Source organism: Trematomus bernacchii, unplaced genomic scaffold (genome assembly GCF_902827165.1).
Source record: "Trematomus bernacchii unplaced genomic scaffold, fTreBer1.1, whole genome shotgun sequence".
NCBI lineage: Eukaryota > Metazoa > Chordata > Actinopteri > Perciformes > Nototheniidae > Trematomus > Trematomus bernacchii.
Window position 1 is genome coordinate 14,052,928 of NW_022987727.1, and position 114,643 is coordinate 14,167,570.

The 114,643-nt window shown below is 41.0% G+C and overlaps 6 protein-coding genes and 1 long non-coding RNA gene across 9 annotated transcripts; 3 read left to right on the forward strand and 4 right to left on the reverse strand.

Moving 5' to 3' along the window:
- Nucleotides 1–497: 497 nt before the first annotated feature.
- On the reverse strand, nucleotides 498–7,554 carry otud3 (OTU deubiquitinase 3). The gene is made up of 8 exons (XM_034145461.1): nucleotides 7,400–7,554; nucleotides 6,101–6,397; nucleotides 5,241–5,389; nucleotides 4,426–4,538; nucleotides 4,211–4,333; nucleotides 3,051–3,183; nucleotides 1,952–2,124; nucleotides 498–1,115 (listed from the first exon to the last, which is right to left on the reverse strand). Exons 2-8 carry the CDS (start codon nucleotides 6,304–6,306, stop codon nucleotides 951–953), a joined length of 1,062 nt encoding a protein of 353 aa, XP_034001352.1. The 5' UTR covers nucleotides 6,307–6,397; nucleotides 7,400–7,554; the 3' UTR covers nucleotides 498–950.
- Nucleotides 7,555–10,500: 2,946 nt separating this feature from the next.
- tmem240a (transmembrane protein 240a) lies at nucleotides 10,501–26,361 on the forward strand. The gene is made up of 4 exons (XM_034145462.1): nucleotides 10,501–11,311; nucleotides 11,705–11,811; nucleotides 16,854–17,062; nucleotides 25,087–26,361. Exons 1-4 carry the CDS (start codon nucleotides 11,255–11,257, stop codon nucleotides 25,239–25,241), a joined length of 528 nt encoding a protein of 175 aa, XP_034001353.1. The 5' UTR covers nucleotides 10,501–11,254; the 3' UTR covers nucleotides 25,242–26,361.
- A 1,076-nt stretch (nucleotides 26,362–27,437) lies between these two features.
- LOC117494496 (ATPase family AAA domain-containing protein 3-like) lies at nucleotides 27,438–35,529 on the reverse strand. The gene is made up of 16 exons (XM_034145431.1): nucleotides 35,251–35,529; nucleotides 34,262–34,338; nucleotides 34,037–34,138; nucleotides 33,868–33,927; nucleotides 33,720–33,789; nucleotides 32,423–32,588; nucleotides 32,198–32,267; nucleotides 31,923–32,078; nucleotides 31,358–31,414; nucleotides 31,117–31,242; nucleotides 30,758–30,882; nucleotides 30,497–30,548; nucleotides 30,340–30,410; nucleotides 30,065–30,232; nucleotides 29,609–29,717; nucleotides 27,438–29,518 (listed from the first exon to the last, which is right to left on the reverse strand). Exons 1-16 carry the CDS (start codon nucleotides 35,444–35,446, stop codon nucleotides 27,785–27,787), a joined length of 3,339 nt encoding a protein of 1,112 aa, XP_034001322.1. The 5' UTR covers nucleotides 35,447–35,529; the 3' UTR covers nucleotides 27,438–27,784.
- A 1,517-nt stretch (nucleotides 35,530–37,046) lies between these two features.
- LOC117493970 (succinate dehydrogenase [ubiquinone] iron-sulfur subunit, mitochondrial-like) lies at nucleotides 37,047–41,545 on the forward strand. Its single transcript, XM_034144564.1, has 8 exons — nucleotides 37,047–37,199; nucleotides 38,318–38,451; nucleotides 38,533–38,618; nucleotides 39,611–39,747; nucleotides 39,896–40,012; nucleotides 40,141–40,242; nucleotides 40,875–40,997; nucleotides 41,089–41,545. Exons 1-8 carry the CDS (start codon nucleotides 37,134–37,136, stop codon nucleotides 41,167–41,169), a joined length of 846 nt encoding a protein of 281 aa, XP_034000455.1. The 5' UTR covers nucleotides 37,047–37,133; the 3' UTR covers nucleotides 41,170–41,545.
- A 937-nt stretch (nucleotides 41,546–42,482) lies between these two features.
- Nucleotides 42,483–75,864, forward strand: atp13a2 (ATPase cation transporting 13A2). 2 transcript variants are annotated; one of them, XM_034144662.1, is made up of 29 exons: nucleotides 42,483–42,626; nucleotides 56,844–56,920; nucleotides 59,526–59,693; nucleotides 60,262–60,320; nucleotides 60,405–60,471; nucleotides 60,555–60,634; nucleotides 60,810–60,887; nucleotides 62,264–62,333; nucleotides 62,462–62,596; nucleotides 62,687–62,753; nucleotides 63,942–64,073; nucleotides 64,537–64,698; nucleotides 64,907–65,017; nucleotides 65,195–65,241; nucleotides 65,328–65,516; nucleotides 65,616–65,822; nucleotides 66,414–66,521; nucleotides 67,223–67,376; nucleotides 67,628–67,739; nucleotides 67,841–67,965; nucleotides 68,614–68,783; nucleotides 68,888–68,980; nucleotides 69,851–69,930; nucleotides 73,154–73,306; nucleotides 73,420–73,516; nucleotides 74,095–74,318; nucleotides 74,467–74,618; nucleotides 74,738–74,910; nucleotides 75,521–75,864. In XM_034144662.1, the coding sequence occupies exons 1-29, from the start codon at nucleotides 42,614–42,616 to the stop codon at nucleotides 75,686–75,688; spliced, it is 3,471 nt and encodes a 1,156-aa protein (XP_034000553.1). In that variant the 5' UTR covers nucleotides 42,483–42,613; the 3' UTR covers nucleotides 75,689–75,864. The 2 variants fall into 2 exon arrangements, with proteins under 2 accessions (XP_034000553.1, XP_034000554.1); XM_034144663.1 differs by lacking the exon at nucleotides 42,483–42,626 and adding an exon at nucleotides 55,988–56,167 and having other exon boundaries at nucleotides 75,521–75,795.
- Nucleotides 75,865–79,463: 3,599 nt separating this feature from the next.
- szrd1 (SUZ RNA binding domain containing 1) lies at nucleotides 79,464–83,421 on the reverse strand. Its single transcript, XM_034144664.1, has 4 exons — nucleotides 83,207–83,421; nucleotides 81,893–81,942; nucleotides 81,302–81,571; nucleotides 79,464–81,012 (listed from the first exon to the last, which is right to left on the reverse strand). The coding sequence occupies exons 1-4, from the start codon at nucleotides 83,249–83,251 to the stop codon at nucleotides 80,901–80,903; spliced, it is 477 nt and encodes a 158-aa protein (XP_034000555.1). The 5' UTR covers nucleotides 83,252–83,421; the 3' UTR covers nucleotides 79,464–80,900.
- An 18,111-nt stretch (nucleotides 83,422–101,532) lies between these two features.
- Nucleotides 101,533–104,179, reverse strand: LOC117494030. 2 transcript variants are annotated; one of them, XR_004557043.1, is made up of 3 exons: nucleotides 104,098–104,179; nucleotides 102,978–103,161; nucleotides 101,533–102,283 (listed from the first exon to the last, which is right to left on the reverse strand). It is a non-coding gene; the product is annotated as an uncharacterized LOC117494030 (long non-coding RNA). The 2 variants fall into 2 exon arrangements; XR_004557044.1 differs by having other exon boundaries at nucleotides 102,978–103,178; nucleotides 104,098–104,128.
- Nucleotides 104,180–114,643: the final 10,464 nt, after the last annotated feature.

Sequence of the window (114,643 nt, forward strand, 5' to 3'; positions counted from 1 at the left end):
TTTAACTGTATTTTAGTACGGTGTAGAAGATTTTGTGTTTTATATTTTATGTATGCACCATGACATCAAGTCAAATTCCTAGTATGTGCGAACCTACCTGACAATAAACCTGTTTCTGATTCTGATTCTGATTAATTGAAGCATTATAGCACAGGCCTTTGTCAGATGGTATATTACGCTGTTTTTTTTCTGCTTCGAATAGTTCTCTTTTTTCACCATACGTGTGTTTGCATCCCTGTGATAAGATTACGCAACCGTTAAATATTTACCCTGGAACACGTTGCCGATTTTCAAATGAGGGAAGCCAAACCCCAAGAAAAATGTTGTGTCTTTAAAGCCAAACTGTTGGTTTCTGTCCAGTTGGTTGGATTTTGGTGATTTTTTCCAACAGCAAATTATATTCATTAAAAAAAAGGGAAAGAAACCTATAACTTGAAAAACACAAAAAACGTCACCAGATAATATTTAATATACTATCTGGTGCGATAAAACAGTAATTTATCATGTATAGTTATTTATTGCCACATTCCTCACAGTGTGCATAACAATAATTATTCTGCCGCTCTTCCTGTACATCCCCCTCTGGTGAGATTGAACAAATGTAGCGATCCAAACATCAATAATAAACTCTATCTGTGGCAAAAAAACAAGCCCAGCTGCACGGAGATCATGTGCATGGTTGTCATGGAAAGCCAGATGGTCCAGCATAGAAAGGGACCAGGATGGCGTGGCAGGTAGACCCAAAAACACTAAAGGTCATGCTCTTTCACTCTCTCTTTTACAACGTTCACACATCTCACACACTTTTTGCAGGCACCGTTAGCAAAGAGACTAAAGGCTTCTCTTTAAAAAAAAGTAATTCACTGCGACTGAATCGAATTTGACTATGTGCAAAAACACAGCCACCAGCAGCGATAGTAGCAGTAGGTGATTTTGGCAATGCTCCAGTCTTATATGCTGAGAGTGTTGAGGGCTGGTACCAAAGTAACAGTCTCTGGCAGGTTCTGGTTCTGGTCCTGACTCCCTTTACTCTGGATGAACTTCTGCCGGTGCCTGTCCTCCTGACGCTTCTTCTTCTCCTGCCGCTGCTGCTCTTTCCTCTGCTTGTTAGATACCTGAGAGTGAAGGAAAAAAAGAGACAGTTTTACGAATTTCAATTGAAAAGGGCCCTATTCTACTTTTTGGGGTTTTCTCTTTCCTGTAGTGCAGGGGTATCAAACTCAAGGCCCATTTTATGTGGCCCGCAAGAGCTTGCAAATAATATAATACGTTTTGTTATATGGTTACATGCCACATTACAGAAGCACGTTGTCCATAAACTACATGTCCCACGCATCTCATTTTGTGACATGCGCACTGAAGAGACTTGCAATTATTTGCCCTAGACTTCTGCTTTCAGACGTAGTTAATTAGGAAGTTATTACCCTATCCGATAATAATCCAATGCAGAGGCAATAATGTATAATACATTATTTTATATATATATATTATATGTATATATGTATATATTATTTATATAGTCTTAAAGTTACAACCAGCCCTTTGAGTGCAACCATAATGCTAATGTGGCCCGCGATGAAATTGAGTTTGACACCCCTGCTGTAGTGTATTATATACGTGTTTGTGCATGTAAATGGTCTGAAAAGGCTAAAATCCCAAAGTTCCCTCCACCAAATGTAAGGCAGAAAGTGTATTTGGGCCCAATGATATCACGGACTGGCACACAAGTTGTAGTACCACCGTTGAGCTACGACGAACATTTGCTTCAATGTCCAACCTCACGAATACAGGTGTGTAATTGCCACTGGGATGAGCTAACTGCTTTTTTACCGTGTTGCCATACACACGCTGTTTTTTGGTCCAAATAAATGGTATTGCAAGTACCTGTGCGATTAATTTGTCTAAAAAACATGTCATGTCTAGACAGGCTGTGTAATCAGTGTGTATCTACCTTTGACCTTTGTACGTTGCTGCACTCTGCTGGCTGTCTGTGCTCGCTGCAGTCTGAGGCTTGAGCCCTGCAGGCGGAGCAGGATCCAGAGGAGCACTGACCCTGCACGCAGCCAACAAGCCATTCAGAGTTGATGGTGGCCGCACTCAGCTGCAGCAGGTTCTCCTCGTCTCCTGAGGCAGGGAAAACACAGTCAAGAAAACCAGTCAGTGCAAGCAAACGGTCTATTCTCAGTCGCTTTGGTACCTTTCTCAGATCAGATCCTGATCAAACACTTGCTCAACCTTGAAATGATCTAGTTACACATCATACATTCTCATTTGTTTGAACAAATAGCAAATGCAAAACTAATTCTTAAATTATCTGCTACATCTGGTCATCTGGTGTGGTCGAGACCTAAAATTGCAATTTTTTGGTGAAGGGTAAGAAAGTATTACCTCTAAATCCATATATTTTGTTCTGGGATTAGTTTCTAGTAATGAATGCAGACACAGACACATTCTTAGGATGCTTTGTAAGCTGCACTCTTCACAATATAGGTACATAATTAAACAAAATGTTTTTTTTGTGTCTGTGTCTCTTTTTGTTCTGTGGTTTTAGGTATGTTTTGTCTTGGGTGTCTTTGTTTTACTTCATCTTATGACTCCTTTCCTGTTTCCTAATGACAACAGTAAAGGTGCAAATGTGAGACCTAATCCATATCTTGCAATCTATCTCTCATGTACAGTTAGTTGTAGAAAATATGTTATATTGACAATAAGCATTTTTACAATCTTTTATGTATAGAATGACACAAGGAGTCATCGATTTGACTCATTTATTTAAACATTAACTTAAAGGTACTTTGAGCAAGTTTGCAGGTATTCTGTGGTGCTTTTTGTTCGGAATCATTTCAGGAAATACACTTACTGTTACGGAATTGTTAGGGTTGATTCGAGTGATGAACCAAAGCAACTGTTTATGGGGTAAACGGGAAACTTAGCTGAACAGACGTTCTTGAACGCCTGATGGTTATGAAGTCTGTAATAAGGTTTCCTGGCCCTTTTGCCCTGACAGTCTAATTCTTCTGGCAGCTAATGAATCAAGCGTAGCCTCTGACCCGGGATTCCTCGGTTCTTGATGGAGCTCAGGATCACGTTGTCCTCCTCTAAGGCTGAGGGAGAAGAGTTTTTCCTCCTGGCCCGCTGTCCCTCCCCGAACTCACGCTGATGGCCGTGTGTATTCTGCAGATTCTGCAAACAGCAATAGGAAGAGATGTTGTTAAACATAAGGAAAGAATGCCTTCACAGATGTAAATGTGGTTTGAGGCACTTCTCTAAAGAGGTGGACCTGTTATTAATGATTTTGCTTGACAGTATTGACCAAAATGTGACCTGGATCTGTTGAAGTCCGACTAATTTCAATCTTCCAGGCAATGTCAAGTGAGAATAATTCTCCCAATGGTTTGTTAAAAAATATGTTTTATTCAGTTTTTTATGAGAATATGTCGTCCTAGAGCTGAGGGGAATGTTTGCTTCAAGAGTAACACCTTGCATAATATCAATATGATTTATTGTTGCGTTATTTGCGAGAGTCTATTGACAGGACTTGATTCAGCCTTCTTTTTTCATGCCTCTGTGATGTCCCTCTTAAAATATCCTTTCTGTTCATTGTTTTTAGGCCAAGAAAAATATATATTATAAATAATATAAAATAAATGTAATATAAAATAATAAAATTTCAACATAATTTCCCCCATTTGTCCGTGACATCCAAAACTTCACAGGGACATCGAGTGACACCACATTTTGATACGTTTTTAAGAGGGAATATAATGCGGATTTTCATTTTCATATTTGTATTGTGTGCCTCTACTGTGACATGTCTCCATGCTTTAATGTTCCAAAAGCTCTTTATTTGTCTCATACTGCCTGTGCTGCAGCACCTCTTTTCACCCTCTGTCTGAAACCAGAGCCCAGTCTGCTCTGATTGGTTAGCTGACCGGCTCTGTGGATTTGTCAACCACTACAAAAATGTCCCGCCCCGTAGCCAATCACGTGCAACGTGTTGGAGCGCTAGCCAATAGAAGCGCTAGTTCTACATAACTATGTCATTATGTTACAAAAATAAACAAAGGAGTCCAATGGAGGCGTTTCAGGCAGATGGGGAGTGTATGGGACAGAAAGGTAAAACCTCAAAAAGCCTAATAGGGCCTCTTTAATTAAAATTGGGGATATTTCCCTGAATGCTGCTCCATTGAACACCCATTGTAAGTCATACCTCTATGCGCAGCTGGGCAGGACTCTCAGAGTTGTCTCCGGTCCGCCTCACACTGTCATAATGATCTCCGTAGCGGTAGGCGATGTGCAGCTCTCTGCACGCCTGCTTCTCTGCACCATTTATCTGCAAAGAGAACAGAACACATAAACTATGTGGTGTCCCTGAAGGGATTTCATCATTAGATTACCTTACATCATTTGAAAGGCTTTGCCTACCTCCCACAGCGGTGCGTTGAGCTGATGGATGACCACTTTCACCTGTTGACTGCGAGCAAAAGCCACGATAGCGTCATTGCCAGCAAACGTACCGGCCTGAGAGAGGTTAGACACTGGGTGGAGAGAGACAAAAACCATTACTCACAATATAAGCTTACACTGCAATCACACAACCATTTTATTTTACTTTCTATAATGCTGTTGCAGCAGATACACTGACACTAGGAACCAAAGTGTGTGGGGCATCTTTGTGTAGTCATTTGTATCTTATTGTATCTTTTAAACATGTCTAACTCGTGTAATGCTTGACACTGCTGCTGGAACAAAATCAATTCCCAATTTGGGATAAATAAAGTAAATATCTATCCATCTATGTTTTGCCTCAGTTTAATTTCATATTTTTTGGGGCCTGAAAAAGTCAAATGAGCCACTAACTCACAGGTAAACAAGCGGGAATTTGCAAAAGCTGAGCCGTAGTATGTGAACGGATACATCTACAGGTTCATGTTTTCACACAAACAGACAAATCTGCCTTCTAGGACTACTGACAAAGGGAGCATTAGAGCTGCTGTTTGAAGTTAAAAAACAAACATTAAAAGGAAAGTCTTTCATCCAAACCCTTTTACTACACATTGCAGAATCAACTGAGGACCACCAGGGGTCACTGCATTGTTTTCTTGTTAAAATGTTTTTTTCTGTACAGTAATTTGTGTAGGCCTCATCAAGTAGTAAATGAGGCCTAAATTAAAGTCTCCTATATGAAAATAGCGTTTCATTTTATTTACTCAGTGTCCCACATTAGGTCATTTTCTTACAGTGCTGGGAAAAGGGAACTTCATCCTCAACAAAGGGTTCAAAGTCTTGCCGATGGGACATCATATACTGGACCGTCTCCTGCCGAAGCTGCAGGTGACCCCGGGAGTGACCCTCCAACTGGTCGCCTAGAGCTCTGAATAGGCAGTTCCTGCAAGAAACAGAGACAGTGACTTATATGTCCAGACATGACAGCCTACAGTTAAACAACTCAGTGTTGAGGTTCTTGGCCGTTATGAAGGTTGTGTTATGTTAACATATTTACATTTACAAAAGCTTGGGTTTATGAACATTTGCATTAGCTAGCAAGTTTCAGGGCTTGGGCCAATGACAATGAATAAAGTTCTTTATATCCTTTATTATTCTTTTTTAGATAACAGACTCATGAGAGATAGAAGCAAGACTATAGGGTACATGATTTAATTCCCATCATGATTTTTCATTTAGCTAGAGAAACATACACATATTTTCCTTGTTGTTTTCCTATCATAAATGGCACATACCTGTTATAGAAAGTAAGTGAACACAAATCATGTTTCAACAGAGATGAAGATTGTCATGTTATGGCTTTAGTACATTTAGTCAAGTACATTGGTCTCTAATATGCAGCCACCATGCAGCTACAAATAGGTTGCACTTCCATTTACAGTACATTGTTATTGACTTTGGGCTTGGGAGGTGTAGGCATAGAGGTTGGAGACATTTTGTTCCTCTACCAAGGCATCCTGGTAACTCATGATGAGACAGCTTGAAGCTTTCTGTATATAATAGGATTTAAGAGACACATGTTGCCATTTCAGTGATGGTTAAAGACAGCACAGCACAGCAGGGCAGGAACCCACAATCTTTTTCTGGCTCTTACCCATCTCCGGGGACTTCTCTCAGCTTGAGCCCCAGGGCCTGGAGCTGGTTGGAGAAACTGACAAACTCTGCTCCATCATCCCCGTCTTGAGGCCGGTTCTTGCGGTCCTTCACGATGGCCCTGCGTGCCGCCCGCTCGTCCCTCTTGCGTTCCATTTCATTCTTCTTGTTTCTCCCGACAGGTTTCGTCGTCTGCTTCCTGGACATGTTGGCTACTGTTGTTTCTGCGGGCCTACAACACCAAAATATGCTTTCTTATAGGAACAAGATGGGACCTGCTTCAACCCATGCCAAACATCTGAAAAAGATGAAAACGAAACAGAGGTGAGGGGGGTGAAGATTTAATATAAAGAGGTGGTTATTTCAGCCAGATAGTCTTCTTTTTAGCTGTAAGACAATATACCTTCAGTGACTTATACACGTCCATGCTGAGTTACTTTTTCTATTCATATGGACAGTAGCTATACGCTACAGCATGAACTATTATTCATGTTGGCATACTCAAAATATAAATAAACAGTTTGTTCCAGTGTCATCTCGGCATGGTTCACAGTGACCAAACCATATTGTCTGATTGACAAGAAAACGTTAGCTTAGAAAAAATGTAAAGAAGTTACATTACATGTCATTTGTTAGACGCTTTTATCCAAAGCGACTTACATACATTCAGTACTGTGGACAATCCCCACAGGAGCAATTTGGGGTGAAGTGTCTTGCCCAGGGACACAACGACATGCTGACTGCAGTGGGACTTGAACTTGCTATCCCCTGATTCAAAGTTCAGCACACTAACTACTGAGCCACAGCCTCCCTTGTTGGTGTTTATGTTTATTAAATGAACACTGCATCCAAAAATAAAAATAAACACTCATTATATAGGATTTTAACTTAGGGATGAGGTTTTATGCAATAAAAACTGATATAACCAGTGACTTAACATTATTAGCAACAACTTTAACTGTATTTAGTTGACTTTGTAAGGTTAATTTTAGAATTACGTACGTTGAATAACTTGACAATAAGGCCAGTTTGGTTATATAGCTGACTATAAGTTAACTATATTATATTATTAATTGTAATTGTAACGGAGTACTGACAGTACTAGTACATTAGTATTACTTGTTAGCTAACACAAACTGAGTCAAGTTAGCTGTTAGCTGACATGAAGTTCGGCAGCTAGCAGCTAGCTTGTTAGCATTAAACGGCTGGGCATTACATAATAAATCATATGTTTCCGCTTGTAGCATTCCCTACATAGACAACAACTGGAGCGGTTAACAGTAAATAGAAGGATGCTTACCGTTAACAAGCTGGGTTTTTACAAAATATGACAATGTCTCTTTTTGTTTCATTTGTCTGACTCGTAATGGTTTGTATCAGTTTTGTTTACAACAAATGTTCCGCTTCCGTGTGTCCGTTTACGTCGAAACGTACGGAAGGGGGAATGGGCCAAACTAGGCAAAACATTTTTTACATTGAGCAGATACTTTTATAACCAAAACTATAACTTTCAATATGTTTATCGTTTTAAAGATGGCTTAGTGGCAATTTTGTATTGATAATTTGTACCAATCTGCACCCTTTTGTGATTTTCAGATAAATCTAATCTATATGTCTGTCTGTCTGTCTGTCTGTCTGTCTGTCTGTCTGTCATCCATCTATCCATCCATCCATATACCTACCTATCTATCTATCTACCTATATATCTATCTATCTATCTATCTATCTATCTATCTATCTATATATCTATATATCTATATATATCTATCTAATAGTAGTCACAACTAAAACATCTCCGAGTCATCTTATATTGCAGACTGTGACTCAGGACAAAGTAGGAGTAGCAATTTTATAAGAAATGTTGCTTTTAAAAATCACTCCACCCTCTCTGCTCTCCTCCTCTCTTAGAAAAATCTACTCACCACCACCAACTCCTTCTGATGACTCCACGCAGTTGCTGAAAGTAATGTGGAGGAGGAGTGGGCTGAGAAGAAATAAACAGGATGTTTGCTGAGTAAAAAAGACCAGCAGACACACTGAGACAAAATAATGTGCAAGACATAAAACTACACTAGAAAATACAGAAGAAAGCCATTTTCTGTTACCTAAAACTACAAAAACTACTAATTTACACAAAAACAGTAACAGAAACTGGACATGCACGCGCAAATGTCAGCGTGTACTGTGTAGTTTAATATAGACCCCAGTGAGTGATGGCATTGTGTGTTACAGTAACATATGCAATGGCCTCAAGGCTAGCCATGAATTGTTTCATGTGCAGCAATCAGCATCAGTCACGTAACTGAAACAGAAGGGCGGTCAGCCAAGCGTGGACAACACAGGATTTTATATACATGTACAGTATGTTTGTGTGTGTGTTTGTGTGAGGGAGAGAGGGTGTGTGAGTCAAACAGGACACATGCTTTTTTTAACTTCAGTCTATAATATTATGTTATTATCTTATGCCAACTGATTTCACTATGTTACATTTATTTTATGCCAACAATTGTATTCCTACTGTCTTTTTTCATGACATTACACAAGTTCTTTGATATGGATACCTGCAGAGTGTAATCATGAAATATAGGCCACCTCTTCACCTGTGCTAATATCCTACATGAGTAAATATCTTGGTACAGGTTTAAGAGGTTCCTCCAATAGAATAACCTAAAGCAGTTTATCATTCCACACATAGACATATTGTAAAGTGTAATTTATAAAGCCGTGACAAAAACATGTTTTCTCCCAGTTTACCTTTTTCCAGTAAAGCAAAATAAAAATACTGCTATTTTTGGAAAAAGTTGGTATATTTGCGATCCACAGGATATGGTCTTTGTAATCCAATGGAAATAGACTTTAAAGAATCAGTTCACTCCAATTTCATGACTCATTGCAAATGGTAAAGCCATGAAGATATTCAACAGCAATTTATCTTTCTAGAAACAAGGTCACTCGAATTCCGAGCTCCTTGACATGTGAATAATTCTTTAATGTATTCATGTTAGGTCACATTTTTCTTGATCCTCAGCTGTGTCTAATTTGGCTTCAGTGATTGGCTGACCACCTTTTCTTGAGGTCAGCGTTTTATTGAATTTGTCCCATGAAAATCATTGCACGTATCACTATTCAACAGAAATCTCCATTGCCTTGCAAAAAAAAGACAACAGATCAAAATAAAAGAATACCATCTGTGTCTTTCTTTCAAAGCAACATATTATATTGGTGCAAGTTACAATTTATTTCCACTTTAGTTGAATGTTATGGTTTCAGGTCATTTTACTATCAAGTGTTAGCATTAACCCCTTTCTGTAGATTTCAATTACAGTCTTCTACACTGTGACCCAGCTTGGCGGTGTTTCTTGAATGGGGGTTGGAAGTGAAATAACACTGGCTGTGTGCCTTTGGGTGATGACAGCAGATGGATTCATGTATGCAGGGAAATTTGATAAAGAATAACACAAGATAAGTGACTATTTCGTAACAATGTCTTAAAATATACATTTACATTTATTTTCAACATTTCAGAAAATGTATTCTATGGCAGTGATGCAAGCGTGTCCATGCGAACATGATGTTCATTTTGATTGCATAGAAAACATTTATTTGTCTTCCCGCTGTTTTTATTTCCATGCCATTGTTTACTTAGTCTGTTTGGTTAGGCTGCATGATACATTTGGAGTCATTTCACATTTTATTGGATGATTTGTAGTTTGGTCTGAATAAGTATTTACAAAAATATTTTGGTAGTGAAGAAGTTTAACCTGACACACATCCACTTTTGATATTGTACTTAGCTTTAGTTTTCACAATACATAGGCCTATAGGCCTAATATTACATCTGATATTAAATATTGCAGTGATTTCAATTTGTCCAGAGAATATAAGACATTCTTCAAATGTTTTGAAGGAAAACTATTTTACTCCTGCTGGCTGACTAGCTAAAGGAAAAACCTTACAGTCTATATTCCAGAAAGGTATAATATTTTTGACAATAAACATGCGGAATAATACAAATAACCCAGCATGAATGGTGCAGAATCAGCAACTGGACAGCTGTAATGTCTAGAAGAGAAATAGCAAGCAAGGGCGTTTGTGTGTCTGCTTGTGTTTAGTGGCAGTATTGGGGGGGTAAAAGGGGTTAAGCCTCTGGAGAAGACGGAGGTTAAATCATCATGAAGATTGAAGCCCTACAGTGCATCTGCAGGTATCCACCACTATAAATAATGAGCCTATAGGCCGATGCCACAAAGGCAGTTTGCAGATCTTCCCTCTCTTACCGCCCACTGTACACTCTCTCTCTCCAACACACGTACACGCACGCACGCGCGCACACACACACACACACACACACACACACACACACACACACACACACACACACACACACACACACACACACACACACACACAAGAGGTGGGAGTGGATGCTCGTGTAGCTGCTGGAAGCCGGTATGGGATAATCATGCGTGTCTGGCTCCGGGCGTTGATGCAGCTGCCGTTGCTGGATCCGGACTGGACTCGGGGCGCAGGGTGGGTCTAGTTCCCGACTGGAGCGATCTGGACCTCATGTCGATGTTATCAAGCATTCCGAGAAAGACGAGGGCGATGGCCGCGAGAGGAGTCGGTGCAGCTCTTTGAAACGTCCAGCCGAGAGAGAGAAATCGACCGTTTCCGCCGATGGAGGACAGAATTGGCCGGTATTAAAGCGCAGCGCCGGTGTGGAATAACTTGGAAAAAGGAGGGGGGGAGAGAGGATAGCCCTTGTAGGATATCGAGGGATCTTCACTTGTTTTTGCTTTATGTTATTTTTTAACTGGGATAGAGATAGACACGCACCTGGAAGAACGGCTCACTTTTGCATTGGTAATTAGGAGCCTCCTTGGAGCTAGAGGCAGCCGCATCCGAGAGACCAACCGGGGGGGGGGGGGAGACTTGGATGGAGAGGGCGCAGTGAGGGACTGAGAGAGCGGCGTGCGGTGTGTAGGAGGAGACGGAGGGAGAACCGGGCAGTTTAAAGGCACGGGGAGCCAGGAGAGGCGCGGCGGCTCCATGAGCGGCTCCTGCCGGGACAGAGCGCCCAGAGCCAAGCCGGAGCGTCTCCACCGCCGCGGGTAGAAGCCCGGGCCAAAGGACGGCGGCCAGTTTGGAAGTTTTGATGCATATGATCACAACCACCATGATTTTTATGATTCTTGGTGCTTCAGTTGTAATGGTAAGACATCTTCACCTCCATCAGCCACGATACGTTTTTCTTTTCTAATTTACGCACCGAGGCTAATATTCAGATCATTACAATTGTTGCGTGAAAGCACCTTACAGCAGGCCTATGAATGACATGTGGAAGTAGGTTAGCCTACCTATAATTACCTGCTGTCATAAATAAATAATCTAAGTCCGTTTGGAGGCAAGAGCCCCCCCCCTCTCCCTCCCCTTTTAGAATCGGGAGGATCTGCCAAGGCTATTTTCTCTCCTTTTTTTCCCTTCATGATCCTTATTATTGTTGTTATTTATCCTGATAATGATGACGAGAATAATTCGCTGTCTGCAGGAATAGCCTAGCCTATTTGCTTGACATGTCCCAGCTGACTTGCATGGTTCTTTGCAGGCGATAGCCTGTTTAATGGACATGAACGCACTACTGGATCGCTTTCACAACTACATCTTACCGCATCTACGAGGGGAGGACCGCGTCTGTCACTGCAACTGTGGAAGGTAAATGCCATCATCCTCGCTCAATATTTTGGGATAAACTGTGCTGTGTGTGTTTTATTTTTTTCACCCGTCAATTGTTAATTGCTGAAGAGGCCTCGAAGATTTGTGGCGGTGAAGCCCCGCAAAGATTGTATCTGTGCGCGTACATAGCGAGATGTTTCATTATTTGCTCTAGATATGACATGTTTGCTCGTGATGTTTCTTTTTATACACCGACTGCGAAGATTTCGCCTTTTGCTGCATATACGAAGGTGTGTGTCGGAGCCATAAATAGGTAATGAACTATGAGCAATATGCGGCCGTTCAAAAACAATCTGAGCATCAAGTGCGCTACGCAGGCCTACACGGCGACAATATCAACCTGCTGGCTTTATAGGGATCGTATGAGCGCTAAAGTGAAGTGATTATGGCTTAAGAAGTGCTACGATGCTGCTCATCAGCCTACCTGCTGTTTGCAGGTTGGAAACGGGGAGGAAAACAGCAGCAAGACACTCAATAATAAATAAATCCGAATTAAATCAGCAGTATTGTGCATTTTTCCACCAACAGTAGGCATGTAATGCAGGCTGTATAGGCTGTGTGAATGACATGAGGGGCCTCTGTTTTTTTCTAGTCTTGAATCTACAGTGCCCTAAGGGAACGGCAACAGTGTTTGGAGTCTTTTTATCCAATAGACCCACACCTATACATGTCCTCATATTAGATCCTGATGAAACCATGTCCTGCAGGCAGCCATTGTGTAAGGAAAAAGGGAAATGTCACCATTCATGTTGGTGCAAGGCTGAGCAGATGCACATTAAAACAAAACAGCAGTGTATGCTGTGCATGCTGCAGTGAGGGGGTAGATACTAGCAGTTCATTGGCAGCATTATGAGGCCAGTTCTACAGTGTTTATTTTATTTTTGAGCCTGTAAATCCAGAAATGGGTCTTCATCAGGTGCTAGATTGTCAGAGAGGGGATAATCTGAGGCAAAGTTTGGAGGGGCTTCTCACACACACTGAAGGATGTGATGTGATAAGGACTGATGGAGACAAAAAAAAAGTGTTTGGAGACAGGACTTGTGATGAGATGATGTATCATCGTATTTGTAATATTGTGACAATCGTGTCATCCTTGCAAAAGGACTGTTTGTGAATGCAAGCAGGGATTGTAGAAAATTAAGTATTACAAGCATGGATTTAAAATGTTTCTTTCTCCAATACAAGTGTTAACCAATCAGGCGATTATAAATAAGTAAACCTCTTGTTAGTTTTCAGGTTGCTGTACCCACACAGTGTATTTCACTGACCTGGAAACACTCCTGAATGGGAGTCAGTCATCAGTTTTCACATTAAACAGCAGAAAGAGCAGGATATGTGTAGGAATGCAGCACCTGAGCTTGGGTTTTCACTCACCTGCCCTACCATCCATTAGACGTGGAGGTGTCGTGGCGCCCACAGCGCTCACCTTATCAGGCTTGAGGACACGGCCAGTGTCATTTTATTTGGCAGCCTCTGTGCTGTGATTTGGATGTAGTTGTAGCCTCTGTGACGGGGCCCCTAAGCCTGGCTGCCTCTGTGGCAGCAGGGGAGAGACGTAGGAGTGGAGTTTGTGTATTGCTGGGTGCACACTGCTGATTGGTGTCATGCTGTTGTTGGAGTCTGCAGGATAGTTGTCCTACAAGGTGATCTAAATCCTTTCATTGGGGCATTTTCATTCTACATGTTGACAGAAAAACGTACGGTTGGTTTCAGTTTTATACAAGACACCAAACACATAGATTTGCTGGTGCAGGTGAACCGGACTTAAAGGGACAGTTCACTCAAATTCCAATACACATATGTTCCCTCTTACCTGTAGTTATTATCAATCTATATTTTTAGTGTGAGTTTCTGAGTACTAACACATTTTATTTAATAACTCAATAACAATACCCTTTTTTTCTTTCTACCCAACTACCGCCTACCATATGACAGACAAGGTGTTGAAGCTCACTCTCACTTGGCAAGTGTGATTTGGTAGAAAGAAACCAGTTCCCACATGGATTTGCTTACAACAAGGTCTTTGGATTATCTTGAGTAACAGGGTTATGATTTCTGGAAAGAGACTTGCTCTTGAGTTTGTTCAAGTGTTTTTTGGGCACCAAAGCCAAGTGCCATCTAGTTCCATTATATTGGAGAGAAGGCAGACATCTTTGTAGCCGATTTCGCTACTTTGCAAATCACAAAAACAATCTAGATGGAAAAATATAGGAAAAGGAAATATATGTATTTTTGGCTTAGGGGGTTAAATACATACAGGCAGCATAAACTAATCCTTTACTTTATTTAAAGGCATTTGGGCAAAAGCCTTCTTTAGGGAATAGAAAGAAACCTGGAGGAAGATTTTGGCTTATTTGTACGCGTAGCTTAGCTTTAATGGACCTTGGTGACTGTATGGTTTTAGTCTGTGAGGTCCAACAGGTGGTTCTATCCCCCATGTGGCCCTGCTACTTCTTCACTGAGATACTTAAGATGTGTGTTTCCCTCCATATTCAGTACTAAGTGCTGCGGTGTTTCTGCAGTGCACTCCACAGGGAATTTCTGTCACTCAAACATCACAGGTGGATTTTCTGTTCATGAAGTTGCATTCCTGTAGGTGGAGATGTTTTACTGCTTCCTCAATTTACACCAGAAACATCAGTCCAGTTTACTTCCAGTGCGTAGGATTCTGCCAGTAAAAACCCACAAGACAGTGGCTGTTAAACATATTAGTAATACGTAGAAAACCTGTTTTTAAGAGGGGACATTCACCAGAGATCATCTAGAGAAAACACTATTGTGTTGTACTACAGTAAATGCAGTTAGGGTGTTTTTTTTAGCTTGACAGAAAATGAGGGCATCTAATGCTGCTTCAATTCTGACATTGGGAAGCAAATCCCAGATTTTAGATCCCAGAACAATGCTTAAAGGATTTTGGTTTTAGCAATCCACTGTGAATCCTTTTGTTAAAAAGCAACCTCCTAAATAATCGGTCTCTTGCAAAATTGCCAAAATTCAATTTATTTGTAAAATGTCCCAATGTGGTATTCACTTCCAGCATTTAAATCTCGTCCACTGCGGTCCCTTATGTTTGTCAGACAACTGCCTGTGTTGTTAGATTGGAAAACGTTTTCATCCCCTCTCAGGAGAACGGGTCATACCAATTGTAAGATTTACAAAGTTAGATGTATCTCTTTTGTCAATGATGTACACAGCATGGCAAAATGGGATGGACTGCGTTGTTGTTGAAAGGTCCTACTTTAGTAAATGCAGCAATATACAGCATGCATTTGGTCCTCTAGCAGTAATGCGAGAGTCATACATTTACTGATCTATTACAAACGTCTTTAAATGTGCAGTGAAACATTTCCATATTTGTCACCCCTTTCTTCCTGTGAGGTGCTAACACCTGGTTAGTAGCATTCAAACACCCTGTGGATTAGTGAAAAAGACCATTAAAACTGGTCTTTTATGTCTTTACTACATGAGATACCCAGTATAACAAACCATTGTAATCAATCACAAACTATCAATACTTGCACAGTCGGTTTATTTTAGATGATGTGTTTATCTTGGTCTTATTCATGTCTCATTCCATAAAAATACCGTAACAACCTGTCAGCAAATCGTAATTCACATTCTGACATTATTGGCAATGCATTTCTGAGATGAAAAGAAAGCCATTAGCAACATTTTCCCTCCATTTTTCCAATAGTTTAGCAAACTGTAGCAAAAGGAATTTTAGCCCAATGACAGAAAGAAAAAACCAGCATAACCTGTAGTATAAGTAAAAGCTTTTCTGAAAGGCACTTTAACAGTCACTGAAGGATGTAGCTGAGTGTTGCTTATTCTTATTTCAGGCTGTGAGCACAAGCCGCTCTTCTTAAACTTTTCCACCCACAGCTGCTTTAAGTGCAGTCTCAGAATACCTAAGGGTCCTTGAGAGGGCTTCAGGCGGTTTTCAGCAAAAGTGTGGATTAGTGCAATTTCAGATTGAATTCTCTAGATATCATCCAAGTTAGAATCAGTACATATAATAACCCTCAAATGGCTTCAAAATACTAGAATTTAGCAAACAGTGTCTATGGTCTCCAGGGTTACGGACATTTGGAGATGGATTTTTCAAGATTATACAGACGAGAAACAAATTAAAGTGAATATGAAGGAATTCAGGGAATCCAACATATGAGAACAAGTAACAAGAGAGAACATATTTAAAAGCCTTTAGTCTAGTGGATACAGCTTTATTAGAATTTATTTTATTTTATTTATTTAAAGGGGACCTATCATGCAAAATGCACTTTTGTACGTCTTTTATACATGAATATGTGTCCCCAGTGTTCCAGGGAACTCACCAAGTGTCAGAAAACACAACCCTCTCTATTTTCTTCCATACCCAAATCTCTAAAAAAGGGGCTGCAACGGATCTGATAAAAACTGATCCAGATTTGAACACTGTCCTGACGTCAGGACGGTGGCGCTACGGCTATTGGGCCAACTCCACCAATCAGGAGGAGACAGCCACGGCCATTGCCGTTTGAAAGCGCTGGAGACGCTGTAGTACATATGCCAGGCCTGTAGATGGTGCGGTTCTCACAGAATCTGCCCTTGCAAAAACAGAGCTAAAAAATGTCAAATTGAGCAAAATGAGGCATGGCTAAAATGCATGATCTGTTTGGTATTTTGAAAAAAAAAAAGTATAAATGTGCCTTATATAGGTATGGTCCTATACTATATTATTCAAATATAGCATGATTGGTCCACTTTAAGCAAAGCCAACATGTGTCCCCCACTCTATTTCTAACCCTAACCCTAACCATTTTAAGCCCTCTGTCATACTTGTGCTTTTATTTTGGAGTGTCTGTTTTTGCCTTCCTGTTTATACATTTGTATCAACCTGATACCTTTTTCATTTGATTTGTGATATATCTGTATGTCCTTGAGTTAGCTAAGAAACGTTCATTTGTATCTTTAACTCATAAACTGATACTTTGTTCTATATCAAACACTTCCATCACTTACCCCTGTCTGTCTTCCCCCAGGCATCATGTCCACTATGTAATCCCGTACGATGGGGACCATTCCTTGGTGGACTCTTCAGAGAACTACTTTGTGAGTGACAGTGTGACCAAGCAGGAGATGGACTTGATGCTGGGGCTGCTGCTGGGCTTCTGCATCAGCTGGCTGCTGCTGTGGCTGGACGGAGTCCTACACTGTGCCGTCAGGGCCTGGAGGGCGAGCCGCTACTACGGTAAGATGGACTCAGTTTTCTGGTCTGCTGCAGATACACATGAACACAAGCCAAACAAAAAGGGCTGTGGGGAAATGCCAACCTTAACCAAAGCCATGAAAATCTTGAAATATTAGCAAGAGTGTAAGTGTAGCCCCATGATTTGGATCCACTCTAAATTGTAACTGGTTCTTTCTTGGCCCATGATACACACTTCCAACAAGTTACAGGATATGAAATTATCTTTGTAGATGCATCCATCCACCGTGTATCTGCATGTGCAAGCGATTGCCAGGTTATACAGCAGTTGGTGGAGCTCTCGTAAATGACCTTCCCCCCATTGCTTGGCCCATATTTGGCTCTACTCAATGTTTTTTCTTCTCAGTTTACTGCGTCCTCTTGAAAATCATATCCAAACCTTCCAACTGTGTGATCAGATGGAATCAAGGATGATACATTTTTTTCTTCTTTTTGGCAAGCTGAATTACTCTTGATTTGTTTTCAGGAAACAGCGATTGTCAAAGGCTAATATACATGTACAAAAGAGTACCATCATTATGTTCTGACTATGGTAAACTCATTATTCACAAGATCATTATTTTATAAGACAAAATGAAAGGTTTAAGTAAAAGGTTTAGCCTGTTAGACATGTTTTGTTTGCATTGATTGGTTAGAATAACAACAGGTTAGTGTTTTTTAAATCAGGTTTGACTGAACATCCTCTGCTTACCAAAGCCTTTGTGCAACATTGTAGGAACTGTAAGGTAAACCTTAAATTATCTAATTGGGGACACTGCAGAAGCAAAATTGTTGCAGTAAAACATTTGTTTTGATATTAATTAGTTTAAATGATAAAGATGATGCAAACGCCAACTTGCTTGAATTGAACCCCAGGTAAGACTTAATCTAGATGTATCATGACATGCCTCGTGTTAAGGTAAAGATAACATTACAGATGATGGAAATGTATTAAAATATGTCAAGTAAGTCAAATTATAAAATTAAAATAAAGACACTAACTTTGGACTCCTGGACTTCCACAGCTGAGGCGGCACAGCAAACGTAGGTCTTCTAAGGTGATGAGGATAGATTTGCGAGTCACTAGAAGGGCCCTTAAAGAGGATCTCAAGCAGCAATCAGAATCACTTTGGGGTTAACAAATCAAGCAAATAAGCTGACTTAAAACCATGAAATCAATTATACAATTGACAGCCAGTCAGTCAGAGACAAGGATTAATGTACTGTGGTCATTTCTCTCAGAGAGCCTGATTAGCCTGTTGAATAAACTATGTTGATATTTCTCCTGCAAAGAGCCCAAGTGCGTCACAACAATCAAGCCTGAAGGAGACACAAGCATGAATGACCTTCTCCAGGGCTGCAAATGAAAGACAAAAACCATCTTAGTTATGGGCCCTATAGTTAAATAAAACACAATCACACCACATGAGCAAACAAAGACATACTTCAGTGTTAGTGAAGACAGGCTGAGCAGATTACACATAAGATCATTAACAGCGCTAGTATAGGGACCAGGAGGGGTTGTTAGCGTGACATAATGCAGGATACATCTATAATTCAAGGCTTAATTGGACTTTAAAACAGCAGGTCAGCTGTGATATACCCCAAGGAGAGGCTATTAATAGAAAATTATGAGGGACCCAAGATAAACCCCTGGGGGACACCACAAATGAAAACACGTTTTATCTGGTATGAAGTTAACCAGTATAACACTACATTGGTATCAGAGAATCAATTCATATATAGTGGTCCACTTTGTGAAAGGCTGAGCTAGGATGAAAGAAAATCAAAGTGTTTCGTTTCAGGCAGAGTGAGTTCCCAGAGTCACTGGGGGACACCACAAATGAAAACACGTTTTATCTGGTATGAAGTTAACCAGTATAACACTAGTCACTGCGGTATCAACAAGACACCACTGTTCCTGTTCCTGGCCAGGAAATTCTTTCAGCATATAACTGTAAAACCAAATACTCTCATTTGCATATTTTGGTATACGAACAGACTGATTAATTAAATAAGATACAGTGTACAAAGAAAACAAATCTTTAAAAGGTGCTTGTTTGGGTATTTAAGCATTTAGCAGAGACATGCCAGCTGTTTCCCCAAAGCCACCAACTTGTTGCCTCTAGCTCCATGCAAAGACATCAGCGGTATTTTTTCTTATCATGTAACTTTTGGGTAAGGTTTAGGTTTCCAAAAAATGGCAAACTATTCCTTTAATAAATCCACAGCACTCCTATCCTTTTTATAAAAATCAGTTTTTATCTTTTTATACACTAAGGCAGAAAAATGCAAGTCTTACATTACAAAATGGGAGCAGTTGGTTGAGTCAGGATGACATTTATCCATTGATGGTGAAGGAAAACATGGATTCAGAAAGATGTTTATATAATGTTTAGGCCTTTTTTCCAGGAAACATTTTTGACTTATGACAGTAGGAAACACAAAGGTGTTACTATTAATATTAACTCTGTCTCAATGCTATTCCAGTGTGAGGTTCAAAAGCCGTTCACACACACACATTTTTAACTATTCTGATTTACCTCTGATAAGGTTGAAGGTGGACGAGCTATGCTATCATTTATGTGATTGATTACAGTCCTACTTGGCAAGGGCCGAGTGGCTAAAGCGTCCTAAGACCACATAGAGACACAAAATGACCACAATGAGACACTCCAAAACAACTGCAAAGAGACAGAAAACAATACAAAAAACATGTAAAATAACTATACTTGTCTGTCGCCAGGTGCCCATTGTCTCCAAATCCGCCAATGCTATGGGTTTGCATGGCCTTTTACTCAGTAATGATATTACTTTGGCTTCAACGGTAGCTGCATGTCCCAGAAATGTCATGTCAAGCTTGGTCATTGAGAACATTTTGACTAAGTGGTTAGCACTGTTACAGAGCAGCAAGGCAGACCTGGTTTGAACTCTGTAGTTGCAGTTCAAAGAATAAAAAGATAGCAATCATTTACACGTACTATACGTTTTTACATTCACAGGAGTGCAGAAAGCCGCAAAAACATAGATTAAATGTATTGGTGTGTAAATGTGTCAATTCACATTACACTGAAGATAAGATGAATTAATGTGCAGAATTGGACTAGAATACTTCCCTTGGGGAAATTAGGTTGTCTCAATCTCTAAAATCTGACCATCCAGATATTTGTTTGAAAAAAGCGTTAAATACGCTTTTGTAATACATTATACAATACTTATATGTGATTTAACATACATCAGCTACTAAGACTGGTTCAAACCAGGCTGGAGAAACAGAGAGAAAATACTTCCCTCCCACCATCTGCTGTGTCGTAGTGAAAGCTACTTTCCCACATGTACTTAAATCCAACCGAGTGTGATAGTTGCTCCTCAATTTCCTGTCCCCCGTCAGCGCTGTCTCTGAGATATCCGTTTCATTTCTCTTACCGTATCTTTATGACAGATGAACGAGGCATGTTACTTTAGTAAAGGAGAAGCAATGCAGCAGATTTAACGAGACATAATATGTGGTTTATAGTTCACCAACATTAAAAGGCTTTCAGTGAGGCTAAAGCTAAGCAGTGTGAAATCATGACATGGCAGCATGAAATCCCTCATAGTCTGGCGCTCTGTAGAAGAGACAACGCAGTGGATTCATCTCTGTTGCACTAGCAAGATGTTCGCTGATGAGTATTAGCATCCTGGATTAAAGTGTTTTAGTTTCTCACGGTCATGCCAGTTTCACAAGCTTTTCTACCCAGTCAGGATCAAACCCAAGGGGAAACACTTTCGTTTAGCACAAATAAGCAAAAGTTACTGAATATTGCAACAAGGTTTTTAAAAATAGGATTTTGAGTGTCTGCGCTCTGTCTGTATCAGGCCTGTATTGTGGAGGTGGCCTGGATCCTCAGTTTTAAGGATAAAGTAGGTGATAAATGTAGCCTGGATACTTGGACTGCAATGGAAAAGCTCCTCGGGCAGGATAAAAAAGTATGAAGCAATGTTGGAACTTAAAGTTATGATGTGTGCTATTACCAATAGATGTATTAGGATAGAAAACGTTATGTAGTATTTGGATTTTAGGTGTTTTTATGAGCTGCTACATTGTACAAGGGGTGTGAATTGTACAAGCTTTGATATATGCAGCTTTTGCTCAGAGGTGTGGAAGGTTTTGCAGCAGCGAGTCAGACAATGCTGTTTTTTCTCCAGTGCATTAGTACAATAGTGTAAAATACATCATCATAAAAAACACCCCCAGAGAGGAAGGAGCATCCATATTTATTAGCAGCACTAGGAGTGGGGGATATGGGATTCTTCTTTTTGTACCGGGAGGGAATGCCCCTTTCTGTGTGTGTGTGTGTGTGTGTGTGTGTGTGTGTGTGTGTGTGTGTGTGTGTGTGTGTGTGTGTGTGTGTCAATGGTGACGTGGATCCTAGGTCCGACTAGTTTAGCCTCCCCAGATGAGGAGTGAAGGTGAGGCTGACAGAGAAGGGAAGTGTGTGTGTGTGTGTGTGTGTGTGTGTGTGTGTGCGTGTGTGTGTGTGTGGGGGTTGGGGGTGCAGGATGGAGATGCTGTCACATCCCCACCCCCACATACACACACTCTCTCCTCCAGAGCTATAAATAGAATGAGAGAGAGCAGCTGGAATGGCAAGTGAGAAACACAGACACATCACACACACACACACACACACACACACACACACACACACACACACACACACACACACACACACACACACACACACACACACACACACACACACACACACACACACACACACACACACACACACACACACACACACACACACACACAGTACATTGAGATGCACATCGATTCCTGTTGTCCCCCACCCTTCCCACTCCTAATTCCATCTCTTGCTCCTCCCCCTCCACTTATTGAATCTACTCCTAGCCATTTCCTTTACAACGCTTCCTGATGCAACTACTTCCCCCCCCCCCCCCCCCCCCCCCCCCCCCTTCTTATCCTTGCTAATATCTGATTCCACCGTCTCTTTTGCAAAGACACCGGAGAAAGAGAAAACACCAAAATGGGAAAAACGATGACTTGGCGTTTGTACCAACCCCCCTTCCTATAAAGGAGCATAACAATTGTGCCTCCGCCTCCCATTTTTTTCTGCCCAGCATTACCATTTCTTCCGGCTCCATCCCCATCCTTTTATTCAAATGAGAGAAATCTGTCTTCGTTGCCCCTTTTCCTTTGGATACCCTTCAGAGCAGTCCTTGTGGACAGCATACCCATTCACAGCTATAAATAACTCACTCTCTCCCCCCTCCTCACCTTCTCTCCACCCAACACCTCCACCACCACCACCCCTCCCTTTGCTCATCCTGTAGCAGGGCCATTTGCTTCTGGGTTTGCTGTCTGGGGCTCTCCCCTCTCTCCTCTCTTCTGTCTCCGTGGACCCGGCTCTGGTTTATAACCCGACAAGCTCCAACATCTGCTCCGCCATTCCCCTCTTCACGTCATACACCCCGCATTCATGACACCCCCACTCCAGTCAGATCGCTGATTTCTCGGCAGGCCTGTGTGATCTGTATGTACAGCACGTTGGCTGCAGAAGGCAGATACCATTTGACACTTCAGCCTGTAAAATCCTTGCGACTGTAGATAAATAAATGATGCCGGGATGCAGGTCACATGTGCAACAGCTCCGTACACAAATGTGAAAAATCAAGGGCAACATCACGGTGCACTTGAAGAGATTGATGCTTTTTACTGTCTCATCCAATATTTCAATTTTCCAATCTTTCATCTCGTCTCTGTCCGTCTGACCTTACTGTGAAAATCAAATCCTTACTTCCCAGAATTACATTGTTAGAGGTATGATGTCAAACATTAGCTTTTCTAGTGTGAGGTCTGTGTTGAGCTTTAGCCCACTTTTAAACATCAAAATCTGATTCTGGGTCATATTCTGGACTAAGGTTTCATGAAGATATTTTATGTATGGTTTACAATTAAATTAAAGCTCAGTAGGCATTCATTTACATCATTTGGTAAAAGTTCAATAATAACCTTTCAGAATATTGTTATTCAAGTGGCCTAAGAGAAAACGAGACTTCTGCACCTCCTCTTGGCTCTGTTTTAAGGCTTTGGAAAATGTGGCCAACATTGGGGGACTTTGACCAATTAAAGGTCATTTCAGACAGAGAGATCCTATTGGCTGTTCTACAAATGCAGAGGCGCGCGTATTTCCCTTCAGTGTAAGCCTAATACAAAAGTCAAATATCCTTCAGGAAAAAGTTGCTATGCATGCCAGCATTGGCAATAAGTGCCCACTACGCAAAGTAATTTGCAAAGGAAGAAGGATGTATCTAAAAGAGAGTCTGACAATATTAGCAGTGTTTTAGAACTGGAGACAATGTGGCTAACTGTTCAACTGTTGCCAAAGCGTACAGCTACAGCTAGCTAACAGCTACATTAGCAGAAGGCTAAACTATTTAGCAACATTTGCTATCAATCTCTAAAGCGCTTTGCAGATATTTTAAAGCCTAAAATCACAGAAAACATGCCTAAATCTCATAGAATTCAGTTCATGATAATGTTGATGATAGGAATTAATAATAGAGGTTATATGAGTCCTTTGCATATGGCCGTTTTCGTCTGTTTGGAGGGTATTGGAGGACTTTTACCGAATTAATGCTGTAATTTAAAATTCTGGCATGCCCAGCTTTAAATACATATTCAACATTTATCTCAGAATGGTGATAAGAAGAATAATTGAAGAAAAAGTATTTAAGAGACTGACAAAATAACGAGCCCCCATCATTTAAAAAAAAGAGAGAGCCAATATCAGCCTTTAATCATACATTCTTAAAACAGCATTACGGTAGAAAATTATTGTTGAAAAAGCATGTATACTCATTCACTTGAACATGGAAAAGGACAATTTATTTCACAGCACAGAGATCAGTTCTCTGTTAGTGGTTGTTGATGTCTTGTCTGCCTGACAAGAGCCTGAAAACCAGGCTAAGAAGGATTTGACACTATTGTGTGTTTTGATCTCATGAGTGCCTTGTCAGGCTGAGTCTCCAAAAGCCTGCATTCAGTTTTATCTGCTCTTGTATGCACAACGAGAAAAGCAAGACATTTCTTTTTTCAAATACATAGCAGTTACACTTTGTCAACTTGTGACTGGACATGTGACATTTATTGTGACATATTAATGATACTTTCTTTTGCACCACTTATGCAGAGGGGGTTTCCTTCTTATTTGAACTCTAAAGTACTTTCTTGCCAATTTTCCTCCTGTTTGTCATTCAAGAATTGGCATGCGTTCATGTTTTTGTGTTTACAATGCTCAGACTCTTGAGTATGAGTCATTTCCCCAGTTAAATGTTTGGCAGCATCTTCGTTGCATGTCATCCTTATACACTTATCTCACTCAATTCTCAAATAAAAGCCCAAAAATAAGCTTAAAAATAACTCATACTTACTTTGGTTCACGTTGTTTAAGGCTGTATGTATCTGTATGGTATCATTCATTTATTTTGAGTGTGATATGGTGAAAAATATTGGCTATAAATAACCCTAAGAAAATAAACATCATATAATAAACACTGCCATCAACTTTGTTTACAGGTACCCACTTTCTAGGCTTTTAAGCTTCAATTGGGTTTTTCTTTTTCTTTAAAAGCTAAATGCAGGACTCATGTATTTTTAAAACCCTCACTATGGAGCCAACTCAGTGAAGCATTCTATATTGCAATACACTCCAGGTTTTATTTCTGCTGTTGTAATAAAGACACTTTTACAGTTTTAGGCTCATAGATGTTGTATTTCTTGCCATATGTGTCTTTGAAATTGTGAGTCACCCAGTGATTCTTTGCTCTATTTTGAGGAATTCACATTATAGAAACTTTAGAAAGGGTAATGATTTTCAAAAGACGACCAATTCATTGGCATATCCATCAGAGGTGGATAAAGTTTGGCAAATATCTAGTGTTAAAAGACAACTTCAGCTATTGATCACACACTAATGCTTACCTCCTCTGACCGTCCTGTCCTTTTCTCCTTCCTCCAGATACTCCGTCCTGGTCATGGCTGCCCCAGTTCTGCAACCTTCGAGACCTCCGTCGCCGAGCCCAGCTCAGACAGCTGGAGGACTCCAGTGGCAACATGGTCCACATCAAGCAGAAGCTCTACCACAACGGCCACCCTAGTCCCCGCCATCTCTGACTCTAAAAAAACAAAAAAACAAAAAAATATTCCTCCACCCCATTCCCTATTCTCCCCTCCTTTCCAAAGCCCCTCACCCCCTTTCCCAAACTCCCCCTTGGCCAACTGTTGCGTCAGAGACCCTGGAAAACTGCCCTCCCACTGTTCACAACATGGCCCCCTTAAACCCCTGTGACACAACTTTCTTATGACTAAACTTGGCCCCTGTCAGCACTAAAAAAAATCCAAAAATGGAACAAGATGATTATTTGTTGCCACTGAAATCTTGTCTAATGTCCATGTCCACCATCGTGGGAGGAGGAAGAAAAAAAAAACATTTTTAAGGGTGTTTTTTCTGTATAGAGACATTTTCTGTGTTCATTGTTAAACTTGGCATGCTCTTTTAGAACAGGGTAAGATGTGGGCAGCGTATTGGAACGGGGCGGCAAAGACGGGTTCAGGAATTTTTTTTCTCTCTATTGGGTGGGATTGGGACTTTGTTGGTGTTGGGAAGGACGAATCAGATTGGTGGGTGGGTGGGTTTTTGTGATGGCTAGATTGCTGCTTCTGTACATAGTTATAAATACAGGCAAGGGGGATTTAACAGTCTTTAAGAAGAGGGTGCGTGGGGGGATTTTTGTCTGAGTCGTTCAATAGAAAACCTAAATGATGGACTGTGTGGTTAAAGATTATAGGAATGGAACTGGAAAACGAGTCTGTTTGAAAACTGGATGTGAAACCATGTGATTTCTGCTAAAACACAGATTAATTAGCTTTGTTACTTAGTGAATTAACTGAATGTATTAATTTTTCCTGTAAATATGTGAGGGGGAGGGGAGCGTGTTCGGTTGTGGTAGGGGTTCTCTTTGCAATATTATCATTATTTTAGTCGACACGGGAGGAGAAATAAATGCCAGCCAAGACGAGTTCAATACACACATACCCCGCCATCTTCCCTACACTGTGCTCAACAGCGCAGTTCAATTTTCTTTATCCAATTCCCTCTCACTTATCAGGAGCAACCAGCCTATCAGCAGAGGGAACCCTCACCCAGCCCCCCCTCATCCTCTCTGTCCAGACATTGCTGTTGTGAGGATGAAATGTCTGTTTTATTAAAAGTGCCATTGAAGCACAACAGTGACCTCTGATGTTTGATTGTGTCACTCCAATCCTGTGAGCGAAGATGGGAACACATTCTCATAGCGAGAGGTTATTTCAGAGCAGCAACAACAGGCAGATTATACAGAGAGGTCCTGCTGACTTCAGTTTGGTTTGTTATTATTCCGACATAAATGTCCTAAGCACTGAAATGACTAACAATGCCAATGGCATGCTGACGCTACTGAGAAAAGCCCTCCACTATTATCAACAGCAGGATATGACACATTGCAGTGGCAGTGAGGGTCTTTTTTTCATCTTGGTTGATACTCTTTAGCATATATACCTCTTATCTGCATGCAGTCCCAATATTAACTTGGTTTTCCATCATTCTTTGAAAAGATGAACTACGTCAGAAACTAATAACTATTTTTACAATTGATTCATCTCGTAAGTTCAACCCTTATATTGTAATACAATAATGTAAGAGAATTGTTGGTAGTGTCCAACCAGCAGTCTCAAAGCGACAGATTAAAAATATTTAAAACAGAAAAGTCAAAAGAAATCCTCACATCTGAAAAGCAAAATACACTAAAACATGTATTACCTAATCATTTGGAAGTTTTCTCTTGATGTGGTCAGGAATTTGATTGCATCAATGGAGCAGTTTTTTTCTTTCTTGTTCAGCACATCTTCGAGGAAAAGTCACCTGGGTCTAAAGCGTAAGTGTAAAACACTCTTATTTCAGCAGTAGTAGACACAAAAATGTGAGTAACTTGAGCATTGTTGGATCTACAGACTAGCTCGACTACATTTAAATAATCGGTTGGCAGAACCCACAGTCATTTTATGAAAGGTAAAATAATTACTTGTCAAGGGCAGGTCTCAACTGCACCAGCACTCTTACTAAGAAGTGCCAGGAAAGAAATGTTCTGAACCAATATTTTTACAGAGGTGCTTTTGAACTCTTGCCAGTACCGGTCAGCAAACACATGAGAACTACCCTTTCAGAGGGCACATTCTCAAAATGTCACACAGCCAGATTTTTAAAACGGCAATGACAACCAAAAGAGAGAAAGAAAGAAGGAAAGCAAGCAAAAATGCAATACATAACAATTGTAGTGGTCCACAAATGCTTTTACTCAGATTCTTGCAAACTTACAGGCCAGAATACAAATATTACCTTGAAGGCGTTCACAGTAATTGTGTTAAACATTTTGATAGAATAGCAGACAGACTACAAAGTAAGTGTTTTTATTACATTTTACTTGTTAGGCGCTTTTATCCAAAGCGACTTACATACTCAATACTGTGGACAATCCCCACAGGAGCAATTTGGGGTGAAGTGTCTTGCTCAGGGACACCACGACATGCTGACTGCAGTGGGGTTTGAACCTGAACCCTGATCCCAACACCAACGCACTATTCACACCTAGTGTTTACAGCATTTCATCAACATCAAGTGATCATTTTTTTGGACTAGGCTTGGCTTGGGGTTTGTCCTTGTCGTCCCCACTCTGTTCATTTGAAAGAGGCTTCTCAGTTTCTACTTCTTCAGTGCTGGTCTGAGAGGCAGCCGACTTCTCAGTGGCTGGACTTGTTTGGGCACCAACCTCAGCAGTCTCGGGCAGTTTCACATCTTCTGTAGAGACAGTGTCTGCGTCCTTGGTTGTCAGGACTTCGGCTTCCTTTGAAACCTCTTCTGTTGTGACTTCAGCTTCCTTGGTAACCTCTGCCGGAGTGACTTCGGCTTCCTTGGTAACCTCTTCTGTTGTGACTTCAGCTTCCTTGGTAACCTCTGCCGGAGTGACTTCGGCTTCCTTGGTAACCTCTTCTGGTGTGACTTCTGCAGATGTTACTTCAGCTTCCTTCGAAACTTCGGCAGATGTTACTTCAGCTTCTTTGGAAACTTCTGCGGCTGTCACTTCCGCCTCTTGGGAAACTTCTGCAGATGTGACCTCGGCCTCCTTGGCAGCAATCTCTGTAGCCAAAGTCTGAACCTCTGTGGTAGACCCAATGGCAGAAGTCTGAGGCTCCTTGGCTTCAGTTTCTGTTGAGATGAATTCAGCTTCCTTGGCAGCTGTCTCAGCAATCAAAGGTTCGACCTCCTTAACAAGCTCTGTAGCAATACTCTCGGACTCCTTGACCACATCCGTTACAACCTCTTGGGCCTCTTTAGTAATCTCTAAAGTTTCAGACACAGTTTCCCCCAAAACCTCATTTGAGTCCTTGACAACCAAACTTTCTACAGCTTCGACCTCCTTGGCGACTGCTGCTTCGACCTCCTTGGTGACTGCTGCCTCAATCTCCTCACTGACGGTTGCTACGGCATCAGCAACCCTGGCCACATCAGTTGCTATTACTTCAGCCTCTTGAGCCACATTGCTTGCAATTTCTTCTGCAACGTTTGCTGTATCAGTTGCTACTACCTCTGCAACTTTGATGGCTTCAGATTCTACAGCAGCAATGATCGTGGCAGTGGACTCAGTTTCTTGGACTTCAACGACTGTAGCCTCTGGTTCCTGGACAACATTAGAGATGACGGCATCTAATTTCTCCTCCTGAGCAACAGCAGTGACTGTTGTTTCCGAGTGTGCTAGAACATCTGTTTCCTCCTTGACTGCTTCAATGGCCTCGGTCTCTCTACTAACAGCAACGGGCTCTTTGGCGCTGGAAGCTGGTATGCTCTCGGCCTCTATAACTTCAGCGACTACTTCTTTCACCTGAGGCACAACAGTGTCTGTAGCTACAGCTGTGCCAATAACCTCAGTTAGGTCCTTAATGGCTTCAACCTCTTGCACCAACGGAGCAGCAGGGGCTGTTTCAACAATGGTTTCAACTGCAATAGCTTCACTTTCTTTAACCAAAGTGAATGCTTCTTTAAGGATAGCTTCTGCCTCTAATTCTGTAGGCAGAGCGGCTGCTTCCGCCTGGGCAGCGCTGCCCACAACATTAATGAGGGGAAGGACTTGTTGTATAGTTGGGGTTGTGTCTTCGGTTTGTGCAAGTGAAGCAGCTTCCTGGGCTGTGACTTCTGCAGCCATTTCCTTAGGGACAATTACACCGAACTTGCCAACACCCGCACCTGCTTCCATAAGCAGCCAGTCCATTTTCTGTGCATGCTGCTTGACGGCTTCCTCAACTCTTGAGTCAATCATTGCTTCGGTCAAAACTCCATCTTCAGAGGAGTATGCGGCAGCCTTCAAGGAAAACAAAATCAGTACAAAGGTTTGCTTTAGATTTTTTACGAAGCAGATTCATATTTTGTGTCAACAGGCTGTTCGACTCACCTGCCAGGCCACACCAAGTTTGGAGATTTCACGACCAGACATGCCTTCTGCTCGCACTGCAATTTCTGAACACTTCTGGCCATAGTCGAACTGAGTCAACTTTAATCTCCTGTTGAATTAAAGCACAAGACGTTTGTAAAGCAGGTAAGGCTTGAGCTTAGCTTGTTTCTGATCATTGATCCTCTGCACATTTACTGGTTTTAACTGTCCAATACACTTTATAACAGCTTCGGTGCTAAACTTCCTGAGGACTTAAACAACATTTAATAAAGCAATAAGTAAGGATTCAGACACCACTTTGGTTTCAGGACGGAACACATTACATACAACATTATGCAACCGGAGCTAGTAATGCAACCTCTAGGGACCAATTCTTTCATTAGCAGTAGAACATATCCTCTGCAACAGAACTGCAGCAGTAGCTGTTTGAAATTAATATACAATAAGTGTACTCACTGTCTTCCTGTAGTGGCAGGACCCAGCACAAATTTGTCGAAATACAGGCGCACCAATCTTTCCCTCTCTTCTTGACCAGGTAACGCAAAGTTTACGATCTCATCAATGCGGTCATTAATGGCCCAGTCGAACTGCTCTGGCTGGTTACTAGCAAGCACCAGCATGAACCTGAAGAGACAGAATGAGACTGTTTAGACCCAGCCAGTGACCTTTTCATTCATGGCAATGACCTTTTCAGGCCCTGCCATGCACAGCGAATCACGTAAGATACCGACTTGTTGCTCTGCTCCCCAGTGCGGTAGAGGAATGCATTCAGGGTGGCTCTGAGTTCCTCACTGATTTTCTCCTGCAATGCAAAAATCATGACTCATGAATATATGATGAAAACACAGGGCATCATCACCATGCATATGGTACTGCAGCTGAACTCACTGTGGATCGCTTACGCAGGAACGCATCGGCTTCATCCACGAAGAGCAAGACGCTGCAGAGAATATCAAAGGGAATGTGCTTAAACTGCAATTTTTTATGTAAATCCCCTTACTTTAATCAGAGCAGCAAGATAACGGCAGCTTTGTATGCAACATGAAATACAGTCTACACTAATGAACTCTCAGAGTCAATATTCAGAAGATGATACACTTCATAGCACTAATTTATTGAGTGTAAATGAAGCATATTAAAGTGTTGTACCCTCGCCTGCTGGTGCTGGCCCAGTCAAACACCTTGTGCATGGCAGTGACTCCATCGCGCCCCAAGGGTGCCACGTCCCCACCTGTCATGATGGCATAGTCCATCCCTGAATGGAGAGCCAGTTTCTGAAAGGCAACAGAATGTGCTTTCTTTAAAAAGGAACAGAGGCAATAAAGGAAAAATAGAAATGCACAACCGTCTTAAAAATATCATGTAACAATTAAGCTAAATATACTGCTTTACAAAGGGGCGACATCTTTAATTAATGAAAGAAATATACTCAAAATGTATCAAAAATATTGATTAAATGTTTTTAACAAAAAAAGGAAAAGAAAAGAAAATCCAAAAGCCAGTCATACCTTGGCAAAGAGTGTTTTTCCAGTTCCAGGGGGGCCATACATCAGGATGTTTCTGTACAAGCCTTTGTTCTGCCTGGTGTTACGAGTGGCGATGGCAATGTCCCTTACTCGTTCCTCCAAATTGGCCTGTGTAATCAACAATTCAACGACAGCATTTTTCACAAAGTCTTAAAAAAAGCATTTGAATGTTGAATTTAAAATATATCAATAAAAAAAAAATCATGAAGGGTAAATGACTCACGCTGAGCACCACGCCCTCCAAGGCATCCTGAGGTCTGCTTCTCAGACGCTTGGTTGTCTACAAATTAGAAGAGAGTTGGATGGTGACAAATCATTTAATGGCTAAAACAGTCAGTTATTGTGTTTAATAAATATTTTAATATCATTTCTTATTATCTAGCCATAATATACAGTATATCTACATTAATCCTTTAACACTTTTTTATTCTGCTTTGCTATAGATATATAAAGCTATGTTTAGTCTAAAAACAGATTTGATACCCCTCACATATAGTCAATTTAGAAGGAATACGTGAATATATTGCAGATGTCCCATGGATAACACATCGATTTTAACAATGTCTGGTAAAAAAAATACATTTGATGAACTACCATGTTTTACAGGCTGATGTAATAAAATCTCAATTAAAACAAGACTCGAGAAAATGTTCAAATAAAACTAAATAATCTCTATGTGGATATATGCTGCCTGCATCTACTTTGTTAGCAAAAGATGGTTAATTTGATCAGCAGGTTCAACCAAAAACATGATTAGTGAAAACATGGAAATAAGTATGTATATTGACCGTGATTGGGTGTTTGATGCCTTCTACAACAGTTATCCTGGAGGTCTCTCGGACCAGTGATGGTTTCCCCAGACGAGACTCTATGAAGCGGCCGGCCACCGCTGTGGCATTCCTGGCCGAATACACTCCTGCTGCCAACAGAGTCAACCCAGCAACCTGTGGATAGGCCAACACACACATCTTCAAATATACTGTACAGCATGAAGACCACAGCTACACATAATCCTCTGCAGTCCTCTTGTGGTGAAAGTGTGACAGATCTGACATGGATTTACCGTGGCTGTGACTTTGTCCCCGTCGGAGATGAAGGCCCTGAATCCCTCCCCAAACACAACTCCTGCCGTCCTGCCGGGAACAAAACACAATTATCACACTGACTGCCTCCAATGTGGAAACCTCGCTTGCTGACACCCTCTGGAATTTCACTTCCAGCTGAGGGAGATGTTAGGAGATAGCATGCCAGTTACTCTGAGGATTAAGGAAATTCATTTTGCCCTCACTTTATAGATTCAAGGACAGTTTGTCTGTGTTCAGCAGCTTTCAGGCGAATCTGTTCCCTGATGAGGTCTGCGTTCTCCCTCTCCACCTGGGCTTGGGCTTTGGACTGCGCTTCAATGCGGAGCAGGTCGTTCTTGTGTCTCAGCTCCATTTCATGTTGAATGGTAGCTAGGAGAAAGAGGCAGATTTTATTAACTACATTCTTTTGACCACTTCTGACAGAGGTGTATATTTGATTTACTTTAACTAGTGTGGAATAACCTAACACCATGGCAAAACTAGATTGAACTGATTACAAAAAGGTAAAGTTCATTTGTGCTTATTGACTGTTCTAATGTGAAAATGTGGACGTTAAGTAATGTAATATTTTTATTGTCATTAGAGTGGTCTTTTACTGAAATAATAGTAGTCATATTTTCAAGACAATGGCATTTATAACTTGGGACATAAAATGTTTGTTAAAAAATGCAGACAGATCTACTAAATTATTTATAGTTTTTGGTCTATTACGTAAGCATTTTAATTGTTTATTGTCTCTTGTTATATTCTATTCATGTCTCCGTCTGTTCCTTTTGTTTTATTTTTAAGTGTAACATTTAACAGTGTGTTCGTCTAAAAGAGCTTATAGGGTCAGTCAACCTATAAATAAATATTAAAGCCACATTAATTCAGTTTGGAGCTTGGCCCCTCAAGAAATAACAAACATAAAATAATAAAAAAAGGATATAAATATTTATTTCTATCCTTTTATTTCACATTATGAGTAATGTTAATGCAAAGAATATATATTTAGAAGTAACATGTAAAAAGAAAAGTAAGAAAATTGGTATAATGAATACTTTATATTCCAGCATTCTTGTATCTTTAATTTCTTTCTTAAATATTTGCAAAAAATACATTTACTTATTTATTACTCCTCATTTTGACATTTATTTCCTACGACTCAAAAATGAACGCACAAGTTTCTGAAGGTCTATTCGTGTCCTGATTCGTTGTTTTATTAAAGAAACAAAGAAAGGGATTAACCTAGCAAATAAGAGCAGAGAACGGATACAAATGTCTAATGAAGTGCTGATTCACCATTTTATTAAATAATGTTAATATTTTGTTTTGTCTTGAAACTCCAATGGGTTGCTGATCAAGAGCCCTATCGATGCCTGCACATTCATCATGGCCGGTCTTTGCTTGAGAGACACAAATCCTACTAATTGCATCTTTAAGGGGAGTAATAAAGACGTTTTGACATGAAATTATGAGTGGATGAATAATGTGTAAATGTATTTGTTTTTTTTCTCCTACATTTTCTCATGGACTCCTGCTTCAAGACCGACTCCTCTTGTTTGCGAAGGCTCTCCTCGTTGAGAAATTGCTGTGAATAAATAAATAAATCAGTGAATGCTCCCTTCAGGAATTCTGTTTGTTCAAGAGTTCATTTAATAAGGTTTACCTGTTGCCTGAGCTGTTCATCGTACCTCTGTCTGGCAAGCTTGTCTTGAAATTGTGCCCTCTGGGGGTGAGATGGAAAATAATACATCACATTTACATGTAAAATATATACATGTGTTACAGATGAAACTTATCTTTGTGGGCTTTTGGTTATTTTTTTAATTCCTTACCGCCTGGTTCTGCTTTGTCTCCTCTACCAGTGTTTTGCGTCTCTCCTCGGCCTGGAGATGTATCTGCTCGCCCTTCAACTGCTCCACAGCCGCCTCATATTCCTGTTGAGGAGTTTGGTTGTGTTATATTTCCTGACATCAGGGTTTAATATCAGTTAACAACACAATATTGTTGTTCATACAGTCACATAGATTCCCTTTTACAATCCCTACTCCAATACTTACTTTAACTTTACTCTCATGCTCCAGCTGTACAGTCTGCTCCTGCATACGAGCCAAACTAAGCGCTTCTTTGGCATGTCCTTGAAATGAAAAATATATAAAACAGTAAGTGGTGGTGCTTTATTCATTAAACTATTTACTTTTTTTTTTAACACCAAGACAATTATAGTTTTACTTTTCAGAATAACATGCTTTTAACTGCCACTACAATATGTGGACCTGTTTGTCAGTGTGTTTATAGAGAGCATAACAGACAGTTAAGAAGGTGAATGAAACAAAAGGGTACTGTATGTTCTTCACGCCCATACAGTTAACAGCAGTAGGCATGGTCATATACTGACATGAAGGCCTTGACGTATGGGACAGGTGAGGCGCTACGCTCGAGGACACTTTGTTCCATCTGCTCTCCCTGTCACGCCCCCCAAAGCTCTCTAACTTTGTTGCAGATTGTGCGGAGGTCATACAGGCTAGCACACTTGTAGTAGCAAACGTGTGCAACACGTTAAATAATTATTCAGTAGACTGCTTTGTTCCGTTCCCCCTCAAACAAAGAAGCCATAATGACCCCCAAAGTGCACATACTACACAACTTATTTAAAACGAAATATCTGTTACAGAACACATTGTTTTAAAACTGCAGCCAGACCTTGGACTCTAGTGTTTGGTGGAGTTAAACCAGCTTAAAAAGTTGAATGAAATGCTATCTATTTTGTGATGCTAACTTCGAGATGTGTATGCCGAATTAAATAATTAAACCCAAAAGTTAAGCAGTGACCATGAAACATAATATTTAAAGACTGCACATTTGCCAAGTATACATTTAACATTTAGCTTCACATTTTTAAATGGAATTCGGCGCGATGGATCATCAGAAAAGAACAGAGCGTACTAACATGCGAAAGTCTGTCTAAACTAGAAACAAATGAAAATATCAAAGAAACAATGAAAGGAATTAAGTAAATGTGTAACATGCTAGAAAAATGAGCACGCACGTGATTTGTCGAGTTCCCTTGCAGCTTTTGCAGCTCTCTCCAGCCCAGTCGGGTCGAAGTTGCTCCACTTGTCCCCGGCTCTGCCTCCCCCTGAACCTCCTGGTGCTCCCCCGGCTCCTTCAGCTGCAGCAGCCGTTACCTGCTCCTCCAACGACGGCGAACCGGAGCCCCTCCACCAGCCGAAGAGCCACGACATGGTGCTTCAATTGTGTCCGAGCAACAGGCTGCACTTTCGGGATTCAGAGCCTCTACTGTGGCGGTGGTAGTCTACTCATGCTTCTGAGACTAGTCAAGTATAACAACAGGTGAAAGGAACTTCCGGTCAAACCTTTCAAACTAAAACGAGTACAGAATAATTCACTTCTGTTTTAAGGTAATTGTGTATATCAATAACAGATAAAGGGAAATGAAAATGCACTTGAATAAATAATATCTTGAAAATACAGTCAGATTATTTTTACACAGAGATGTCAGTTTGGTTCAACTCATGTTTGTTGACTGAAGTGCTAAATAATTACTCCACTTATTGCTTTTTTGTATGCTTTTATTTTGAAAACAAACAATCAAAATCACTGCAAGCTTTAGGTTGCGACCTTGGGACTGATTGTACAATACATCTATTATTTTCTCATCACTATTATGTATACATATTATTTCTGTATATTAATCCGAATTTCTCTAAAACAATATTAAATGTTAGCGTAATTTAGCCCAATGTGTTTTTCTAACCTCTTTCTGCATTATGTACAATTTATTATCTTTGTTATGTCTGAGTATTTTGAAAATCCAAGTAAAATTGAACATGCTTACCATTATTTTCAATTTATATTTATATTCGTATAAGTGTTTTCGATAGTTTTACAATCCAGACTGGAATGAATAACATCAACAACATTTTTGAGAGTCTTTGCCAGGGGAAGAGTATGGGCAGCACGATAGGTTGTGTACACTAATATAATGAGAGGTGCAGGTTATTTCTTATATGGAAAGTCAGTCATGACTGTTACATTGTATTGACCATGTGTAAAAAGATCATTAATAAAATTACAATCTACATAAGTAATTTAAGTCTTTCCCCCGACCTTCACATTTATTACCACCTGAATAGTTTATTGTGTACATCTCTTTACCGGCAATGTCATGCATATTGAATGAGAGTGGCTCCTATTCCTAACAAACGATAGGGGCTTTAGAAAGGACTGTAAATATTATTTTAGACTAAACATAAGTGGTAAATCAGTAACAGCTTACTGTTATGTAACATGTATACAAAGTGGATGGATGAAGGACGTATTAAGTAACAATGCTTGCATGATTTAAATTGAAACTTTATTGAGATGGCCTAAAAATGAAATATCAATACAAATAGGAAATTAATTACAAAAATGTACAATATTAAAATATATTAATAATGCAACAAATTCAGCAAAGGGTAGAAACAACTTTTTAAATCAACATATTTAATAATATATATAACTGACCCTGGTTTATAGCAATGTGAGGCTCATACACAATGGTGCATTCAAGTGCTGTCGGATGTATAGTCTATTCACGAATTAAGTCTACATTTACGAAACAAATAAGTGAAGCATGTGCATTTATCATTGTTTTTATAATTAAACGTGACTTGTCGTAATCAAGTTTGAGGCTCATTTGTATTATACAGCTGCAACGTTAATATCTGCGTACAAGTGTGTGGTCCGACAGCAGGATGAAAGAGCTCGGTGGGAGTCCGTGAAGGCAACAATCATTGTGAACGTCACGTAACATGGACTCACTTAGAGGGCGGGGCTTATGCTTACGTAGAGTCTAGTTGAGACAAAACTGAGCTGTCCTGTCTGCTCTGTAGAGTTTTACAGTAAACAACAAAGATATACTTAAAGATGTCGGTGGTTAGTTTGGTCTTGAGTCGAAATGTTTTGGCCATTAGGAACTCTGGCATGGTGGTGGTGAGTACAGAATATCGTTATTAAATTCATCAAGGACATAGTATTAAAGCAGAAATGCCTCATGGGCTACTTTTAGAAGTGTGTATGTTAGCAAATAGGTGTTGGTGTGGATTTATTGACAGCTAGGTGTATGCTAAGCAACAGCGAATCACCCCAAACTGTGTAATGCTAGTTTTGTAATACAACGACATGTACAGTAACAACCCACCCTGCTCTTCCTGGCTAGGTGTGTAAATGTTAGTAATACAATTGGATTTTCTGTAAAGTGTCTATTATTCGTGTAGTATTTACATTAAGCAGTCCACGTTTCATTATCATTATATTAAATGATTAGTTAACCTGTTCATCGTTAGTGAGCTGAGCCTTTGTACAACCCCTCCCTCACATTTCCATCTTTCAGGAGGATTATATATCAAATCTAGGAAACACAAAGATTTCTTTACTACTCATCTTTTTTAAAGAAATATTTAAGTTATTGGGCTGAAGTCCATCTTTCATTGTCCTTAAAAAGTCAGTTAGGTAACCAAAGACTGCGAAGTGATGTAACACTGTCATAGAAGTTCAGCCATACTACCACTAGGGGGAGACTCTTCCCTTTGTAATGCACATTGTGTAAACAGAATAACTAGCTAAAACAGGAAATACTCTATTTTGGTTTATTTGAAAGGGTGTCTTAAAGATTGTAATTGTAGTTTTAACATTTTACAAGATCTATAATAAATGTATAATTCATGATGTGGTTTTAAAGGCTTTCATTAGAACTATTTTTTATATTTTTGTGGTGGTTTTTGTTATATGTTACTTTTGCTTTATTATGTTAGTTTCCTACTTAAAAGCACTCATTGGTAATGTTTAGGATTGTATAATGCAAATAAAGTGTACGTTTTGTAGTTGTTTGTATGAGTTTCGGTAACATGTATTACAGGATAGAATTACCAGGTCTTATTTTAGCCTTTAGTTCATGTAAACAGCAGCTAGGTCACATTATGACGTGGGCCTTTGTACATAACACTTGCTTGCATAGCTATTTATTTTATTTTAAGTACTAGAAATCATGTAGTATTTTCCATTTGAAATATCTCTTTGATTCATACAGCCTCTCTTTGCTTATTTTACAGATGGTACGGCACGCTCAGACGGCCGCGGCCCCGGCCCCCGAACCCAGGATCAAGAAGTTCCAGATTTACCGCTGGGACCCAGACTCCGCTGGAAACAAACCACGAATGCAGACATATGACATAGATCTCAACAGGTGAGTTGTAATTCCATGATAATTGTCAAGTCGTTTAATCTTTATGTGATCAATTCCATTGACCTGCTTCTTCTGTTCTAGCTGTGGTCCAATGGTTCTGGATGCCCTCATTAAGATCAAGAATGAGATGGACCCCACACTCACATTCAGACGCTCCTGCCGTGAAGGTAAGTCACAAATTGAAAAAGAGCTTGCACATAATAATGTAAACAATTTCCAAAGATTAAAACAAAAAACAAATTAGATATACCTTTATAATTATACTGTTAATATTTATGTGTACACAAATAAGACTGAATTAGATCGGTCAAGAAGCCACAAGCTTTAAAACAAAAACTCCACTCAATTAAAGGACAAAAACAACAAACAGCAAAAAAAGAAAACTAAGCTAACATAATTTATTAAAATACAACCAAATATATCAGATTTAATTTAACTTTGTGCCTTGTCGGTTTCAAGAGTTTTTTCAAAATGTTATTACAGGCAAAAATAATACACATAACAAACACATATGATGATATGACTGTAGGTGCCATAATGCTACTTAGCCCAAGTTCATTATTTGTATTATTATTATTTGTTTATGTCACTTTTATTTGTTTGTTGAGCACTTCCGGTAATTGTCACATGGGTGTGGTTTGTCTATTTAAGTCACCTGTTTCATGTTGAGTGCGGATGACAGAGGGTGAGCTTGTGCTGTCATTTTTTTTGTTGACCGTTTTGTCCATAGTTACTATGCTATGATTGTGTTTATTAAATATCCTTAAAACTATATGGCTTCAATATGGACTTTCTCTTCGAAAACGCGTCAAAGTTTATAGCCAAGTTTAGCCTCTCTGCGACTCAAACGCAACTGGGGATTGAGCCGCCACAATGACAATATAACCCCCAAAAAGAGAAGAAAAAGGAGCATTTCTACAATGACACGGTAACATTTAAAAGGTTGACAACTGAAAAAAAGCTGAAACGTATGTGTATTAATTTGTTTTATATAATCCCTTTTCCAGTCCAGAGCATATATTTCTTCAGTTTATGTTGAGGTTGTGCTACTTTGTAAGCGTCCTATCAATTCATTAATCAAAAAAGCTCACAGTGTATTCTTTTAGGGGACTTGGATTTAGTTCAGTGATTGAGTCTTGGTGATTGTGTATCCCTTCAGGTATCTGCGGTTCATGTGCCATGAACATAAATGGAGGCAACACTCTGGCATGCCTTAACAAAATTGACACCAACACCAGCAAACCGACCAAAATCTACCCGCTGCCACACATGTATGTGGTCAAAGATCTGGTGCCTGTAAGTACTGCAAGATAAGAACATTATAACCATGGCTATATTTGAAAGTGCTGTGAAAGTAGCAAGAATTGAAATAAAGGAATAATAAAATCATATATATAATTCATTGGCTGTTTGAGTAAGTTCTCCCTCTTGTGATTTCCACCAGGATATGAGCAACTTCTACGCACAGTACAAATCCATCGAGCCCTACCTGAAGAAGAAAGATGAAGCACAAGAAGGGAAGGAGCAGTATTTCCAGTCAGTGGAGGACAGGCAAAAACTGGTAAATAAACCATTCTTACTGTAAGATTCACCTGTCCAATGTTCGATACATTACTCGTGAAAATAGCATTATCACACTTTTAGTGATTGTAGTTTGCCTGCGTGATAACTTTCTTCATACCCCAACAGGACGGCCTGTATGAGTGCATCCTCTGCGCCTGCTGCAGCACCAGCTGTCCCAGCTACTGGTGGAACGGAGACAAATACCTGGGACCTGCTGTCCTAATGCAGGTGGGTCATCATATTTGCTTATGAGATGCTTGTTGTTATTTCAAATAATAAATATAACAGGAATTTAAGTCCACACTAGGGACCTTGTGAGCCTGTTATGCTCATTACTAACCAGAGAGTGAAAATGTTGCTAGATCATTTCCACTAGGGAGGCAGAAAATGTGAAGCTAAACCTGAGGGGGGTGCCAGAGCAAAAGCACGTGGCAAGTGGTCATGAGTTTAAAAGGAATCCTATCATGCGACTCCTTGTCCAACACCCTTGTCAAGATTTTTGTGATAGATATGTAGTATGGACAGTTTATTTTTTATTTTAACATTGACAGGTTTTAGAGGTTTGACAGATAAAAAAGCGAATGACTATACATCCACAAAGAATTTTTATTTTAATCACCTAGGGAACTTTGGGATTTGAGCCTTTAGACACTATTAACATGCACAAAGACTATTACACACTACAGGAAAGGGGAAATCCCCCAAAAAGCAAAAAAGAAGAATAGGGGTTCTTTAACATTGAGCATTGCCTTCTGAAATCATGCACTTATTATGTAGTCTATGTTTTATATTTAAAAAATCAGTGCAAAAATGTTTCATGATGGAGCAAACAGATGAAAATGTGTGTTATTATCCAACAGGCATACCGGTGGATGATTGACTCCCGTGATGAATTCACTGAGGAGCGTCTGTCTAAACTTCAGGACCCTTTCTCTCTCTACCGCTGCCATACTATCATGAACTGCACTAAGACGTGTCCAAAGGTACTAAAAAAAAAACGCTCTTACACACACACTCTCTCGCAAGGTTAATAGACTTTTAGTCTCTCACTGTCTGTTTTACTCACTGTTGCAGGGTCTCAACCCAGGAAAGGCCATTGCAGAGATTAAGAAAATGATGGCGACCTACAAAGAGAAGAAAGCAGTAGCTTTATGAACAAATCAACATCCAGCGGGCCTGAGAATCACTGACAAAACATTAAACTAAGCTAAGACGATGATAAGGACCCACCCCGTTATATTTTGCCTACATTAGCACATTTGTATCACTTTCATGAGTGTGTAAAACATGAGTTTGTGGATATGTGTAAATGTAAGGTGATAAGGCAGACCAAGACAGGAATTTGTGTGAAAAGGGTTCTGCAAAGGACAGTTCAGCCAAATATTTTGGAAGGTTGCAACATGTTGGACCACATTTCTGCTATTTGTCTGCAAAGTGGAAATACTAAGCTCTGTTGTATTTATTCTAAGCATGAAAAATGTACTGTAAATAATTAATTATGTGTTTATTAAAGATCATTAGCTGTAATTTCTCCTGGCTCAAGTGCTGGCTCTGGGGTTGTTGTGTGAACCACCACTTGAGAATTGTCATCTTTTTTAAGAACAAATGTTCAACTTCTTATGTCCATCTTCAAAAACTCTGAGTCTGAGACTGACAGTTTATTTTAAACATTGTCACAGCTCACAGGATAGGTACCTGTCAGCCAATAAGACAGATGTTTATTTCCATTCAACTCTCTGGTTGGTCTGGTGCCTTGCCTCTGTTGCATTCACTGAACACGGGAAATTACAATCCTGCCGTCCTCTCTAGTGTCATGATGAGGTTCAGGTAAAGCACGGTTAATGTATTATATGATTGACTCAATAATATAATACATGACTTTGAGAGTAGGCAATCTAGGCATATTAACAAAATTAATTAAACATACTTATCACGGCGACGGTGTACTGAGATAAAAAAAAAAAAATTCATTCATTCATTTTTTTTTTTTTTTTTTCAATTTTTGCTAGGGGCTGCGCTGCGGGGCCCTAACCGGCCGCTTATGTCGCTTAATGGGTCGGGCCGGCTCTGCTTGATACAATGCAATATTGAAGCAGAATAAATGTTAGCTTGTCAAAGCAGGTAAAAGACAAATGGATGAAAAGGGAAAAATAAACACCAGCCGAAAGCCTTTATAAAGGCTGCCTTAGAAAAAGCAATAATTGGTTTTCCGTTAATATTCACAGTTCTAATGGAAATGTGTAGGCTATAATTGGCAACACCACTCATCATCTCACGGATTTTTACATTTTATAACGGGGTATATTTAGTTATAAAGACATATATGGGGATTTAGAAATCACTACGGTTCGAAAGTAGGATAATACATCTGATACAATATATGTACCGCAAAACAAGTAGGGGCTCCATTGACCGCAGACAGACACGATTGTGACTATTTTGGACTACGCGACTTCCCGTAGAAGGCATCAGTCTGTAGCTGAGATAGCGAAAATGTTTTGAAAGAAGCAGCTTTTCTGCTCGGTCATAAGACAGTCCGTCGTTCCGCCGGGGGTAGTGAGAGAGGAGGTCATGTGGAAGCTGCCATCGTGACCAGAGGATGGATAGGCGTGGTAAGTGTTTGAATGCTGTCCCTCTATCCCGAGGGCAGACTGCAGCTAAACAGCTGTGTTTGCTAAGCTAAAAGGTAACATTGAGCCAATAAAGGCTATGAGCTGATAAATGTTGACCGACGGGTTATAAGGTAACAACCATTTACAGAATAATCCGGTTCAAGGGCTTATTCATTTATCGTAGGCTACTTTTGCTCAGTGAAACAAACTCCAATAGCAATGTAGCTTCTAACACTAACAGCTACTACTTGAACTTCACAGTAGGAAAAGCACAAGTGTATTTAATCACATTAATAATGACGTCTGGCGTCTGGGTGCATGCTGGATCAATGTTAAAAAGCTAGGACTGTAACGGTGCTTTTCCCACTATGGCAAGCCAACATAACCCCCTTCTAGCAGAGGTGGGAGAAGTACTCAGATCGTGTACTTGAGTAAAAATAGAAGTACCAGAGTGTAGGGATACTCTGTTACAAGTAAAAGTCATGTAATCAAAATGTTACTCAAGTAAAAGCAGAAAAGTATTAGCATCACAATATACTTAAAGTACCAAAAGTAAGTAGTCATTCTGCAGATTGGCCCATTTCAGAACAATATATGATATGTTTTATAATTATTGATCATTAAAGTGTTATCAAAGCTGGTAAAGGTGCAGCTAGTTTGAATGACTTTGAATACTGGGTAGCATGTGAATTTACTCCAGTTGTAACTAAAGTCTTATTTAAGTGTTGATTATATTTCACATCATTAATCCAAATCTGTAAAGTAACTAAAGGTACTAAATAATTGTAGTGGGTTACATGTACAAAGGAGCAAAACATTGAAACACTCAAGTAAAGTACAAGCCTATCACAATTAAGTACAGTACTTGAGTAAATGTACTTAGTTACATTACACCACTGCATTTTAATAAGACTATCCTATTATTGTGTAGTTCAAGTCAGAACAATCCTGTAACTGGAGGGATGTTTAAAGAGCCATTTTACGTGAAAAACAAATAAAACAAAGAATAAATAAACATGTTCTCACCTTCATGCCAAGCCAAAGGGTTGGCCAAGCAGTTGTTTTGCTCTCATTTGCACAGTGAGATGCAGTGTTTCCCACAGATCTGAAATATACTTGGGTTGGGGGGGTGCTGTAAGGTGAGGTGAGGTGACGTGCAACAACAACATTAACATTAACCTTTCTGTTGGTCGCTTGTGAGCAGACCCTTCACGCGATGGCAGAGCGAACAGGTACAGCCAGGGCCGGACCGGACGAGAAAATAAGTCAGGCCGGTGTTGTGCCAAATTATGCACCCCCGGCATGAAATGCACCCCTTGTCACGGGAACGCGCATTTGAAAATGAAAGGTTTACACCTTAAAACGATGCTTAAAACGAAAAGTAAACGTCCAGGGTTTTTTTAATGGTAATTTTCAGACTGTGAGTCGTTTAGTGGTAGCTCATATAGTGTAGCTCTCCCTCCTCTCCCCCCTTGCTCTTCTCCCCCTGCTCCTCTTTGAGGCAGCAGCAAAGACTAGTTTTAGCTCTCAACAAGTTTTAAAAGTGTATCTTACCTTTTTTCACCTAGTTAACATTTCTTTTTTTTATTCATGCATATTTTACTAATCACTACCCCCTCAAATGGAAATATGTGTTTGAGACCCACTGAGAACTTAGACTAAGTTAACTATCTAAACACTCAGAGAGTCCTTAACCTCACCTGAGCTGTAGTTATCCCGAGCTTGAATGACACACAGAGACCAATCGAGGGCTTTGATTTATGATCTGTATGACAGTGGCCATGTCGGCAGGCCACATCATGGAAGGCTTCTCAATTCTCTAATTTCCCCTCCTCGACTCCCCTCCTCGACTCCTATCCTCGTGTTTTAGTCCCGCCCACAGGAGATGCGAGCGGAGGAGTCGAGGAGGGGAACCGAGGAGAGGGGAGTGGAAGCAGCAGGCGTTTAGAGAAATGAGAAATCCTCTCTGAGCGGTCATTTTAAAGAGACGTCCATTAATGATGACAGGAGGCACAGCAGCCCTCTGTCTGATGGACAGATGTGTTCATGACCACTTATATATTTACTTTTAATTCATTCACAGTGCGGTATAATGAGACAATAACAGGCTACATATGCGGACATATACACACACATATATTTATATAAATATATACAATTTTAGAATCAAACAAATATGAGAGCACTCGCATAACGTAACACAATCAGAGACTGGATATATCCCCTACTAAACTAAAGCATACAAATAAAGAGAGTAATGTAGGCCTGTTATACTGAGTGATATATACACACTGCTCTGCTTTCTGCACGGACCTCACAGCTGTTCGCACTGGAAACATTGCGTCGCGATGAAAGCAGTTAATAAAATAATATCCAGGGGATGCATGCAGAGCTGTCAATAGCCGCGTTCACACCGGAGTACTTTTCCCCGTACTTTTCGCGTTTAGTTCCGTTAGTACCCCTTATGTCACGTTCACACCAAAAAGAGTACTTCAAGCCGGGAACTTTTACCCCCATTTTTAGTGCCTGCTGAGAGATGGTACTTTCCTGGGGGAAAAAAGTGCCCCAGTTCTGATTGGCTGGGCGAATTGCAAACCACGCCCCGTAAAACTCTGAAATGTTTTGTTGAGCCGCCATTTTATTATCCTCGCATTAGCATTATTAGCATTAGCATTCGCCCAGCGCACAAACACAGAGAGACTAACTTATGGCAACACAAAATAAAACATGGGAGCGGTGGAGATGAGGAGGTGTCGGCGTTCTGGCGATTTACTCGGAAGGCTTCAGTAGAAGCTGCTGGGACTCCCAGCAGCTTCTACTGAAGCCAGTCCCCAACTCCGGGGACTTCCGGCCGGGGACTTCGGGTGGCAGTATACGCCGTGAAGTGGTTTGCGGCCTGCCAGTAAACCCAAAGCAGAAGAAGACGAAGTGACGTCAGCGGCTCATTTGCGTAATCTTCCCTCAGGGAACTTATTCCGGTGTGAATGCGATCTGTACTAAGTGCCCTGGGGTAATAAGTGCCGGGGCACTAAGTGCCGGCACTAAGTACTGCAAAGTACTTGGTGTGAACGCGGCTATTGGCTGAGATTAAGAAGGCAAATCTGAGATTTCATTTAACTCCAGCTCTCGACACAGGTTCGGGAAAGCCCCATGAGCTTCTCGCTGTAGAGTGAAAATGGAACGCACACGCTATTTGTTGTTTGTTTATATCACGCAGTCTGTTCTTCTTCTCTCGGTTATCACGCAGTCTGTCTTCCGGTTGTTGCCTCTTTTGAATGACGAATACACACTACCGCCGCCTGCCGGTAAGGAGAGTTATTGCCACTCACGCATGCGCAGTTCGTACGTGCAACTTGGCCGTCGGCTGAAGTCTTTGCGGTGTGTTCATGGATGTATAATAAGAACTTTATACAGCGTGGGAGGCGGGGTCTCGTTCTTTCCTATGAGAGCTGCTCATTGGCGCATGAAGTCAAAATGGCCCAACTTTTGAGAGAGCGAAACGTCACAGATTACCCGTCATGCCTGGCTGCCAGAGCAGAAGAACCCGTATGTGCGCTCACAGAGCATGCGCCCCTTAAGCCCTGCCCCCCGAGCTCCCACTCTCGGCCAGCTCACTAGAATGAATGGAGAGAGAAAATAAATCTAGATTCGGCTTTTAGTGCATTTTACAACTTTAAGGACCGAATGATTCTAATAAGGGCTATAAAATAGTTAATACTGGGTAGTTTATTTAGTTAAAAAAAAAAAAAACACCGATTTAAAGACGTCTCTTTCCCCATGTTAGTCAATGGGAAAAAGTTGTTTTGGGCCGGGTGACGTCACGGACTGATATGGAAGTTGCAGTACCGCCGTTTTTGGACACAACGAATGTTGGGCACAGAGTCCGGCGCACTTCCTGGGGGCTTGGGTGTGTTCCAGTGCGAAACATGGCCAAGACGCTGGAGACGTGAGGCGGCGTGAGGCGGCGTGAGGCGACGTGAGGCGACGTGAGGCGACGTGAGGCGACGTGAGGCGACGTGAGGCGACGTTCCGTCGGGACGTGTTCTTTGGTGTCAGTTTGGTGTGTAAGCTGCTAAAATGCAACAGCAAAATCTCTCCTCAGAAACTAGGACTCTTCTCAACTAAAGACATTTTTAGCCGGTTAACTCTAATCTGACTCATCTGAAAAACTTGAGTTCATCTGCAAAAGAAATTTGCAAAATCTTCACTTTAAATCTTGCTCATATGTCTCTTGTAAATAAGTCATTCAGCATAATAACATACAAAAATTAGTAATGGACAAAATACTTTAATAAACTAAAACCAATAGTTGACTAATCATGAAGAGAAAGCACAGCCCCCTAGCAACATTGTCCCTGTCTGTATAATGCACAGACCCCACTACTGCCCCATTTAACAAGGTACCAATACCACCACTACTACCGCAAACAACTACTGGTATTACCGCTGCTCCCAATTATACTAACGCACAGCGGCCCTGTGTGTTGTCAGTTGTGTTTTTTGTAAAGTGCTCAACCACAAGTGTCACAAGGAGAGCCCTACTGACAAATCTGTGTTTATTGGCTCAGGATTGACGTATATGTAGGCCGATAAGTGACATAAAAGTGTTGGCTAATTTTCATAGAGTCGGGTACCAAACAATTGAGTGCACAAAATGTCAGCATAGCCTGTTGTAGACGAAGCTGGTGTGGTTCTGTTTGAAGTTAGGCATTGTTTGCCTTCTCAGCTCAGATGACAGTCTTGTGTTTGTCTTCTCATTTGTGGGCTGGATACTGTTTTTTTACATCAAAGCAGGTTTGTCCTGTTTAATGGTTGAAGATTAAAGGGGACCTATCATGCAAAATGCACTTTTGTACGTCTTTTATACATGAAAATAGGGGCGTTCACACCAAGTACTTTTCCCACAGTAGTTCATGAGAACTTTAGTTCATGAGAGCTCTTTAGTTCTGATGAACTAAAGCAGATCGCGTTCACACCAAAATGAGTTCCTGGGGGTGGATTAGGCAAATGAGCCGCTGACGTCACTTCTTCTTCTTCTGCTTTGGGTTTACTGGCAGGCCGCAAACAACTTCACGGCGAGTACTGTAGGTGGCGGTATGCATCTTAAAGTTGCAATTCGCCAAAAAACCGAGAGAAGAAGAAGAAAAAAAACTTCCGCTTCCGCTGTATGCTTCTGTTTACCTTCCGACCTCAGACACGGTATGGAGTTGACGTTTTGGTGGTCGTGTTATACAGCTTCGTAACGGAGTTATTTAAGCCAATAACCACAAATACAAATACAGATCGACCATTCAAATGCAATAGAAATGCTGAGTCGGAGGCGAAGGTGGTTAAGAAGCCTTAATAAAAGGATTGGACCACGAAAAGCACACGCTATGGACATGTTTCGCCGTAGGACAGCTGAGCATGATGACCGTTATCACGCCCAAAGAACAGCAATGGTACGTTCATTAAATTACATTAATACTATCTAATGTTGGATTTATGGAGTTATGTAGGGCTAATTTGTGTCTTTGTATGCGTTTCCAGATATGCGAATACTACGGAACGCGTCGCTCTCTCTGGGTGAACAATAGAACATCGGCTTGGTGGGAGAAGGTGGTGCCAACGTACACCAATGTGCAGTGGATCAAAGATTTCCGAATGTCCAAGGGCTCTTTTCAACTCCTCTGTATTCGCCTGGAAGCAACGTTGGGGAGAGGCATCTGAACAGCATGGAAATTGTAAATTGACAATAAAGCTGATCTTTTGTACAGTGCGTTTGGTTCTCTCTTTTATTTACCAGTCAACAGACACAATTACAATAGTGCAGACACACCTTAGTGCAAAGATTAAATGTCAGTATCAAAACAGTACTCATACTGTATATTTGTATATTAATGAGTATATTATTATGTTAAATGTGTGTTAAAGACAATGGGATGAGGTTGAAAGCTCTTTAAAAACTGTTGTATACCATCTTTACTGTGATAAATACATACATGTTAAGCATACACACCTGAAGAACTACGTTACACACACACAGGTTAGTCTGTGTACCGCTGCACTGCTGCTGGTTTAAACAAAGACAGTCATGATGCTAGTGCTGTGCATGTAGGTTCTCTTTTATTTATCAGCAGCAGATCAATAAGTGTCAGTAGTATCAAAACAATATAATAACAGTGGCATAGATAGATATATATATATAGATAGATATATATATAGATATAGATATATAGATATATATATATATATATATAATAACAATAGGTAGGCTCAGCAGCAGACACACCTTAGTGCAAAGTTAGGTGTCAGTATTAATAACAGTGGCATATATATATATATATATATATAATCACAATAATACAAAATTAACTGTCCCAGGTGTAGGCAATTTGGGGTGAAGTGTCTTGCCCAGGGACACAACGACATCCTGACTGCAGTGGGGTTTGAACCTGTGCTCCCCTGATCCGAACACCAACGCACCAGACCACTGCACCACACGCCTCCCAACAAGTCATTGTACAGTTTATCAACGACGACAAGTTTTTCTTAATTTTTGTATTGAAGGCCTGTTGGATTTTATCAGCTCGCTTAGCACTGCCAGAAGCCCAGCCTGAAAGGTATTTTGTTGCTCCACCTCGATTCCTGGGCCTTGTGTGAATGCAGCAGCCGTTCGTCGTGCATCTCCTTGGCATGCAGGTCCTCATTCTCCTTGCTGACCATGGCACGGCAGTCCATCGCCTGTACAAAATGCAGGTGTAAAGTATAAGATAGGATCAAATAATATCAAATAAAAAATAAATATCAAAGTGCCCTTATTTATTGTTTTGTGCTTAATGTATGCTTGAACTTTGTTTTATAGGGATTAGTGGACATCAGTTAGATGTGTAACCTTCTTTCAAGGCCAGAGTAGTTACAGTGTAAGTGGATTGACATCTAACATAACATGGCTGAGTACAATTATAACAATCAATAAAAAAAAGGAAAAATAAATAGAATTTCAATTACATTTCTACTTAAATGTGCAAAAATATTAGAACATCAGTCTTTGTGGCATGCAGGTAATCAACTGTTTAAGCTTTTACCATTAACATGTAGAATGAATGTTGCAAATTACTTGAAATTATAGCAACTACAATGTATTGTTAGAGGTAAGAATACAGAGGTAGCATTATGTCCAGCTAGCATGCTAATTGCTAACGTTATATTATCGTTTTATCCCGGAGGGGAAAACTAGTTTCTAATCCTGAGAGAAACACCTCGCCTGAAACACACGATTAGTGCCATGAGTTAGTGAAGCAAATTACAGAACATTGCACACTTATTCACAAGTCAAAACGTGTTCATAGCGGGCATGGCTGAGAATAGCTAGCTAGCTAGATGTTGTTAGCCAGCTTGGACCTAACGTTAGCAAGTTCTAGCATGGCTAGCTCGATCTACTGAGCAAATAAAAGTACATCTAAGACCAGTATTGTGCAGATTAAAACAGTGCAGTGCATGTATTTTATTTTACCTTCGTAGTCGTCCCGACATGACTTTGCCAGGTCTGCTAACTTTGCTGATCCACGGAAACTGCATTCAGTAGAAGTTTCTGAATGCCGCGCTTCGCGTCCTCCGAGTAAATCGCCAGAAGCGCCGAGACATCCTCATCAATTCCACCGCTCCGATGATTTATTTAGTGTTGCTATAATAACTGCTTTCACAAAAGTAATCTCTTCGGGTAAGCGAGCAAATACAATGGCTGCTTCCAAAAAAAAATTCAGAGTCAAACGGGCGTGGTTTGCATTCCGCACAGCCAATCAGACGTACGAACTATTTTCTCCCACGACAGTCCCTGCTCTCTAGCAGGGACTGAAAAGCGGGTCGGACGAACTCATTTGAGCTACTTTAGTTCCTGGGGCTTTTTGGTGTGAACGCAAATATATCGTAGTTCTGATGAACTATTGTGGGAAAAGTACTCCGGTGTGAACGCACCTTATGTGTCCCCGGTGTTCCAGGGAACTCACCAAGTGTCAGAAAACACAACCCTCTCTATTTTCCTCCATACCCAAATCTCTAAAAAAGGGGCTGCAACGGATCTGATACAGACTGATCCAGATTTGAACACTTCTATGACGTCACAGAAGTGGCGCTACGGCTATTGGGCCAACTCTCCACCTATCAGGGGAATGGGGGGTTGGGCCACGGCCGGCCATTGCCGCTCGAAAGCGCTGGAGACGCTACATATGCCAGGCCTGTAAGTGGCGCTGTAGTCTGCCACAAAAGCAGCGAAGAAGACTTCCCGCCCATAGTTACCATGGTTACCCTTCTGTTTATTCTCCGCTGTGGCTTTTTTTCTCCCTCCCCGAGGCAAGCGTTTGCTCCCGCTGCTTTAATTCAATGCAATCCCTCCCCGTCGAGGCAAGCACTGTAATTCTCTCCGGTTAGTCCACCAGCAGATGACAAACACCCTCCTCTCCGCCTCTTCCAAGGAACGAGGGGACCGTGCGGCAGAGTTTCAGTTTCTTTCGCCGGTCAAGATGTCCGTTAAAGTTTAAATCTTCCGGACAAAATTTGAAAAGTGCCGGTCAAAGGTCTTCTTTGTTATTTATTGAGCTTTAAAACAAATGAATAACGACTCTATATAATAAAACACGGAAGACGGAGATCTATTTTTCTCCCCCTCTTCTGACAGCCCAGCAGCTGATCAGAGCACAGCTCCCCTCTCCTGCAGGGGGGCGTGGTCAGCAGAATCAGCCCCGTAGACAGCAAACAGCACATAGAGCAAAATGAGGCATGGCTAAAATGCATGATCTGTTTGGTATTTTGAAAACAGAAACGTATAAATATACCTTATATAGGTATGGCCCTACAATATATAATTTAAATATAGCATGATAGGTCCACTTTAAAGTAAAATCCTGGTCTTTTTCTCAGGGCAATCCACAGCTCATTTGACACAGCAGGATTAATAAAGTCATATTTTTCCTTGGGACATATTCACTGTGTAAGTGGCAATTTAAACAGTTGTAGCATGCTTCCTGGGACAGCAATCATTCAAAAGGGGATATTGATGATTTTGGAAGCCTGGAATTCTTGGGTCTACTTTAGACTGTCTACTGAGCTGAGGTATGTAAATGTTACTTAAAACCGGCTCGCAATCCCAAATCAATGTGAAGATAATGGACATTCTGGCTGCTGACACTTAGACTTTAATTCCAGTAGGGTTACATTGCAGACCTGATCCTCTTTCTGCACCTTTTGGAAAATAGTGGCCTAGTTGGAACAAAGCAGGCTTGTGATTTGACAAAATAACCTGCATCATTCGGCTCGATAAGCTTTTACATTATTACACTGTAGGACAAAACAGACATTGCTTTGGTTTATGGTGCAGTATGTGCACAGTATGTTGATGAATGCCAACAATGTGCAAGAAAAGCAAGTAAACTCAAATAATATACGTGTTCTTGTGTTTCTCACTATGATTAAACTATTAACTTAATGATGACTTGATTTTCAACTAATTGTTTGAAGTTATTTTAATGTGTGGTGGTTTTAATATGACTTTTGCACACACCCCTATTATACGTTTTGCACAACCTGCACTCTGCAACTTTCCTTTTGTACATATTTGTTTTATTATTATTCTCACAATAGTTTAATTTAATTTATTTGTTATCTGTAACTTAATTGACAATTAACTTTATTCTGATTCGGACACGTTGTTCATACGAAAGGAGAGTAAAACAATCAAAAATGTCATCTTATTTGATAGTTTATTTATCTATTATCAGATTATATAACTAGTTCATACTGTATGTCTGCCCTCCCTGTCAGGTTGTTCCGTCAAATTGACCACGCATACAACAGAAGCATTGAACTCTGTCTTTATGTATCCTGGAGCCTCCGTTTCTAAAGGCTATATCAACAGTTTCTCTCTGTCTTTCATTGTTGACAAGTAGAGGTGGAAGGAGTACTCAGATTAATTGCTTAGGTAAAAGTACTATACTACATTCTAAATGAAGTAAAAGTAAAACAAGTATTGGTAACAAATGTACTATAAAGTACCAAAAGTAAAAGTACTCATGCAGAATGGCCCATTTATACACCAAATATGTTTTATTTTTCTATAAAAATATTGAATTTATGTGTTCATCACTTTAATATTGCACTTGGTATGAATGGGGTGTATTTAAATCTGTAAAATAAATATAGTTGAGTAAAAAGTTCAACATTTGCGTACAAAATGTAGTAAAAGTATGAAATAGCTTAGTATGAGAATGCTCAAGTAAAGTAAAGTTCCTAAATGTTTTTCTTAAGAACTGACATTACTTGAGTAAATGTAATAATAATAATAATAAGCTTTATTTGTATAGCACCTTTCATACAAAACTTGCGGTTCAAAGTGCTTCACAGTAGACAGTTGACCTACATTAAAATAGCATAGCATAGACATATAAAAAGTAGGCTACATTTAAATTAAAGGTACTACGATAAAAGTGTGCATTAAAAGGAGGATAGTGCAAATACAACACAAAATCAGGCATCGGAGTGCATTGAGAAATTGCATCAGAGAGCAGGAGTTAGCTTCCTAAAAGGCAAAATTGTACGAATATGTTTTGAGATTTTTCTAAAGACTTCCACCGAGCTGTCTATAGGAATTTTGTACTATAGCTTAGCCTTATGGGCATATTTAACGGAAGCTGCGTCACCAATCTTCTAAATGGTCTTCTGTGGTCAGAAGCGGCTGGGGGAGTTGAAGTGCCGGTGTTATGCCGTAGATTGAAGCCTTGCCGTAGATTGAAGCCCTGTTCGCGGGGACGAGCAAAGTGACGTCATCGCCTGTATTGAGCGTTCGCCTCGTTTTCTAAGCGGAAAAACGAAAGATCCTATTTACTTTCTCTCTTTTGAATGATATATTTCCCATCAGATGAAACAGCAAACGGCTGAATAAAGAATGTGCATACAATTGCGTGGAGGCTCGTTTTAAGGACACTTTTCAGATCTGTCACAATCTTCGTATTGGAACAAACTTCCGTTTTTGAGTCCACTCTGTTATGTTCCTCCTTCCTACAGAACAGACAATGACAGGATAATATGTCATTTGTCAGTATAGTCCTATTTTTTTAAAACCTTCTCTGTTGTTTAAGTGTCTGATAACCACGAATATAAGCAATGATATAACAGTAATTATATAACATATGTCAGACACTGTGTTATTTTCAATCAAGCCTAAAAGATTATAATGTGTTCAAACTGGCTTCACTCGCTTTAATTGCTCCTTTGAATGTAATGTTCCTCTGTGGTTTCCTACTCAACACATGTTTGTATTGTAATGCCACTCATATTTTATTTTTTATTGTATTTTAAGGTGACATTGAATGCTTTGAAATGTGCCCTAAAATAAAGTGTATTATTGATCTTATATCTGTGCCTATATCACACTGTTAATGTTCCTTATTTTAGACTAGGTTAATCCTGGTGTCAATAGGGAAGATCTGCACTGTTCTCTACATAACATGTTCAGCAGAGCAGGTATTTCTCCTGCCAGATTTGGAACCCCCCCTATCATTTTGTCCAGGATGGTCATAGACTCACCAAAATCACATTGGTGTTTGCTGTTCCCCTCTAGTTTGTGCTCGCAAAAGCATTTTACTCTGGGCCCAGCAGGTAAAAAACTAAAGAGGGGCTTCCAAATCCGGCAGACCAGGTGTTGTAGCTGCCGGATTTGGAAGCCCCCCTATATCTTTGTCCAGGATAGTCACAATTTCACCAAAATCACACTGGTGTTTGCTGTTCCCCTCTAGTTTGTGCTCGCAAAAGCATTTTACTCTGGGCCCAGCAGGTAAAAAACTAAAGAGGGGCTTCCAAATCCGGCAGACCAGGTGTTGTAGCTGCCGGATTTGGAAGCCCCTCTGTAGTTTTTCACCTGCTGGGCCCAGAGTGAAATGCTTTTGCGAGCACAAACTAGAGGGGAACAGCAAACACCAGTGTGATTTTGGTGAGTCTCTGACCATCCTGGACAAAATGATAAGGGGGCTTCCAAATCCGGCAGCTACAACACCTGGTCTGCCGGATTTGGAAGCCCCTCTTTAGTTTTTCACTTGCTGGGCCCAGAGTAAAATGCTTTGGTGAGCACAAACTAGAGGGGAACAGGCAACACCAGTGTGATTTTGGTGAAATTGTGACTATCCTGGACAAAGATATAGGGGGGCTTCCAAATCCGGCAGCTACAACACCTGGTCTGCCGGATTTGGAAGCCCCTCTTTAGTTTTTTACCTGCTGGGCCCAGAGTAAAATGCTTTTGCGAGCACAAACTAGAGGGGAACAGCAAACACCAATGTGATTTTGGTGAAGTTGTGACTGTCCTGGACAAAGTTGTAGGGGGGGTGCCATATCTGGCAGCACCTGGTCTGCCGGATTTGGAAGCCCCTCTTTAGTTTTTCACTTGCTGGGCCCAGAGTAAAATGCTTTGGTGAGCACAAACTAGAGGGGAACAGGCAACACCAGTGTGATTTTGGTGAAATTGTGACTATCCTGGACAAAGATATAGGGGGGCTTCCAAATCCGGCAGCTACAACACCTGGTCTGCCGGATTTTGAAGCCCCTCTTTAGTTTTTTACCTGCTGGGCCCAGAGTAAAATGCTTTGGTGAGCACACACTAGAGGGGAACAGCAAACACCAGTGTGATTTTGGTGAGTCTATGACCATCCTGGACAAAATGATAGGGGGGGTTCCAAATCTGGCAGGAGAAATACCTGCTCTGCTGAACATGTTATGTAGAGAACAGTGCAGATCTTCCCTATTGACACCAGGATTAACCTAGTCTAAAATAAGGAACATTAATAGTGTGATATAGGCACTAATCAATAATAAACTTTATTTTAGGGCACCTTTCAAAACATTCAATGTCACCTTAAAATAAAATAAAAAATAAAATATGAGTGGCATTACAATACAAAAATGTGTTGAGTAGGAAACCACAGAGGAAAATTACATTCAAAGCGAGTGGAGCTAGTTTGAACAAATTATCTTTTAGGCTTGATTGAAAATAACACAGTGTCTTACATTATCATATATGTTATATCATTACTGTTATATCATTGCTTACTATTCGTGGTTATCAAGTATCAGACACTTAAACAACAGCGAAGGTTTTAAGAAATAGGACTATACTGACAAATGACATCTTATCCTTTCATTGCCTTTCCTTAAAACGAGCAACCTTGCAATTGTATGCACATTATTTATTCAGCCGTTTGTTGTTTAATCTGATGTGAAATATATCATTCAAAAGAGAGAAAAAAGCTTTGAAAACTCGGCGAAACTCAATACAGGCGATGACGTCACCTGTGCGCGTCCCCGCGGACAGGGCTTCAATCTACGGCATAACACCGGCCTCCTTCAGAAGCCGGTGGAGCAGTGTTTGAGCTCAGGTGTCAAACGCTCGAGACGCTGCACGCGCGCCGGTAGCAACAGCGGCGGCTCTTGAATTAGCGAACTACACTCTTTATCTTTATCATTTGGAGGAAATATTGGTTCTGGAATATGCTTACCACTTGACTTTAGCTCATTTCCGGGTAAGCTAAGTTTCGAAAAAGTATTTTTAATATGACAGAAGTTGTTTTCTTTCGACATTCTTTCAAATCCTCCGAAGCGGAAGCGAGAGATTCCTGACTTTATACCACTTTACAGTCTGTGTTATCTCCTCGGTTATTGTAAACTGCCATATATGTGGACTTTAAAATGAGTTTATGGCAAAAGTATAATGCTTTATTGGATATTTTACTCTCCTCCGTAGCCATTAAAACATATTGGTTCTAGCGCAGCCCAGTGTTTCCGTCTAACACAGGTGTGTGTTTATTTGTACGGTAGCCTCCCATAATATCTCCCTTATTTTCCTAAAGTTTGTGTGTTCATTTCGTAACTTAATTTCCCCCCATATAATTAATTTGGGGTTGTTGGTAGAGGTATTACGTGATTTGAAACGTTTTTTTAACCACACTGACCTAGACTATAAATGTTGTGTTGTATATTTGTATGGGTGTCTGACAAGTTGCCTTGGAGCATGAGCTCACCTTAGCCCACCTAAGACCACATTGTATAAAAACAATCGTTCAAAAAACAGGACTTAAACAAGCCTCTAAAAAAGTAATTGCAGTATGCAACATGGACTGCAGTGTGTGTTTTGGTAGTATTGACTGAGGGTGTGTGTTGTGATGTAAAGTTTATTTAAACACTGTTCCTGTTCTGTAGGTAGTGTGGTGGAGCCACACAGCGCTCTCCCCTCACCCTGTCCTCGAGACCCCCTGCTCTGTCCTGACTCGCACATGGTAAGAACCTCATCTGGCTTTTTCTTCTGCTAAACCTAAAAAGTGTGGCAAATATGTTGGAAGAAGAGCTTTTACATAATTACTCTGTTATGAGTAAAAGTCCTGCAGTCAAGATATGAGTCAGCAAAGTGAATTATAACTTTGGTTGCTGGTAGGGTAAGGGCTTATTTTAGTTAACAATAAGGTAGTTTAATTATGTTGTTCCCTACCTAAGGGTCAGGGAACATTAATGATTATAATTTCTTAAATGTACATTACTGTAAAGTTGCAGCTGATAAAAGTGTTGCTTATTTTATTATTACATATACTATCATGTTTCTTGTGAATTGTAATCATATTTTGATCCATAGTAATTCTTCGTTATTTATTTTTTTAGGGGCTCTGTAAGGAAGTAGCAGATTTCTTCCGGCTGTGTATTTTCAAATTCTAGCGCACTCGAGCTGGTTTCTCCAAAATTACCTACCCCACCTTTAAGTTTTGTATTATTTAATTTTGAGAACTTAAAGGTGGGGTAGGTAAGTTTGAGAAACCGGCTCGAGATACACTTTTTGTTATATTCCATGGAATGCTCTTAACATCCCGATAGCAATGAATATCTTAAGTGCTTTGACAAAAAATCCATAAAAAAACGTCATCTGTGGAAGCCGTAGTACTGTAAAAAGCACGACCAATCATTTTAGCCGGCCCGGCTAAAATAACTGGATGGCCTACCTGCCTGTCAGCCTTCCATCTGTGCACAAACTTATCTCGTGCCCTCATTGGTCATGTGCGAGTTCGTGTGTGTTGGAGGAGGGGCTCTGTAAGGAAGTGGCAGATTTTTTCTGGCTGTGTATTTTCTAATTTTAGCGCACTCGAGCTGGTTTCTCCAAAATTACCTACCCCACCTTTAAGGTATCTAATAAATGTGGTAGCTTTCTGATCAAAAATATTTTTATTGTGTTTCGACAATGCATAAACAGTGTTTGTCATTTAGAGATGGAAAGCTAAATATATGCATACAAATGAGACAGTGGTCTGTACTGATTGTATGTAGAAAGAGAAAAAAGAATTACAAACAAACAATAACAAGGACTAAAGTAATCTCCTACATTCACTGCCAGTGAGCCTCATACACACTAAATTAATATATATGCGTGTAATACATATACATACATGCAGCAAATACCTATACTCATACAAATCTAATGTATACATACACACATACATACATATGCTGCAGATAGGCTATACCAGGGCTTCTCAAACTCCGGACCAAGGTCCGGATCCGGACCGAACCCTGTGTCCCATTATTAAAAAAAAAAAGATTCTGATAAATTAATGTACATCATCATGTACGCGCGTCTTGTGTCTGACGCGTTGTGAGAATGAACGTGCATATATATTTACTTGTGTGCGCGAGCGTGACTCGCATAGCAGGCCGCAAGTTAACCGCAAGTTTACCTTGACATACTGTATGTATGTATTGAATGCGTGTGTGTATACAGGGGCGCCGTTTACCGACAGGCAAGGCAGGCAAGGCAGGCAAGTGCTTGGACCAGAAGGGGGCCCCCAAAGAAGGTAGATTAAGAAGGTCCACAGCAACGACAACATGAAACACCCTTTAATTTACTGCAACGACATGTCGGGAAACTCCATGCATAGAGCGCCAAGAAACTGCTTCTTAATTTCAGTTTCGTTTCTCCGCTCGGGGGGGGGGGGGACTTTACTGGCATTGATCCGGACCAGTGACCTTGTATAAAGTTCACAACTGGACCTTTAATAAAAAAGTTTGAGTACCCCTGGGCTATACCAATAGCAGATCGTTTTATAGAGTGTGGAATGCATTAAAAAAAGGTTCCCAGGCTTCCTGACATTTTCTGTTTGAATATAAAAGTGAATATCTGATCTTTTCAAGTTTCATGCAGGACATAACGTCCATCAACCACTGGGAGTGAGTGGGCGGGACACTCCCTCCACTTAAGCAGGATGGCTCAACGAGCTAGGAGGAGAGCAAAGGACAGAGATCCCCGCCGTTCTGCAGTTAAATGCATCTCTTTTCCTATAACCCCAAATATGGCAGCCAGAGGATTTGAAATCAGTTCAGTACTGAACACCTGGGATAAGGTTTGAAAGATCTCTGTCCAGTACATGAATGCTGCAGCTTTAAAAGTAGAACATAATCCTTTGCAATATAGTGGAGTAGAAATATAACATAGCAGGAAATGGAAAAAAATCTACTGAACTTGAGAGTAAATGTATTTAGACACATTTTACTACTGTATACCATCAAAACACAAAGGAGGAACAAATATAAGTTAAGGTGCAGTGCTTTTTAACAGACTGCCAGTGTTAGTGTGCTTCACTTGTTTGATGTGGGGTGTAATCTTGCAATGTCACCTCTAGATATATAACTGTATCTATAGTATATATGTCTGTATTACTTGCTATATAAGCAGATAAGGAGAAATCAATGCTTTGCTACATTTTCTGTCATGTTTGGCTCAGGTATCTGTGTTGAAACCCGCTATCACAAAATGGCTTTTGACAGTGCTGAAAATATAAACTGAAATGGAAATGAACCTTTGTTTGAATCTGAATGGACTGTCTGACTCCTCTGCTCCACCAGGATCTGCAGGGCTATAAGTGGGTGCGCTGGCGGGTGTGGTTGTGTCGCGTGGCTGCCCTGCTGTCCTTGGGTCTCCTCCTGCTTGTGTTTCACTGGCGCCCGAGGCTTGGTGTCCTCACCCGCTGCTGCTCCTGCCCTCTGGCTCTGGCAGATATTCTGATAATCAGAGTGAGAAAATACATTTATTCCTACTTTGATTTAAAACCCATTATTATAAAACTGGATTTCTCTTGCAATAATTGCTTTTGACCTCTGTTTCACTTTATGTCACATTATCATTTAATGTTCTTTAATGAAACATGCACTGAAAGGTTCATTTCCAAATAAGATCTCCAAACTAGAAATGTATAAATAAATAAAAAACTGTATAACTAATAGGTTTTTAAAAGTCTTGCTTCACACACTTCAAATGAGTATTTATTACCCAGGCTGTTTGCCATCTGTTTATGTACTCATTGGGTTGAAAGGTGGATTAACATATTCCTGTGTACATAGCTGCCATATCTGCAAATATCCAGCTCTTAAAGCTGGTGCGGTGTAAGTAAGCATATTCATAACTTTATTCAATTTGTTGCTTCTGTTTCATGACATCTTGATCACTTTGCATGAATCTTAGTATAAGAAAGAAAAGAGGACCGTGTTTATGGTAGTATTTTGAGTTGTACTCAGATTCAAAGTATTTGAAGTGCCTTGTTTCAAGCAATCACAGAAGAATTTGTGTCGTTTCTTCCCTCAGGATACTTTTGGCCGGCAGCATGTGGTACAGGTGCTCACAGAAGAGATGGAGGAAGGCAGGTCAGCAACACGTCATTATCCCAGCGCTATGCAGAGATCTTAGAAAACGGTTAAAACTCTAATTACCCGGTTTGTCCCTTTCAGTTTGGGGTCGTTTGCCGGGCTTGAGGACAATGAATGGAGAGATACGGTTCAGCTGCAAAAGGAGGAGGTAAGGAAGCAGGGAACATTGTGCAGAATAATTTGCTGAGCAATCTGTTTTCTAGACTGAAAGTAACCGTGATTGTGTGACAGAAAACGCTGCTGCGCTACTACCTGTTCGAAGGACTGCGCTACATCTGGCTGGACAGGAGAGGAGCCTTCTGTCGTGTCAGGTACTGAAACAGGAGGAGCAGGATCACAGGACTGAGTACTGGATGTAAACTGATGTTAGCCAGTCCTTCTTTCTGCTCATACACAGATGTGTTTCCAATATATATATATATATACCCAGATAATGAAATATTTCCTTCTTAAATAACCACTCAGTTTTCTGTCTTTCGTCATCAGTGTCCTCAATGAGGACTGGACCTGCAAGGACCTGTATGGCTTCCAAAAGGGCCTGAGTGCCCTGGAGCAAAGCTCGAGGTAGGAAAGGATGAATGCATGTAGAGCTGGGCCATATGGAGAAAAAACAAACACCATTATATTTTTTACTAAATTCCCATAATAGGCCCTATTATGCTTTTTGGGGTTTTCCCTTTCCTTTAGTGTGTTATATAGTTGGTCTGCAAAGACTAATATCCCAAAGTGTTTCTCCCACACACTCCCCCCTGCCTGAAAGACCTACATTGGACTCCTTTGTTTACTTCTGTGACATAATGACATCACGATGTAACATATGCGCTCTAATGGCGCGTTTCCACTACACGGCCTCGTTTGGCCCCGCTCGGTATGGCTGGGCCTCGTTAGGACTGGCTCACTTTATGGCGCATTTCCATTACAATTTAGGAACTGGGGTAGTATCTATTGTAACGCAGTGTAGGCGGAGCCGTGACGTGATCTTCAGAGAACCCCAGAAAAACAACACAGCCGTTAGCTGTTAGCACTCAGAGCTCACAGCTCCTCATATATGTTCAGAAACTAGACAAAAGTTAAACGAGTACAAACCACAGACTCTCTGTGTCATGGCGAATACAGTCGCTGCTTTATTTATGTCTGTATAGGCCGTTGTTGTGAGTGTGGACGGTCGGAGCATATACTGCGTTAGCTTAGCCAATCTCCATTTAGAACACACGCATTTTAAAAGGTTTTTCGCCTGCCGTCTGTCTGCAGACTTGTCAAAGCATTAATTCATGGTTTTTACTAACCGGTATCAGTATGTTGTTACTTCGGCATCATTTTGAAACGTGTATTACAATTAAATCACGGTCAAATATGTCCATCTTGTTGTAGTTGTAGCCCCCTTGCCAGCGATGCTCTCTCTAGTTTAGCATACTCAGCCCGACTCAGCCTCGTTGTCTCTGGCCCTAGACCCGCGATTTTATGAGGCCAGAAAAACTGTGAATTAGGACCCGCTGGCCGGTACTAGGCCAAGTGGAAACGCAACCAAAGACGGGCCGCTGACGTCACAGCCCTCTTAAACCGTGCTCCGCGCTGTAGTGGAAACGCGCCATTACTCATTGGACGTGATGGGCTAAGGGGCGGGACATTTCTAAGCGATTGATCAATCACAACAGAGCCGTCCAGCTAACCAATCAGAGCAGACTGGGCTCTGGTTTCAGACAGAGGGTGAAAAGAGGTGCTGCAGCACATGCAGTATGAGACAAATAAAGACCATGCCACAGTAAGGGCAGAAAATGCAAATATGAACCTGAAAATGAGCAGAATAGGGCCACTTTAATATTGCCATGATATTTTCTTCATCTAAGACGTTATCTAGTGATATATCCGATAACAATCGGCATATTGCCCTGCCCTACATGAACGTAGAAATATGTCATTCTCTGCATTTATCCTTTCAGGGGACGCATGTATGGGCCCAACCTTATCGATGTGCCTGTGAAGCCCTACCTGACACTGCTGTTTGAGGAGGTAAGACGGGTGTCTTTTTTTTTTTTTTTCTCAGATTTATTTTCTTTTTCATGAATAATATCTTACTGAAAATCCAGGTGAAGTATCAAATTGAACCTTCCTTTAATTCTATTTATCTTCTCCTTTAGGTCCTCAACCCATTCTATGTGTTCCAAGTTTTCAGCATCACACTGTGGATGACCGATAAATATTATTATTACGCCACGTGTATATTTCTTATATCGATTTTCTCCATCATTATCTCACTTCGTGAGATCCGCAAGGTGAGCCTGTCGTTGGATAGTTAGTCTGATTCAAATTTTTTATGTGTTTGGGTATGGATTTTAATAATTGAATTGTATGAAACTCCACAGCAAAGCATCACTCTCAATAACATGGCCCGGTTAGTCACTACTGTCACTGTAAGGAGAAGCTCAGGAGGTGAGTTTGTTTTCGCGAATGCATTCTTATAATGTGCATTCTTTATAGTTTCAGGAAATTATACATGTGGATTTGTTAATATTATTATTATATTATATATATTATAATAACAAGAAATACTTTTGGCACAGCCTGCTTTAAAGGAACGAGTGAGAACATGAACAATACCCTTTGCACCACCTTGGTTTCCTGATCAGTTCAGGGGATGGGGAAGAGGTTAATGTTTTTAATTCATAGCTATGAACACATGTAAAATATGTATTTTAATGTATACTGTCCACAGGTTTAGTTTCAGATGGTCGACAATAATAGTTGTCATGTGTTCTACATAAATAGGTGCATCTCTTGAACCACCTGTGTTTCAGTTCCCCATTTCTCACAACTAAGTCTCAGTCTGCCTAAAGTTCAGACAATCAACTGAAGGGTTATCATATTATATATCTCTATATATTTAGCGGCATTAGAGTGGCCCTTTTATCTTGCGTCTTTTAAATGAGTAAGAAACTCGCATAAGAGTTGCACATCAAAGTACAGCGAACACTGGACCTGGCTTTAAAGAGAACCTGTGAACTGTGTGACTATTAAAATCTCTGTCACAATGTTTCTATAAGCTGGTCCACTCTTTTTTGACTAAAAAGCACAGAGAAGAAGAAGATTGTTTTAATAGTAAACATCGATATAAATAATGCAAGATTGAGATTTTTATGGTTTTGCAAGTATTTTTTGAGAAAGGGAGTACACTCAATGTGTTTGTTTACTTAAACAAATGTAAGCTCTGCTGAAGTCCCTTCAGGCAAAACCTAAATGAGATGTTTGAGTGTCCAACTAGCAACAACAATCCTCATTTATGAAAGAAAAACTACTGAAACATCAATTCTCAACTCAACATCTTTTGTGAGTTGAAACTCAGTAACAGTGCATGCAGATAAGAATGTAGGACGGCAAACTGTGGTCTATTAGGGCATACAATGTTAGGAAAGAGGACTTTGTTTTTGTAGGGTGCAGGAAATAAAAAGAGTAGTTTGTTTCAATGAAAAGTTTCTGTAAACAAAATAGCTAATTCAAATTTTGAACAAAGAGAAAGAACCGAAATGTGTGGCTTTTTCTTCTGAATGTAAGCGTATACTAGTCTCCTAATTCCTTGTCAATCTTGACACAGCATTCATTCCTAGTTGTGTGTTTTCTCAGCGGAGGAGTGTGTGAGCTCAGAGGATCTGGTCCCTGGCGACTGTCTCATCGTCCCTCAGGAAGGCCTGCTGCTGCCCTGTGATGCTGCCCTGCTGGCTGGGGAGTGCCTGGTCAACGAGAGCATGCTTACAGGTGATCTTCAAAACCTCAATACAAATGACCTTTTTATGTTGGGTTTAGTTTAAAAAAATATATATATTTAAAGCTGGGTTCATGTCACATGATTAGATCCACAAAACTGCCATTAAAACAGATCATCAACATGACTGAACACCAGTGCTAATTCTTCAAAATAATGAAGAGAATATAACCTTGTGGTATGTGAGGGGAAAAGACTGTGATTTCTTGCCCCTTCAAAATATCAAAAAAGGCGGTAATTGTGAAAAAGCCAGGTTTCAAAACTTTGATTATCATCTCAGCGAAAACTGGAGTGAAACCAAATCATTATCATTTCAGCCTAGAAAAAAAATGACTCCACCTCCCATTTTGTAGTTCAATAAAAACACGGACACCATTTTACAACCCTGCAGTAAGGTACCTGAATGTCATGTTTTTTGTGAGGAGTCACTGTATTGACCTGTTGTCATCCTTCCAGGCGAAAGTGTTCCAGTGCTGAAAACCCCGCTGCCAGCAGGGGAGGGCAGGTTCAGCACGGAAACTGAGCGCAGACACACCCTTTTCTGTGGAACGCAGCTCATTCAAGCCAAAGGTGGGAGGCCTGGGGGCGGCGGTGCTGTTGCCGTGGTCACAAGCACCGGTGAGTAGAGACGCTGAGTACATTTTACTGAGTTATTGACATCTAGTCTTGCTGTAGAGCAGTTTTTCTATAATAAGGTCCCTTTTTTTCCTTTGTCGGGGACGTTGAAATGTAGAACCTTTTGACCCATGAAAGCCCACAGGGCAGTTTGAAAAGGTCATGCTGCTCTCCTGCTTCACCAGTTCTCCTGCTTCTATATCATCCTCAGGGTTTTTCACAGCCAAAGGTTACCTGGTCAGCTCCATTATGTATCCTCAGCCAACAGACTTCCACTTCTACAAAGAAGTCACCAAGGTCCTGCTCATCCTGGGTTTTGTTGGTAACGGCTTTAACAAAGATAACAGATTTTAAGGACAACCATTTTATCTACAGCTGAGCTACTCAGATGATGTATTTAAGTAGCTGAGCTACTCAGATGATTGTGTTTAAGGCCTTTTTTACCTATGATTCAACAATATTGAATAACACTAACAAACTGTTTTGTATGTTGCTTCAGCTTTTCTAGGCACCATATACAGCTTTGTGGTCCTCTTCAAAACAAATGTAAGTGCAAGCCACTCGCCTGTCTTCCTTTGGCATGCCAACAGTAAAGAAAGTGATGTCACTGACTTGTGTGTGGATGTGTCCAGTCGACCTGGCTGGAGCTGTTCATCAGGTGCCTGGATGTTGTGACCATCGCAGTGCCTCCTGCGCTGCCGGCTGCCATCACCACCGGCACCATCTACGCCCAGAGCAGACTGAAGAAACAGGGCATCTTCTGCATCAGTCCCCCCCGCATCAACATCTGCGGCAAGGTCTCCCTCTTCTGCTTCGACAAGGTGAGGGGGAATCCATTACCTAGAGTTTTATGGGGAGAATAGTCACGGCTGCTTGACCTGTTGAAGTCTTCTTTCATCCAACTACGTTTGTTCCTCCAGACAGGAACTCTTACGGAGGAGGGTCTGGATGTGTGGGGGGTGATGGAGGGAGGACCTGCTGGTTTCTCAGAGCTGGTCCCAGATCCTAGACTCCTGCTCCCGGGGCCCATGCTCTCGGGACTGGCATGCTGTCACACTGTGACACTCCTGAGGGGAGAGCCACTCGGAGACCCCCTGGAGCTCAAGATGGTTGAGTCCACCGGTTGGGTATGTCTCTTATTTGAAATGTACTTTAAAGGGTATTTGAAGACTAGAATCGGGTATTGATTTCAGTGATAGTATTGAATAAGCCCATGTCTTGGTACTGATATTAAAGCAATATTTTTTGCTAACGAACAACCTTACTCACAAAACATTCTCAAAGATGTTCAGACAGAGACAATGTTGTTTTTAATGCCATAGTGATGTCAACTTGCACAATAAACGTCGTGCAGTCCTATTTTAAACAGTAATGAAGTGTCTGATCAAAGTATAAGGAAACTATAAAGGCGATAAAAAAAGTGCAAATCTGCTTCAAGGCCAAAAATAACTTTCTTCTAACTTCTGTGTTTATGATATTGGAAACAGTTGGACTTAAAATAATCTCTAAATACATGCCAATATTAACCGTTTATTTAAAATATTCTGTCATCTACACAAAATGGTACAGCATGACCTTTATTTTGTCCATTATTACTTTCAATTGTTAACAGGTATCACAACTATTGTCATTCAAAAAACTCAGAACATTTATCTCACTGTGAACTTCTGCTATAACATGTTGATTTAAATCGGCATGTTCACATCTAATATTTCCAGACCCTTCAGGAGCCGGAGGGAGATGGGAATAAACTGGATACAGAGTTCGGGAGCCACAGAGTTTTGGCTGTTTTGAGACCTCCACAACAGCTCCAAGCTCAAGGAACAGTGAGTGACCGTCTCGTAAAGAATTATCAAAAGGGCTTAAAGGTCTCCTATCATGCAAAATGCACTTTTTAATGTCTTTTATACATAAATATGTGTCCCCGGTTTCTCGGGGAACTCACAAAGTGTAAGAAAACAAAACCCTCTCTCTTTTCCTCCGTACCCAAATCTCTAAAAATGGGGGTACAACGGAGCTGATCCAGATTTGCTGCCGATATGACGTAATATCTGAAATGTGGGCTGACTTTATACCCACGGCCCTATCAGAAACTTTGCTATCAGAAACAATGTGCAACGTGTTTTGGAAGTAATATGGTCTTTGTTTACATTAGCAAGCATCGCTAACACTCAGAGCTAACCTGTACTGGAGAGAGTATGTGTAAAAAAGCAGGAAATAAAAAAGGAACTCACCTTGTAGTAAACCCGCAAGAGAAAAAGCATTTGAGCTCCATACTGTTTCAGAAATAATCCTTGATGTGGTTTAGAACATGATATGGCGTTTCATCACGGCAGCATTTAGCTGTATCTCGGTAGAATTCTGAGCAGGCATTAGCTCACCCCCCCCCCCCCCCCCGACCCAGAACCAGCACTTCTGAAATAGAGGGGTATGAGGCATGGCTAGAATGGGTGATCTGTTTGGTATTTTGAGCAAAACACTTCATAGAAATGTTTTTTTATACATTTCTCTTTTATTTTCTTGTCAGTCCGGTAAAGCGGTGGCCATCGTTCAGAGGTTTCCCTTCTCCTCGGCCCTGCAGAGGATGAGTGTGGTGACGGTGGCCAGCGGCGGACACTCGGCACTCGCTTTCATCAAAGGATCCCCAGAGATGGTGGCTAGCCTCTGCCGGGCAGAAACTGGTAAGTAACTTGTTATCTAAGGTATAATAATATTATTTCTATGTGTGTGTGTGTGTGTATATATATATATATATATATATATATATATATATATATATATATATATATATATATATATATATATATATATATATATATATATATATATATATATATATATATATATATATATATATATATATATATATATATATATCTGAAAGTCTGCATTGGGTCTCAATTGTGCGCCTCTTCTTGCATTATGTTTTCAGTGCCGGCGCAATTCTCCAACAAGCTGCGTAGCTTCTCCACTGAAGGCCTCAGAGTTCTCGCCCTCGCCTATAAACCAGTAGACGTGAACACTGACTTTAGCAAGATTAAAAGGTGAGGTGTGCTTCCCTTGGGCACCAAATTCTACAGGCTAATTTCCTGCTCCTGAAGTTGTAAATCCAGTCTTACTGAAACGCAGCCGTGTCCTCCCACAGAGCAGAGGTTGAGAAAGACATGCAGTTCCTCGGCCTGCTGATGATGAAGAATCTGGTAAAGCCTGAAAGTGCCCCGGTTATTAACATGCTGACGATGGCACAGATCCGAAGCGTCATGGTCACTGGTGAGAGATATTTGGTCTAGGAGTATTATTCTCGCTTTGGGTGGAAGAGGTCCCGGGTCCAGACCCCGGACAAGCCCCCTTTAGTTCAGCCCAGCTCAGACAGACTAGACGATTAACAATAGACATATTTATTTATTATATAACAAAATGTAACTTAACAAACCTAAAACTAATGAGACACTAAGTAATCACTGATGTATGAGGGTGTGAAAATGTGTCAGTAGTCAAAAGTAAAAAGAAAATGATTATTAAAGGGGCCCTATTGTGCTAATTTTCAGGTTCATATTAATATTCTGTGCCTCTACTGTGACAAGTTTCCATGCTTTAATGTTCAAAAAGTTGCAGCACCTCTTTTCACCCTCTGTCTGAAACCAGAGCCCAGTCTGCTCTGATTGGTTAGCTGGCCGGCTCTGTTGTGACTGGTCAACCGCTTAAAGTTGTCCCGCCCTGTACATGTGTTGGAGCACTAGCCACTAAATAACTGGTATATGAGCCTTTTCAGACCATTTTCATGCACAAAAACATAAATAAGGCACTACAGAAAAGGGAAAATCAAGGAAAGCATGAAAGGGCCTCTTAAAATCATCAACTTGGAGGCATCTACTTCAATGCTATCAATGTTATAATGTTGTGTCCTTCTTCACACAGGGGACAACATTTTAACGGCTGTCAATGTAGCAAAAAGCTGTGGGATGGTAGGATTTGGCGAGAAGGTGATATTCGTGAATGCAACCCCCCACACTGCCCAGTCCATGCCCACCCTGAAGTTCAGCCTGGAGGACGGAGGGGACCAAAGCTCGGCAGAGATCATCAATCAGGTGAGACAAAACACATCAAGGCTCTGTCAATCCTGAAGTAGCACACAACCATGGGAGGAGAATCTTTGGCTGCTGTTGATGATGCTTTGCTTTTCTCCCCTTAGGGCCTGTACCAGAGTGGTTTTAACTATCACTTGGCTATTAATGGCAAGTCCTTTGCTGCCCTCTGTGATCACTTCCCTGAGTATTTGCCAAAGGTAATGTATGCTATGTTATCCCAGCATTATTACATGGCTTAGTTGAATACTCGATTCTGATTGGTCAATTCAGAACACGTGACACGTTGTTAATCCAGAACAGACAGACCGCTGTCAAGGACTTATTGACCGTTGTTAAGGACGCTCACATCTGCACAAACAAGTCTGTTCGATTTAACTGTATACAGTTTGGCCGAAAAGCAAACCGTTTGCTTTTCTAACTGACAAGACAAGAGCGACAAGAAAACAGCGGAAAAGTAACGGGGCAGAAACCCTCCTTTTTACGCAGCGGTCCAGACATAGACATCAAACGGCGACACATATTCAGTTGCCAGTTACTTTGGCATTAGGGCAGGGATATCTAGATACTTTCCAAGCTTTGACATAATGAATTGTGCTACTTTTAAAGCAAGCAACGATGTTTTCAAATCTGTAATCAAAAAGCTCCTCAAAAACGCTATCGAAGCAGTTCCTGACGTTGCTACGTTAGTTCAAACAGTAACAACGGACTATTTTTGTTAGCGGATGCATGTCAATTTAAATCAATACATACAACTATTTTTTAAATCAATAAAATCATTTTCTTAATCCATAAAAGCATTTCAATTAATATTGGAAGTCATATCGTTACTTTGTTGAGAATGTAGCCTTGTAATAAGCGGGATAATGTGCAGCGACGCGGTTTCGCGTCGGGCTCCTGATCAGCCTGTCGGTGTTCTTTTCCCCATAATGACCGCGTCGCTGCACATTATCCCTTACATAACATTCTGACAATCAGAATGTATTTCAAGCAGCATCTTTCTTTGATGATGATGGCTGAATGAAGATGTTCTTGATTCTTTGTCAACTATCGACATGCTGTCACTGCAGGTTTTGCTGCATGCCACAGTTTTTGCACGCATGGCTCCCGACCAGAAAACCCAGCTGGTGAAAGAGCTGCAGAAAATCAAGTGAGTACAGACACCAAAGGAGAAGGCTTGCGAACACACAAGAAGAACTGAAAGAAAATCAAAGAGAGGGAATATATATATATATATATATATAGAGGAACAGAGAATTGGCTATTAGGGGAAATCAAACTCTCATTAACCTTCAGACAACCCTTACTAGTGATATGGAAAAAGAATATTGATAAATACAAGGCATGACATCCCTATTTTAAGTCAGAAGTACGGTATGTTAAGGTATTTTAGTTACATAATTTCTATGCTGTGTGACTATCAAGTTGTGTTTACAAATGATCAAGTTGTGTTTACAAATGCAACCAAAAGGAACATTACAAAAAATACATTTCTGGAGAAAGGTGGAATAATTTCTCAGCTGTTGCTGTATAGAGAGGCGAAGTCGCGCCCTTCTACTTCCACCCCATGGGACCTTATTTCGGAAAAATTATGTATTGAAGTCAATGGGGAGAGAAAGATTATCTTTCAATCCCGTTTGAATTGTGCCACGAATTAAACATATGATGTTTGTCAATCTTAAAAAAATAATTTCCATGTAAAAAAAGTCACAGTTTGTCGTAAAACTGTTGAAATATAAGACTATGAAAAATACGCAACTAGAAAGACTACAAATCCCAGAGTCGCGTAAGTGATGTCATTAACGTTACACTCGTGTTACTCACCGAAACCTTGTAAAGCCGGTCCCACATGCTGGCTCTTACGGAACCGACTAACTCTGTATGTACAGCTCTCAACATGCCCAGACTTGTAGTGATTTTCACCTCTTTTAATACTTTTCGCCTCATTCTGAAAGAAAGAGGTGAAATGTGCCAACGTGACGGCCGTCTTGGTGTTGGTGACGTGTACGAGACCAGAGATGTAGGTTGCGGTCGGATAATCCAAAAATCAGCTCCTAACGTCAAATCCTATCATCTATTCCTTGACCTCTGAGTGAAACGTCACGGGGTTAAGCGATAGTGGATAGGAGAATTCAAAAGGATTTAGGAGAAGAGACTGCGGTACTTTAGAGAACCCGACTGCACTTTCACTATCCGACGTGTTTATGATGCGCCAGCGGACGTCATGAATGTGCGTCTGCTGCTGTGGGGAAACTATGGAAACTACAGTTTTCTATACAGCGGACTACAACATGGATGTTTAATAAGAACGAGGGACTACTGTAAACTCATCTAGAGACTCTGCACCGTGCTCTGATGCTGTTGTTTTATGCTTTATGAACGGGAACAACAGAGAAACATATTCTTCATGACCAAAGTTGGAATTGAAATAAAAAAGGAAAGTGAAACTTATGCTCGTCACCCTCTCCCTCCGGTCCACATTAATACAAATGATCCCAATACGTATGATTGTATGAACTATGAAAAGATCTTAAAATCAATACAAATGTATATATTATAAACGTTAGTCCTTAACATCTATCACTGTGTATATCACCATTCAAACATCTTTTAAAAGTTGAACAAACCCCACACAGCTTAGTAAAGACTGAAATGTTGACTTTATTTGATCATTTCAGTAAAAACTAACGTTCATATTTCTCTTTTTGATTATAATACTGATGAACGTTCAAAACAAAGCACTTTGGCAACTTACCACATACGTTTTAAAATGCTTAATAAGCACCGTAACTTTCATGATATCATTTCTCGTTCATAATCGGTTGTTTCCGTGAACGGCCGACTGTTGTGTGACTGCAAATGCTGCGGCTGCAAGGCATTGTGGGGCAGCATTTTCTCCTCTCCTTTCGTAAAGGGAGGTCCAGTGGTTCCTAAGCTAAAGGAGGCTATAAAGGAAGTTTGAAACCTCCATAATAACATTATTTATTGTCAGCCACAGCTACATGTACAAAGGGCTCTCTCTCTCTCTCTCTCTCTCTCTCTCTCTCTCTCTCTCTCTCTCTCTCTCTCTCTCTCTCTCGCTCTCTCGCTCTCTCGCTCTCTCTCTCTCTCTCTCTCTCTCTCTCTCTCTCTCTCTCTCTCTCTCTCTCTCTCTCATCCGCTTGTGCTCGGTTGATGACTGTCCTCCTCCTCATTCACTTGTTCACTTTCGCTGGTAATATTCTCCTCTGTACCTCTCTCACAACATCATTCAGCTTTCTTTAGCTTGCTTGCAACGTTCGCTAATCGTTCGCGGGTAGTATGGTCGTCATTAGCAACGCCAGAAAAAAAGAAGACATTTTTCGTTTCTAAATCTAAAAACAACAATAGCCTATTAGAACTTATTTAAACCACAGTTTCAATTATCTCAAGCTTATTTTCATTCGTTGTAGTATTTTGATAGTATGATTTATTTTTTAATTAATGTTATTCAATCAAGCCTCAAACTGATGGCACTTGTCCCTATAGCCTGTTTTAAATTGAAGTTGTCTGAGGTCCTTACCACCAGCTGCTCTTGCAGTAATAAGTAGTGTACCTTACTGTCCCAAATGTGCACAATGTAGTGACTGCTTTTCGTCTTTTTGTTTACTCCGTTGTGTTCTCTGTATTTTATATGTCTGTGTTATGTGTAAGAACGTGTAATGTTGCTGCCTTCTTGGCCAGGTCAGCATTGTAAATGAGATTTTGTCTCAATGTTTTCATCTGGTTAAATACAATGTAAAAAAAATGTTTTACTTTTTTTTTTTTTTAATGTGTCAGATTCCTTCGCGTACCACTGGGGAGCTGGGGAGCTACCACAGGTTGAGAACCACTGATCTAGAGAATTCGAACAGCACTTATCATGGCTGCCACTGAGGGACTTCCGGGTCATTTCACTCCGTTAGGAAGGTTCCTAAGCTAAATGGACTATTCAACTTCAGCCTTAGTTCATTGAGCGGTTCACACAAAAAAATGTGTTACTTCACAGTTTTACGACACATTTTAATTTTTTTGACTTGCAAAATTATCTTTTAAATTGACAAACATGTATATGTTTAATTCGTGGCACAATTCAAACGGGATCGAAAGACAACGTTTCTCTCTCCATTGACTTCAATACATAATTTTTCCGAAATAAGGTCCCATGGAGGTCCACCGGAAAGGGAGGGACTTCGCCTCTCTTTTAAAAACTGACATCTAGTGGCCATTAGAGGAACTGCTGTACTCTTAGAGCACCACGTTTACTTTTGTTTAATCAAAACTTTGTTAGCCAACAGATTTGATTTAAAGATAGTTTCATGATTAATGTTTAATTACAGTAATGAAGTAAATAAAACCCACTTCTGTTAATACAGCTACCGGACGGGCATGTGTGGGGACGGGGCCAATGACTGCGGGGCCCTGAGAGCTGCTGACGTCGGGGTTTCCCTGTCTGAAGCTGAGGCTTCAGTTGCGTCACCTTTCACTTCCAAGACCTCAAACATCAGCTGTGTGCCGCTGCTCATCAGGTGAGGACTGGGAGGCACTGGGTTAGAAATAGAGGGAAGACGTTGATGGTGTTTGTGGTACAGTGTCTGCTGAGGAAGAAATAATAACATATATTTTCTCCCCGTCTGTGCAGAGAGGGCCGATGTTCTCTCGTCACCTCCTTCAGTCTCTTCAGATACATGGCTCTGTACAGCCTCGTCCAGTTCTGCTCCGTCCTCATTCTCTACACAGTGAGCAGCACCCGAGCTCCTCACACCCCCACTTTCAAAACGGGCGTACTTTTGCTGCCTTTGATTTTCAGTTTTGTCCAGTCAACATCTATGTTTAAAAAGTCATCATAATACATTTAAATTCATTTTGTTCCATTATGGGCCTCTTATTTTTGAATACCCCTTTTTCTAAAGCCAGTATGTGATGGTAGAAAACAGCCTACCATGTGCACAATGTCATATTAGCTTAATCATAGACATTTTCAGCTCTGGCTAGCTAACTTGAAACATATTTAGTCTTTCATAACATCCTTATTCCATTATTTAATATTTGTCAGAAATGGGAAAAAGGTCATATTCCTGCTAATGTTAACAACATTTCTGTATGTTTGAAATTATATTGTGAGTTTGATTTTTGAACTGATCCAAACCGTCTGTTTGCACCTCTATCAGCCAACAAGCCATACTTCAACACTAAATGCTGACAGTAAAGCCCTGATGTCTGTGGCACCCAGTCTGACGAGCATTGAAACACACAGTTGCCGAATTGTTTTTACAACTTACAATGAAACATGTGAGTTCTTGATGTGTGTGTCCAGGTGAGGACAAACTTTTCGGACTGGCAGTTCCTGTTCTTTGACATGTTTGTGGTGACTGCGCTGGCCATCTTTATGGGGAACGCAGGCCCGTCGAAGGAGCTGCAGGCCTGCAGACCCTCAGCCAGTCTGCTGACCCTGCCCATCCTGGGCAGCCTCTTCATCCACACCTGCATGATCATTCTGGGCCAGCTGGCTGCATTCTTCATCACCACCAAAGAGGACTGGTCAGTGACAAGACACAGGGCTGCTAAGAGATTCTATTCACAATATCGTTAAATATTGTATTTGTTTCTAAAGCCACTACAAACACCATCCCATATCTCACAGTGTAGAGACATTGTAAAACCTCACCCCCCTTTCTTTTTTCTTTAGGTACGTTCCACTCAATTCAACAGTGCCCGGTGCAAATAATCTTCCCAACATGGAGAACACCAGTGTGTTTGCCTTGTCAGGTTTCCAGTACATCATCATGGCTGTGGTGGTCACCAAGGGCTTCCCTCACAGGAAACCTATCTACAACAATAGTGAGTCAGCACTCATGTCAACGGATGATGAATACAGTCCCATGCTGACATATTGGTCAGCTTTATTAAAAATAATAAAATGTAGTCAAATTGAACTGAGAACTGAATTGGTTTTCCAGGGATTTTCCTCTGTCTACTGTTGGTGCTGTTTGCCCTGATGACTTGGCTGGTGTTGTATCCTGGAGCTTACGTGTGTGGAAAACTTCAACTGTACGACTTCGTTGATATGGATTTTAAAATGCTGCTCGTCGCCGTGGCTGCACTCAACTTCCTCATTTGTTTTGTTGTGGAGGTGAGTGATCAAATTACACCTTGACATTACCTAATAGGATGATTGCTAATTTTCAGTTGAAATAAAAAGATATCTAGCTCAGATGAGATGCAGGACAGTCTGTGGATATATCTTATCCTGGGTTTTATGATGGCTGACCCAAATGTTTATTGTTTACTCCAACCAAATCTTTCTTTGTAGTCACCCTACTGGCAGGAAAGATGGGTATTAAAAAAAGGAAGTGCCTCTTTACTTCAGGAAAGATATGCATCTAGAAAGACTGAAATGTAAGATTTTAAAAGCAAAACACATAATTGTGGCTCCCACACATTGTATGCAGAACATCTCTTAGCTGTTAACCAATCACAACAGAACCGGTCAGCTAACCAATCAGAGCAGACTGGGCGAAAGAGGTTGAAAAGAGGTGCTGCAGTATGACAATAACAAGGCACTTCTTTAACATTAAAGCATGGAGACATGTCACATTAGAAGCACAAAATAGATTTATAAAACCAGAACATTAGCATAATAGGGCCCTTTTAATTCTAAATGATAAACACTCCAAATGTCTCTCTAAGCGTGGTATATTCCTAAACCTTTGTTAACTGGAAAGTTGCTGTTTCCTCCCCAGTTGCTGATAGACGGAGGGATCCTGAACTGTCTCCGGTTGCTGTGCGGGGCGCGAGAGTCCAAGAAACGGTACAAACGCCTGAAGCTGCTTCTGTCTGAATCCCCATCATGGCCGCCCCTCAATCAAACCCTGTCCCCCACAGATAACATAGTCATTGACTTTAGCTGACGTCCGCTCAACCAGTCACCCAGTCACCCAAGCCAAAAAGTGCAACTTGTTTAACAATGCAAACTTGTGTTTACTTCTGTTATTAAAACATGTTTTTTCATGTTCCAGCCTGACATACACATATGAATTATATTTTGGGGATTTTAACTCATTAAATGCCAGTTTGCTGAAAAAACTCCACTGTTTCTTAATTGAAAAAAACAAAAAACTAGAATAATTTTCAAAAAATACATTTCAAGGAATATTTGATTATTGTTATTATTAGGTCCCTAGATGGGTCAATGATTGGCAGCAACATTGATTTGAATGCATTGTTATTTTTTTTGCAGTATCAGATTTAAACAAAAACTCACACTCGTGTTCCTAAGGCCAAAAAATGCCACCTTCACAAAAACTGCTATAAAAATATGATATATTCATATATTTTCCCACTTTAAAAGAGTAAATCTTTTAAAACTACTCCAGCCTGACATACACATATGAAATATGAATTATATTTTGGGGAATTTAACCCTTTAAATGCCAGTTTGCTGAAAAAACTCCACTGTTTCTTTATTGAAAAAAACTAAAACTAGAATAATTTCCATAAAATACATTTCAAGGAGTATTTAATTAGCAGTATTATTATTAGACCCTGATATAGGTCAAGGATTGGCAGCAACATTGATTTTGATGCATCATTATTTTTTCTGCAGTGTCAGATTAAAGTTTAAAATCTTAGCCTATAATGATGTATGATGATTTTCACTAGGCAGTCTCCTACCACAAGTAAAAGGTTTTTTTCCCCACTAAATGCCTATTACCCTGTTGTGTGCTAAAATGAATAATACAAGATAATTTTGAACCAGAAAAACATATATTTTACAAAGATGAACATTGAATGATGAACACTGTGTGTCTGGCTGTGAGAGCACAGCTCAGGTCGAGCAGGGGCTGCAAATGGACAGACTGTGGTCCTTGCATGTTAAGTTCCCACATTTGCAGCAGGTGCTGCAAACTCTTCTGTCCTTGCAAAAGTGGCACTGCCTCCTGCTCTTCCGTTCACTGATGAGAGAGGGGCCTGCAGCAGCACCCTGCAGATCTGACACTATTGTTGCAGCGGCTGATGAGCGGGGAATGCGCCCTCTCTTCTTGATGTGTGGGGTCACCAGCATTTCTCCCACCTCTTCAATGAAGAGCCTCTTCCTGTACGGTTTCTGCTGCTGCCAGGATGGCTCGATTGATGTCCACAGGACATAGGCGTTGTAATGGGAAATGTCAACCAGGTTGTGGAAGAGGGCAAGTGGCCAGCGATTTGCTCTCCTCCTGCAGGAGTAGGTGGCAACAACCTAACAAAAACATAAAACAAGACAATTTGAATAAATTATTCCAAGCATTTTCTCTCATGATGCAAATATTATTTATTTTATAGGAAAATGCTAATTTGAAGTAACTAATGGCACCTACCTTATCAAGGTTGTCGACACCTCCTTTGCATCGGTTGTAGTCTTTGATTATGACTGGCTTTCTCTTCGTTTCGTCGCTTACGTCTGGACTGCGGTGTTTCGTGCTTAGAAGCAGCACATTCCTGCCCCGTCGAGGGATGTAGAGACCAGTGTGTGGGTCTTGGTAAAGGCAAAGGTGGAGGAGAGGACCGCTCTCGCTCTTGCCTGGAGCAAATTGGGGGGAAGCTCAGGCTTGTTTCGGCGAATTGTGCCAACCAGGGCCAGTTTTCTCCTGAGCAGCTCCTCAGCCAGTGCGAAGGACGTGAACAATTTTTCACAGGTAATGATGTGTCCCTGGAGCCCCTCTGTCATCTCCAGGACCACCCTCATCCCCTGGTTGACTTCAGAAGGACTGCCAGCTGCTTTGCCTGTATACACCTGCAGTCTCCAGGCGTAGGATGATTTTACATCACAGTTTACCCAAATCTTTATACCGTATTTGGCCGGCTTTTTTGGCATGTACTGCTTAAAGCTGCACCTGCCTCTGAATGGGACGAGCTGTTCATCCTGATTCGGGCGACAGCATAGTGTGTTGGTCCCGGGATCAAACTTCTGGCTGCTGGGATGTAGCGGAGCGTCTCAGTGTTTGTGGGAGACCAAAACACTTTTCCATTTTTTGAAGTCCAGCTGCTTCCTCCATCTCCCCTCCGCTCTCAGCTTCAGATGAGTCTGAGTTGGACTCTAGCTGGTCTGTTCCCACCTCTGAGGCGTCCTCCGTGGACTCTGAGGCCTCTTCTGTGTCAGCCTCAGAGTCCACGGAGGAGGATGAGGAGCCATTCTCGCAATCAGAGTGCATGATAATCTCCAGAGCCTCCTGTGTGCTGTAATGCCTTGCCATCTCCAAAAAGACTACTCCTGCACTAATACTAATACTTATAACCATGGCTGCAGTGCACCTGTATAAACAACCTGAACAAGAACCAAAACAAAGTCCAATTTTGATTTGGTTCTCGCAACTCATTGTTTTTATTATTGAATTCGATTATTACGCAGTGTGGCCTTCTAAGATAAAAGTATTTTGAAGTTGGACACACACACACATACCATTATCCAACATCAAAAGCCACACACACATATGTCAGTAGCAAGTCAGCCTTGCAGAAAACAGTAAAAAGTGACATTTTGCTGCAGGCTTCAAAGGGTTAAAATTATCGCCATCTTGTAGACAAATGTAAAAAAAAAATTGAAAGCTAGAAGTCCAAAATGAAATCTTAAAGGAAATCAAGAGTTTCTGATAAGATAAATGTGGGGTAAAAAAAAGCGTTTTCAATGGGGCATTTTTTGCCGCTAGGAACAAATGTGTCTGTTTTTGTGTAGCTTAGCCATTTTAGGCTAATTTAAGGAACTGAGACGACAATTCAAAATACAACTAAAAAAGAATATCCTCTGGCAAGTTTGAGCAATATTCATTCAACACAGCCAAAATGGCATGAACATCAAAACCCGAATGGCTGAAAAATGGCCCCAGGAACTTTTAAGGGTGTGGTCCTGGGGTTAAAGAACCATATAACCCTGGTGGGTTTGCATGTTTTTAGCTAATTAAAGGGTCAGCCAAATTACAGAATTTTTTTTTTTTTGGGGTGGATTTGTTTAGGTGTTGATGTATTCCCCCCTCTCCAATACAGTAGAGATTAATGGAATTATATGTATAGGGCTCAATGCTCTGAAAATGTACACTTAACATTTCCAACAGCCACACCTAACAATACTTTTGTTACTTCAGATTATCCAAAACACTGACTATGTGATGAGTGTTAATGTTCCTATTGAGTTCAAATGCACATATGAGCCTCTTTGGACAAGAGCAACTGCCTGCCAATTAAATGTAAAGCAATGAACATGCCAAACAAAATAAAAACATTTTTTGCAAATCATTTTTATTAAATCATTATTTACAGGCAGTTTGTGTTCTCACTCAGCTAAACCCATCAGTCTCCTGCTCTGCTGCTTTACTTCCTGAACTAAAATCTCTCAACAGTATCATAAATTCTCCCTCGGATATATTCAGTTGAACTACAGCAACGAAAATCAACCACCAGGAAGTAAAGGTGTGATACAGGAGGCACAAGCTGAATTCAACCTTTATAATAAACTTTTGTATTCATGATGTGCACCACTGAATATGGCTTTTATTGAGATCTCTTCTCTGTTTGAACAAATAAAGAACATCTATAGGGCACAATAGTCCTGCTCATACAGGAATTCTCTGGTTTACATACAGCTGTGTCTCCATTTAATCAGAGGACCATCAGTGACTGAGCATTCACACGTGCTGATTTTACCATTTCAGACAAAAACAAATTAACTGCCATTCATTCAACTTGGGACATGGACATCGTTTCATTTCACTGTATAGCACATTATTTTAACAACCCGAGCTTTAATACGGACATTTTGCTGTTTGAGCCGTCGGACCCGCTGGAAAAATACAATCTTAGTTCATTTCATTCATTCAGTCTCGTTCACTTGCACCCGAGTTCCTGCATACTGTGCATCAGCGAGGGACAAGATTAAACGAGCACCGCCGCTGACGAGGTGGAGATAGGACGGAGAGGCTTGATGTACAGCAGTAAATGCATTCCCCGATCCAACCTTTCCTGGAGATGCTGCCAACGCCACCTTCGAATAATGACATCTGAATAAACTCATATACATTTACAGGTGGATTGTTTTTAAATGGGATTTTGGTTCATTTCGATTAAAATACTGACATTGCTACCATCTTGTAAAAAAAAGGCAGAAAAGCTACTTAAAAACAGACAAACCCCCAATTTCCTTTCCATTCATCTTCTTTTTTTGTTTTTACTTTTAAATAGAAATAATGCTGTGACAGTCGAGGGAAGACAGCTGAAAAGCTTAATTTAAAAAACTAACAAAAGACAAACCGTAAACAGAACCGGTCAGATATACAACCCGACACGTGACCCTTACCCTCAGTGTTTAAAAACAAATGGCAATTTATATATTAGGGGTGCACTGATAATGCTAACAGCTCAGGTACCAGTGAAGTAGTCTGCTTCAGTGGTGAGTTCACTGTCTGCAGGACATCTGACACCCCAAGCTGTAGCCTTTGGGGCCTCTGTTTGAAAGACAAACCAAAACTCAGACTATTTCACCAATGGTGAAAACATTTGACCGTTTCCTATTCTATAAATACTGCAGGATTATAATAAAGTGAATCTCAATATTGATTGTTTAATCCCAAGTTTTAATGGTGTATGTCTGTAGATATCAAAGCATCCCTAGTATAGATAATTAAAGACGAGCAAAAAAAAAAGATTCAAATTAAAAACATGTTTGTAAAAAGGTGTGAGAAGTGATGACTGGTATTATTACTGGGGAAAAGCTGCTGCCCGAATACCAGCTCATCTCATTTTGCTATGGCCCGTCACCTCTCATGCTCTCTGCCCTTCTATGTTTAAAGTCTTCGCTTCTGCCTTGTGGGCGTCCTGAGATGGAGCCGCTGAAGGAGTAGAGAGATGGAGGCGAGGGGCGTCTCTTAAAGGATCATCACAGTGAGTCCAGAATAAGTCCATAATCACAGTGTCAAACAGACTCGGGTGAGGGGAGAAGAGAGCACATTTCCAATCCACTTCCTCCTGTGGTTCCTCGCAGCCCATCCGATATAATGGAGCTGAAGGAAGGCAGTTTGAAGAATAAAGCGCTGTCTTTGCTCTGGTGGCTCCTGGTCTCTCTCCCCTCAGCTGTTGGGTGGCCGCAGAGCTTTCTTATCGGTGCTGCCGGAACCCTTGGGTGCCGTCTGGGCTGACTGGCTGCCGGACAGTGTGATTGTTTGATCGGGTGTCCTCTGAAGGCAGTGTAGAGTTATTGCGCCCGGCCCTGGCAGAGAAAGAGGAATCGGAATGAATAAATGACAGCGGCATTTCCCACATGCCAGCTGCTGGACAGTTGTGCTACAAAACTGCTTCAATCAAAAATATGGCACAGTTGTTTTTTGTCATAAAAACATTTTAAATAATCAACAACAAAAGATGTTATTACTGAAATCAAGGTGGATGGATGGATGGACTCTAAAATAACACCTTTTCATGAACTGCCTGTTAACAAAACAGTAAAGCAAACAAGTCTTTAGCATAAAGATACTGTTAAAAGGTTTGTGGAATATTACTTGTCAGAGTTGGGTTTGTCCTGAGGCGTCTCCTCTGGGCAGGCGCTGCCCAGTATTCTCTTCCTGGCCTCGGCGTACTCTGCCTCGCGCTGGGCCAGAGACTTGACCTGTGGGGTAGGCCGGTTCTGATTCGAGGGCGATCCGAACGACCCGTTACTCGTAGGCCGCTTCAAAATGCGTATCTGAGGAGGGGGGGCTGCTGGGAGGGAGTCGTCCTGTATCACCATGGTTGTTTTCAGCGGAGATCGCAAAGAGTTATTACTGGTCTCCCTGGAAGCAGACACAGGACACCCACATTAATGATACGAGACACAGGAAGAAGACATGAAGAGAGAAGGCAGGGCCAGCTGATAATAGCTTAGACGCTACATGCATGAACAAAAGCCTTTAAGTTAGAAATTGTAATTACTGATTGCGTTTTGCCCTGTATTATAACAATTTCTGAAGAGTGGCTCTTGATAATCAGTAAAACTTTTGAAGTTATGTTAAGACGAGTACAGAGAAACTGGATAGTTTTGATTGTAAATCAAAGCAATCATTTTTAAAATTCACATATTTGAGCCATGTTTCTTATACTTGCTAAGGCCTTACTTTTCTTTCTGGCTGATCCTTAGCTTCTCTTCTAACCGTTTTTCCATTTCCTGTGGGGACAAAACAGTACACACATGTATTCATGAAAACAAACAACATGGTCCAACTAATTTGAGGGTAGAAGTGAAAAGTGAGGCAGGTAGTGAGCAAGTCAGTGAGTGGATGGAAAGCAAGATTACGTTACAAGCTATTTATACATGTAAGCATTGCTCCCAAGTCATAACAGAACGTGAACTAGCTGACATTATCCCGCCTGATGTTGGCAGTAAGAAAAATATGAATTTAGGGTTTGATTAGGTGCATTATATACTGTAAAGAAAACACATAGCGATGAAGTTTGAAAGCTGTTTAATTTGATGTGCTGCTGGCTTCTTCTTAGAGCCACGTTCTTGACGTCACGAGCTATCGACAGTCTGCCAAACTAGACAAAAGCTAATTTTAGCGACATGTTACCAACCTGCCAGTTTGGCGACATAACTAGCTCGTCCTGGGCCAATACTTAACAACATGGCTGAAATATTATCCCACAACAACGTGGCCTTGTTAAACCACCAAACGAGTTAGTCAATCTAAGGTTTAAGTATGTTATTGATAGTGTGCTATAAAACTGCTACATTAACGTTTTGTACACATTTAAATAATCTGTTAGTCAACCGGCCTTGCTAAAAACACATATTCTCACTTTGACAGTAACGTTTCGAACAACCTAAATGATTTACAACGCTGCGAGTCGTCGTCCACAGAATGGTACTCGTTACTGAGAGGAATCAGTGTTAGGCTTATTAGTAATACATGTGTTGTCACATTAAATATGAGACAATAGTGTGTCGCGGACGGGTCTTGAGCTAGGTGTGTTCATTTTCCAATGAGTAAACCAATATTCAATCAACACATTTCTCATGTTAGCCATGCAATACATAGCAAGCTTAGCATTAGCCGACGTCAACCAAGGCATTTCAACAGAAACTCTAGTTATGTTGCGCTTCGTGTAACTATATAGGTTAGCTCGTCGCCGTTAGCCAATTATCAGGCATATAGAAGTACTTTCATAAGAAATTGTTTTACTAGCGAGCGTCACTTAGCTAGTTAGTTGGCTAAGTCTAAGTTAAGCCTGCCTCGCTCGCTAGCTACTTGACGTTAGCTCGCCAAGTTTCTTAAAGCTAACGCTAGCATTAGCCACATTGTTAGCCCGTGGGAGTCGTTCACATAAAACACCGTTATGGGAACTTTTAAAAGCAAATCTGTGAATATAAAGACGCAAAAAAAACGATTTTCGCATATCGGTGAAGGTATGTCAAGCCATTCATTATTTACCCCACTATCAGCAGCTTCCTCCCAACTTTCGTCGACCTCATCCATGTTTCATTTTGCTAAGACACGCTGTGGAGCTGGCCGTCCTGCGCTCCTCAGACCCGCCTCTCCACCGGCCCGCTTTGACATCACACTGACGGGTTTCCCCTGCGCATGATACCCCTCTATACAGGCAGGAGTGGGCGAGAAATGTCTCAGAGAACATACGTTTTTAAGAAAGTGAACTGTGCGAAGAACTTTTGCCTTCTCTTTTTCTTCCCTCATTTTGAATGTCAATCATTTAAACGCTTCAACTTGAATTAGTTACATACAAATGTAATGTAGCAGTTTGTTATAATCTTCTTCTAAACAATTCATTTTTATCAACTTTTTTTTTTTGTGACACACATAACAAGCAGAGGCATTTTTATTTTAGGAAATTATCATGAACCTCCTGAATTTCATTAAAACAAAATTGAATAACATTATGGAAAATATGCTGTACTGTGCTATTCACTAACATTTCCTGCCAATGCTCATACGAAAATCCAACTCTTTTATAGTTCAATACAAAACAGCTCTTCCTTTATGATTTTGTGACTGTTAATTTCCTTTTAAAATATAACTATTTCCAAGAAAAAGACAGTTTTATATTTGTGGTCGGTTGTTTTATCAGCACTAAAAAGATAATTAAAAAAAATGTTGATCATGTAAAATCCGTGTATCTACCGTCCAATTGTTTTTCTTTATTAAACACGTAAACGGAAGAGCGTCTGAGACGTTTTTGCTTTTTGCTTTTTACCTTACTAAATGGTCTAATGGTCGTTGGAGCGAGGGGCGGGGCGAAACTCACGGAAGTGATTTCAAAACAAAAGCACTCGTGTGCTTGGAACGGTGATAATATTATAAACAAAGGGAAACAAGGTTAATTTAGCGATCACAACGAAAACGGCCAAGACACATATTGAGCCCAGAAAACTAATGTTATTAAGGGCTGTAAATATAATAAGCCTATGTCTAAAATGGACAACATTGTTAGGAGATTTAAACTATACAGCGATTCTGCAATGCGGTCACTCAGCCGCCTCTCGCGTTTGTTTTTTCAATTCAGCTGCTCTTCATTTTTTGTCCTGCAATATTTGATGATCGATACAAATATTTGTTATCATAAGTTCTTAATAAAACTGACACTGTTGGACTCGGTACTAGTTTGACTGCTACCAGAAATAAAATCAGTACTAGTGAAACTACTCCCACAAGTACTATGAAGTACTTTTACTATATGTACTTTTCCAGTCATCCTCTGTCAATGTCCCCTCCTGAGTACAAGAATGCATGTTTTTCTGCTATTTTTAATAAGCATTAAAAAACCTTTCTTCCTGAGACTGATATTATTGGACAGAGTACTTTAAGAGGATATGGTGGACATATTATCAGCAATACTTCGAGTCAGTACTCCGGCAGCAGCATTTTTACACCTTGAAAAGTCTTTAGAGACTGGCCTGGATAGCTGGTCACAAATATCCTTCAGCAAAGTGACACACTCTGTGACTCTGGTTGGCCTCTTATGATGTTGCTGTCTTTTAATATATAATTATTTCTCTGCCGCTAGTTCGTTCCTCGCAGATTCTTCAGTCTCATCAGCCTCATCCTTCCATCAGTCCCAGTCAACGCATCAGCCTCCAGCACACTTCCAGTGTCTGACTCCATATGATATTGTCCTGATGCTGTAAGGGTGATGCCCCATGATCACAAAATGACCCCTCTATAGTCTGACTGCCAAGGACCTCATATTATGTCTGTCATTAATGTTACATCACCCATTATAACAATTTTCTTTCCTTTTTTTCTCTTCTCTTAACTGAATAGTCCTGTCTTTAAGTATAACCCAATGTAAAGTATTTTCCTGCACCATTTGAAGGCTTCAAAACAGGCATTTTTACTGTATGTGTTTGGAGAAATTACACAATCAATGGCCCAGAATTGTACTTTATAAACTATGAATCTTGTGGTGCTTGAAGAAATACAGACTGGCTAAGCCGGCCAGGTTATATATATATATATGCCTTTTTTGGAGCCCTTTTTTTTCCAATATTTATTAAAATGTCACTAGTTTTTTAAACAAACCACTATCTGAGGATAATACAAGCAACCATAAAACGCCCTTTATCTAGAGAGCCATTGAAGCCCATGAAGAATGTATCCTTCCACAAATCTTTTCATCTGCTGTATTAATAAGGTTGCCACGTGTTTTCAAATTCAAGTTAAGGCACTATCTGTGCAGAACATTACAAATATTCTTCATTTGCAGTATTTTATTTTAAAAGTGTTCAGAAAGACTGCATCAATGATATGCTATATATCTATCTATATAATATATCAATATTGTTAACTTCAACCAAAGTCAATTTAAATAGTGGGCAAAAATGGGTTAAATGCCATGCATGTGGTGTTTGATATAGTTTACGTTGAATTTCAACTACTTCAGGCAGAAAAATGTATATATTGACTAAAACTTTTTTTACAATTTACTATAATTTAGAAAGGTTTTTGTGAGAAATAATTTCAAAGTAAACTTTTTTTTAATTTTAAAATTAAATCTGAAATGTTGGCAGTGCACACAACATTATTAATTTATAAAAAAAAATTAAATTATGAATCCATTTATTTTATTGTGTTTCCTTGAGGCTGGGGAAGATATCCAGCAGTTCAACATGCAAATGTTCTAATACAAGTAAGTATAAGTATAACATGGAGAAGGAAATAAAATATACGTTTCATAGGAGGATGTGGATTTCTTTTCTCTCACCTTGTAATTACACAATCAAACAATCTATAATTTAGCTCTGGCCTTCACTCACAAAAAATGTGTGTAATTGTGTAAAAAAATTGTGTAATGTGTAAGACACATTTTTTTAATCTCTATTGACTGACATGCAATGACTGGGACTGATGGAAGAATCTGAGAGGAATGAACTAGGAGTAGAGAAATAGTCCTATTTAAAACCTCTCCTGTGACAAAATGGCATCCAATGTAATAAAAAAAGTCAATCAAAGAACTAGATTCCTATACCGGATCTCCTCTCTGGTAACAAAAACACCCTGAAAACTCTGGCAGGAGCACTCATTCAAGGGTACTATGACTATGCTTGCACGTCATGGTACCATAGCACCTCCAAGGCGCTAAAAATAAACTTCAAACATCGCAAAATAAACTGGTCAGACTACTGCTTGACCTTTCATCTAGAACCCACCTCACCTCTGCCCACTTTGACAACCTAGGATGGCTTAGAGTAGACGACAGAGTACAGCTACTTGCAATGGGCCTGGTCTACAAGATCCACTACACCTCTATGGTACCCATGTACATGTCAAAATTCTTCCCAAAGGTCAAGGAATACCATGATCATAACACCAGAGGGAGCTCCACAAATCATGTAAAACCCAGATTTGGCACAAAAAAAGGGGAATACACGTTTCGCAATTATGCCACATCAAGGTGGAACGCTCTTCCCACAACTGTAAAGGAAAGTAAAACTATACTTACCTTCAAAACCTCTCTTAAAGAGCACCTTCGGGGGAAAGCATTGCAAAACTGGCCCCGGTAATGGTACAAATCTCATACCTGTCGTACAATGGACAGCTTCCCCCCCCATCTATGTATATACTCGCATTTTAGACTCTGTTACTAACTGTATATCTGTAGACTTGGTATGTCTTAAATGTCCGGTTAGGATGTATTAGAACGAAATCTAAAATGAAAATTGTAAATAAGCCATCTGTATGTAAAAAACCACCTGTATGTAAATTGTAAATAAGCCATCTGTATGTCAAATATGTCTTATATGTCTTAAATGATATGATGAATTGGAAATGGGGGACCCTGATGTAAACAAGACGAAAGTCTTTCTCTGGTCTGCATCCCCTTAACAATTGTATGTTTTGAGCTGTACTGTACTGTACCCAATATACAAGCTGTTAATAAACTTTTCAATCAATCAATCAATCACACAGTAAAAGTACTTCATAGCACTTGTGAGAGTAGTTTCACTAGTAGAGTCCAACAGTGTCAATCTCACGAAGAACTAATGGCAAACATATTTTTTTCCCTCATGAAACTTAGCAGAAGTGGCTTGATTTTGTTCTCAGGAGGGGACATTGACAGAGGATTTTTTAAACAAACAACACACTAGAAGTACTTCATTGTATTGTGGTAGAGTAGTAGGTGTAAGACTAGAGTCCAGCAGTATCAATAACATTAAGAACTAATGGTAAAATTGTCTTTTTATCACTCATCAAAGATAGCATTATGTACTATGGAGGGGACTCTGACAGAGGATTACTAAAAGAATACACAGTAAAAGTACTTCAATGTATTGTTAGTAGCAGGCTAACTAATACACAGTCAAACAGTATGAATATCGTTAAGAACTAATGGTAACATTGTATTTGTATCATTCATCAAAGATAGCAGAAAACATGCATTATGTACTATGGAGGGGACTCTGACAGAGGATTACTCACAAAGTACACAGTAAAAGTGATCATTTTAGACACAGGTGAAGAGTTTATCGCCGGCCACTAGAGGGCAGCGTCTCACTGCTGTCGCACCGGATATGCCGCGCTCTGACCCGGTAGTACTGAGCGGCCATTTTAGTTCAAACATTGTTTATTCACTCCGCCTCGTGTCGAGACGTTCATCCACTCACACATGTAAGACTGTTCCCACTATTGTTGGTGTATATATACGTGGTGTCGTAGCATATATTTGTGTTGTGTTAATGATGACATGCATGTATGTAATACTTTGTCAGCTTACCTCGCTGTATTACTCTGTTTCAGGGTGTCGTCATCATTGTCATTAAAACACTGAAACTAACATTGAGGAGTGTGTTTCTTCATGACGACACCATGGTCGTTGTTGGATGCCCTGCCCCCGGCTGCGAGTTCAAATCCGAAGACGTATCTGAAGCACTCGTCATTGCCCTATTGACGATTCATGGATTTGGCCACCAGCACGCAGCGCGTGTCATGGCCGCGCCAGCCCAGGCCCCAGCCCCTCACGGCCCGAGACTCGATCGGCCCAAAGTTGATGTGGGCGTATCGATAGAGGAATGGAACGTGTTCATCCGCCGTTGGAATGTATTCCGCGCCGGCTCAGGCATAGGGAATGCCCAGGCCCCATTCCAGCTGTTTCAGTGCGCTGGGCCTGTACTTGGAGACAGCCTGTTGAAAGCCGTCCCCGACGCGCTTCCGGACCCTTGCCAGATCTGATCGCCATCATGCGTTCCCTAGCTGTCATCCCAGTCGCTACATGCGTCCTGCGCACCAAGCTACTCCAGTTACGCCAGGAACGCGACGAGACATTCCGCGCATTCGCTGTCAGAGTGCGGGATAAAGCAGAGACATGCGCATATAATGCGGTATGCGAGTGTGGTAAAGACGTGGACTATACCGACAACATCATCCGTGATGTTCTGCTCAATGGCATCTATGACTTGGACATACGCCGCGAGACGCTGGGGACATCTGATGTCCTGGTCAAGCCAGTTAACGATGTAATTGCACTCGTCGAGAACAAAGAGATGGCCCGTAACGCTCTCCCGTCGTCCTCCCTATCAGCCATGTCGTCATTCCGGCGCCTGCAGACGACTCCACAGACGAGCCCCGCCCCGAGCCCTGCGGCCGGGGCTAAACGTGCCTCGTGCCCGGAATGGAAGAGCGTCTTCAACGTCTTCACGGAGGGGCCTCGCGGGTGGAATCCGAAGCCTCACCTGGTGTGCATCGGCTGCTACAGGGCCCGCCGACGACAGAGGCGTCCACAGCCGTCATCCGACAGTCAACATGCCGTCATGGGGTCGGAGCTGGTCTCCCAGGTCTCGTCGGTGCGAGCTGGAGCCCGCCCTGGCCGACGTCACGGGAGCCATCGCCGACGCCGCGCCCCTACGTCGCACGGCTGTCTCAACAGGCCTGCACCTATCAGACTCGAGCACCACATCTTCTCCAAAGGCGAATGGAGACGAGCCAGGATGAGAGACCACCCCCGAGCATTGATCACCATCTCGATGGACTCGCCAGTCGGGCTGAGGGATGGCACCAGCAACCGGGGCTCGGCCGACGGAGCTCGGATATCCGCCGTCGCGGACACTGGCGCGCAGTCGAACCTTTGGTCTCTGGAGGAGTTCCTGGCCTGCGGTTTCGCGCGGGACGACTTGCGACCCGTCAGCCTCAGCCTGTCGGCCGCCAACCGCTCCCCTATAGCCATCGAGGGAGCGTTCTTCGCCAGGCTCTCGACGACCTGCAGCGGGGGGCGTGTTACATCCTGCCGTTCCATGGTATACGTGAGCAGCTCAGTCCGGGCCATGTACCTATCCTACGAGTCGTTGCTCAACCTCAGCCTCTTGCCCGTGGGCTTCCCGTCGGACGACATTGCAGGGGGGCCCCAGGACGGGTGTGGCCCTGACACGGCTGACACGCCAGACCAGCCCTTATCCGTCAATGCGACGAGGTCAACCAACGGCGGCTGCGTGGGGCCAGGTGACCCCCAGGACGCCCAGTGCTCATGTCCTCAGCGCACGGTCCCCCCGGCGCGCCCCGCAGCTCTGCCGTTCCCTTGTACGCCAGAGAACAACAGCCGGATGAAAGGTTGGCTGCTCGGGAGATATGCCTCGTCGACATTCAATACTTGCCCCCATCGGGCACTAGCATGCATGGAGGGGCCACCTATCGAGATGCACGTGGACCCCGCAGCTACGCCTAAGGCATGCCACACCGCGGCTACAGTGCCTCTACACTGGCAGCGGAGGGTCCACGATGACCTCCTGCGGGACGAAGCCCTCGGGGTCATTGAACGCGTACCATACGTCGAGCCAGTGGCGTGGTGCCATCGTATGGTAGTCACTCGGAAGCACGACGGTTCCCCCCGCAGGACCGTGGACCTCTCCCCCCTCAACAAGTTCTGCCAACGTGAGACCTTCGCCACTGAGTCCCCGTTCCACCTTGCACGCCGCGTCCCGAAGGGCACCTGGAAGACCGTCACGGATGCCTGGAACGGCTACCACAGCGTCCCCCTGCGTGAGTCGGATCGCCACCTCACTACCTTCATCACGCCCTTCGGCCGTTGGCGCTACACCAGGGCACCACAGGGTTTCCTGTCATCAGGGGATGGCTACAACCGTCGGTTTGACGCCGTCCTCTCGGACTATGAACGCAAGGAACGTTGTGTGGATGACACCATCCACTATGACACCGACCTGGAGCAACACTGGTGGAGGACCATCGACTTCCTGACGCGTGTCGGCCGGTCGGGCATCGTGTTGAACCCGGACAAGCTTCAGTTCGCGGAGAGGTGCGTCGACTTCGCCGGCTTCAGGGTGTCGGAATCTACCATCGAACCGCTCCCGAAATACTTGGACGCCATCCGGGACTTCCCCACCCCAGGCTCCACGACGGACATCAGGAGTTGGTTTGGCCTCGTCAACCAGGTGGCTAACTACGCCCAGCTGCGTGACACGATGGCCCCATTTAAGCCGTTCCTCAGCCCGCGCTGTGTGTTCCTATGGTCCCCCGTTCTGGAGGAGGCCTTCCAGACGTCCAAGCAAGCCATAATGGAGGCCATCCGCGAGGGCGTGGAGATCTATGACATGCAGAAGCGTACCTGCCTCCGCCCTGACTGGTCCATGCGTGGCATTGGCTACTTCCTGCTCCAGCAACATTGTCACTGTGCCTCGGGCATACCGGACTGCTGTCCAGGAGGATGGAGGATCACCCTCGCGGGTTCGCGTTTCCTGTCCCCTGCGGAGCAGCGCTATGCGGCCGTCGAGGGAGAGGCCCTAGCTGTGGCCTGGGGTCTGGAACAGACGCGGTACTTCACGCAGGGGTCCGACAACCTCGTCGTGGTCACCGACCATAAGCCATTGGTGAAGATCTTTGGTGACCGTACGCTGGATGAGATAACAAACTCGCGTCTGTTTAGACTCAAGCAGCGCACCCTCCCATGGCGCTTCGACATTGTGCATCTGCCTGGCAAGAGCAACTATGCCGCTAATGCCACGTCAAGGCATCCTTCCCCCTCGGGCTCAGCGAACGGCCTCTCACTGGGGCTGCCGAGCGGGCCTGACGCCGTGGAGTCAGCACTCATGGCCTCCATCCGCGACGACGCACGGGAGCTCGGAGCCGTCTCTTGGCCCCTCCTCACACGGGAGACAGCGGCTGACGGATGCCTCGGCCACCTCCTCCAACTCATCGAGCAGGAGGGTGGGATTGACGTTAACGACCCTGCCCTGGCGAGTCTGTCATCGGTCTGTGAGTCCGTCTACGCACAGGACGGCGTCCTGCTCTATCGGGACCGCGTCGTGGTCCCCCCATCCCTCCGTGGGAGAGTCCTTCGGCATCTCCATGCCGCTCACCAAGGGACCTCAGCGATGGGGCAGCATGCCCGAGCCATAGTTTGTCCGGGGACATTCAGGCCACCAGGGACGGGTGTGCAGACTGCAACCGCAATGCTCCGTCACAGGCGGCTACACCCCCCCTGCCGTCACCACCCCCGTCCACGCCATTCGAGCCGGTGTTTGCTGACTTCTTCGACTATGGGGGCCGCCACTACCTAGTTGTCGGGGATCGGCTTTCGGGCTGGGTAGAGGTCCTGAGTTCTACGTCGGGTACTGCCCTGGCGGGCTCAGCTGGCCTGGTCCAACACCTCCGCTCGTTCTTCGCTACCTTCGGCGTACCGGAGAAGCTCTCGAGCGACGGTGGTCCGGAATTCAAGGCGAGCCACACTGAGGACTTCCTCCGCTTATGGCACGTCAAACACCGTGTGTCCTCCGTTAGCTTTCCGCAGTCGAATGGGAGGGCGGAAGTTGCGGTTAAGACTGCTAAGCGCCTCCTGATGTCCAACACCGGCCCGTCGGGCAGCCTTGATCAGGACCGCTTCCTGCGTGCTATGCTGCAGTTGCGGAACACGCCTGACCCCGACTGCAACCTCTCGCCGGCGCAGATCATCTTCGGCCGCCCCCTTCGTGGCTCGCTCTCCTTCGTGGCTCGCTCTCCTTCGTGAACCGCCTCGAGAAGTTCTCGAACCCGCATATCCGCCCGCATATCCGCCCGCTATGGCGCGAGGCATGGGCAGCGAAGGAGGACGCCGTTCGGACCCGTATGTCCCGTACCACCGAGTCTCTGGGGACTCACTCAAGACCGCTCCGCCCATTGGCGCTCGGCGAAAGGGTATTCCTCCAGAACCAGCAAGGCCCGAGCCCCCGCAAATGGGACAGGTCAGGGATCGTGGTGGAGTTGCTGGACCATGACCAGTATCGGATCAGGGTTGACGGTTCGGGACGTCTGACACTGTGCAACCGGCGGTTCCTCCGTGCCTACACGCCGGCCACACCCTGCGCCCATGAGCAGCCGGCCACGCCGTCGCCGCCGCCCGCTGCCCTGGGACATCAGCCCCCACCTATCCGCCCGGGCTGGGCGACGCCCCAGGGGCTTGCTCAGCGGCCGGCTGATGGTCCCCGCGATTCGGTTATGGGCGCTTCCCCACCGGCGCTTGCTGATGAGGCGTCCTCTGACCTCGCCGTTCCTACGGGTGCCTTCCTGGGCGCACCGCTCCCGGTGCCGCAGTCGCCGCCGGCGCTGCCCCAGCCCACTCGGCCGGGCCGCGTGAGGAAGCCGCCGGCACGCTACGAGCCCGAGTCCGGCAGCTGGATATGGGATTTAGACCGTTAATCTATTCCAGCCTATAGCTTTCCGGTCTGGGGGGGATGAAGAGTTTATCGCCGGCCACTAGAGGGCAGCGTCTCATTGCTGTCGCACCGGATATGCCGCGCTCTGACCCGGTAGTACTGAGCGGCCATTTTAGTTCAAACATTGTTCATTCACTCCGCCTCGTGTCGAGACGTTCATCCACTCACACATGTAAGACTGTTCCCACTATTGTTGGTGTATATATACGTGGTGTCGTAGCATATATTTGTGTTGTGTTAATGATGACATGCATGTATGTAATACTTTGTCAGCTTACCTCTGTCACAATCTTATGAAGGACCCAAATGCAGCACTCGAGAAACCAAGGAGTATTGGTAATGTACTTTATTGGTAATACTACCAGAGCAGAGGAATACCAGCAGAACAGTATCAGCCGGATGATGTGCAGCCCGACGAACCAGAGGACAGCGGGCAGAAGGTGAGTCAGGGCCGGGCAGAGGGTCAGGGAGCAGGCGAGGCGGTCAACGTAGGTACAGGCAGGGTCAGACAGCAGGCAAGGCAGGATAGTCCAAGGACAGGCAGGATCAGGGAACAGGCAGAGCAGGCAGGTCAGGGACAGGCAGGGTCGGAACCGGGTGGGCAATCTGGTAACAAACGCGTGAAAGACTAGCATGAAGGCAAAGTACGATCTGGCAATGGGTGTGTGTCTGGTGAGGGTTTAAATACTGGCAGTAAAGCTAATGGGTGCAGAAGAGAAAGAGAGTGAGCAAAAACGTGGGTGTGGTTAACAGGTGAGACAGGTGAATGGAAAACTACTGGTGAAGGATGGAGCAGACTGTGACAACCTCGCTGTATTACTCTGTTTCAGGGTGTCGTCATCTTTGTCATTAAAACACTGAAACTGACATTGAGGAGTGTGTTTCTTCAACAGGCTTATTATATTTACAGCCCGTAATAACATTCATTTTCTGGGCTCAAATATGTGTCTTGGCCGTTTTCGTTGTGATCGCTAAATTCACCTCGTTTCCCCTTGTTTAAAATATTATCACCGTTCCAAGCACACAAGTGCTTTTGTTTTGAAATCACTTCCGTGAGTTTCGCCCCGCCCCTCGCTCCAATGACCATTAGACCATTTAGTAAGGTAAAAAGCAAAAAGCAAAAACGCCTCTCAGACGCTCTTCCGTTTACTTGTTTAATAAAGAAAAACAATTGGACGGTAGATACACGGATTAGGTAAACATACATAACCTTCCATAATCAATAAAGTTCTATCTTATCTTATAACATCATTCAAATATTCTAAACTCGTCGGTGGTTTGTGTATAATAATGAAAACTTTACTAATTGAACAACAGCGTGCCTTTTATTCTATTTATTGGACTTTGTACATTGACTGACTGGTAAGACGAAGGTACGTTTTAACCATTTGTTTTTTAGTTCTAATTGAAACTAATAATAAAACAGAAACGGGTCGTTTTTTTGTTTTTCAATTTTGCCCCAAAACCAAAAAACGGAAATTCAGCTCGTTTTTTCGTTTTTCTGTTCTTACTGTTAAAACAAGTATACCACTCAATGTTTCGTTTCCATAGGTGGGTGGGTCTCCAGTGCCTCCTTGCTTCTGATTGGCTAGTTTGCCCTATGCTTGCGCTGTACTCTTCAAAATAAAGGTTCTAACTCTTTGCCTTTACACAGTGCAAAAATGACAAGCTTCTGCTATCTTTGATGAGCGATAACATTATTTTTGGCCATACGTTTTTCATAAGACTGATGAAGTTGGAATCAGTTGTAGTTACAACTATCCGAAATACTATGAAATACTTTTACTGTGTACTTCTTGATACTCTCCTGTCAAAGTCCCGGTACAACAATGTAGCCTTTATTTAACCAGGTTAAACAATGCCTGTCTTGCTGCTATATGTGACGAGTAATACAAATACTTTTAAGTTCGAAGACTGATCATTTTGGACTCAGTAGTTAGACTACTAGCGCAAAGACTATAAAATACTTTTATTTTGTACTTTCAGAGAAATCCTCTATCAAATTGTCCACCCTGAATACCCCATGCAGATGCTCCTGTTGTCTGTCAAACACAAGCAGAAACATTACTTTCCAAAAATGGAAAGTTATCTTGGTCCCGCTCCCCACGTGAAAAACAGGGTAAGTTTAGTGCTGCTAATGTAATGAAAATGGCTACTAGTGTTTTATTTAAATGGATATTTAGATAGTCAACTAAGAAACATAAAGTACTTGAAATGTACATTTTGGTAACAATTTTGAATATGATCATTTTCTTGAGCTTTAAACTCCTGGGGTCAAAATGACCACCAAGGATAGAGGGTGTAAAGCAAATGTGAAGATAAAGGAGGGTTAAGAATACATTATCAGTTTTTTGTTTTACAATATCCTAAAGTCTATTTTTAACACTATTGAGTTGGCTTTTTCATTACATTTAAAATATAAATTGTACCTAAAATAATACGGAGTGAGCAGGGTATACATATTCACACCATATGCAATCATATTTTTAGTTCGAAAGATATTTGTCCAAATTGACTACAAAATAGTACAAATGCAAAACTTATTTGATTGTGTAATTACAAGGTGAGAGAAAATAAATCCACATTGTCCTATTAAACTTGTATTTTTCAATTTGTTAGTACATTTTTCTCAGAAAAACCTTTTCTAAATTAAAGTAAATTATTTAAAAAGGTTGAATAGTTGAAATTGAACGTAAACTGTGTCAAACACCACTCCTGAAATTGACTTTGGTTGAAGTTTATTATAATATTGATATTATATAAAGATCTATATATATATAACATTGATTAAGCCTTACGGGTCCCTTTTAAAATATATATATATTTTGTATAATCAGGGATGCAAACTCATCAGGTATGAAAAAGGTGACAAGGATCCGAGCCCCCCAACCCCACGGAATATCGGCTTTAAAATGAGGAATAACAGGATTTTAGCAGTCAGAACAACTGAAGCAGTTAATAATAACAGAAACGCCAAAGAGTCACATCTAATAGAAATGTATAAAAGCATTTATTTTAATTGTGTAGCAGTCAGTTTATAATTTTGGCAGCACTGTTGAGCATTTTGAAAATGTATTTTCATGCCTCTGTGCAAGGCTTAGTCTTTCTATCTGTATAGCCACTGGTGTAAAGTAACTAAGTTCATAAACTCAACAAGTACTATACTTTGGTACAATTTTGAGATACTTGTACTTTATTTATGTATTTCAATGTTTTGCTACTTTGTTCTTCTTCTCCACTACAGTTCAGATGTAAATGGTGTACTTTGACTCCACTACATGTATTTAATACCTTTAGTTACTTTACAGATGTGGATGAATGATGTGAAATATAATCAAGTGTTAAATCAGACTTTAGTTCCACCTGGAGTAAATCCACAAGCTTTTATTTTTTTATTTAACCTTTATTTAACCAGATAAAAACATTGAGATAAAATCTCATTTTCAATGCTGACCTGGCCAAGAAGGCAGCAACGTTACACATAACACATAACACAAACATATAAAATACAGAGAACATAACTAAGAAAACAAAAGACGAAAAAGCAGTCACCCTGCAGTATACAAAGTCATTCAGACTAGCTGCACCTTTACCAGCTTTGAGAACACTTTCATGATCAATCATTATAAAACACATCATATATATTATTCTGAAATGGACCAATCTGCACAATGACTACTTTTACTGTCGCTACTTTCACTATATTTTGATGAGAATACTTTTCTACTTTCACTTGAGGAACATTTTGAATGCAGGACTTTTACTGTAACAGAGTATTCCTACACTCTGGTACTTCTACTTTTACTCAAGTACAAGACCTGAGTACTTCTACTTTTACTCAAGTACAAGATCTGAGTACTTCTACTTTTACTGTAGCTACTTTAACTATATTTTGATGATAATACTTTTGTACTTTTATTTGAGGAACATTTTGATTGCAGGATTGTTCCTACACTCTGGTACTTCTACTTTTACTCAAACCTGAGTACAAGATTTGAGTACTTTTACTTTTACTCAAGTACAAGATCTGAGTACTTCTACTTTTACTCAAGTACAAGATCTATACTTATACCACCTCCGTTTATAGCCTATGAAAAAAACTATTAGAAAACGAAGGCTAAAGCTAACGTTAGCAGATAGTGACAATGTATGCTAGTTAGCTAGCTCAACGATAATATTGCGACAGAAAAACTTTTCAGTGCACATCACGCTCTGCCGCTCCGACAGGGAGCTCTGCTCTGAACACCTGAACGGCCCGTTCTAACAGCTGTTCACCAGCGGTCCAGTCTGTGCCACAGTGACTCCGGACCGCACAGTTAATATTAACGAACGCACCCGTAGGTAATGTAGCTAATTAAGCTAGACCATCATAGCGGAGTGGCAGAGTCTTATTATACATCCATGAGCAGAGCCGACAGGCAGGAAGACTCGAGCACACAGCTCGCGCTGCATTATAATATATAAAAAAAGAACACCATGCGTGTCATGATGGCACATAACAGCTCGCGGCCGCAGATTACTCCGGGTCCCAGACCCCCCCCATACCCCGAAAATATTTTTATTGCAGATCTACATGAATCACACAAACGACCTATTTTGGATTCAAAACGGCGAATTTCGCCGAAAGGTGACAAGTTTGCATCCCTGAATAATGTTCTGGGCTGACAGTGCCTTATTTTCAATTTGAAAACACATGGCAATTTTATTAATACAGCAGATGAAAAGATTTGCAATTCTTCATGGGTGTCATTGGCTCTCTAGATAAAGGCAGTATCTGTTTGCTAACCTCAGATATTGATTTATTTAAATAAGTGACCTTTGAATACATATTGCAAACATAGCCTTAAAAAGGTGCAGGAAAAGGACTTCAAATATTACTTAAAGACTGGACTTTTTAATTCAGTCAAGAGAAGAGTAAAGCGAAGAAAGGAAAGAAAATTGTTATAAGGGGTTATTAATGACAGACATAATATGGCTAGGGAGGCTGTGGCTGATCGTGCGTTGATCTTCGGATCAGGGGGGACTGGTTCAATCTCCACTGCAGTCAACATGTCGTTGTGTCCCTGGGCTTCACCCCAAATAGCTCCTGTGAGGATGTCCACAGTATTGAGTGTATGTAAGTCGCTTTAAGGTAAAAGCAACTAACAAGTGACATGTAGAGGTCAGTGGCACTCAGACTCTACAGGGGTCATTTTGTGATCATGGGGCATCACCCTTGTACAGCATCAGGACAATATCTCTATGGAGTCAGACACTGAAAGTGTGCTGGAGGCTGATTCGTTGACTGGGACAGATGGAAAGATGAGGCTGATGAGACTGAAGAATCTGCGAGGAACGAACTAGGGGCAGAGAAATAATCATATTTTAACCCTTTAATTGCCAGACCAAGAAGAAATCTATGGACAAATTATTTCTTTGCATTTTTTTATCAAATAGGACAAATAACCACAAACCATTTTAATTTGTTTTACTGACCACACAGTTTTGTTTTTATGAGCCTCTACCAACTGGTCGAGCTGGTCAACAATCATCATATAGTACAGTATTTGTATGCATCAAACTCAAATAAAACACAAACTCAAATACATTTTTTTCTTTAATGGAAGATGAGCAATATATACAACCAGATATATTCATAAAAAATAATAAATTATTATTGTAAAACAAAAAAGAAATGGAAAAAAGTAATGGAAAGTGTTTTTCATTATAAAAGGTTTGGCCTAACAACAAACAACTGGCCTAACAGCAAATGTCTATATCCTGTGTTGGCCTAACTTGCTCATCTGTGTGCAACTTTGGGCTGCATTTCATGCATGAAAGGTGCTATATAAATTATTATCGCTCTTTCACTCTGAGACTCATAAGGCAGTACTAGATTTAGTAATATTACCATGAATCTAGCTATTTATTTACCATATTTTATTGGAAAACATCTCTGAAACTCTGAAAAAGTCATATTGCTAGTTTACCATAAAAGGCCAATTCGACCAGTTGGTTGAGCATATTTTCAAAAAAGTAATTACACCCTTGTTACAAAAATGTTTTGTGCATCAACTTATATAATTCTGTTCAGTAAGTGCTCTGACACTAAAATATGTCAAAAATGATATGGTTACCTTACAAAAGTTGACCAAAAAGAGTGATTTCTTCAGGAGTGATTTTTAGCATGCCAACTTTCTCAGTGGAAGCTAGCTGAAGGGCATTCTGTTCGAACCACAGTGACATCTAGAGGTTGTTTTGTGCATAACATGTCAACCAAACTATGGCTGAATCAGATGGAGTTACACTTTTTTATTTATTTTTCAACAAGATATCAAAACACAAAATGTGCTCTACCAAATGGTGGCGCTGGCTGCTAAAGGTTAAGACAGCATCACCATAAGAGGCCAACAAGAGTGACAGGGTGTGTCACTTTGCTGATTGCTGAAGGATAGACCAGCTATGCAGGATATTCTCTGAAGATTTCCCAAGGGGTACAAGCTGCTGCTGGAGTACTGACTGGAAGTAGTGCTGATATCATGTCTACCATATCCTCTTAAAATACTCTGTCCAACAATATAAGTCTAATGACACATTTTTATTTAAGATGCATTCTTGTACTAAGGAGGGGAATTTGAAAGAGAATACCTGAAAAAGTACTTGTTGGTGTAGTTAAATTAGTATACTGAGTCAAACAGTATCACTCTCATTAAGAATTTATGGCAGAAAATCATTTTATCTCTCATCAAAGATAGCAGAAAACATGCATCATTGTACTCAAGAGGGGAGTTTGACAGAGTACACAGTAAAAGTACTCTAAATAGTATTTATCAATCCTCAACCTCCAAGCTATTTTAATATAGATTTGAAGAAAAAAACCTCGATGCTGACTTGACCACGCAAACGGGAAATACGGCCGCATCAATTCAGCAGTGTCAGTAACATAAAACAGAGAGGTACTCATACTTTATAAGATAGGGATTCATGACAGTGCAAGACAGACAGCCAGATAGACAGATCGTGAGACAGACAGACAGACCAACAGACCGACAGACGCGCACACACATACGCACCCACACACGGACAGACTGTCTTCTGTATGTTTTGCATGTAGCCATATATTCAATGTATATTCGTGCAAACACGCACTGCACTGTCTAGGCAAAGAGTATGAACCTTTATTTTGAAGAGTACAGGGCAAGCATAGGGCAAACTAGCCAATCAGAAGCAAGGAGGCACTGGAGACCCACCCACCTATGGAAACAAAACAATAGAGTGGTATACTTGTTTTAACAGTAAGAACAGAAAAACGAAAAAACGAGCTGAATTTCCGTGTTTTGGTTTTGGGGCAAAATTGAAAAACAAAAAAACGACCCGTTTCTGTTTTATTATTAGTTTCAATTAGAACTAAAAAACTAACGGTTAAAACGTACCTTGGTCTGGTAAGACATAAATGTTGTTTTATTGCTATTGGAATTATATTTGCTTCCCCTCTTTATCAAATTGTGTTCTCAGATAAGAGAGGCTTTTTAAACACTTATAGGAAGTTGTTAGCATGATTTGGAACAGATATTGTTGAGGTTATTTGATAAAAATAGAAATTACTTATTGACAACTGATAATGCATGTCAGCTTTTCATGTGCCACATTGTCTTATTAATATTTGTGGTGCTTTAACGTATACATGGCCAGTCTATCGCACTTTAAGGACCACAAAAAAAACAATATAGGTCACAAATCTTAACAGCCTGCTGACCTGTAAAGGTGTCATAGACATTCACTTGATGTACGTCTTATTTTTCACTTGTAAAGCAAGTTCACCGGTTTTCAAGTATGTTCGCACACAATAGTCAGGGGCGCATACACTCACTGTATTTAATCCTCCTTCCCTACTAATCTTATACAATTCCTTCCTAAGGCTCTTTGAACGTGACTCAAAGTATTTGTGCTTGAGTGTTACGTAGTGATGTCACTTTGTTAAGGAAGTAAACAAATCTAGGCATTTCAGGCAGGGGGGGAGAGTATGTGGGAGAGAACCCCATCCTTCTGGAGGGAATTTGGGGATTTTAGCCTTTTTGACTATTTACATCCACAAAAACGTATATAACACTCTACAGGAAATCCAAAACCCCAAAAAGCATAATAGGGCCTCGTTTTAAATGTAAGTGAAAAGTTTTGAACGCATATTTTAATATCCTAGGTCTAGATCTTGTCTAAATACTCTATGGACATGTGTCTATGTACATTACAGATTATTAACCCAGCTTTACTGCTCCAATGGTGCTGTGGAAATGATCTCAGAAGGTCAATAGTCTATTACAGTGAACATTTGAGGCAATTATTATATGTACTTTGCAACATGTTTTATGAAGACCCTGGTGAAGGCCACCAGCAAAACATATTCTTAAACTTGACTTGAAATTGAAACCTCCGGTTTAGGTTTCAAGTAGGCACCAGACACCTGCTCTGAACATGTAGTCCCACATGTTCACAGTGACAGAATACATATCCTCATGGCTAAATCATAAAAAACACAAAAATCGCCTTTAAAGATCAACCTCAAGTCCAGGTTCGCTAGAAAGGATGTGCAAAGACAACATGCACATTCTGTTCAATTAGGTGGTATTTATTTGGAAATCCAGAAGTTAGTTTGCATTTGAGAGCAAATCCATTTAAAAAATGTCCAATCAATAGTTTAGTTCTTTTTTGTTGTAACAATATTATTTATAAAGCTCCACATTTTATCTAAATAAAGTCTGGGATTTAGTCGTTGATTCACCTGCATTGGTTATAGCTGCTCAATTAAACTACACAGTTCTTAAAAAACGTATCATCACCTGTGCAGAAGATTACCTTTTTCCTGAAAATAATTTAAAGACACTGGGAGTTCAATACCACAGATGTCTTGTCTTTTGGCCGGATCATTAGACCATTCTAGAAACTGGTAACCAAAATGAATTTTAGATTTGGAAAAGGAAAGGAGTGGCTTGGAAATCCTCAGAACTGTAAGGACTTTTGATGCTAAACCAGCAACAACGATAAGCAATTACCATGAAGCAGTTATCCCTCTAATAAAACAAAAATAATGTTGAAACTAGTTGTCCTAAAGCCAAAAACATGACCATAAAGCAAGTCAGGGTTAACATGATGCAAGTGAAGTGATGAAAAAGCAACACAAAGACTTCTGCTCTGATGACTTACATAAACCTTTGGGACTTTTATTCAAAAAAGTTTATCCAAAATCATAATGATCCACCATCAGCACCTATGGACGTAGTATCCCGTTACGTATCCTATAATGTAGATGGACACCAATGCAGCCAAAGCTCCGGCCGTCTTCACTGCTACTCCAGAGCTGCCGTTACACACACTGCTGTAGATCCTGTGAAAGTAAAAGAGAGGGAGGCAGAGTCAGGGTTAACAGCATTTAGTCGAATGTTGTGACTCATTACCTGTTTTTCAACACATTGTCACTTCATTTTGACTATAAGGTTTTAGAAAACCTAGTACTAAATATTTCAATTTGTGTCAAGTTAAAATGCCCCTTATGTAATTAAGGGTTTTCCCTTTGATGTAGTGTAATATATAAGTTGTTATGCTACTACGTCCGTAATACAGTGACATCACTATGTAACACGTCACGCCCCAACACATTGTACGTGAAAGGCATCTCTAAGCGTTTGGCCAATCACAACAAAGCCGGCCAGCTAACCAATCAGAGCAGACTGGGCTCTGGTTTCAGCAGAGGGTGAAAAGAGGTGCAAAGCCGCACAGGCATTCTCAGTATGAGAAAAGTAAAGACCTTTTTGAAGATTAAAGCATGGAGACATGTCACAAAAGAGGCTCAATTCTCAAAACCAATATGAACATGAAGATAAGCATGATAGGGCCCCTTTAATGGTTAACTTTGTATTTTGTGACATGAAATATAACCGCATAAAAATCCTTCCATTCATGTCCCAGTATTTTGTCTCATCAACATCTATACTTTTAAACTAGTTTTTGTTTTCTTGTGGCAGCAGAAAATCTTCGGCAATATGACAATTTAATATTTTACATTATTGCCTGTGTCTCACCTCTGTGAAGTAGTCTGTGATGATGCCTTTACGTCCATGTTGATGTTGTCCTCGTTCCAGCGGTCATACTGCACGCTGCCCGCGCTGGTAGTGTTAGGGTCCATGAGGAAATAGCTTCTTCCTCTACCTGCTGCCTAGAGTCACTGATAGACCAGATAAGGATCCCTCAGAGTCGCTGCTTAGCCTGGACACACACAATGTCTATTAAGTATTATACAAATGTTAGGTTGAACATGGAATTATTGTATAGTAATGATTACATCAAAAGTAACTTACTGCTGGCAATTTATCAAATAAAAGCTTCAAGAACCTGCACTTTAAATTAAGTCTAAACATATTTGACTAAATATGACATTTAAAATTAGTTTAGGTGTCATTGAGCATTTTCATTGGCACTTTTGACAGCGTCAAACCACCATGCCATGCTGATAATGCGTTTACATTACCAGGATTTGCGAACCGAGTTGTGCCGAATCGCTCTAAATTATAACTGAATCTCTGAAACTAAATTTTCTTTCCTGTGTCCCTGTTTGTTCTTTTAGATATCTGCTTAATTTTCACAATTTCACGTTCGCTTCAAGTTTCTGCTGTATCAGAAGTCACGTCAAGTTACAGCTGATGAAATCGCAGCATTACACGGTTTGCCACTTCACAATAAAAGCATTTAAATAACAAATAACGATGGACCTTTATTTTGAAGAATTGACGGGAATGTTTTTATCACCAATTTAGCGGAGCTGTTTTTAGCGTACTTTAAACTAGTAGAAAGATTAAGCAGCAGTACTAATGTTGGACTTTTATTTTTGAAACTGTGTTTTTTACAGTGTTTTAGATCTGATCATTTAACCAATAGTCACAGCCGTTCTGTGGAACCATGGACCCCTTCAAAACCGGTTAGCCCTGTTGTTAAATAAATGCGAGCTGCGTGATGGCATATATGGAAAAACTTCACATGTCAGTCAACTATTTCGAGAGTTTAATCAACTCTGGAGCTTAATCTGATGACATGACTGAAGTAATCAGAGTCAAAAGCAGTGATTTAATTTGATTTGATCATTGTCACCCTAATCAGAATTCACTTTACATTCCCCATATTCAAATACACGGAATGAGTGCTCACCTGTATGGGTCTGAAACACTTTACAATCTACAAAGCTCAGCTGCGCACGTTTAAAGACTGAGAGAGCACTGCCTCCTGCTTGTTATGAGACCTTGGTCATAGTTCATGTGTCCACTGAGGTGAGCCTGTCATAAATCAATTTCTTATATGACTCTTGGTGATAAGGGGCACTTTAAGCTTGTAGTCTCTGGTTTCGTCACATCTTGTGCAGATAGTGGACTGCAAAGCACAATTCTTGTTGCTAGTGTTGTAGATTTTCAGGATATTACTCCCCTGCATGAAAGTGTGATTTGGTACAATATAAAATCACTTTGGTATTTCAAAGATATTCTATTTGACTCTATGTACCTTTATTTACCTATTAGTTTCAAGATGATCTGAGACCTATTTAAGATGTTGGCAGAGTTCATAGCTTCTAACTATACATACAAACACCAATCATGCTTGCTCCAGCATAGCGCCAAGCTAAATGGACCTAGAGCCCAATAATGTTACCAGCCACGTCTATTAACGGCAGCTTCCTTAGTGATCTGTTGCACTTGGTAAGGCTGCTATGATAACAAATTAAGAGACGTATACAATCATAACCTAAAGGCACCTTAACAGATGTTGTACACACCAGGCTTACCTTTAAAAGGACAATCCTAGTTGAAGTACTACAAGTAATGACGACTATTTTACTTTTAAATGCAGATTAAACATTTATTGCAGAATTCAAACCGGTAACACTACGTTTTATAATTAGTTTGGTTTCTCAGATATATTGATGAGTAAAAGCATAATGTAGCCAGATAAAAAGAGCTTGAATAGCTCAGTGACCGTGTTGAAGGAGAGGGAGAGAGAGTGCCCGGCCTACCAATTCTCCCATGGTGAACTGAAGAGCTGGTATAGAAATCCTGTGATTTAATCCAAAATCCACAAACTGAAATTGTAATCCAAAACTAGTTGGTAGTGGGATTCATAGACTTCTCTTTATCTCCTGAATGTGTGTGCATTGCAGACACTTTTGTGTGTGCGCCGATAGCGCTTTCTAAGCCCTTTTCTTTTCCAAGGATATTTACCAAACCTCACAGAAAAAACTTCCCGAACTGTCATCTTCCAGTACTCTTCATTCAGTATACACATAATCACCCTTAAACATCATTATAATCCTATAATCAATGTCTCAAATCAAACAAGTTATCCTTTATCTTTTATTATATTGGTTTCTAACAATACAAACATTATCACATTTATTAATTATTACATGCATGTAATCCATTTATACTCAATTTGTTTCTGTGTTTTTTGGCATTATGCTCTGATGTTTGCATAATAAGCAGAGAGAAAATCTAAACTCCATTCACCGAACTTGAAACCATTGAAGTATCCTATGACGAAGGCCGACACCAGTGCAACCAAAGCTCCTGCCACCACTGTTACTTCAGAGCTGCTGTTACACCTTTTTCTGTGGACCATGTGAATGTAACAGAGAGAGAGGCAGAGTCAGGAAAAACAGCATTTAGTCATCTATTTACTGATAACATATTATGACCTGGTTTCACCACATTGTCAGATTTAGAATTTAAATGTTTACACAAAGCCTATTGGAGCTATTCATTGTTGTGTATTATATAATAGTTAAAGGGGCACTATTATGCACATTTTCAGGATCATATTTGTATTAAGTGCCTCTACTGTGACATGTTTAAATGCTTTAATGTTCAAAAAGGTTTTTATTTTCTCATACTGCCTGTGCTGCAGCACCTCTATTCACCCTCTGTCTGAAACCAGAGCCCAGTCTGCTCTGATTGGTTAGGTGGCTGGCTGTTGGGATTGGCAAAAAAGATGTCCCGCCCCTTAGCCTATCACGTACAATGTGATGGAGCGTTAGCTAATAGAAGCGATTGTTATCTAGTGATGTCCAATGGAGGCCTTTAAGGCAGGGGGGGGGGGGGGGGGGAGAGACACTCCCTGGAGGGAACACAGGGATTTTAGCCTTTACCATAAGCCTTTAATAAAGGCAAAGGAAACCTCCCAAAAGCATAAAAGTGGCCATTTAAACTTCTTTTTTCAGTGCAGTTTTCTATGGACTAGTTTCGGCATCATTATTTAGTGTGTTCATTTATGAAAATTAGAGTAGTATTTATATACATATATTTTTTTTTAACATGGCAACACACAGGGTCAGCAAAGAGGTAAAAGCCGTTGTTCATTGATCATTTTGATCTTGGCAAAAAAAAAAACACTGAGAAATGTTTGTTTGATTTGTTTGTTTTTGGCATAGCCACTATTAACTAGTACTAAACAATGTAACTGGTGTCAGAGGCTAACGTTATAATTTATGACATTTTGTGAATTCAATCACATCAAACTTATACATCAGATTTCATTTATGTCCCAGGATATGGTTTTATCTCGTCAGCATCTTCCAACATTTAGCTAGGTTTGTTCTTGTTAGCCGCGTTCAAACCGCATACCATCACACCACATACATCACACCACATACCATCAGAAAGTTCTTAGCAATATGACAACTTTGTTTTTGTGTGTTTTGGTCTCACCTCTGCACAGTAGACTGTGATGCCACTACACTCATGTTGTCCTCGTCCCAGCTTCCCACACTGTAAGTGTTGGAGTCCACGTTGGAGGTGTTTTCCTCTTTGTGCTGCCAGGGGTTACTGATCACGATATACTGCATCTCTTGATTTGCTTGCAGTGCACGGCTCAGCCTGGACACATAAGCTGTTTGTCAAGCATACTATTTGTTTTTCCAAGATAAAAAATATGACATTAGCACAATGAACAAATGCAATTTGGTTATTGGTTGGTTGACTTTGGCAGTCATGATAGTCAGTGTTCAGCATGTATTTCTTGTCAGTTGCTGTTAAGGGCATGAGGTGGGAGAAGTACTCAGATATTGTACTTAAAGTGGACCTATCATGCTATATTTAAATGATATATTGTAGGGCCATACCTATATAAGGTATATTTATACGTTTCTGTTTTCAAAATACCAAACAGATCATGCATTTTAGCCATGCCTCATTTCGCTCTATGTGCTGTTTGCTGTCTACGGGGCTGATCTCTGTGAGCTGCAGCTGACCACGCCCCCCTGCAGGAGAGGGGAGCCGTGCTCTGATCAAGTCAAGAGCAGTGGCGAGCCGTGAGCTTTATACCTAGGCCCTCTGACCCCCACCCCTTCCCTCGAAAAAAAGACGTTATTACGTCACAGCGTATACTTCAGCGGAATATCAAAACAACGGCCCAGGGTGCAAAACGCATCAATGACAGCGACCCTCTACCACACAAAACAACACCTGTGAACCCAATTTGTGTTCTTTGACATTGAAAATGATATTGCATTGTGTTTGTTACTTTCATTGCAGTTGTATGTTTTAAGTGTAATTTGGCATGCTTTTATTTTGAAGGCGAGTTCACGCTGTTGACAGGAAGTTGTTGTTGCTATGGAAACAAGAACAGTTTCACAGCGGGCGGAACTCGTCATAAAGTCCGCGATAATAAAACCCACCCATTTAGAGGGAAGATATGATTGGTCAATTGTACTGTCATTTGACATTACTCTCTCGTTCAGTTACTATAGCGGGCCCTCTGTGAATCGCAGAGAGGCCCGCTATAGTAACTGACATTCAAACAGAGACTGAACAGGCAGATTCGAAGGATTTATTTCTTTGGAAATGTTATTTTATTAAATCAAGTTTTTTTTCGGTAAAACCAAGCGGCAAACTCTGGGGAAGAGCCGGGACGCCAATGCGGAAGTGCCACAAACTGCAGTTCATATATTGGCCGATAGGCGCTGACTGCAGAAAGGAGCAATTTCCATAGAGCCCCATGTTAAAATGCCCAATTTCACAGCCTAAAAAAACATGTTTCTACCTATGGATCCAATAAATATTATTATGAATATAGTTAGATTCCACCTTCATGATTATGGATCTGTGAGTGAATTGTTTTCTAACACGACCCTTTTATTTATATTAGGTCTTAAAGTTTTTGCATAAATTAGGGCGTGGTCACTTTGATGGACAGGTACGTGCCTCACTGTCAGCTAACAGCAATTTGTCCACTCTGCTAGGCTACAACGTTAGTTAGTTGTAGTTGCTGTACTTGACCCTTTAGCCGTGTTCGTGGTGATTGTGCCTTTTAGGGAATATTGTTACAAATACCAGACAATTGAAATGTAGTGCTGTGCGCTTGAATGTACTAACAGACCTTCCAAGAAGTCTACTCTCAGCTTTTTTCGGTGAGTAAAATGATAATATTATACATGTTAATCCCGTTAGCAGGTGTTTGTGTGCTTGTTAGTTTAGCTTGTTATGTAGCTTATTATGTAGCTTATTAGCCAGCTAAGGACGCAACCCTTTATACATGTGTATATATATATATACAGTTTAGTTTATGATTCAGCATTTTATAGTATATGGCTGTGACGCCCATAATGCTAAACGGGAGCAAATGTTAAAAGGGGACCCAATTATCCCAGTGGTGGCCGCCGGAGTCCACGCCGGCCGAAGCTAACGGAGCCGCAGGGGGCTAGCTCGCTAGCGCGTCCCGGCGGCTCCGTTAGCTTCGGCCGGCGGCGGAGTCCGGCATTATAACTGGAGATCAAGGAATGCAGCGAAACGCAGACTTGGTTCGCCTGCAGCCCGCTGTAGTATTAGCTAAATAAATTATGTTGAACAAGGCTTATTAAGCTGAACATCGCCACAATTGTTCTGCTATGTATCGGTACTTATTTTATTTGATTAACGTGTGAAGGACAAGCATTAAAAATAACAACAAATAGCTCATTATCTTGCAGATTGTCTCGTTTGATTATGAATGTAACGTTTATATAGTGGAACTACACTGTTTTATCAAAACCAAAGTGCCACGCAGTAACTTGGTATGCATGTATTTCAGCAGGAAATGTGCATTACCAAATTGGTATCAAATAAACAGTAACACAACAGCATTGGTAACACAACTTCCAAAGTTACAGTAAAATAAAAAGAACCCTGACTCGGACAATACACAATCCAACATGTTCAACAGAAGAGAATAAGTTATATTGTTTGTACACATGGTTCTTTACATATATATCGGTTTGTTTAAAGTTTCCAGGTGATGCAGACAGGATGGACCAGAGAGTGAGAGACAGAACTGGACTCCTCACAGCAGTGAACTTCAGCACAGGTACAAATACTCTTTTTTCATACTGTACAAAGAATCAAGAAAGATATTGGTTTAAATAAATGAAGTATTGACTTTAATACACTGATATACATTCCATTAAACAATACTAAATACTAGATCACCTACACATCAGTGAAGTTGAGGGTTTTTTCCATGCAAAGAGTTACATTTAGATGTTAACAAGCAATATGACTGTCAGCTTTCTAATTTAAGGTATTGAAGGCAAAGCTATTAGTGACAACTGCTATTTATCTCTCAATATTGTCTGTAAAAAACGTGGTAAAAGTTATGATTTCAGTGAGAGAACAGAGCAAGCTTCTACAGTTGCACTAAGTTTTGATAACAGTTAAATATTATTTTGATAATAAAATATATTTCAATGTTGATGAATTTCATACTGTTCATTCATAATCTGATTGTCTTTGTAGCTCACTGTTGAAATAAAATAAAACATTACAATTACAAAATAATTATATCTACAGCCCCTAAACACAAACACACCTCTTTCATAAATAACACACTTGTTCTGCAATAATATGTTTTATGTTTCCTGTAATTTTTGTTAGGAAAGGACATGCCTGAAAGACACGACTCAACATTTTCTCCTTCTCTGAGGGTCAAGAAGAACATCCAATAGGAAAATTAAAAGCTATTGTTATGAGATTTTAAGACCAGTACAGGACATTCACTAAGAAACTACTTTTATTGTGAAGTCAGCTGATCGAATGCACCTATTTCCACATCTACACTCCATCAGCTGATTAATTCTATTTGCCTCACTTTATGAGCTTCACAACATGTACCTTGTACCGCAGAGTTTGCAACGCAAATAAATGGGGCCAATCTTCAGTCAGATGTGAATGTGTAATCTAACATTTTCAGTAAGAATAATGGACAAAAGGGGTGCAAATACAAATTCAATTTATTGAAATCTGAACCAAAAGTTAATCAAACATGTTTTAAATAAAAAAGCACATATGGACAGAAGGTGTAAACCTATTAAATGTATAAGTAAACACATTTAGTCAAATAAAGTGACAGACTAGGCCTGATCAGGTGGTATCAGCTATGCATGGGCTCCTCCATCAGGCCTGGTCCTCCTCGCTGAGGAAAGACCCTCAGTCCTCTCCGGCCAAACCAACAGACAGGACGTCCATCACACGGAGGTTTCTCCCTGAAGTCTCTGCAGCTCTCTGGACACCACGCTGTCTCAATCCGTCCACACTGAATATGAGGGGGAAATGAAAATAATAAATGCTTTAGACAATAAGAAATATAAAGTTGACTGTTGAGTTGCTCAGTTTTTTTAGATTGTCAATACTATTACTGTATAACTAATATCCCAGGTTAAGAGGCACCTTCAAATAAAGATTGGTCTTTAAATACATTTTGTCTTTTGAATTGTTTGTCTAAAGTCAAGGATCTAGAACTGGTACTTATAGTTGTAATGATACAGTCTGGTTATAATGCTGTTTGGAGGAGGCCTCACAGGTAAGAGCACTAACTAGCTACCATCACATGCACCTTAGCTTAACTTAAATGTATTAAACGTATAATTAAGTGATAGCAAAATATAAATAACTAATGTCATGCAAACATATTAATATTTGCTTGATTCCAGTGTTGCATTTAGCACATTGCATACAAACGTTAAGGGATTTTAAGATTCTGAAGTATTATGCTAAAAACTCAATAACTTAGATTATTATTTATAGTTTTGCTGAATAGTTTCATGTCCGCTTACCTTAGAAACGTAAAATGTGACGGCAGTGTGCTGATGGGGAAGCATGTTAGCTTAGCTTCTTAGCTTGAGCTAGCTCTGTTACTTCCCAGCTGGAGGCAGAAGGTCCCGCCTCGGCTCCGCCTCTTTGCCCTTATTTGGAGCAGGATGTAGCAGGCGGGAGTTAGACTCAGACGTCACTGTCGAGGGCTTCTCGGCAACTCTGCAGAATCCTATGGGTGACGTCACGGACCCTACGTCCATTTATATATACAGTCTATGGGTAAAACTAATGAAAAATATAACAAAAATAATATTAAAAAAATATATATTTTAAAAAAATATATTTTTTTTAATGTTTTTAAATATTATTTTTTGGAATATCTTAGGCCCTCACAGAGGGCCTAGAGGGCCCTGACGGCTCGCCACTGGTCAAGAGGGGGAGAAAAAAAGATCTCCGTCCTCCGTGTTTTATTATATAGAGTCGTTATTCATTTGTTTTAAAGCTCACTAAATAACAAAGAAGACCTTTGACCGGCACTTTTCTAATTTTGACCGGAAGATTTAAACTTTAACGGACATCTTGACCGGCGAAAGAAACTGAAACTGAAACTCTGCCGCACGGTCCCCTCGTTCCTTGGAAGAGGCGGAGAGGTGGGTGTTTGTCATCTGCTGGGGACTAACCGGAGAGAATTACAGTGCTTGCCTCGACGGGGAGGGATTGCATTGAATTAAAGCAGCGGGAGCAAACGCTTGCCTCGGGGAGGGAGAAAAAAAGCCACAGCGGAGAATAAACAGAAGGGTAACCATGGTAACTATGGGCGGGAAGTCTTCTTCGCTGCTTTTGTGGCAGACTACAGCGCCACTTACAGGCCTGGCATATGTACTACAGCGTCTCCAGCGCTTTCGAGCGGCAATGGCCGGCCGTGGCCCAACCCCACATTCCCCTGATAGTTGGAGAGTTGGCCCAATAGCCGTAGCGCCACTTCTGTGACGTCATAGAAGTGTTCAAATCTGGATCAGTCTGTATCAGATCCGTTGCAGCCCCTTTTTTAGAGATGTGGGTATGGAGGAAAATAGAGAGGGTTGTGTTTTCTGACACTTGGTGAGTTCCCTGGAACACCGGGGACACATATTCATGTATAAAAGACGTACAAAAGTGCATTTTGCATGATAGGTCCCCTTTAAGTTAAAGTAGAAGTATCAGAGTGTAGGAATACTCTGTTACAAGTGAAAGTCCTACAATCAAAATGTCAAAATTACAAAAGTATTGGCATTAAATATACGTAAAGTATCAAAAGTACTCATTATGCAAATTGGCCCAATCACAACCATATATATTATATGTTTTGATTATAATATAACACCATGCGTGTCATGATGGCACATAACAGCTCGCGGCCGCAGATTACTCCGGGTCCCAGACCCCCCCCATACCCCGAAAATATTTTTATTGCAGATCTACATGAATCACACAAACGACCTATTTTGGATTCAAAACGGCGAATTTCGCCGAAAGGTGACAAGTTTGCATCCCTGAATAATGTTCTGGGCTGACAGTGCCTTATTTTCAATTTGAAAACACATGGCAATTTTATTAATACAGCAGATGAAAAGATTTGCAATTCTTCATGGGTGTCATTGGCTCTCTAGATAAAGGCAGTATCTGTTTGCTAACCTCAGATATTGATTTATTTAAATAAGTGACCTTTGAATACATATTGCAAACATAGCCTTAAAAAGGTGCAGGAAAAGGACTTCAAATATTACTTAAAGACTGGACTTTTTAATTCAGTCAAGAGAAGAGTAAAGCGAAGAAAGGAAAGAAAATTGTTATAAGGGGTTATTAATGACAGACATAATATGGCTAGGGAGGCTGTGGCTGATCGTGCGTTGATCTTCGGATCAGGGGGGACTGGTTCAATCTCCACTGCAGTCAACATGTCGTTGTGTCCCTGGGCTTCACCCCAAATAGCTCCTGTGAGGATGTCCACAGTATTGAGTGTATGTAAGTCGCTTTAAGGTAAAAGCAACTAACAAGTGACATGTAGAGGTCAGTGGCACTCAGACTCTACAGGGGTCATTTTGTGATCATGGGGCATCACCCTTGTACAGCATCAGGACAATATCTCTATGGAGTCAGACACTGAAAGTGTGCTGGAGGCTGATTCGTTGACTGGGACAGATGGAAAGATGAGGCTGATGAGACTGAAGAATCTGCGAGGAACGAACTAGGGGCAGAGAAATAATCATATTTTAACCCTTTAATTGCCAGACCAAGAAGAAATCTATGGACAAATTATTTCTTTGCATTTTTTTATCAAATAGGACAAATAACCACAAACCATTTTAATTTGTTTTACTGACCACACAGTTTTGTTTTTATGAGCCTCTACCAACTGGTCGAGCTGGTCAACAATCATCATATAGTACAGTATTTGTATGCATCAAACTCAAATAAAACACAAACTCAAATACATTTTTTTCTTTAATGGAAGATGAGCAATATATACAACCAGATATATTCATAAAAAATAATAAATTATTATTGTAAAACAAAAAAGAAATGGAAAAAAGTAATGGAAAGTGTTTTTCATTATAAAAGGTTTGGCCTAACAACAAACAACTGGCCTAACAGCAAATGTCTATATCCTGTGTTGGCCTAACTTGCTCATCTGTGTGCAACTTTGGGCTGCATTTCATGCATGAAAGGTGCTATATAAATTATTATCGCTCTTTCACTCTGAGACTCATAAGGCAGTACTAGATTTAGTAATATTACCATGAATCTAGCTATTTATTTACCATATTTTATTGGAAAACATCTCTGAAACTCTGAAAAAGTCATATTGCTAGTTTACCATAAAAGGCCAATTCGACCAGTTGGTTGAGCATATTTTCAAAAAAGTAATTACACCCTTGTTACAAAAATGTTTTGTGCATCAACTTATATAATTCTGTTCAGTAAGTGCTCTGACACTAAAATATGTCAAAAATGATATGGTTACCTTACAAAAGTTGACCAAAAAGAGTGATTTCTTCAGGAGTGATTTTTAGCATGCCAACTTTCTCAGTGGAAGCTAGCTGAAGGGCATTCTGTTCGAACCACAGTGACATCTAGAGGTTGTTTTGTGCATAACATGTCAACCAAACTATGGCTGAATCAGATGGAGTTACACTTTTTTATTTATTTTTCAACAAGATATCAAAACACAAAATGTGCTCTACCAAATGGTGGCGCTGGCTGCTAAAGGTTAAGACAGCATCACCATAAGAGGCCAACAAGAGTGACAGGGTGTGTCACTTTGCTGATTGCTGAAGGATAGACCAGCTATGCAGGATATTCTCTGAAGATTTCCCAAGGGGTACAAGCTGCTGCTGGAGTACTGACTGGAAGTAGTGCTGATATCATGTCTACCATATCCTCTTAAAATACTCTGTCCAACAATATAAGTCTAATGACACATTTTTATTTAAGATGCATTCTTGTACTAAGGAGGGGAATTTGAAAGAGAATACCTGAAAAAGTACTTGTTGGTGTAGTTAAATTAGTATACTGAGTCAAACAGTATCACTCTCATTAAGAATTTATGGCAGAAAATCATTTTATCTCTCATCAAAGATAGCAGAAAACATGCATCATTGTACTCA

Bases quoted from the DNA above. Each gene is read 5' to 3' on its own strand.
- otud3 (XM_034145461.1), bottom strand. From the start codon at position 6,306: ATGTCCAGGAAGCAGACGACGAAACCTGTCGGGAGAAACAAGAAGAAT. The intron at 3,184-4,210 runs GTATGACTTACA...TGCTGTTTGCAG, and splicing joins CTGCCCAGCTGCGCATAGAG to AATCTGCAGAATACACACGG. The intron at 1,116-1,951 runs GTAGATACACAC...CTTCACTCTCAG, and splicing joins GCAACGTACAAAGGTCAAAG to GTATCTAACAAGCAGAGGAA.
- tmem240a (XM_034145462.1), top strand. From the start codon at position 11,255: ATGCATATGATCACAACCACCATGATTTTTATGATTCTTGGTGCTTCA. The intron at 11,312-11,704 runs GTAAGACATCTT...GGTTCTTTGCAG, and splicing joins TTGGTGCTTCAGTTGTAATG to GCGATAGCCTGTTTAATGGA. The intron at 11,812-16,853 runs GTAAATGCCATC...GTCTTCCCCCAG, and splicing joins TGTCACTGCAACTGTGGAAG to GCATCATGTCCACTATGTAA.
- LOC117494496 (XM_034145431.1), bottom strand. From the start codon at position 35,446: ATGTCGTGGCTCTTCGGCTGGTGGAGGGGCTCCGGTTCGCCGTCGTTG. The intron at 33,790-33,867 runs GTAAACCTTATT...ATTTATTCACAG, and splicing joins ATGAACAGCTCAGGCAACAG to CAATTTCTCAACGAGGAGAG. The intron at 29,718-30,064 runs GTGAGTACACTT...TTAATTCAACAG, and splicing joins CCTGCCACTACAGGAAGACA to GAGATTAAAGTTGACTCAGT.
- LOC117493970 (XM_034144564.1), top strand. From the start codon at position 37,134: ATGTCGGTGGTTAGTTTGGTCTTGAGTCGAAATGTTTTGGCCATTAGG. The intron at 38,619-39,610 runs GTAAGTCACAAA...GTATCCCTTCAG, and splicing joins CAGACGCTCCTGCCGTGAAG to GTATCTGCGGTTCATGTGCC. The intron at 39,748-39,895 runs GTAAGTACTGCA...GATTTCCACCAG, and splicing joins TGGTCAAAGATCTGGTGCCT to GATATGAGCAACTTCTACGC.
- atp13a2 (XM_034144662.1), top strand. The intron at 66,522-67,222 runs GTGAGTGACCGT...TTTTCTTGTCAG, and splicing joins AGCTCCAAGCTCAAGGAACA to TCCGGTAAAGCGGTGGCCAT. The intron at 69,931-73,153 runs GTGAGTACAGAC...CTGTTAATACAG, and splicing joins AAAGAGCTGCAGAAAATCAA to CTACCGGACGGGCATGTGTG.
- szrd1 (XM_034144664.1), bottom strand. From the start codon at position 83,251: ATGGATGAGGTCGACGAAAGTTGGGAGGAAGCTGCTGATAGTGGG. The intron at 81,943-83,206 runs GTAAATAATGAA...TTGTCCCCACAG, and splicing joins AGGAAGCTGCTGATAGTGGG to GAAATGGAAAAACGGTTAGA. The intron at 81,013-81,301 runs GTAATATTCCAC...TTTCTCTGCCAG, and splicing joins GACAAACCCAACTCTGACAA to GGCCGGGCGCAATAACTCTA.